The sequence below is a fragment of the Macaca nemestrina genome, chromosome 10 (genome assembly GCF_043159975.1).
Source record: "Macaca nemestrina isolate mMacNem1 chromosome 10, mMacNem.hap1, whole genome shotgun sequence".
Classification (NCBI taxonomy): Eukaryota; Metazoa; Chordata; class Mammalia; order Primates; family Cercopithecidae; genus Macaca; species Macaca nemestrina.
In genome coordinates this window covers 54,932,827-55,077,005 of record NC_092134.1, presented here as the reverse complement: position 1 = coordinate 55,077,005, position 144,179 = coordinate 54,932,827, and positions in this window count along the sequence as shown.

Sequence of the window (144,179 nt, the reverse complement as noted above, 5' to 3'; positions counted from 1 at the left end):
GCCAGCCAGAAGACTGACCATGATTATGACAGCATGGCAGAGGTCTTCAGCTGAGGGTGGCCAACCCAGTCACAGGGAACGTTACCATCAGTCATCATAATGGGTTTAGCTTGACATACCCTGAGCTTTCAAGGGAAGCAGTGTTAAAACTTTTAAATCCCCTGATGTAACTATTCAATGCAAATGATGTATTTTTCTAGATTTTTCAGTTATGAAAGGTGAGAAGAATACAAGATAATGAAATCAAAATGTACAATAATGTTCCCTCTTCCTAAATAATTTTCAGTTAATACTACAAAAATAATTTAGATTTGACAGAAAAAATATTACTTTTTTAAAAGTAGTATATTTTTAAATTTAAACACACATTCACATTTAGTGTACTACCGATATTTTTCTTTTTTTGGTTGCCCTCCAATTCTTTCTCTGATTCCTCCCTGAACTCAATCTGCAGACATTGGCAATAATAAGTTTTACATAAACTTGCTTTTCAGAATTCTTAGGGTTACAAATCCTGTCTGTAAATACAGGACAGAAGAGTACTGAAACATGATCCATATAATAGTTGAATATTGCTTATAAAAACAACTTTAACAATCTAGTGCTTTCTCTCCTTGTAAGAAACATATCTCTTCAAATGGAAATTATATATAAGTACCAGAGAAGTGCCCAGAATTGAATGCCTTTCAAACAATAGAAAAAGTTTTCTGATATTTGACAGTTTTATTTAATGGTTTTGGTTATAGTTTCAATGTTTTAAAATTTTACCACCAATAATTTCTATTTTTTTGTCCTTACATAAAGATGAATAGAATATATTTATAGAAAACTTGGTATTTAAATTTTAACATATTTAAGTTGAGATTTTATTTAGAATATATTGTCTTTCATATAGCACCTAACAGGAAGCTTACTTTCGCAATCTGTGATTACAAGTTTGGTACAGAAAATGAATGCCACAAGGTAGATTGACAAGAAAATATTCTAAAATAATTAAAATATAAAAAAAGATGCTTTGGGAGATCCTTATGAACTTTGGAAACATCGAGTACCTATACATAATTTATTTCCTAATTATAAACCATTTTCCTATTCACACAAATACATCTAAAAACCTATAATATACCATGTTAACCTTTCATTTAAGATATAATTTTTGATACATGAAAGTTCTGACATTTCTCCTATTTGGATTAATCTTCCTCACTGAGCATCCCACTAATTAGACTATCTAGAACCAAATTTGAAACTTATTTTGATGTTTTGTGAGGATGACTTGCTCCAGATGAAAACCAAAACTAAGAAACTGTCTATTTAGGTTTGTTTTGGTTCCCCTTGAGAAAATTTATTCGACTATGACAGTGATAGTTTATATTATCTGATCTGCATTTTAATTGTCCTTATGTAACACCACACAGACCCTGGAGGACTCTTTTTAGGCAGTATCAAGGCTTGAATCAGATCTTCCATTTGCCAGATTTTGACTACACCCTAATCCACATGAAGGCGGGATCTGATAAAATGGAATCTGTACTTAAAATTGAAAACTTCATTCATATAAGGACCATAAACAACCAGCAGAGATATAGATTTACATAGGGGGTGAGCATTACATAGACCACGGGTCCCCAACCTCTGGACCATGGCCTGTTAGGAATTAAGGCTGCACAGTAGGAGGTGAGCTGTGGTTGAGTGAGCAAAGCTTCATCTATATTCATAGCCACTTCCCATCACTTGCATTACTGCCTGAGCTCTTCCTCCTGTCAGATTAGTGGTGGCATTAGATTCTCATACGAGTGTGAACCCTATTCTGAACTGTGCATGTGAGGGGTCTAGGATGCATGCTCCTTATGAGAATCTAATGCCTGATGATCTGTCATTGTCTCCCATCACCCCCACTTTGAGACTGTCTAGTTGCTGGAAAACAAGCTCAGGGCTTCTACTGATTCTATGTGGTGATGTATTGTATAATTATTTCATTACATATCACAGTGTAATAATACTAGAAATAAAGTGCATAACAAATGTGATGTGCTTGAATCATCCTGAAACCATCCCCTGCCACCCCCATCCATGAAAACATTGTCTTCCATGAAATTGGTTCCTGGTGCCAAAAAGGTTGGGACCTCTGACCTAGATTGTAACGTGGCCTCTAGACCCTAGGCAATGCTGGTCGGTAGATTAAGTGGCTTCCAGAAAAAAAACTGCCTTGTTTACTAAAATTCTTCACTGGAAGAGTTTCAGCTTTTTTTTTTTTTTCTCCCCTCAGTGTTACCTTTTACCTCTCTCATCTCCCTGACAACTATTTCAATTGCTTTTGGACATCCTGGTTAAAGCTTATATAACACACTATTGCAAGTACTGGTATGTTACAAAGTCTGCCTAAAACAAACTCAACAGATAAATTATAGGTAAATAAATGAATAATTGTTATATTTGTGAAAGGTTTCACTACAGGATTTCTCTAAATATTTCTCTAAGGCAATTGAAATAATTCAATTAACTTAAGACTTTCAGAAAGATATCCATAGTTATAGTTAATTCTTTTCATGTTGCCATTAGCATAGTGGTGATATTTTGAAATACCATTAAAACTAAGTGAGAGCTTTCCAAGTTCTCTCAATGTTTGTAATTTGTCAGAATTAGATATTTCATGCTATTACTCAAAATTGTTCATGAGTATCTACCAAAAAACAGTGACAGCATACAAAACAATATGCCAACATTAACATTTGTGTAGTACTTTATATATTATTTTCACATCTAATAACTTGAACTCTTAGAAATATATGTGCGTGTGTGTGTGTGTGTATATATATATATATATATATATAGAGAGAGAGAGAGAGAGAGAGAGAGAGATTAGAATATTTTTGGCAGAAGTGGGTTTTTGCCATGTTGTCCAGACTGGATTCGAATTCCTGCGCTCCAGCAATTCATCTGCCCAAGCCTCCCAAAGTGCTAGGATGACAGGTGTGAACCACTGCACTCAGCTGATTTCAGGCATCTTAAAAAATTGTAAGTTAATAATGACTTTTGGCAGAATTTTAGGAAAGACTGTTAAACATAATTTTCATATATGTTAAGATGGCTATAAGTAATAAAAGTATTGTTAATCCAATAATACTTTATTTTTTAATGCAATAAAAGAAGTCTGAAGTAGTCTAGATCTTCCTGCTGACTGTATGGTGCCAAAAGTGATCTGGCTCCTCATTTGTGGTTTCTTCTTTATATTTATAATATTGCTGCTCTACTTCATGTCTGTAAACATTGCTTACCAGTTCAGTGGGCCCCTTTTTATCAGGAAAATAAAACAGAAGTAATCTGCATGCATGTTGTTAGCCAAGACAACATCACTTCTTCTGACACACATCATAGCTTCTGAATAACAGCTCACAATTTCCATTTCTTATCCTGCTTTGTCTTGACCAAACTTTAGTCAGGCTTCTCTCTTTCCCACAGGCCACTGTACATCAGCTTGCCCGCAACCCTGAATGAGCCCTAAAATGCAGAACATGCCCCCTTGTCAGTGTATCCTGGGAACTGACCATAACAAGACGTGTTTCCAGTCAAACCTCCAAACATGTAGTACTTACTCTCTCCTTTGCCTCACTTCCCCTCACCTACCACTTAGCCCTCCCTATAAACGACGAGACTTTCTTTTTGATTTTGAGATTCTTGAAGATTTCTGGAATCTGGGAGTTCTCCATTTTGCAATAATCTTTCTTCCAAATAAATTTTTTCCTCATCTAAGTTCGGATTTGCTTTTATTTGCCGCCTCGATTTCTGGTCTTGAGAGTAAGGAGAAAGGGGGGAATCATAATTGGATATTAAAGGGCTTCCACAGAATGTCTCAAAGTTTGTAAGAACTCAGCAGGGTTTAAGGCGAAGCTGCCCCAACTATTTGCTAGCATTATTATGTAAGAAAGTCATTTATTCATTGGAAAGAGGCTTGACCTAAATCACCTGAATGTTCCGCTCCAAATCTAGCAGAGTGTGATTCTAAGTATAGTTTACACAAAACCTCAACTGGGCTTGCTGGTAGAGATCATATCTCTATTTTATTTTATTTATTTATCTATTTATTTATTTATTTTTGAGACAGTTTCATTCTTGTTGCCCAGGCTGGAGTGCAATGGTGTGATCTCGGCTCACCACAACCTCCGCCTCTCAGGTTTAAGTAATTCTCCTGCCTCAGCCTCCTGAGTAGCTGGGATTACAGGAAAGCACTACCACGCCTGGCTAATTTTTTGTATTTTTAGTAGAGACACAGTTTCTCCATGTTGAGGCTGGTTTTGAACTCCTGACCTCAGATGATCCGCCTGCCTCAGCCTCCCAAAGTGCTGGGATTACAGGTGTGAGCCACCGTGCCTGGTCTTTTCATATCTAATTTTAATCAGATAGTTTAGAAACAAAATGTAAATTGTACTTTAATGACGTGTAGAATTTTAATAGTTGTGATAATAGTGATAAGAATTTAAATAGAAAAATATTCAGGATTTGCAGTTTATTGCGATGCTGTCTGTGGATTTTGTGTTTAACCACCAATGCTTTCTCAAGTCCCCAGATTTTATGAGGGGAACAACTAAAGTCACGATTCCCATATGTGTCTGCTTTGAACCCAAAAGACACATTTTTTTAAATTTCTTTATTATTTTTTACACTTTATTACACTTTATTTACACTTTATTATTTCCATTTATTTATTATTTCTATTTTAGTTTAGTCTAAACTTGGCAAGAACATAAAGCTAATATGTAATTTTCTCTTCTTTTGATTCAGGATGCAGTGTGATAAAACTGGGACCTTGAGTTAATCAAAAATAATTTAAGTCATCCAGAAGTGTCAAATATCTAATAATATTTGGAAATAGGATGAGAAAATAATCCCTCACTAATTATGAAAAAAATAATCCTGCCTTATGGATACTTTGAAAGGTGCTAATACTGTATTCAGATAGAAAATACATATGAATCCAATATTCTAGAATATAAGTGACTGCTAAAGAACATACGTTAACATACTTGAAAAATATTATTTTCCTCAAAATTAACCTCATTTTGCTTCATACATATTTTTTAGTCATGTTAGCTTATGGCTCTATTTAATTGCTTTCCAAATGACTGAAAAAATATTGGTCCTAATTTTATATACCTATCTTGATAGGTGTATGTTGATATAATTATGTTAATAAAAAGGGGAACAGAAAATTATTGTAATTTTTAAGGATTTTAATCCCACTGTATGATTCTCCTTGTATACTTTTAAACAGACTTTAGTATTTCCTTGTCAAACAGCAAATGTTTTTAGTCACTCTACATGAAAAACTTTGGCTTTGGTTCGAAGAAATTAATACTTGTGTCAAACTTTTACTTATGAAAAAGCGTTAAAAAGTTTATTTCATTGATTCATGAAAGATGTATTTTTCTCTGCAGAAAAACACAGTTCTTTGTATTAATTTGTCTTTGTTTTGAAAAGTTAAAGAAAATACAGAAGAGTACAGTAAATATGACAAATACCGGTGTACCCACCACACAGAATTGGCCAATATTGACATACTATTGTTTTGCTTTATATATAAATATGAATCTGATGTATTTTTCCACTTTTTTACATTTTGTGTCCTTTAATAACATCTTACAATTATTTCTTTGCTGGTCTCACAGTTTTTGTTAGCTTTATTCCTAAAAGTACTACAAATAAATCTAATTTTCATTGCTATTGTGAATGTTTGCATTTTGCATAGCATTTTCAAATTTGTTACTGCTATGTACAAGAATTATAATTTCAATATGTTGAGTTTTTGTTGTTGTTGTTGTTGTTTCGTTTGGAGACTGAGTCTGGCTCTGTCGCCCAGGTTGGAGTGCAGTGGCGCAATCTAGGCTCACTGCAAGCTCCGCCTCCCGGGTTCACGCCATTCTCCTTCTCCTGCCTCAGCCTCCGGAGTACCTGGGACTACAGGGGCCTGCCACCACACCTGGCTAATTTTTTTGTATTTTTAGTAGAGACGGGGTTTCACCGTGTTGGCCAGGATGGTCTTGATCTCCTGACCTTGTGATCCGCCCGCCTCGGCCTCCCAAAGTGCTGGGATTACAGGCGTGAGCCGCTGCACCCAGCCAGTATGTTGGGTTTTTATACAGCAGAAGTACTAAGCTCTTTCAGGTTGAATGCTGTCTTTAATTATTTTTATTTTAATTAGTTTTTCTATGTAAATAAAAACTATTTTGCTAATTCTTTTACAATTTGTATGGATAACTTTTATTTTTCTTGAATTACAATAATGACCAGGACATTTAATGCAATGTGCAATAATTGAAAGATAATAAAACACTTGTTTCATTTCTGACATTAGTGGGAATAGTTCTTATGTTTTACTTTAAGAATAATATTTCTATGGATTTTTGGTAACACTTTATCAAATAAAGATGTTCCTTTTGATGCCCAATTTGATAAGAACTTTTTCATAATGGAATGTCAAATTTTTCAAATGATTTTTTCTCTATCTAATTTTTAAAAATCATACATTGATTCAGTTTAATAGATTAACTTTTATATGGATTTGCTAATTTAAACAAATGATGTACTAATTTTGCAATCTTAGAATAAGACTTTGGTATTTTTGAGGTTTCTTTTAATACTACATTGTATTGAATTTGCTTTTTATGTTTTTAAAATTTTTATTTCATCTATTTTTAAAGGTGATATTTAACAATGATTTAATTTTTATACTGTTGCTGTCTAATTTTATCACATATGTTAGGTTCATAAGATTAAAATAGTTTTCCATAATTTTCTCGCCTCTAAACTATATTGGAGTTGTTCCATGGACCTGAAGTTTTAGTTGTGCTAGATGAATAAGTTTTGGAAATCTGCCGTACAACACAGTGCCTTTGGTTTACAATGAAGTGCTTTAGCACACTTCAAAGTTTGTTCATTTTCAATGTCAACGTGTTCTTAGAACAAAACATTCACAAAAACACAAGTTTTTTTTTTTTTTTTTTTTTTTTTAACCATGAAAACAAAGACAAAGGGACCCAAGAAATCTCTAGAAAGTATTGGCTATATCCATGACCTGGATTGTAGTGATGGTATCACAGGAGTTTGCATATGTCCAAATTCACTAAATTGTACACATTAGGCATTGCATGTGCAGTTTTTGTATGTCAATTATACCTCCACAAACATGTTAAAAATTTGTTTTGGTAATACTAGGGTTATTTGTGCCTTTAAGACATGGTAAAACTTACCTAAGAAATGATGATCTGGGTCTGTGGCCTATGTTAGGGGAAGTTTTTTATTCTCTAACTGATATAATGTTTCAGAGAATACTAGTCTATTCAGTTTTTCCATTTACTAAATCAGTTTTGGTAACTTATTTTTTCCCGCAAAATTGCCTATTCTTATGTTTTCAGTTACATTGGCATAAAGTTATTTATAATACATTTTTATAATTTAAAAAATCCCTAATATACTGTCATTGCATTGACCCTTTAAACTGCTAATACCATTTATTTGTACCTTCCTTTTTCGTTATTATTACATATTTTTTTCTTGATTAGTCTTACTAGAGGAACCCAAGCCTAAGATTGTTACACATGAAATTCTTCCAATTACAATAATTATTTCAGGAATGGACACATGCCCTAGTGTACAGCGATGATTAAGGGAGAGAAGTTTTCTGGAGCTTCTGGAAATTGTGGCCTTTCCTAGAAGAGATGGACACAAAAGGAGGTGGACTCTTTGAGCATTTTTTAGTACAAATCTGTGCCCCCAACCTACACTAACTTTATTCATACCATCCTAATGAGAAAAGATACCCCAAAAAGATTTTTAAAAGCTAGGTATAATTCAGGGAGATTTAACTTCAGTTACTAGATTAAATCAAATATCTGCCTTTGAACGCTAAGATACATAAGTCAAAACGTTATTTATTGTTTGAGCTATTTTGTGGTATGTTTTTGCTTAAATTCTAACTGTTGCATCTCTATTATTCCCTTTCTTATATGTTCTTTAGGTTTACTTTATATTTTTGTCCTCAGACTTCTTTGGTAGTGTTTTCACATAGTTTATTGTCTATATAACAAATGTGCACCGAGAATTTGGTCAGTAAATGTTTTTCATGAGAATGAAGAAAACCATTATTTCTACTTCTCTTTAATGCCCACGTATTTGTAAATTCTACTTCAATACCTCTCAAAGCCACAGGCTGTTCTCCTGAGCCTTCTAGTTGAGGCCGTTGCAATCTAGTTTGATTGGTTGTAAACTCAGAAACAAATTCCTTGACTCCAAGATAGCTACCCTCCTTTCCATTATCAATGCTGCAGCTAGACAAATTGTTCTGAAGTACATATATGTATCTGCTACTTTTCTGCTTAAAATCTTTTAAAGATCAGGTTGTCAGGCAATTGTGTTGAAAATAAGAGAAACCAACTCTGGCTAACTTGAACAGAAATTGAATTCCTTTTAAGAGTATCAAACAGTTGATACAATCAAGGCTCAGAAAATGTGTGGAACAAAAGGAATACAAAGTGGAGTCAGGACTATGTCACAGGCACGGTCTTCCCAGATTGACTGAGTTTTGACCTAATGTAGGACACTAGCTATTCAGGGTTTAGGAAAGGGAATATCTTCCTGCTGTTCATGTTAGACGTAAGAGTGCTTTATTTGTCAAAATGGCAAATAAAAATTAACAGATACTCATTTTCTCCAGTCCAAACTCCACAACGTGGCTTATGGAAGAAACGTATTGAATCACCCATGTTTTTCTTTCTTCTGGAATGTTCTTCTAGCTGACTGTCACTCATCTTCCAGTTCTGAACTTAGAATTCACTTCCTCTGCTGTAAGCTTTCCCCATCCCTTGCATTCAGATTGGGTGTTCTATGTTCTCATAAAATAAACTGTAGTTAAAATGCCTTATTAGCCGAGAGTGGAGTCTCATGCCTGTAATCCCAGCACTTTGGGAGACTGAGGTGGGTGAATCATTTGAGGTCAGGAGTTTGAGACCAGCCTGGCCAACAAGGTGAAACCCCGTTTCTACTAAAAACACAAAAATTAGCTGGGCGTGGTGGCAGGCACCTGTAACCCCAGCTACTCAGGAGGCTAAGGCAGGAGAATTGCTTGAACCCAGAAGGCAGAGGTTGCAGTGAGCTGAGATCGCACCACTGCACTCCAGCCTAGGCGACAGAGCAAGACTTTGTTTCAAAAAAAACAAAAAGTCTTATGTATAGTTTGACATTTCTTTCACTGGACTTGATACTCTCCTCTATTCTGCCTCATTTTATTTTTTGCACATAAAATGGTACATGGCACAAGTAGACACTGAATAAACGTATTGAATGAATAATGTGCGGACATCTAATGGAATTCTTAGGAAAAATCTGGTATATAATAATACTATGTTTTCTTGTTCTTAGAAAAACTCTGGTACATTATAATGCTATATTTTCCTGTTCTTTTCTTTTTTCTCGTTTCTACAGTAGAGTGTTCTTTGAGATTTGTTGACAGTAAGACTTGGATTCTGATGTACTAAAGGTGAACCTAGGGAATAAATCCTGACAGCCTTTGATACTGACTGCTCTTTTCCTACACTAATAATTATATATTTTTAATACCTCTTAGCATTTCACTTTCCATTTAGCTGGAATACCTACTGTGAACTCAGGATGTAGCTGTAGTGCTCGATAGTATACATAATGTAATAGTCTTTGTTCTCTGACATTATAGCTCCTCCTTGTGTACTGGTTGCGGGGGGGAGGTCCCACAAATTGTGTACAGATTTCTCTAAATTTATCATTTTGATCCTAACATGTTTTGTCTTATTCATTGATAAATGATAGCCTTCTAAAATCTTACTACATGAACATTCAACTCTTTTAAAAGTGAATTAATTGGGATATTTCTTAGTCAAAAGCTATTATTTTTAAAACAGAACTTTTTTCTGTAACTTTCAGTGTCAGACTGTCTAGTGAATAATTATGTCATCTATTTGTTCAGCCAAATTTCGCTTAAGAGGCATAGATTGGAACAGGCATGGAATAGGCATGCACAAATGATACCAAGATAAATAAAATCCTATCTCTTCCTTGAAGGAGGTTACAATGTAGTGAAGGAGATAGATACATAAACCATTTATTCAAAAACAAACCAACAAACAAAACTATGAGTAAAAAATGGAAGCACCAAGGAAGTGCTTATCCTATCTTATTGCAAGATAAGAGAAAGTGGCAATTCTGTTTTTGTGATCATCAAAGATGGATAATTAATAATAGAGGGCAATTAAAACAAATTCTTTGATGTTCCTTAAGTTGCCTAGTGCAAAAGAGATAAGACATACAGCATTAGTGAAAACAAATTATCAGTTGTATTTAGCTGTGGAAATCAGATTATAATTGTGAAAGCTTTTACCTAGAGGTACCTAGAAAACATAATACATTTAAATTTACAGTGATTTATGGTGACTAAGGATATAATTTCTAAAGTAACTTAGTAATTATAGGTATTACTTTAGAGCCATTAGGCATTAGCTTGAGTAATTATGGAAGAAAGCATTTCCTGAGAATGACTAAAGATCCCTATATTTCTTTATTTAAAAATGGTTTAAAAAGGGAAAAGAAAAGCAAAATGACTTGTGTTAATGGATGTATTAATCAGAATGACTAGTAAGATTGAATGAGAATGATCTGAAAAATTGCTAGGAAGCAACATTTTTATTATGCTAAAACTATAACATTTTAGAGCATATACAACTTAAACATCAAATATTCAATGTATATTTTATAACAATTTTAATGAATGCTGTTTCAGACTGTATTATCTACAATTCTTCCTTTCTTCTCTCCCTTTCATGATTCATAGTGGGCCAGTTACTTCCATGTCCTGTTGACTTTGGGCTTTGACAATAGAATGAGGGTACAGTGAGAACGTGCCAGTTCTGAGTTGACACCTCAAAAAGCATTAAATACTTTCGCTTAAGTTTCTTGGAGACTCTTCCATCTGAAATGAAAAGCATTTGCTATGGGTATCCACTGGACTAGGATAAGAAACACAATGTTTTGGATATGATCTCCAGTCCAAAGCAGGGCATTTTCTTGACAACTTAAAGACCTGAAAGCATGGAAAGTTGTTTTCAGCCATGGAGATTTGGGAGTAGCTGTATAACCTATGTCAGTAGAAACTGACAAATGCAGATAGTTATTTCACTGCCTCTCAAGTCTATCTGCATGAGGAAAATGAAGAGAAAAAATTACAATAGCACTTTTTCTGTGGTAGATACTGTTTTAGATATGTAATATATATTATATATTGTATAGTTTAGTGATTAAAATCTCAGTTCAATTCCCAGCTTCATCACTTACTATCTGTGTGTTCTTACAAAAGTTACTTAATATCTTAATGCCTAATTTCTCTTTATTAAATAGAAAAAATAGATTCTATCTTATTGGCTTTTATTAGGGTTTCTATGAAATAAAACAAGGAAACTATTTGCCAATTACATAATAAGTACTCACCAACTAGTAGTAAATATTACATTAATACGCTATCACAGGCTAATAAGGCAAGTTTTATTCAATCATTCTTTGTTTTTTTTTTTTTTTTTGAGACGGAGTCTCGCTCTGTCGCCCAGGCTGGAGTGCAGTGGCCGGATCTCAACTCACTGCAAGCTCCGCCTCCCGGGTTCAGGCCATTCTCCTGCCTCAGCCTCCTGAGTAGCTGGGACTACAGGCGCCCGCCACCTCGCCCGGCTAGTTTTTTGTATTTTTTTAGTAGATACGGGGTTTCACCGTGTTAGCCAGGATGGTCTCGATCTTCTGACCTAGTGATCCACCCGTCTCGGCCTCCCAAAGTACTGGAATTACAGGCTTGAGCCACCGCGCCCGGCCAATATTCAATCATTCTTAAAGATTTACAAAATAAGGATTAGTCATATTAACTATTCTTGCATTATTTTAAACTCATTTTTGCTTAATAATAAGGTTTATATTACTTATGCAGACCTGTGAGATGGATATATCTTTCTCCTACAAATCCTGCATTTAAAAAAAAATCTTTTAGTTTTTTTTTTTAATTTCTGGTTGTTTTGGGATAAATATTTCTAATTATACCAATATGCTCTAAAATATGTGGAAAAAACTAAAGAATGATGAAAATTTCAGATGAGGAAATGTAAGAGGAAATAATGTTTAATTTGAAGACATAGAGGGAAGGGAAAAATGTGGGTTCTCTTTCTGATTACATAAAACAAGTTAAGAAACTTGTATTTTTGTAAACATACAGAAGTAGAGAATATCATAAACCGATATGCCCAGAAACCAACTTTAGCAATTTTCAATATTTTGAAAACATTTATAAATTCAGAGGCTAATCACAAGATGTAGTAAGACGAGTTAATTACACAAGTTATGAAAAGGTAAATTATCTATTGCTATAGAGCAAATTGCCACAAAAATTAGTGGTCTAAAACAATTATTATCTCACAATTTCCCTGGGTGTCAGATCTAAGTTTAACTTTACTGGCTGTCTCTGCTTTGAGGTCTCTCAGGATATTTTTGTCAGCCTGCCAGACAGAGTTGTGGTCTCCTCTGAAGTTTCCAGTGGGAGAAGATTTACTTCCAAACTCACTAACATGGTTATTGGTGTAGGAGTCAAAGAGGAAAGAAACATAAAAAGCAGCTCAACAGTCAAAGACAGGTTTATTTTGAAGAACAAACCTGAGAGGGGATTCTGGCCAGTTTTGTTCAGGAGTGCTCTCTCTTACAGACTAAGGGTATTTGTTGGTTTTAGGGTGAGAATGCTTGTCACGAACTTGGAATGTTTCTGCATGGGGGAGAAGTTTATTGCAGGGTTGGAATGTCTCTGGTCAGAGGGCAGGTTATCTTGGGGCTGACATCTCTCTGACTGGAGGGGAGGTTATCTCAGGGCTGGCATGTCTCTGCTCAGGGGTGGGGTTTATCTTAGGGATGGAATGTTTCTGGTCAGAGTTGTCATTTCTGGCTTATGGTCATGCTGACCTTAGCCATTAGGCTGATGCCCTCTGGATTTAGGCAGTTTTTTATCAAGGTGAACTTTAAAATGGTGGTGCTTGTCCCAGATGGCAATGCTCCTTCTCTGTCAATTGGTAGGATTGGTTCCTCAGAGTATTCAATTGCTTGACAGCTGTTGGTAGGAGAGGGTTTTCATTTCCTTAGTTTCTTACCATTCTCTGGTCAGAGACCTTCCTCATTTCCTTGCCACCTACCTTTCTCCGTAGGGCAGCTTGCAACATGGCAACTGGCTGCCCTCAGAACAAAGGAGTAAAAGAACAAGAGAAAAAAAGTACCCAATGTGGAGGCTATAGACTTTTTTAGAACCTAATCTCAGAAAGGACCTTCTCAATACTTTTCCTATATTCTATTTGTTAGAAATGATTCAATAAGTCTATTGAATTATTGAGGGAAGCGACACCAAGGTATAAAAACCAAGAAGCAGGATGTTGGCAGTCAACAGAGGCTGCCATCTACAGTTTAGGAATCACGTTAAAGTAGATGTCATCTAATAAATCAGTTTTACAAATTCATGAAATGGGCATTAAGCAAGATTCTCCTCTGACCTATATAAAGAACGGTATGATTGACAGATGCAACAGTGTTCTGGACCTGGTTGTGGAATTACAGTCACAAAACTCTCTATAAATAGATGATTATCGTTAGTCAACTAAACTAGTGTTTTTCAATCAAGGATCCATAAAATGCTGGGCTTTACATAAATACTTTTAGCAAATACTATAAGCAAAATTCTTTGCTTTTAGAAACATTGAGGCTAGATAGTCTACTGGAATTGGGAAATTAGATCATACATATGATTATAAAATTTGAAATATGATCCAGGTAAGAAAAATTATGATTCATAAAATCTACTCTTTTATTGGCCTTTTAGACAGTTACAACCAAAAAAAATTCTGTTAAGTGAATCTCTAGATGAACGAATAAATGGAACTTACTCATTTGCCTATTATGCATCCCAATAGGATGGATATCATTTAGAATTCTTCTCTGGCATCAGTCATCTGAAGAATGAGGTTTTTCTTGAATTGAAACTAATTCTAGCTGCTATGTACTCTTACAGATTTTGCAGGGACTGGAATATCTAGTAATTGGCTCTGAAGTTTTTTTTTTAAGTATTTTTCTTTAAAATAAATACAGATTTTCCTCTCTGCAGTCCTATAAGTTATCTTCCAAATTTATTGACATTTGGGTTGCATTTGAATAACAAAAAAATTTTCCTTGAATTGTGAATGAATAAGTTTGCATCCAGGCCTCAATGCATAGAAATAATTATTCTATTACATGTTTTCCCAATGATTGATGACATTGTGAGGTTAGATTTTCACTTTCCAGTGCAAAATCAATTTTTCAACTAGAGTAACCTGTAACTATAATGAGTTTGGAAAAATCTTTTCTGGTTTCATGCTGAGATTCCATTAGCTGCATTTAGAGATTGCTATATACACAGATGCACAGTACCAATGGAATGCTGCTTTTTGTAGTTGCCCCAAAGCATTTAGTGGCATAAAGTTTGAATGGGTGTCCTGAAATTACAGGCTTTGGAGAGCCTTAAGAGTCTGGGACAAATGTTATAGTGTCAGTTCGTGTAGATGTCTTCAAATCTGTAAGCTTATTTCTCCAGAGTAGATATTTTGCTTGAGGAACTTCCAGAAATAATAGGCTATGGATTCTCCAACTAAAAGTGCTCCTAAAATGTCTATGTGGAAAGGAAACTAACACATTTATTATTTTTTTTTTATATTCTACAAAGCCCAAGGAAAATATATGTAGCACACTTCCAAAACTAAAGAGAAGTCAACATTAAATTTTATTTGAAAGTTGCAATATGTTAATAGAAATAATTTGATTTATATTGTAGCAGTGTGAATTGCTTCATTTAATAAATATTCAAAACTGAGTCAATCAAGTGTTTTAAAGTAATATTGATAGTAACATTTATAATTCCTATGAAAAATATTTAAGGAGTGAGATCTCAAATATCTATGGTTATGATAAAATCATTTATACAGTATTTTTTCAATCTATTTTCTAGCCTATATCTTTTTGGCTGTGTCCACATAACACTAAAATGTGTTTCAAAGCAAAATACTTCATCAATGTTACCCATTGCTTATGTAGTGACAAAGGATCCACAGATGTTTTCCACAAAATTTCTTGAAATCGCCACTATTCATTCCATATATTTGCACTGAGAATGTTTACAAAATTCTTCTAAAGTTGACAAAAGGGAAGTCAATTTTAGTACCTCTTGGGGAAAAAATAATCTAGTGCAAAGCAGGCAATGTGAAGGGAAACTTGTGAGGAAATAATGTTAAAACATCCAGAGGTGAGAGCAGAGAAAAAATTGTATATGACCTTGCATTATCCATCCAACTATAGCAGGGCTGGACACAATGCCATTGAGATTTCCCATGGGATACAACTCTATCATATTACCTATTAGGGAGGTGACAGACTTTCTACTTATGTTGCCCTTGTGAGAAACCCCCTAGAGTCTTAAATTCAGTCCAGGACAACTCCATACTAGAGAATAGAAAGACTGAAGGGGGTTTTAAGAAAAACAACATACCATAGGAAATATAGAATCACAGGGCTGAAAGAGACCCCGAAAGGTCATCTAATCTCCCAGCCTGCCTCTGGGCATGATTTAAACCATTGAATCTCCTTTGAGAAAGGAAAGTGTGCAGAATTTCTACTGTTTTAATATCTCAGATATATATTTGGGACATTTAACCTAGACTCATCAGACCATAAATCTTGCTGGAAACTTTTTTTTTCCTAATTGCAGCAAAGTATACAAATTTTAGGTTTAAACTATATAATTTTTCACAAATACAGCTGTGGAATTACAACCTAAATAAAAATATACAACATTTCTAGCATTCCAGACGCCTCCCACAATTCCCTATAAGTCAATATCCACCCTACATATACACTCAACATAGCCACTGTTTTTATTACTATACTTTTTATTGCTATACTCAACTATTTTCTCCTACATTTGAACTTCATATAAATGAAATTATGTATGTTTGTGTTTGTTTCTGGTTTTCTTTGGTCAATATTACATAATTTAGCTCAGAATAAAAAGTTTGTTCTTTTTTGTTATGAGACTCCATTGTAAATATATCACCATTTACCTATTTTACTGTAGACAGACTTTTCTGCTTCGTCTAATATCAGTATCGTTGTTTTGAGGATTTCTGTAGATACATTTGGTAAATGTATTTAAGGATTTCTGTTGGTTGGGAAAATATCTAGGAGTGGAATTGCTAGGTTATAGAGTATGTGTCTGATTTCCTTTAGTAGTGCCATCAAACTCTCAGTTTACCTTGTGTGTAAGAATTTCTATTGCTTCACAGTCTTGCCACTACTTGGCATTGTAAGGTATTTTTTTTTATTGTAACCATTCTGGCAGAAGTGTAAGGGTATTCACTGAGGTTCTAACTAGTGCTTTCTTGATGATTAATGAAGTTTACTAGCCTTTTATATCCTTATTGGATATTTTGATATTTTCTTCCAAAATACCTATTCATGATTTCTGCCATGTTAAATTGTACAATAAGAAAAAATATATATAAAATGCATGTGTGTATATGTTTTGAGATATGTCATCTGTAAGACAGATAATCCAAGTTTGCATTGCCTTGCATATCAGTCTATGATAGCCGGGCTAAAAAAAGAGAATGGAAAACCTCATGAGGATATATTTACAGGGAAAACTTGAAATTGATGTACAGCACTTATATATACATTATATTGTTTAAAATTTAATTTGGCTATATGAATTTTAGCTACCAAAAAAGTAATCTTATTGATTGGGCAGGAAGTAGAGAACACAGTTTTCATTGAATAGCTAGTTACTATCTGGCACACAATAAAAAACATTTTATAGAAAAGGCTGTTTTTGAAAGCAAGGCATCTCAGTGTCATAATTGAATCAACTTAACCTGGTAACATAAGTTTAGAACGCCTCTCTGTTAGAATATTTTAAAAAACTATTATGCTTCTGTAAAACCATTTAAGATTTTGATATTTAAAATATATATTTAATAAATCCATTCAATCTAAACTTTTTTTACATTGAATTTTTTTTTCATATAAATCATTCCTGTATTGATTTCTCAGTCTTTCACAGAATCCCAGAGGTGAAAAAGACCACATTGGCCAATCCTTAGCCAATACCTAAATCCTCTCCAGCTGGTTAAACTCATTTTTAATTCTGAAGCTATTCTCCAAGTTTCTAGTCATTTCATCAGCAAACTTAATTAACAGGGACTCTATTCAATCTATTGACTCATGAGGCCAGCTTAACAAAATTAATAAATATATAATTTGGCTGACTGCACAGTGAGGTGAAAGACGTGGGAGTACTGTGCATTACCTCAATGCCTATAATTCCTTTCACAACATTACCAAGCAACATTAGATAATCCTAAATTCACTTTGCTGTGAAAAAAAATGTGTAGTTACAACAGCATGCTATTGAGAGATCAAAAATAAAATATTGTACTAGTAAATTAAAATGTGCTAGGTGGACAAATTAACATTTCAAATGAACTACAGGAAGCAAATTTGGCAACTTTATGAAAGTTTTCTTGAAACTGTACTGTTTTTGGAAAAGTTACTATAGTAATAATAGTGACCAAGCTGCTAATCTTGGGTGGCAATATTTGTATAAACTGCAATATTAAAGACATTCTCTAGGGTTGGGCAGTCTATAGACATTTGGTTCTAACCATTCTAATCACAACACAGAGAAAAATACGTTTAAATATGTATTATATAATGTTTGAAATTTAAGTATAACAAAGGTAGCATTGAAAAGATCTGACCCCCAGTTATTAGACAGATTGAGTGACTTTATTCATATTGATGAATGTGTGCTCCTTTGTCATTACCAACGTAATAGTTTTCATAGTTCATACCATATCTAGTGAAGATCACCAAGTAATCAGTTGCATGTGATCAATTGCATGCCTCTTTTCCCAAAGGAGGCACAATAAAAGCCATACAATAATTGATAAGATTTGTTGAGAATTACCAATAATCCAAATGGTGATTATGAAGAAAACCTCATAAACTTTTAAGTTTTTTATTGCTAAAGTGAGGTTTTGGTGCCTTCAAAGGTGGCTTTCACAGACACAAAAAATTATTCAGAGATCAAATTTGATCTTAAATATTTATAGTTGATTTAATAAAGAAGCTAGTTTTTTTCTTAAGATTTTAAGCATAGCTTATAAATATTGCTATTTTGATTGTAAGTCTAGCAAATATGAACAATCTTAAGGGGAATTTTGATTGACATTTGATCCTTTTCATAAATTTATAACGTTAATTAACTTTAAATATTTTAAACTGTAATTATAAACTTTAAAACATTAAATTTCTCCTTTATGTACTTCAGTTACCTAAGTAACAAATATTCTCATTTATTCCAATTAGTTTAGGAGTATCTCCAGAAGGGAGTAAGTATGTCAGGGTTATTTTCTTAGTTTAACTGATAAGGCTTATCAATCATAAATCTAATGTAAGCCAGGGCTACAAACTGGGGATGCTCAGAACTCGGGTGTCTTTTGTAGTAGGTGCATGGTAATTATGGACAATTAAATGAAATTCACCAGAAGATTTTATAGAAAAAAAGAGAAACGTATTATTTATAGAGCACAATACCACAATAACAGCCAAATAGCAAATAAAAATTGCTTGAACCTTATTTTAAGGTTAGCCGTAGAACTACATAAGGAGGTTACATTCTAGACTCGTAAATGAGCATATTTTCTTAGGTCGTTATTACTCTAGATATAATTAAACTATTGTAGAAATGATCAGATTGTTTTGGGTCAGAAAGAGGCAGCAAAACTGAAAAACATTCTTACTAAATAATGCTATTTAATTACAATTTGAATGTGGTGGGAAATATTTATGTAAAAATAAATGACAAACTATGGTGAATTTGACTGTATTTTATGGTTGGATTATATCATTGTTGTGGTCTGAAGGTTTGTGTCTCCCCAAAAGTCATAGTTGAAACCTAATTATCAATGTAGTGGTATTAGGAGGCAGTGTCTTTTGGAGGTGATTAAGTCACAAGGGCAGAGTCCTTATGAGTTGGATTAGTGCCCATATAAAAGAGGCCCCAGAGAGCTGCTTTTCTCCTTCCATCATGTGAACGTAAGGCAAGAAGGTGCCCTCTATGTACCAGGAGATGGGCCTTCAACAAACACTGATTTTGTTAAGTCCTTTATTTTGGACTTCCCAGTCTCCAGAACTGTGAGAAATAAATTTCAGTAGCTTATAAGCTACACAGTTGATGGTATTTTGTTGTAGTATCAATAGGCTAAGACCAATATTAATATGAATTATTTGTCCATTATGTTAGGTTTTGATATATTTTAACAATGATATCTGTGAAAACATGAAAATTTACAGAATGAGAGGATATATTACTTGGTAAAGAAAAATATGGGATATATAATAATTTATTGATTCTTCAAAAGGCTCATTTGTTGAGAAAAGTAGAGGTAAAATATGTATGAAAAAAGACTGTGAATGGTAACTCACATTAAGATTATTGTACACACTATTTATTTTTCTTCAATATTGTTTGGCTATTTTCTCCCTGCATCTTCACATCATTTAAAAAATCAGTTTGTCAAATGCAAAGAAAAATTTCATTGACATTATATACTACTTTGGCAGAAATTAATATTACATTATTGAGTGTTTCAATGCATGAAATTCTGTTAAACTGTTTATGAATTACTTATATATCACAATAAGGTTTTATAGTTTTGTGTACACATTTATTTTCTGTATTTTGATTTTTTGTGTGTGGTTTATGCTTTAGAGCTAGCCTACTAACCTATCTTCCAGCGAATCCTTCCTTGAGCTATGTCTAATATGCTGTCAAATTCATGAGTTATTTATTTTTGATATTTCATTTATTGTATTCTTCAGTTCTGGATTTTCCAAGGTTTTCACAGTAATTCTGCTTCGTAGATCCCAGGTATATGCTGACTTAACCTTATATATCTCAGTTTTCTTTAATATATTAACCATAGCTATTTTGAAGTCCATGCTTGATAGCTCCAATATTGGAATCTTCTATAGGTGTCTTTCTTTTTTACCTCTGTTTGTGGTAATTTGGTATTTTCGGCTGATGCGTCAGGCAGTGTTTGATTGAATGCTGCGTATCATATATAAAAGGTTACATACATAATTTGAGTATTTTGAAGATGTTATCTTTCTTCAGTGGGGAATTTCCCTTTCCTCTGGCAGTAGTTAGACTTGGAGAATATTATGTAAGCCAAACATAGATTAAATTTATTTGAGGTTGAGTTTGTCATTGTAAAGACTCTCTATTCCTGGCTCTCTGTTAATTCTCTGGTGTAAACTTTCAAGCATCTCAATTGAAAATTTGGAGATTTTCCCATGCCCTTACCTCATTGATAGTCTCTATTTTTTTTTTCTTCCAAGCCCCTTGAAATTGCTAAAAGCTACTCAGTGGTGCATATATCACTAATGCGCTCACAAATGCTTCAAGGACAAAAGATGTACTAAGTGTCAGATTGTCCCTCTGCATTTTTCTTTAAGACCTTGGCTATAAGTTTGGATATCTTTGTAGCTATCCCATGCCTTCAAACTGATGCTTTTAATACATATTCAACATTTTTTATGTTGTTATTGGTGAAGGGGTTGGACTGATATAAGCTAGTTTATTATAGCCAGAATTAGAAGTGGCACTCTTTCCTCTTCATTTGGAAAAAACCTTTAGAGAATATTTACATGAGATAGTCAAAGTGACTAAGCAATGAATCCTAGACACTCTTAGCAACTTTTTGCAGCTTCACTGTCTAACAAGAAGTTGCACATTAAAATTTCCTTTAGTGATCATCTGTTTTATGCCACCTTTTTGACAGTGCTCTGAGTAGTTCTCCTCTGTGATCACATTAACCTACTCATCAACTGGTAAAAATCTCTTGCCATTTTTTCCCATATACTAAAATTATACTGTGTCTAAAGTGACATTACTTTTAAGGAATACTATGTTCTATATCACAATATAAAGAAAAAATGCTATCAATTACAATTTTAAGGTGATAAAGATTGTTTAAATGCTTCTTGATTTCAAAAATGGCAATATATTAACATAAAACTATATAAAATAAAATTTAAAATAGTAAGAAACAGTTTTTTAAGATTAAACTTGATGTCCCAAAATATTGGCCAAGGAGAAAATTTGCCTGTCATAACAATCTGATATGCAATGTGGGGTTTTCTCCAGTCATTCCTGCAGGTGGTAGGCACATTAAAAAGTACATTAATTAGGAAGATGTAAGAAACTTTGAAAAAATATTTTATAATAATTAATATAAAATGTTTTTATTTAAAAATATGTGAACACAGACATATTGCATAATAGAGTACACAATTTTTTTAACATGGCATACGAAAAGTTATTCTGTGAATGATATGAGAATTACTAATTGTGAGTAATGGATAAATTTTGCATACTTTCACCAATTCTTCAAAGTAGAAGTCCTTTAATATATATTGAGTGCTGGATAGCTAAATGTTATTATATTAATGATAAGTGAAAATTTTCTGAAAGAGGAAAAAGGAGGATATTGTAAACCTGCATATATCTTTTCAGTTTCTGAGTCTCATTAATTCAAGTATGTAGTGTCACTGTGTGAAGCAGTGAGATGAACACTTAAATTACAGTTCTCCCCTGGTACTGATGATACAGCTCAAGATGTGTAACACATAATAATTGGAGAATCAAGAGAGTAAATATCTCACTTAAAAATATATGATACAGGGCATAATGGGAAGAAGGAGATAAGACTATCCAGAGATCGCATATTGAGAGAGAGGGGGAAGGTGGAAGGCTTTTTTTAACAGCCAGCTTTTGGGGAAATTCTCATGGGAACAGATAGAGCGGCAGAACTCATTCATTACTGTGAGGATGTCACCAAGCCATTCATGAGGGATCTATCACCATCATCCAAAGAGTTCCCATTAGGCCTCACCTCCAAAACTGGGGATCAAATTTCAACATGAGGTTTGGAGGATCAAATATCCAAAGTATAGCGATGATATACTGCAGGCGTTTTCTGAGACTTGTTGGTAATTGAATTCTTCCCATGTAGTAACAAAGCTTTTGTTCAAAGAACCATGCAATACTCCTGAAAATTTGTTATCCTCATCTGTGGCTTCATCATAAGAACTAATATTTATTTATTAAGGGTTTTATAAGTATTAGATACACTTCAATGTGCTTTCTGTATAGGAACTCATTTGTTGTCCACCACAGTCCAGTTAAATAGGCTCTCCCACTTCTTATACCATTTAACAGATAAGTAAATAGGCTGCAAGCATTGAAATATGTTGTTTCTATTCATACAAGCAGACAATAGCGAAGCTGTGATTCAATGGATAAGTCCAGAACCTGAATTGAGAACCTGTTCTAAGTTGCTACTCAAGTGCAGCCCACTAACTGTAAGTGACTGCATTATCTTAGAGCATGTTGGAAATGCAAACATGTTAGGTCTCACCCAGATCTGAATGTTATCAACATTGGCAGGTGATTTATAGGCATGTAAAAATTTGAGAAGTACTGCACACTGCTTCTGCACCCAAGGTTGTTTTTTTTTTTTTTTTTGGTGGGGGGTGCTGGGGGAGTTAGTTCATTCTGGGTTAAAAGTCTAAATTCCCTTATGTTCCTAAGACCTTTGTTACATGTAGTTTCTCAGTTATGGACAGTACAATCGATAAATGTAAGCAAAAATTTAAAAACTCACTTTGGATATTTTGCCTGCACATAACATGTTTGTCATGTTTCTGCTTTATCCATTCAAGTAGGGGCACAAGAATTGGAGGTTATACAGCTCAAGAGATACATGACCAAAAAATACAGCACTGCTGTGTTTCCCAGAAGATGAGAAAAATATCACTGGATGTAAGAGAAACATTTAAGGTGGTAGATGGACAATAGGTCACACAGCAATGACAAAGCATAACTCCATTTTAAATTATCTCTCAATCCTGTAACCAAGATCAAGTATTTTTGATACTGTTTATTGCTCTTAACACTTTTCTATCACTACACTTTATAAAAGGACACAGAGAAATGGCTTTAGCACAGGCAATTGTAACAAAGCAGGAGTAGGAATTTTTGTTTGGTTTTTGTTCCATTTTTACTTCTAAAGGCTTTATATTGATAAAGTACATTAGATTTAAAACTTCCTTTAAAATACATTTTAAGTAAATACATTTGTCAAGTAAAATAATCAAGAAGATAGTAGTATAGTCGATACATGCACGTGGCCAAAACTGTGATGGATGTATGTTAATACTGAAGATTAACATCACTGATATGTGGAGTTAGTTTTTTAAATCATAGAGAGCTAAACACATGAATGCAAGAATATTAAAGAGTTTTAAGCAAGTTTAAGAATCCTTTTCAATTGATAGCTCTTTTATTACCCTTTATTTATAGTAGTGTGTTAGCTGAATGCCCTTGTAGGAGGGGAAAGGGTCTGGGTCATCGTATGACTCCCGACTCTTCCTCCCACCACCGTGACACCTAGCTTGAGGGAGGAACACAACGTTGTTGGTTGCAATTAGGACACATATTTCCTTTTGACAGGAGCACAGATTTCCCCTCTCTGGGAAGATCCCTGAAGACAGAAGCTAGTGAGTGCTCTGCCTCAGCCCTGCTACATTCCTGACCTTGTCCCTTTTGGAGGAGGAACAAGAAATTCTAGGATGAGACAGAGGTACAGGATACATGACATAAGACCTCTTATTAAAAAGTCTATACAAACATTAACGACATGTGTCAGTATTATTAAGGAAAAATTATCTTTGCCATACTTTGGTACTCAGTAGAGCAAGGGGAAATTTGTATTTTTTAACTCATAATCTTCTTTTTTTAATCCAGTACACATTTAAATAACAACTAACTCCTCCTGAGAGTCACTAAGATCTATAAATCACTATATTTTTTAATGCTGAGGAAGAGAAAAGATTACCTCTAAGTGCTTCAAATCCCAGCAGTGTTTTTAATGAACCAAGTGTGTTTTAAATCAATACTTAAGCTGTGAGGTTTGTATTTTTTTTTTTTATGGTGTTGCTTTTAGATTTTTTTTTTTTTATGGTGTTGCTTTTAGATTTCTGTGCCTACAAAGAGATAATAGCAAATGTCATGCTTGAAGAAAGGAAGTGACTTCGATGCCACAAATCAATAGGAAGCATTGTTCAGCTAAATATGGCAGATAAAAGTGAAAACATATGCAATTTTCCAATCTTAAATAAATCACCATTATGATATGTCATGTACAGTTGGACATTGGAAACAGTAGCCTCTGAGCCTGGAGCTTTAGGATGTTTATAGAAATCTTTTCAGGCTAATAACAGTTGTATATAATGCATTCCGAAACCTTAAACCTGTCTTTAATTGTTAATCTCTTTTATTTGTAGACAATATTATTGCGTACAAAGTGCTTTTACCTCCCATTATATTGTTTAAATCTCAGAATAACCCTGACAGGCAGGCAAACAGGTTTTTACTATATTCATCCTACAGATGGAAAATGGGAGACTCAAAAATAATCAATTAGCCTAAGGTCATGCAAAGTGGTGGCAGAGCACTATGGGTGCATAATTCATGTAGAGTGTGAGGAGAGAGAATCTGTATTTCCTAGTCAAAAGCTTTTCAATCGTTATATTAAAGGGAAGGCTCTAAAAAAGGTTGCACTCCATTTCAAATAAAGAACTAATTAGATGCAAATTAAACTCTTTAAGTCTAATTTAATCAATATTAATTTATTCAACTAATATTTATTGTGTGTCTACTGTATGCTAGTCATGCTTCTGACACTGAGAATATAATAAAATCCAAGAGAGTGGTGATCCCTGAGTTTGGGAAATTTGTAGTCTACGGTTAAGAATTTTCCCTAAATGTTTATATCCAGGCTTCCAATTGAGTGGTTTGGTATTATGCATTCATATTTTTTGTTGTATTTTATTTTTAATAGACACATAATTGTACATATTTATGGAGTACAGTGTGATGTTTCAACATAAGTATACATTGTATGATAATCAAGTCATGGTATTTAGCATATCCAGTACATCAAATATAGATCATTTCCTTGTGGTGAGAACATTTCAAATTCTCTCTTCTAGTTATTTTGGATTATACAGTATTAACTGTGGTCACCCTCCTGTGCAATAAAACACCAGGATGTATTCCTCCTATTTAACTTATATTCATTAAACAATTTTTTCCCCGTTCCCAACATACCCCCGCACTGCATTCTGCCTTACCTCTGGTAACAACTATTCTACTCTATTCTTCTGTAAGATCAGCTCTTCTAGGTTACACAAATGCATGAGATCATGGGTTATTTCTCTTTCTGTGCCTGGCTTATTTCACTTAACATAATGTCCTGTAGGTTCATTCACGTTGCCACAAATGACAGTATTTCATTTTTTTCCTCTGGCTGAATAGCATTCCGTGTTGTTTCTGTTGTATATACATATTGTATATATTTATCATATTTTCTTTATCCATTCGTCCACTGGTGGACATTAGGTCGATTTCATACGTTGGCTATTTCATACCTTGCTGCAGTAGACAAGGGTGTGCAGATGTCTCTTCAACATAATTTTATTTTCTTTGGATAAATATTCAGTAGTGAGATTGCTGGATCATATAATAGTTCTATTTTTAATTTTTTTGAGGAATTTCCATACTATTTTCCTTAATGACTATACTAATTTACATTTCCACCACTAGTGTATGAGGATTCTCATTTCTCCACATCCATGGCCACATTTGTTACTGTCTTTTTGATAATAACCATTCTAGTTTCAGGGAGGTGATATTTCATTGTGGTTTTGATTTGCATTTCCCTGATTATTAGTGATGGTGAGCATTTTTTCATGTACCTTTTGGTCATTTGTTTATCTTCTTTTAAGAAATGTCTATTCAGGGTTTTGTGCATTTTTAAATTTGATTTTTAAATTTTTTGCTACTGAGTTGAGTTTCTTATATATTCTGGATATTAACCCCTTGTCACATACATAGCTGGCAAACATTGTCTCCCATTCTGTGGGTTGTCTCTTTATTTTTTTCTTTGTTGTGCAGAAGTTGTTTTGATATAATCTTATTTGTCTATTTTTATTTTTGTTACTTGTTCTATTGAGTTCTTTATTCAAAAAATGTTGGCCCAGACAAATGTCATGAAGTGTTTCTTTGATGTTTTCTTCCAGCAGTTTTATAGTTTCTGGTTTTACTTTTAAGTCTTTAATTCATTTTGAGTTGATTTTTATGTCTGATGAGAGATAAGTGTTCTATTTTCACTCATTTGCATGTGGATATTCAGTTTTTCCAGTGCTTTTTTTTTTTTTTTTTTTTTTTTAATTAAAGAATCTGTCCTTTCTCCAGTGTATGTTCTTGGTGCCTTCATTAAAAATCAATTGCCTGTAAGTGTGCAGATTTATTTTGTGTTATCTATTCTGTTCCATTGGTCTATTTTTATGCCAATACCATACTGTTTCAGTTACTGTAGTTTTGTAGTGTAATTTAAAGCAGATAGTATGATTGCCTCCAGCTATGTTCTTTTTGCTTAGGGTTGCTTTGGCTATTTTGCATCTTTTGTAGTTCCATACAAATTTTAGGATTTTTTTTTACTTCTTTGAGAAATGTCATTGGTATTTTAAGAGAGATTGCATTGAATCTGTAGATTGCTTTACATCTGTATATCACTTTGAATACTACAAACATTTTAGCAATATTCTTCCAATCCATGAACATAAAATATCTTTTTATTTACATTCTCTTCAATTTTTTACATAAATATTTTATCATTTTCATTTTAGAGATCTTTAATGTTAGAGATCATTTTAGGTTAAATTTATTCCTAGGTGTATTACTTAATTTTTTGTAGCTGTTATAAAGAACATTATTTTCTTGATTTCTTTTTCAGATTGTGTACTCTTGATATACAGAAATACCACTAATTTTTGAGTTGGTTTGTTGATTTTGTATCCTACAACTTTACTGAATTCATTTATTAGCTCTATTTTTTTTTTTTTTTTTTTTTTTTTTTTTTTGGTGAAGTCCTTTCCAATTTGGATTCCTTTTTATTTCCTTCTCTTGTCTAATTGTTTTGGTTAGGGCTTCTGGTACTATATTAAATGAAGGTGGTAAAAGTGAACATATTTGTCTTGTCCAGGTCTCAGGAAAAGCTTTCAACTTTTTCTCAATCAGTATGATCTTAATTTTGTGTATGTCATACATGTTCTTTTTGTTTGTTTGTTTGTTTGTTTGTTTGTTTGTTTTTGAGACGGAGTCTCACTCTGTCGCCCAGGCTGGAGTGCAGTGGCCGGATCTCCGCTCACTGCAAGCTCCGCCTCCTGGGTTCACGCCATTCTCCTGCCTCAGCCTCCCGAGTAGCTGGGACTACAGGCGCCTGCCACCTCGCCCAGCTAGTTTTTTTTTTGTATTTTTTAGTAGAGACGGGGTTTCACTGTGTTAGCCAGGATGGTCTCGATCTCCTGACCTCGTGATCCGCCCGTCTCGGCCTCCCAAAGTGCTGGGATTACAGGCTTGAGCCACCGCGCCCGGCCTAGTCATACATGTTCTTTATTGTGTTCAGGTATAGTAGATTCCTTTTATACCCAATTTGTGGAGAGTTTTTATCATAAAGGTGTATTGAATTTTATCAAACGCTTTCTATGTATCTATTAAAAAGATCATATGATTTTTATACTTGATTCTGTCAACATGATGTATCATATGAATTTATTTGCATATATTGAACTATCCTAGCATTCTTGGGATGAATCCCACTTGGTCATGGTGAATGACCTTTTGAATGTGCTGTTGAATTTGGTTTGCTGGTGTTTTGTTTCTGATTGTTACATATATGATTATCAGAGATATTGGCCTGTCGTTCCTTTTTTTGTTGTGTCCTCGTTTGATTTGTGTATCAGGGTGCTGCTAGCCTTGTAGAATGATTTTGGAAGAATTTACTGTTCATCAACTTTTTTTTGGAATAGTTTGCAAATAATTGGTATTAGTCCTTTAAATGTTTGGTAGAATTTTTCAGTAAAGCCATCAGGTTCTGGGCTTTTCTTTGATGGGAAACATTTTGTTACTGATTCAATCTTGGTATTTTAAGAGGGTGCATTGTATATGTAGTAGATCAATGCAATCTTGTTACTCATTGCTCTGTTCAGATATTCAACTTCTTTATGAATCAAAGTTTGTAAGTTTATTTGTCCAGGAATTTATTAATTCCTTCTAGGTTTTTCAATTTATTAGTGTATACAATAATAATAATCTCTTAACATCATTTGTATTTATATCAGTCGAAATGTCTTCTTTTTCAGCTCTGGATTTATTTATTTGAATCCTGATATGATTTGGTTCTGTGTCCCCAGCCAAAACTCGAATTGTACTCTCATAATTCTCATGTGTTGTGGGAGGGACCCAGTGGGAGATAATTGAATCATGGGGTGGTTTCTCCTATACTGTTCTCATGGTAGTGATTAAGTCTCAGAAGATCTGATTTTATCAGGGGTTTGTGCTTTTGCATATTCCTCATTTTCTCTTTGTCTGCTGCCATGCATGTAAGATGGAACTTGCTCCTCCTCGCCTTCAGCCGTGATTGTGAGGCTTCCCCAGTCATGTGGAACTGTAAGTCCAATTAAACCTCTTTCTTTTTTAAATTGCCCAGTTTCAGGTGTGACTTTATCAGCAGTATGAAAACAAAGTAATACAAATCTTTTATCTTTTTTTTTTTTCAGTCTAGCTTAAGGTTTGTTGATTTTATTTAACTTGTCGAGAAAATAGCCCTTTGCTTTGTTAATCTTTTGTACTTTTAGTGTCTATTTTGTCTATTTCTGCTCTAATTTTTTTTTTACGATTTTTGAATTTATATTTTAATTTCTTTAGGTATAACATTAGGTTGTTAGAGATTTTAAAAATTATTTGATATAGCTGTAAACATCCCTCTAAGAACTGTTTTTATTGTATCCTGTAGGTTTTGGTCTATTATATTTCTTTTTCCACTTGTCTCAAGAAACGTTTAATTTCCTTTTTAATGTATTCATTGATTCCTTTGTTAGTCAGGAGTGTGTTGTTTAGTTTCCAGGTAGTTGTGCTGTTTCCAAAGTTCTTTCGGTTGATTTCCAGTTTCATGACATTATGGTCAAAAAAGACACTTGATGTGATTTTGAATTTTTAAAATTTGTTGAGACTTCTTTTGGGACCTGACATGCTATCTATCCTGGAGAAAGTTTTATGTGCAGCTGTATAGAAACAATGTTCTGTAAATGTTTGATATGTCCACTTGATCCACAGGGCAGGCTTAAATCCAATGTTCCTTTTTTTATTTTCTGTTTGGATGATCTGTCCATTGCTAAAAGTGGGATGCTGAAGTCCCCCACTATTTTGTATTGCAATCTGTCTCTTCCTTTAGATATAATAAAATTCACTTTATGTATTTGGGTGCTCTAGCATTGAGTGAATATGTATTTAAAATTGATACATCTTCTTGCTGAATTGACCCCTTCATCATTGTGTAATGACTGTCTTTGTCTCTTTTTACATTTTTTGAGTTAGTCTGTTTTATTTTAGACAAATATTGCTTACTCCTGCTCTCTTTTGGTTCCCATTTGCATGAGATGTTATTTTCTATCTCTTTACTTTCAGTCTATGTGAGTCCTTATAGGCAAAGTGACTCTCCTGTAGCCAGAATATAGTTTGGTCTTAATTTTATTATTTATTCAGCTTGTATGTTCAAGTTTAAAATTAATAAATTTAAAACACAATTCTACTTTGAAAAATTTACCATAAAATAATCAGATAGACACACAAAAATTATACATTGGATATTCTCAGAATTTCATAGTAAAAAAATAGAAATATATTTTTATCAGTATAAGATTAAATGTATTATGATACAATCGTACAGGGAAATATTATTTATACATATTTTGATAGTTATGGATATTAAAGCTGCTCATAATGTATTACTTTTAGCAAATGCATTAGAGAATATGTCTATTGTTTTATCAAATTTATGTAATATTATAATAGTATGTAAGCATGGCGAATCATCTGTTTTGGGCCAAGTGTTAACTGTTATCACTGAAAGGTTAGATTTATTCTCATTTTTGCTTGCTTTAAGTTTTTGTGCTCTTTCATTTTTTTGTAAGGAGCATGTTATGTTGTATGACTAGAAACAATACAATTTATTTAAAAATACATTAAAGATAAAGAGTACTCATAATTGTCTTTTATTGAAGTATGTTAGTAAAATTTTGGAACATATTTTTATCATTTGAATATGTAGGACCTTTAGCTTGTAATGCTTTGTTTAACTTTTCAGATTATATTTAAACTAATCTGAGTCGGCTAGATTATCAAGTATATTTTTACGTGTTAGAAGCCTATAGTGGTATTCTTTTCTTTGAACTTGATTATTTCATGGACCACGTGAAATAATCTCTTCTTGCAGTTAGTTTCTGATTACTAAAATCTAAAAGGAATAAAAAGGCAGTTTCTCTTTTTAACTGCTCTCAGAACCACACTAAAATCTCCTGAAGTCTTTTGATTTAGAGTTCAAACAGTTTATATTTCTTTGCAGGTAGAATTTTTGTTTCCATAGACAATCAATTATTCTCCCTAAACTCTATCTCAGGTCTTCCATTTTATGAAGTCTGATCTTACTTTAAACAACACAAATGCCATTTTGCTTTGTCTGAGATTAATTCAGAAAGGAAGATAATTTATTTATTTAATACTTTTGTTCATATAATTCATATTTCCTGAATTTTTTTTTCTCCTTTTGGAAACCTTTTGAGGGAAAAGTGCTAAGATTCTATTCAGTAGAAACTTCTGCAAATTCTCATGTATGAAATTTAGATTGTTAAAGGTGAAAGCTGTACCATTCTTGATAAGTGAACAAATTAGTTTACTGATGTGGTATCACCAAATATTGTCTACTATATCAATACTAGGATTTGAAAAGGCTGGCATAAATTGGAGAAAGTAATGGCTTTGACCTACCAAGTTCAGGACCTTGATCAGTAAAGCTCTTTAATTTTTGTGTTGAGTCATGATAACAGTGAAGGGGAAAATAGTTTCATGGTCTACATTATCAACTTCTAATATGGGGACTTCTAATATGGGGACCCATTTTGTATTTTGAATTAGTTTAAATGACCTTTATTCTGAGGGTGACTCCTCTACTCATTACATATGCTTTAAATGGGAATCAGAAATTATGTTTTGCCTTCATCAGGACTGTTTAATCTTGTATATACATATACTCACCTTTTTAGAATGGCATTGCCAAAATTATTTTTATAGGGATGGTGACATTATGTCTTGTCTTAGTCTGTTTGTGTTGCCATGAAGCAATACCTGAGACTGGGTTATTTGTGAAGAAAAGAGGTTTATTTAGCTCACAGTTCTTCAGGTTGTACCAGATGTATGGCACCTGCATCTGCTTCTGTTGAGTTCCTTGGGAAACTTCTACTCATGGCAGAAGGCAAAGGGGAGCTAATGATAAATGTTTATTTTTCATCTTGATCTGCCTATAGAGACATGAATTTATTTCTCCTTTCAGATTCTGTTTCACTGAAGCTCAAAGATAATAAGGACCCCAGGCATTTCAGCGTGTCTGTACTTACTAACCTATTTCTTTAAGTGTGGAATTGACAACCTTTCCAATTCCAGCTTGAAATGAATATATATATATATATATATATATATATATATATAAAATCTTTCTTAAAATGCAAGCTGTATCATGTATGTATTTGCTCATATGATTATTCACTGAACATAGATAACTGACTTTACTATTATTGCTGTTTTAAAGATGAGTACTTAGAACAATATTAATGACTTTATTTTGAACATAAAAAAGGTATTTTCAAAGTTCTAATGGTTGTATTTTGTGTTTTAACTAGATAGACTATTTAAATGTAATCAATTTAAATGGATGAACTTCTTGAATACTATTCTTTCTAAAAAGCTGTTTCTACTAGTTCCTATTGTCACTGATAGCTAATATTTACTTTACACTCTTGAAGCATTTGGCCAAGGGATAGAAACCATTCTAGGTTCAACCCCACAGGAGCTCTAGTTCTATAATAGAAAATTGTTGCCACAATCCATCAATTCCCACTTAGTGATCTCATTCATGCCCTCCTTCCTGTTCCCAAGGTGACCAGCCTAGTTCAGAACATCATACCCATTCCTTGACGTTTAAATAGCCTCCTAGTTCAACCACCTAGTCTATCTTACTCATGGTTGCCAAATTAATGTCCTTCAAAGTACATTTTCTCATCGTGCCACTTTCTTACACATGCACATTGAGTACTAGTTTAACAGATTTTGTAAGAACTTAGTTCAGGAGCTGTGCCAGGTTCTGCTAATATAAAGATGAATAAAACAGAATTCCTGCCTTTGAGACATTTATATGTTCCTAGGGGAAATTTTTATGCAGTATCTACTCTGTAGAATTTCCTAGAAATTAAATGCATAACTTTATGGCCACATTGATGTGTCTTTATATGTGTTTTACACACACACACACACACACACACACACATAAATATGCACACGCATAATACAGTCAGTTAGGATGTGTGCATATGAACCTGACATGGGGGTGTGAGAAAATCACATTGTATTTTATATGCAAATTTAATTTGTAATCTGAGCGTTCTATTCACATGCTAGAAATGTACTAACAATTTGGACTTCACTAGATTGTTGGGTAAATTCTGGGAGCTTATATACTACCTCTGTAGAGGAAGGCATGTGGTCTTCCGTGTTGCCTAAGTGTGCTGGCGATCACTAAGTTGACTAGTTGTCTTGTCGACACAGATTTCTGTTTAAAAAAAAAAAAAAAAAATGCCTCATTCCCATCTACCTGGCCACGTCAGCCCTGATCCAGCAGTCCTCTATTTTTTGTTTGTGATTCCTAATCCTGGGACATCCTGAGTCTCTTCAACCTACCTCTCTCAAATGTTTGCTTTATGGTTAAAATTCTCCCCCTTTCTATAAATGGCTTCTATGCTTTTACAAATCAAAGGCTCAATGGCTTCCTTTTTTCTTTCCTTTCCACTGTCTCAGTGAGTACTGAACGCCACAATGACATGAAGTGGGGGGAGGAAGTTTGTGAAGGAAGTGAAGAAGCTAAGCAGAGGGAAAAGAGGGAATTTACAAGGGGAAAATTGTTTAATATTTCAAAAATAATATTTCATCACTTATAAATATGTGAAAATCATTGTATATATCTAATATATGTAATATTATATTGGCCTCTTACACTATAGCAGAAGGTATGATGCTGCTGTGTCACTTAACTCTTCTCAGAACCCACAGGCATGAGCAGCATATGCAGCAGTGCAGAGAGGCCCACGGGCATTTATAGTGATGCCAAACATTGCAGTATTTATGGATGTCTATTTAATTATATTAAATCCTGTGCTATTTGCTCTGAGCTAATATTTTAGATGCTTTTAAAGAAGCTTTTTCAGAAACCCATAATCTGATCTGGAATTCGAGCATTTCGTTTTTAAGCCAGCATCTACTCTGATGTATTATAAAATATTTGCCAGTTAACCATGAGTGGCACTATTAAGATTCTGATGTTTAGGCTGGGTATGGTAGTTCACACCTGTAATCCCAGCACTTTAGGAGGCTGAGGCGGGCGGATCATGAGGCTAGGAGTTCGAGACCAGCCTGACCCATATGATGAAACCCCATCTCTACTAAAAATACAAAAAAAATTAGCTGGGCATAGTGGTGTGCAACTGTAATCCCAGCTACTCAGGAGGCTGAGGCAGGAGAATTTCTTGAACCCCTGGAGGAGGAGGTTGCAGTGAGCTAAGATTGCACCACTGCACTCTAGCCTGGGCAACAAAGTGAGACTCTGTCTCAAAAGAAAAAAAAAATTACAATGCTTAATATTGTTATTTAATCAGCCATCTAAAATAATAATGATTATAATAATTCTTTTAATTCACTTACTGTTATTTTGTTTTAGCTATAAGTAAAATGATTTTATGTGAATTATTTAATCCTCACAACGATGCTGTCATATACTCCATTTTATCGTATCTATTTTGTGGATGAAGAATGAAGGCTTAGAGAATTATCCAAAATTACACAGCAAACTGTCTGTACCTAACTTGGGACTAATGTCAAGCTTTTATTGAGGGAGGAGAAGGGGGATATATGAATAGAAATGTGATGAATTAAGTCCTGTGGTATACAATTTTGGTATCTATAAGTTGGCCTAATAGTAGTATATATCTTACGGAGTTTGTATATTAAAAATAGTCAATATACATAAAGCATTTAGCATGTTGATTGGACCTACTAAGTAGTCGATAGGTATTCATTATTAACTTTTTCATGAAACAGTATAGGAATAACTATATGTGGAACAATAAGTATGCGAAGATTTTATTTCAGGTATAATTAATGTAACAGAAACATAGTTGAGACACTGCTTCTCACAAATCACTAATGACCAGTGATGTGACAAACTATGGTGTTCATGCCACTGAAAAGATTATCACTTGATTATCTCTTTACTTACTAATAACTGTTATCTTTCTTTTCTTCGTATATTCCTTTGTGATTTTTCCTGTGCTCACTCTTTCTTCCTCTCCATAAAATGTCTTCACATTGTCTGGTAATTTTTCTTTGTTTCCCTTTCCTTCTATCCTTTATTTTCAGGCTCTTGGATTTGACTTTGAAGTTAGGAGCGCATCCAGTAACCGATCTTCTCATCTGTAGCCTTAGAGACCGACCTTCCTCACCAAAATGTTAAGCATATCATTTCTACCAGGACAAAGATGAAAGTAGATGAGAACACCTGCCCCCGCCCCCAAGTTCTGAAAATGGAGAAGAAAAGTTTTACTCTTTTTGTAGATTTTTTTTTTTTCAGTATGAAATCACTTTTCTCAGAATGACATCAATCTGAAGATATTTTTGATAAGGACGAGGACTTGAGAGTAAACATGTTTTATGATGTTCCTTTCTTGAGAGATGGTCTTCCTTGTATTCTATTGTGAGAGTTATGGTCTTCCTCATATTTCCAACTCCTAGCACAGTGACTGATACATAGTAGGTGCTTAAAATTTGTTGAAAGAAAAAATAACGGTAATTATAATTATATAAGTATAATTATAGACATGGTATGTAGATCAGTACCCATTTTGGGGCAATATACCTGTTAATGGTGTTTAAACTAAGGTCTCATCAATTCTGGGAGACTTACTGTCAGAAACGTATTCACATACATATCTCACAAAAGGCAGAAGCACATACACATACACACCTCACAAACAGATTCCAAATCGAATTTAAACAATAATTTAAATATTTACCTCATTCTGCAAGTCCGATATGGAAGACCCTATGCACAAATTCATTTGACTTTCCAAAAAGTCCCAACACTTTTCAAAACTGCTTCATTACTTAAGAATGTCCTGAGGGCCGGGCGCAGTGGCTCACGCTTGTAATCCCAGCACTTTGGGAGGCCGAGGCAGGTGGATCACCTGAGGTCGGGAGTTCAAGACCAGCCTGACCAACATGGAGAAACCCCGTCTCTACTAAAAATACAAAATTAGCCGGGGTGGTGGCACATGCCTGTAATCCCAGCTACTCGGGAGGCTGAGGCAGGAGAATTGCTTGAACCCGGGAGGCGGAGGTTGTGGTGAGCTGAGATCGCGCCACTGCACTCCAGCCTGGGCAAAAAGAGTGAAACTCTGTCTCAAAAAAAAAAAAAAAAAAAAAAAAAAAAAAAAAAAAAGAATGTCCTAGGGATAGAAGTTTAGTGAATATTCTTTGCTGTTTGCAGGCATGTTCTAGCTGGACTACTCGAGATACTGTTAAGAAGCTTAGGCAATCCATAATTATTATCTGAGAATTCTATGTTTATATTTTTGGTTATAGTAAAGAAACTTCAAAATTTGACTTCTAAAGAAGGACTCTGAATACCAGATGATTAATATTTTACAAAAACAAAGAATAAATTGAGAAGCAAAGGAATTCATTATCCTTGCAAAAATAAAATTACTTATGTGCAAATATGAGAAGGGTCATTGTATTTGATGCTTGCATTATGCATAAAGAGATGAGGCTTCTTTTGATGTGTTTATTATAATGATTTGCCATGGGACTGAGTTATGAAATCATGGCATGTAATTAAAATGCGGAGTCTCTGAGTCCTGTAGTAACGCACTAGTGAGCTTAAAGCAACCTCAGATACACTCTTGGCTATTTATGAACATACTTTGTTTAGAGAGTAAAAAGAATTTAGCTTTTTATGTATCAGATGAGTAATCACATAATAAAGCATAACTGCTGTGAGACAACTAACATCTCAATATGATTTGATTTTTGCTATCCTGTAAAAGATTATTTCCTGGACCTTATGAGAATATTAAAGTTGAAAGTTATGAAATGGAGTATAGAGTGGTATAGTGATCTTACGTAAAAGATTTAGAGTGAAAACACATAAATTCACATTCTGGCTTTCTGCCTTCTCCTTCTGATAAAACTCAGCAAATACTGATTTTTTCTGAGCCACCATTTTTCATCTTTAAATGGTGGAAACAATACCTATCGCAAAGAAGTTTCTAGACTAAAATAAAAAATTTTAAATTGTAAAGAACGTATTAATGGAATGCAAGTTATGCTCTAAAATAATAATTTTTGTTATTACAAAGTATTAGTGAGATATTCTCTGTGACCACACTGAAACAGAAGTGATTCTTATGACATCTGCTGATTTCTCTGTGGCTCTGGATGGATTTATCACAATTCTAAGAAATGTTTGTGCAAATATGGCTTTGGTTTCAGTTCTTAATCTGATGTTTTTATCATTTTTTATATCACCTTTTTGGCAACAGATAGGTTTCCCAAGCGTTTTACCATTTACCCTTTATGGATCTACACAAGAGATTTATGCGTGCTATTTTTATTGTTTTAAGGAAATATTTGGAATAATTTTACCCTTTCTTTTGATTATATTCTTTGACTCATTTAGGAGATTGCTATATTACTTGGTGAGTCTAAAACTGAGTATCCTGTTTATATATCTGAAACAGGTAATGGGTAATAATTATCACCTTGAGTCTGGCAGTACTCCAGAGGAAAAATTACATTGATTCTTTGACTTGAGTAAGAATATCTTGTTCACAATATGTTTATAAAACCTTTTTCTACTCTTCCTTTTGCCGTTTATGACTGTCTTATCTCAGTTTCACAAATTCAGGGTAAAAATGAGCTTGTAGTCATATCTAGGACAGTTATTCCAAAATATTTCTTTAGATATTTAAATCATCCCCAAGCTACAGAAGATGTGAAATAGCTTTAGTTGACTGAATGATTTTGTATTTCTACAAAATAAATCCCTGTATATGGTTCAGGAATAACTAGATAATATATTTAAATATCTTGAGAAAATAGAGTCAGCAGTCCTAGATTACCAGCTGTGTAACCTTGAGGGAGTTAGCCAACCTTTCTGACCTTCAGCCTTCTCTTCCACAAATAGGAGGGGTAATAATTCCTAGTCTAGGCACACAGATTTGTGGGAAATATTATGCTTCTTATTTATAAGAGACATGAGATCTCTGATATGAGAATCTCTTCTTATAAAAAGAGGGATAATACCTAATTTAGGCACACAGATTTGTGGTAAATATCAAATGATGCTTCTACATGGTGCAAGGATGAACTGTTAAATAATATACACAGTTTTTTTCGTATTCATGGATGCCTTTATCACACTAGAAACATTATTCAAATGCATTTCAATATGGAGGGCTCTCTTGAAATGCTTTTGTGGAAAGAAAGCCTTCCAATTTCTAACTATTTTGTTTCTCCTTTGTTGTATCCTCTTTCTCTGTATATCTTTTCAATGTAACTGTTACTATCATTTGATTTTCAATCTTCTTTTTCCCTCTTAGTTTTACTTGTTGGAATTTTCCTGTAATACACTAATCTATCTCACCATGCCTGTCTCCTAAATCATATTCCTCACTGTGGAAAATTATAACAGCTTTCACCTAATCGCTCATGCCAGAAATATTCCCTTTAATTTCTGCATTGAATAAATTACCAAGGTTTGTTAAATGGACCACTCTAATATTCTCCAGATCACTCCATAAACAGTCCTTGTTCAGATCTCTCTCAATTGAACTATTATGGTAGCTTCTTAACTTTCCTGTGTTCAAACTCACCTCAATCCAGTGTATCCTCTCCCATTTTGTTAGTGATCTTTCTACAACAATTTTTGGACTTTCTTTTCCCATGGCCTGTAATTTTTTATGGGTTCCTGTACTTTGCAGGACAAAGTACAAACCTCTTGTTATGGCAAGCTGATTTCATGCTGCTTTCCCATATGCACCTCACTCTAGGCTTACAGGCCTGATGGAATTTCCCAAAATAGATAGTGAACTCCAAAATGCTGTGCCTTTGTACATGTCCTTTTCTTGAAATATGTCCTCTCCTTTTCACCCCTTGTTACTTAGGAAAATGCTCAGCTCAAACATAAATTGTGCCTCGGGACTGTTTGAGGCCTATACTCATCTATGATTTTAAGGAATCCTTTATATTCCAGGACTACAGCCTTTAGAATTTTATTATGTCTATTTTTCTCATATTTGCCCTCCTTGCTAGGCTGAGCTTATTCTTCTCTTGTCTTTTTAAGAGAAGGCCTGTTACATGTTTACTGAGAGAATGAGTTAAGGGTAACCCAGTGAAACCTTTCATTACTTATCAGCTGCAATATAATAAGGAAAGGAGAAAGCAAGAACAATCTTGGGAAATGGGAAGAAAGTGAGATGCTGGGGATAATAAGCTGCCATCTGCCTTGACAAAAAGAAACCTCTCACCCTGTTTGTTTTGTGCCTCAGAAGAGATTGTTTTTGCCTCATGTTGTTTGTGACAAGTTAAGGCCTGTTCTCTGTTTCTCTATTTTGTTTTTAAAGCACGTTTGCAGACATCATCGTGGAATGAATAATATATCACGATGAGTTTTTCCAAGGTTTTGAATTAGTGTCCGTTTTACTTTCCATGGAAGCACTGAAAATGAGTGATTCCTACAAAGGATACTTTTTTCATTTTGAACAATAGCCTTTATCTCTCTAATCTAAACATCTTGGTTGTAAGTTCACAGTTATTACTAGCATCAGATAATATATTTTGAAATAAATGTATTTAATACTTATTTTTTGTCAGGTGATTTACTATATCTATTAAAGCTAAAAATGAATAAGTAACATGTTAATAAGATTTAAAAGCAGCACATTGTTATCAAAGAACGCTGAATTGCAAGGGTGTGATCATATTCCTGAAGCCTGGGACTCATGATGGCAGGGAGCTAGTGTACCATATTGTCATGGCAACAGGATGTCTTCCTAGGTTTAAATTTGTTTGTGTTGCAGATCCATAACTTTAAAAGCTTATCCAGAGCTTTTAAAGAACAAATTGTATTGCTTCTGTGGTTCATGCCATATGCTAAAAATTCATGGCTATTTCATGAATGGTAATATGCGTGTTCTTTACTTTTTTTTTTTTTTTTTTTTGGTTTCCAAAGTACACAGTTATCAAACTAAGATTGTTATGCCTGAATGTTTTGTTTTGTCACTGTGTCGCTTTGATATATACAACTGTGAAGGGAAAAAGTTTCTTCCCTACATTTGTTATAGTGAGACTCTGGAATTTTGTTTTGGATGTAAATACAGATATCATTTTATGGAGGCAATAATGAAAAACAGGAATTTTAACCTGCTGAATATTCAGAACGTAATAACCTTAATGTGTTGTTCCAAAAATCCAAAACCTTGCAGCACTCTGAATTCTTTCTGCATGGCAAAGACACTTCTCTTGCCAAGAAATTCCCTGTAAACAGTGAAGAAAAACAATGATCAATGGTCCTGTGCATTGCCTAGCAGAACGTCCTTGACATCCCTCGCATTGCAGCACAGTGCTGACAGCTGGGTTCTCATTTGGAAGCAGGGAACAGAGAGCCAGGGAAGTAGGAACCACAAAGGGTGAGGAAAAAAAGAGGATGGATAAGAGGGAGCAGAGGAGATGAGAGAAGGGAGAGAGGAGGAAGGAGGAAAGAGATGAGTATTTGTTGTTGTCTTTGAATTGTTAACTCCTTAGAGTTAAAGATGGAAATCTTACACATCAATATGCACTATATTATTCCCTCCAGTGAAGCAAATTGTTTTTGAAAGTTAGTTTTGTCTTTAAAGAGGCATACAGAGATGAAGGTTACGGAATGAATACAAAATAAAGAAGGTACTCTGTGATGATATTAATTCTGAATTAAAAGGAAAGACAACTGTAGATTAAAAAAAAAACTAAATAAATAACTACACTGGAACAAAGCTTTACCATGTGCCTTTTTTATTGCTGATTACTTGTCTCAGTGTATACATACATGGGTGATGAAAAAAAATAAGGTTCAAGATATTCAGTAAGGTTTTGAAGCGGCCTGAGGTGTTTTTGTCTTGTTACTATTTTTATGTGATCTTTTTCTACTTCCTCGTAGGTGTAATGTAGATTACAAGAGTTAAAATCTTATGCCCATTTATCTACTCTCAGTTTGCCAAGAAACATAACTTTTATAAAGTCTGTTTCATAATTTATAATTAGATTTTTAAAAACTCAATTTTTGAGTCTAATTGTAATTAGTATTTGTAACTCCTAAAGTTGTTAGTCATATGCTTTAAGAAAGCAAATGAGACGTATTGTGTTAGATAAGAATAGAGAAGCAACTCTTTGGTCACCAAAAGTTAGTTCTTCACTTCTATTGTTGGGAAATTGACTAAGCTTCTAATATTCCTATTGGTGATATAGTATGCCCATTGCAGAAAGATAGACAATAACATTTCAATAGCACATCAAGCCAGCTCTTCAAGGATGTGATTTCCTCAAGATCCTGGACTACACATTTTTCTTCTAGGTTGCTCAAACTTGGGACTATTTATTATAAACACTCAGTAGATCCCTGATAACCTGAAAGAGAGGGTACTGTTTCTCTAAATATCCACCTTCTTGTAAGGAAATAGCTTTTGGTGATAGAATTTTTTTCATATATTTCGGTTGATATTATCATTGTATTAAGTATGTATCCTTAAACCATTGTTTTCAAAGAGCCAGTATTTTATTTGAGACGGGGCGCAGTAAGGGTCCAGTCTTTTAAAAATACAGCTGCATTCCTTTCTATTCCTCCCCTTTCTTCCCCATGCTTGCACTAAGGGAAGACCAAACTCAGACTCATTTGAGGGACATACAATCATCACCAGAAAAAGAGAGTTTCACTTCTTCCAAGACTGTTTGTAAGGAATATGCAAGCATGTTATCATTGGTTGAATTGTTGCTTCCTAAAACATACGTCCATGTCAAATCTCTAGAACCTATTAATGTTATCTTATTTGGAAAAAGGGTCTCTGCAGATGTGAGTGTTATGAGTTATGAGATCACCCTGGATTATCTAGGTGAGCTCTAAATCCAATTACAAGTATCTATATAAGAGAGAGAAAGAGGAAGCTTTGAGACAAACAAAAAATAGAAGGTCATATGATCATATATGCAGACACTGGGGTGAAGCAACCACAAGTCCAGGAATGCCCACTGCCACCAGAAGTTGGAAAAGGCAAGGAAGAGAATCTCATCTAGAGCCTCTGGAGGGAGCACAGTGCTGTCCATACATTGATTTCAGACTTCTGGCCTCCACCGCTGAGATAGCAAATTTCTGTTGTTTGAAGTGGGCCTTAGGGTACAACCAAGTTTGATAATTTGTTAAAGCAGTCACGGTACCTTACTGAAATGAATGTGTGGTTGCTGCTTTACCAGCATAACTCCCCCAGAGAAGCAATTGGTTGGACATTGAGGGAAGCCATCAGGGGGGCTTTGAGTTATTTCTGTTTGCTTTTGAAGACCCTCGTCTTTGGCTCATATGCATCATCCTGCTCCAAATACACAAATTTCAGCATCAGTGACATCCACTTTGCATTTACTTTCTCCCTCCCTACCTTTGATCTCACTATCAATCCCAGGGTTTTATGTCAATAAAATGTAGGTTTTTTCCAATGAAATGTTATTTGTGTTTCCTAAAATCTGAGTCTTTAAAATCAAACTGCTTGCAACTTTTGTCCTTTTCTCAAAAAATAATTAGATTTTACTAATCATAAGAGAATGCCAGTCAAATAGAATATATAGGAAAGAGGTGGCTAGCCAGTGTAATAGCTTCTGTTGCTTCTGTTTTTAGTGATCTGTGTAATTTTCCCCTGGTAATTGTCAATGCCTTTGATGGCTAGCCCCTGCCATCCTCCTAAAAATCGTAGCAGTCTGATTGAATAGTAACTGGTGGGTTTGTTTTCTTTCTAGAATATTTAGATTAAAGGCAAGAGAAATTCTGGACATGGGAAAGAGGAGAGAGATTGTGGTTTGTCTTAATAGCAACACATACAATTTCTCAAGCATATGAAATAAATAGATTGCTTATTCATGTTTGCTTTCACATCAGGGGATATAGATCTATCTAATTGCAATGCTTTAAGAAGGTATATAAGGATATAAATTCTCATGGCTTCTTTCTTGGTCTCCTTATATGTAGAAATGTAGTGGCAGAAGTTAGACTTTAATATGTGGTAGCTGATAATATGGAGTTGTTCTAACGATAGTTTTGACTGTGTGTATAGAGCATGGAGCCTATTGGCTGAGAATGGACAAAAATTGAGGAAAGAATAAAAATAGTTAAAATATCAAATATTAAAAAGTTATTTCAATACTATTTTTTGAAGCAGTTGGTAAAAATCCCACTTACCTATGATGCAATTCTTCTGGAACTGCTCTCTTACATAATAGTTGGAAATTGTATTAATAGTCTCAAGCTTTTCTAAGTTTAAATACCAATCTTTGTAATAACTAAGTTTATGATCTTTGGGATCAGACAGGATTAAAAATTCTGGCTCTGGAATGTATTTGTGCCTCACTTTCTACATCATCACTAGAATGGTAATAGATACCTATCTCAAACAGTTGTGAAAAACAGAAGGAGGTCATGCATAGCAGAGTATCATTGTCTTAACAGTGCTCAATAAATGTGTTTTATTGCTGTTTCTCTACATCAAAGCCCTAGAAATCCTGAACTATACTTTTTAGCACAAATCAAGAGAAGATAAAATGGAACATGTAAATTGGTATCAGTTAAGCATAATCTGCCCTGCTCTCAAGGTCTTGTTAACAATTGAGAAAAGCTACACACAATGAAAAAGGAATTGATTGATACACAAAGGAAAATAGGAATTTTTTTTTCATGGAGTCACACCTAATTTGAATGCTAATACATAAAATTAGAGAATGAGTTAAAGTCAACTCAAGAAACTAATAGCATGAAAAAGTGTTGAATCAACAGAGGCCCTGAATTTATAAAAATTGTTCCCCACTCCAATATAAAACATTAAATATAGTAAAGCATGACCACCTTTTTCCACATTTTTTGTTTTTATTTTTATAAAATATTAAAAACAGATCAAAGGAGGAAGAAAGAGAAAAATGTCAGTCAACAGAATTTCAGGACTCAATGGGGGAATGAAGATAGTATTTATAGATTAAGTCCTCATAAACTATTAGAAGGTAAGTACCAATACTCTCACTTAATGAATGAATAAATTGAGGCTCAATGAGGTTAAATAAAGTGTCGAAGATCCTTACATTTTAAGTGGTTAAAAAAAAATGCTTGTTTACTTAACCAAAGTCTAAGATTGAAGTGATGACAATCGATGAATGGAAACGCTGGGAAATAGTTTTACCTGGTAGAACAAACATTTCTTTTTCATGCCCTAAATTTAGTTACCTTAATGTGTTTATAAATCTTTTAGATGGCGTTATGGGAGAGAAAAACAGAGTATATGCTTATACGGGGAGAGAAAAAAAAATGAGAAAGAACGATTTTCCCACCCTTGGATTAAAGTTCCTAGGAAACAACTCAAAGTGGATGGAACTTTCCTTCACCACGGCTAATCTCAGATGTTAGTTCAGATATCCTGTTACTTTGTATAATTCAGGAATTTCGGCAATTAGGCTACCAGGTTGACTTTTCACACAAAATGAGAAATCAAAAGAGGCTTTAAAAAATCTGTGCTCTTAGCAAAAATTATCATATTTGAGAAGCAATAAAATAGTTTGCCATTAAAAAGATATATATCATCATATACAAAAATCTCTTAAAAATGGATTAAAAGCTTAAATCTATGGGCCAAAAGTGTAAAACTACTGGAAGGAAAGCATTGAGGAAACACTCCAGGACACTGGTCTGGGCAAGGATTTCTTAAGATCTCAAAAGCACAGACAATCAAAGCAAAAATGGACACACCGGATCACACAGCGCTCACAGCTTCTGTGCAGCAAAGGAAACAGCAGCAAACGGAGTGAAAAGAAAAGTCAAAAAGAAAGAGAAAATACTCGCAAACCAGCCACCAGACAAGCAGTTAATAACTGAAATCATACAGCTCAACAGAAAACAACTAAACAAAACAAAATAATCCCATTTAAAAAATGGGTCAAAGATCTGAATAGCCTTTTCTCAAAAGAAGACATAGAAATGGTTAACAGGTATATGAAAAAAAATGCTCAACATCAGTAATCATCAGAAAAGTGTAAATTAAAGTACAATGAGATACCATCTCATCCCAGTTACAATGGCTTTCATCCAGAAAACAGGCAATAGCAAATGCTGGCAAGTTTATGGAGAAAAGCAAACCTCTGTACACTGTTGGTGGGAATGTAAATTAGTACAGACACAATGGGAGGACACTATGGAGGTTCTTCAAAAAGCTGAAAATGGAACTACATAGGATCTAGCAATCCCACTTCTGGGTATATACCCAAAAGAAAGGAAATCAGTATATTGATACATCTGCACTCCCATTTTTATTGTTTTTTGCAGCACTATTCGTAATAGCCAAAATATGTAATCAACCTAAGCGCTCCCCAATGGATGAATGGATAAAGAAAATGTGGTACGTATACACAATGGAATAGTATTCAGCCATAAAAAAGAGCATAATCCTGTCATTTACAAAGAGATAGATAACAATGGAGAATATATAATGTTAAGTAAAATAAGCCATGCTCATTAAGATAAATATTACCTGTTCTCACTAATATGTGGGACCCCCCAAAAATTGAACTAATGCAGATAAGAGAGTAGAATGATGGTTATCCAAGTCTGGGAAGGGTAGTAGGGGTGGAGAAATAAAGAGGAAGGGTTAAAAGGGTACAAAAATACAATTATATAGCATAAGATCTAGTGTTAGGAAGCACAATGGAGGGAATATAGCTAATAAAAAATTGATTGCCGATTTCAAAATAAGTAAGAGTGAAATTAGAATGTTCTTAGCACAAAGAAATCTAAATGCTTAAAGTGAGAGATATCTCAATTATTCTAATTTTATTAGTGCACATTGTATGTTTGTATCAAAATACCACATGCACCTCACAAATATGTGCAATTATTATATATCCCTAATAGTTAAAAGTAAGTTGTTTTCAAAAGTTGGGCATTAGCTACCTGGGGTTAGTACAGACCCCACAGGTTAAGAACTCAGTTCTGTCTTGGTGCAGTCGCTCACGCCTGTAATCCCAGCACTTTGGGAGGCCAAGATGGGCAGACCCACAAGGTCAGGAGATCAAGACCATCCCGGCTAACAAGGTGAAACCCCATCTCTACTATTAAAAAAAATAGCTGGGCATGGTGGTGGGCACCTGTCGTACCAGCTACTCAGGAGACTGAGGCAGAAGAATGGTGTGAACTTGGTACGCGGAGGTTGTAGTGAGCCAAGATCGTGCCACTGCACTCTAGCGTGGGTGACAGAGCAAGACTCTGTCTCAAAAAAAGAAAAAGAAAACTCCGTTCCACAAGTAAAAAATAACATTTTTAAACTTGGGTTTTGGTGCATACCCTAAAGCACTGGGTTCTTAAAGTGTGGTCCCTGTGCAAGCAGCAACAGCATCACTTGGGAATATTTATAAATGCAAATTCTCAGACCCACCTCTAGAATTGGAAACTCTGGTGATGGGACCCAGCAAGCTGTACTTTAATAAACCTTCCAGGTGATTCTGATGTAAGTTGAAATTTGAGAACTATGTCCCCGGAGTTTATAGACAAAGAACAAATGAAAGGAATGAAAGAGGGAACAGCCTACAGATTCTATTGTGTGAGTTAATAGTTCCAAGAAAGAAAGTGAAACAATGATATAAAACATAGAGAAAGATCATTAAAATATATGTATAGTTAGGAGGCCAGGTGCAGTGGCTCACACCTGTAATCCCAGCACTTTGGGAGGCCTAAGCAGGCAGATCACTGGAAGTCAGGAGTTTGAGAACAGCCTGTCCAACGTATTTGTATTTCCACTAAAAGTATAAAAATTAGCTTGGCATGGTGGTATGCCTGTAGTCCTAGCTACTCACAGGCTGAGGCAGGAGAATTGCTTGAACCTGGGAGACAGAGGTTGCAGTGAACCGAGATTGTGCCACTGCACACCAGAGTGAGACTGTCTCAAAAAAAAAAGGAAATGAATTATAAATACAACCAGGGCTCCAAAGGTAGGCACTTGTCTTCTTAGCAACCCATTGCAGAGGAACTCAGAGGCAAGGCTCACAAAAAATGATAATAAAAAAATCAGAAATCAAAACTCAGAGAAATTCAAAGGATACACTGTGCCCACGTTTTCCATCCTAATACAGGATAACCAGGTACAGAAATCTCTGGTACTTCAGAGAATTCTGACAATGGTGAGTGTAAGCATACAGCTCTGCCATCTGCTGATTTTCACTGCGATGTATCTGGATTATGTTCTTCAGACCCTTCCTCTAGCCCTAGGATGAATTTGTAAGATGCTTGAGGAGCAAGGCAAACATTATTTGGGTGCCATTGTCCTCTGCTGGCCCTTGGCTACTAGGCCCAGTCCGGCATGCACCTGAGCCTCATTTTCCATCACCTTGTGAAAATGTTCACATTTCTATTTCCTTCGGTTGGCACCCATCAGGGAGTGGAGCTCCTTGGAATAAATACTGACTAGTTGGGGCATCTGAGAAGAATGTAGTTTTGGAGCTGGAGTTCACAGGATGTCAAGGCAAAAGTGACAGAAGACTCAAGAGCAAGCCAGAGTTCTTGAGTCTAATCTCAACTTTTTACTTTTCAGATGAGGAAATGTAACAATGAAGAAATTAAATGACAGAAATGAGATCATACACTAACAGAATACAGTTCATATTTCAGGCCTTAATTAACTCAGTTAATATTGATTAAGCATCTGTTAAGTGCTAGACACTAGGTGAACAATGATCAAGAAAATAGTCTTTGCTCTTCAAACTCTTGCCACATGTCGGACAGGTTAGATAAGAAAAGAAGCAATTGTATGTAATTTGATTATTTTTAAGATAAAAAAAAAAAAAGCCTATGGTGCTATGTAAGCATGTGAGTGGGTCACCAAAGTCAACCTTGGAGGGTGTTAGCTATTGTGGATCAGTGACGATCCAGGGCTTTATTTTCATCCTTTCTCTTTTTGGATGTGAGTTATTTTGCCATTACCCTACGCTTACCTCACCTTTGTATATTGGGTGTGTAGGGGACAGATAACTAAAGAAAACTTTTTGGTTTGTATGTCTTCAGATTCAGTCAAACTGCGTTTGTGGAACTGCATTGTGGAATTTCACCCGAGGAGCCCCATCTGTATGAGGGGCTGATTCAGCAGAGAGATTGTGGACTTCAAGCCAATGCCATAACATGATGAGATTTTGAGGCTCTTGGAAAGAGGGTGAGTATATTTTGCACATGGGGAGAATGTGATTACAGCGGCCAGTGGAAGGGCAGACTATGGTTATTAATTTGCAAAATGGTAACTACCAAGTCCTTCTCTATTGGTATGTGCATACAGATCATTACCTGAAGAAATGGGATCTAATTCCTGTCAGATCCCGGGGTCCGGGTCCAGCCCATGCTGAAGTCTGAGGGGAGTGGAGTGGGTGGATGATCGGAAAGAACACTTGAGAGCAGAGCAGGGTGGCGGGTGTTGTAGGCAGGTGAAAGATAGCTCTCTTATGAGCAACTTCTCTTACACTGTCCACCTTTATCTTGGCTATTTGCTCTGGCTCTGAGGCTCCTGCTGCCCACATGCCTGAAGTTGCATGGCTGGCTCTCCCCTGCCTTCAGGGTCAGCAGCTTAACTCTTTCTCTGGGCACTAGGAAGCCAAGCTGTGTCCTGGGTCCCTCCTCTTTGGCTCTCTTTGACTCTCTCTCTCTGGGTACCAGCACCTGCCGGAAGAGCCACGTTGAGCCGAGCTGAGCCCCAAGAGCCATGTCTCTTGTGCACAGTGTCAACAGGGCAATTATACCTTTTACAGACCATAGTGGCTCAGAGCCAAGTATGAACTTACACAAACAGGTTATATAACAAATGAAGGTGTGCATCTGCGTGTCAAACTCACTGAGTCATGCAGACCTGAATATCCGCCTCAGTCTCTTCCTTGACCAAAGCACATCCAGGTAGCTTATAATTCCCCTTCCATTAAATCTAGATTATCCTGAGTAACCTACTTGGGTAATAAAATACAGCAGAAGTAACATTCAGGGACTTCCAAAGTTAGTTTATAAGAAACATTATTGCTTCCATTCGGACCTCTGGGAACACTCCTGTTTGAGAAGCTCCCTCTTGGAACCCAGTCATAATGCTTCAAGAACCTAAGCCACACAAAGTGGCCATAGTTGACAGTTCTAGCTGACGCTCCTGCCTACAGCCAGCAGCTGCCAGCCATCTTGGAAATCCAGCCTAAGTGAGTCTTCAGATGACTGCAGCTCCAGCCAGCACCTAACTGCAGTAGCATAAGAGACCCCAAAAGAAAACTGCCCAGCTGTGCCCACTCATCCTGCAGAGGCAGGAAAGACAATAATAACACATTTTAAGCCTTCAAGTTTTGGGATGGATTGTTATGTAGCAACAGGTACCTGAAACACCATCTTATATGTAAGAAAGCAGAAGACTAAAGACATTAAATAACCTGCCAAAAGTCATAGAGTAAGTCATAGAACCCAAATTTGAAGATTTTAAGTCATATTTTATTTCATTGCAGATTATTCTCTTACTGACTATATTTTATTTCTTTCCACTGTCAACATTTCTGGCAGTTGCCATGTGACCTTGATCAAGCCTGATTCTTCATATGTGAAATGAGGCTAATAAGTATACTTAGCCTAAATTTTTTGTGCATAAATGTGTGAGGTTAAATAACGTGCCATGTTTTATACAACCAGCAAATGGTAGAGCCAGAATTTTAACATAAGGCATCCTAATTCTTAAATTTAAGTTAACTGTTATACAGTATTGCCCCCTAATAGCTATAGAATAAATCCCTAGTGCACCATCACTCTTTCAATTGTATTTTCATAAACTTCAACTCAGTGTAGTGAAATTCAGAGGAAACAGAAATTCCTCTAGTTGTGGTTTGGAAGTGCTTAAACCATCCATGAAGAGAAGACCAAGATAGGGGATCTCTTTAGTCACTCTCTGTTTCAATAACAGTTGTTGAAATATAATATAGATGCGGTAAGATTAACTCCTTCTAAGTATACAATTCAACGTTTTATTTCACAGAAGTGTGAAACCATTACCACTATTTAACTACAGAACTTTCATCCTTCTCCAAAGAAACTTTGAACCAATTAGTTACCAACCCCCATTCTCCTCTATCCCCTTAGTCCCTTTTTTCAAATAAAAAAAAAAATACATTTTCTCTTCTCTTTAAAAATATTAATAGATATTTAAGAGCTATTAAAATGTAAGTATCTTGAATACATGGATTGAATGTCATTTAATTATGACTGTTTGCTGTAGTTAGCACATAGCAATGTCATTCAAAACACATTTGCTGCATGCAAATATGTGTCCTGTGCCTGACTGATCTTTCTTACTATGGCTAAAAATAAAGTAATAAAACAGAATAATAATATAAGTAGCATAATAATAGAATTATTTATAATTCAGAATGAAAGTATCTGTTGAAACCCTAATTGGAAAAGAGGTTTTTCTAGTTAAGTACGTACAGAGGACGAGTTACACCATTACTGTACATCCCCTTCCATGCAATATGCATTAATAGCTACCGTAGAGATATAAATTTTTGATCCTTCATGAATGAAGTATGTTGAGGTGTTGGAGTTGGGAACTACAAAGGAGACGTATTTCCCTGTATTATGGCTAGCACAGACATTATCATGAACTACATTGTGTCACTCCTAATTCATATGTTGAATCCCTACCCCTCAATGTGACTGCTTTTGGAGATATGACCTTTAAAGAGATAATTAAGGTTAAGTGTAGTTATAAGGGTAGGGTCCTAATTCAATTTAGCTGTTGTCCCTATAAGAAGAAGAGACACGAAAGATGTGAGTACATAGAATAAAAGCCATGAGAGGTCATAGGCCAGCAGACAGTGACATGCAAGCCAAGAAGAGAAACTTCAAAGAAAAAAGAAAGAAAAAAAGAAATTCAACAGATAAATTACATAACTGCCAACAACTTGATTTTGGAATTTTTTCACTGTGGGGAAAAGTATGTTATTTAGGCCACAAAGTCTGTCATATTCAGTTACAGCAGCCTGAGCAAACTAATACAGGCAACCTGAGGGCATATCAGAGGAATATAGCATTGTTGCTGTCTTCAGAGACATTCTAGAGAGCCACATTTCCCAAACTATGTGAGCCATTATGGCTTCCAATATGGCTAGAAATATTCAGGGTGCAACCTCATTCCTTAGCCTTCAGATAAAATTTGAGTTAATCCTTCTGTTTCTCACTGGAAAGATCATAGGTTTTCATCTCTGAGGCTCTGTTATTTTACAGGAGTTAAGAAGAATATTGCAAGGGTTGTTAATTCTTTAAACTATGCTTTTAATTATGAAATAGCTATAGAGAATTTCTGATTCCAAAATGGCAGTGTAGAAGCAAGCTGGCCTCACTCCCCCACATGGAAAACAGAAAAGAAATACACAATGCCAAGATTATCACCAGGGATATTCTAGAACTCACATATGAGGATTAGTCAGTTCCTGGAGCTGCAGAGAAGTGAAAATATTCTGAACAAATGGTAAGAGAATCAGACTTCATATCTAGGATGTATCTCCTTCCAATCTGTCCAGCACCAAGCAAATAGAGAACTGACACCTGACTCATGATTTCTACACTGGAAAATGTGAGATTGAGATGGAGAATGAGCTTGCTCACTATCTTGGGTTACAAGGCAGAAGACCTGTCTCTGCCTCAGTCCATAGGAAGCATCACAAAGGGAGACATATTCCTGAAGACAATCAGAGGCCAAGGGGAAAGGTGGGACTATCATTCCAAGATCTAGAAATTACTATGTAACTTGGCTGAAAGAGACACCAGATCAGAGTGTTGGTTCAGGATATACGTCTTACAGAACAATGTAAGACGTATATCCTACGGGTCCTATGAGTACAGTCCCCTAGCCGGCCTTCCCACACTGATGGACTGTTCTCTTTGTGACCACCTTCATTCAGGACAGGCAGCAACAGAGGCAAACCTGGGCTTAGATGCCGTCTGGTGCCAAAAAAAAAAAAGCAGTTCCCTAGTAGGGGAGAAAAAAATTCAACAGGTAAATTACAAAGAATCTCTAAGCAAACATAATCAGTAAAAAACCAAGCCACAGAGAGAAGACTGGAGTAAATAACTAATTATTTCATACAAATACGTAGATGTATATCCACAAGAAACAACAGTAGGGAACCATGGCCTCCCCAAATGGACAAAACTAGGAACCAGTGACTGACTCTAATGAGACAATGATATGTGAGCTCCTGTACAAGAATTCAAAATAACAGTTTTAAGGAACAAAGTGATATCCATGATAACACAGAAAAGCAATTCAAAAATTTACCAAAGATATTTAACAAATAAATTGAAATCATGAAAAAGAAATTTTGAGACTGATAAATATATTTGCTGAACTGAAAAATTTATTGGTGTCTCTCATCAGCTAGTTGAATCAAACAGAGGAAAAAAAGTGAGCTTGAAAACAGACTATTCGAAAATACCATCAAAGAGAAAAAAGAAAAAAATGAAAAAGAACAAAGACGACCTAAAAAACAGAAAATTACCTCAAAAGACAAAATCTAAAAATTATTGGCATTTAAGAGACAGATGAGGAAGAAAAGGGGTAGAAAACTTATTAAAAGAAATAATAAAAACCTTTCAAAACGTGAGTATGATATGAATACCCAGGTACAGGAAAGTCAGAGAATACCAAACAGATCTGATCCAAATAAGACTACCACAAGGCATATAATAATCAAACTCTCAAAGGTCAAACAAAGAGAAGATTCTAAGAACGCAGCAAGAGAAAAGAACTACATAACATAAAAATGAGCTCCAATTCATCTGGCAATAGACATCTCAAGGGAAACCATACAGTCCAGGAGAAAGTAGGATGATATTTTCAAAGTACTGAAAGAAAAAAAAACTACCATTCAAGAATTCTGTATCCAGCAAAGCTATTTAAAATAAAAAGGACCGATAAAGTCTTTTCCAGACAAAGAAATGCTGAGTGAATTCACCACCACCAGACGTGTCTTACAAGAAATGATAAAGGTATTTTTTCAATCTGAGAGAGAACAAAAATTAATACACAAAAAGAATACCTTTGAAGGTATAAAACTGGTAAAATTAAGTAAAAGATAATGTTGAGAATAATACTGTAATTGTGGTAGGCAAGGCACTCATGACTCTAATATAAAGCCTAAAAGATGAATCTATAAAAATATTAGTTACAGCAGCCTATTAAAAATAGGTAATATAAAAATATGGAAATTGATGAAACAAAAAATGGAAAGGGTATAAAACTACTAAAATGTACAGTTTTATTTTTAGTTTTTTTCTTTGGTTCCATTTTTTTGTGATCTAAGGTAAGTTGTCATCTCTTTAAAATAACTTTTTATAACTGTAAAATGACTTTTGTAAGCTTTTTTGTTAAAACAATGAGAAAACTAATAATTGATAGACTAAAAATGTAAAAAAGCAACAAAATAAAACATACTACCAGAAAAATCACCTAACCACAAAGGAAGATGGTAAGAAAGGAAAAAAATTTACAAAATGATCAGAAAACAAGCAACAAAATGGCAGTAGTAAAACTGAATGTAAACAGGCTCAAATATCCAACTAAGCAATAGAGTGGCTGAATGGATAAAAAAGTCTCAGCTACATGCTGCCTATAAGAAACCTATCTCACTTCAAAGACACACATAGACTGAAAGTCAAAGGATGTAAAAAGGTATCTGATGTGAGTAGAAACCAGAAAAGAGTGGGAGTTGCTATACTTACATAAGATAAAATTGACTACAAATCAAAGACTATTAAAAAAATAGAAAGATCATTATATAATGATAAAGGGGTTAATTCAGCAAGAGGATACAACAATTATCTATGCACATAATACTAGAGTTCCCATGTATATAAAGTAAACATTAATAGATCTAAGGGATAGGCTGTACTATAGTAATCGGGAACTTCAACACTCTACTCTCAGTAATAGATAGGTCATTCAATCAGAAAAATCAGCAAAGAAACATCAGAGTTAAACAGTATACTAGGCCAAATAGGCCTACCTGACATTTACAGAACATTTCACCCAATTTCTGCAGAAAACACATTTTTTGGTATCACCATATGGAATATTCTTAAGAGCAGACCGAATATTAGGCCATAAAATGAGTCTCAATTTTTTTAAAAGTAGAAATCATATCAAGTATTTTTGTAACCTCAATGGAATAAAAAAAGTAATAACAAGTTGAACCTCACAAACTATACAAACACATAAAAATTAAACAATATACTGCCAAATTACCAATATATCAATGAAGAAAATAAGAATATTAAACACTTACTGAAACAAATGAAAATTGAAATACAGCATACCAAAATCTATGGGATAAAGCAAAAGTAATACTAGAAGGAAGTCTAAAACAATAAATGCCTATATTACAAAAGTTAAAATACTTCAGATAAACAACTGAGTCATACACCTCAAGAAACTACAAAAACAAAAAACTGTTTAAAATTAGTAGAAATCAAGAAATAATAAAGAGTTAAGCAAAAATAAAATTGAGACTACAAAAAATACAGAAGATCAACATGACAAAAAGTTGGGTTTTTTTTGGTAAAGATAAAATTGACAAACCTTTACTTAGACTAACAAAAAGACTCAAAATCAGACAAAAAGACATAAATTATTACAGACTATTATGAACAAGGAAATATCAGCACATTGGAAAAACTAGAAGAAATGGATTAATTCCTGGACACATACAGCCTATCAAGATTGAATCATGCAGAAATAGAAAACCTCAACAAACCAATAATTAGTAATGACATTTAAGCCTTAATAAAAAGTCTCCCATCAAAGATGAGCCCAGGACCTGATAGCTTTGCTGTTGAATTCTATCATTAGGCAAGAGAAAGAAATCAAGGGTATTCAGTTAGGAAAAGAAGAAGTCAAATTGTCCCTGTTTGCAGATGACATGATTGTATATTTAGAAAACCCCATTGTCTCAGCCCAAAATCTCAAGCTGATAAGCAACTTCAGCAAAGTCTCAGGATACAAAATTAATGTGCAAAAATCACAAGCATTCTTATACACCAGTAACAGACAAACAGAGAGCCAAATCAGGAATGAACTTCCATTCACAATTGCTTCAAAGAGAATAAAATACCTAGGAATCCAACTGACAAGGGATGTAAAGGACCTCTTCAAGGAGAACTACAAACCACTGCTCAGTGAAATCAAAGAGGACACAAACAAATGGAAGAACATACCATGCTCATGGATAGGAAGAATCAATATCGTGAAAATGGCCATACTGCCCAAGGTAATTTATAGATTCAATGCCATCCCCATCAAGCTACCAATGAATTTCTTCACAGAATTGGAAAAAACTGCTTTAAAGTTCATATGGAACCAAAAAAGAGCCCGCATCTCCAAGACAATCCTAAGTCAAAAGAACAAAGCTGGAGGCATCACGCTACCTGACTTCAAACTATACTACAAGGCTACAGTAACCAAAACAGCATGGTACTGGTACCAAAACAGAGATATAGACCAATGGAACAGAACAGAGTCCTCAGAAATAATACCACACATCTACAGCCATCTGATCTTTGACAAACCTGAGAGAAACAAGAAATGGGGAAAGGATTCCCTATTTAATAAATGGTGCTGGGAAAATTGGCTAGCCATAAGTAGAAAGCTGAAACTGGATCCTTTCCTTACTCCTTATACGAAAATTAATTCAAGATGGATTAGAGACTTAAATGTTAGACCTAATACCATAAAAATCCTAGAGGAAAACCTAGGTAGTACCATTCAGGACATAGGCATGGGCAAAGACTTCATGTCTAAAACACCAAAAGCAACGGCAGCAAAAGCCAAAATTGACAAATGGGATCTCATTAAATTAAAGAGCTTCTGCACAGCAAAAGAAACTACCATCAGAGTGAACAGGCAACCTACAGAATGGGAGAAAATTTTTGCAATCTACTCATCTGACAAAGGGCTAATATCCAGAACCTACAAAGAACTCAAACAAATTTACAAGAAAAAAACAAACAACCCCATCAAAAAGTGGGCAAAGGATATGAACAGACATTTCTCAAAAGAAGACATTCAGACAGCCAACAGACACATGAAAAAATGCTCATCATCACTGGCCATCAGAGAAATGCAAATCAAAACCACAATGAGATACCATCTCACACCAGTTAGAATGGCGATCATTAAAAAGTCAGGAAACAACAGGTGCTGGAGAGGATGTGGAGAAATAGGAACACTTTTACACTGTTGGTGGGATTGTAAACTAGTTCAACCATATGGAAAACAGTATGGCAATTCCTCAAGGATCTAGAACTAGATGTACCATATGACCCAGCCATCCCATTACTGGGTATATACCCAAAGGATTTTAAATTATGCTGCTATAAAGACACATGCACACGTATGTTTATTGCAGCACTATTCACAATAGCAAAGACTTGGAATCAACCCAAATGTCCATCAGTGACAGATTGGATTAAGAAAATGTGGCACATATACACCATGGAATACTATGCAGCCATCAAAAAGGATGAGTTTGTGTCCTTTGTAGGGACATGGATGCAGCTGGAAACCATCATTCTTAGCAAACTATCACAAGAACAGAAAACCAAACACCACATGTTCTCACTCATAGGTGGGAACTGAACAATAAGATCACTTGGACTCAGGAAGGGGAACATCACACACACGGGCCTATCATGGGGAGGGGGAAGGGGGGAGGGATTGCATTGGGAGTTATACCTGATGTAAATGATGAGTTGATGGGTGCAGCACACCAACATGGCACAAGTATACATATGTAACAAACCTGCACGTTATGCACATGTACCCTACAACTTAAAGTATAATAATAATAAATAAATTAAAAAAAATAAAAAATAAAAAATAAAAATAAAAAGTCTCCCATCAAAGATGAGCCCAGGACCTGATAGCTTTGCTGTTGAATTCTATCAAACATTTGAAGAACTAATACCAATATTAATCAAACTCTTCACAAAAATTGAAGAGGAGGCAATACTTTCAAACTTACTCTATGAGGCCAACATCACCCTGATATCAAAACCAGACAAGGACACAACAATAAATGAAAACTAAAGGCCAACGTTACCAATGAACATAGATGCAAAAATCCTCAACAAAAATACTAGCAAAGTGAATTCAATACACTAAAAAGACAATTCACCATAATCAAATGAAATTGATCTCAGGGAGGCAAGGATGGTTGGAAACGTGCAACTCATTGAATATGATACATCACATTAACAGAACAAAGAAATAAGCATCATTTTAATAGATGTGGAAAAGGCATCTGATAAAATTAAACAACTCTTTATGATAAAAACCTTGAAGAATCTGGTATAAAAGAAACAGTAAACATCCTACTGAGTGAGTAAAATTGAACACCTTTCCTGTAAAACAAGGGTGCCATTTTCATCACTTTTATTTGATGTAATACTGAAAGTCCTGGCTAGAGCAATTAGGCAAGAGAAAGAAAAGGTATACAAATTAGAAAGGAAGAAGTCAAATTAGGCTTGTATGCAGATGAAATGATACTGTATTTTAAAAAATGTAAATACTCCATCAAAAACCGGTAAAACTGATGAACAAATTCAGTAAAACTGCAGGATACAGAATTAATATATAAAAATTAGTAGCATTTTTACATTTTTTTAAGATTTATAATCTGGAAAAGAAATCAAGAAAGCAATCTCATTTACAGTAGCTAAAAGGAGTATAAAATACTTAAAATCAGTTTGACCAGGCCGGACATGGTGGCTCACATCTGTAATCCCAGCACTTTGGGAGGCTGAGGCGGGCGGATCATGAGGTCAAGAGATTGAGACCATCCTGGCTAACATGGTGAAACCGTGTCTCTACTAAAAATACCAAAAAAATTAGCCTGGCATGGCGGCAGGTGCCTGTAGTCCCAGCTACTCTGAGGCTGAGACAGAAGAATGGTGTGAACCCGGGAGGCAGAGCTTGCAGTGAGCCGAGATCGTGCCACTGCACTCCAGCCTGGGCTACAGAGCGAGACTCCACCTCAAAAAAAAAATCAGTTTGACCAAAGATGTGAAAGATCTATACAAGAAAAACTATAAAAGATAATGAAAAAAACTGAAGAGAACACAGGAAAATGGAAAGTATTCCATGCTCATGGATTGGAATAATTAATATTGTTAAAATTACAGTACCATCCAAAGCAAGTTACAGATGCAATGCAATTCCTGTCAAAATACCAATGACATTCTTTACAGAAATAGAAATCTTTAAAAAAATTTATAGGAACCACAAAAGATCCCAAACAGTCAAAGCAACCCTGAGCAAAAAGAACAAAGTACCACATTACCTGACTTCAAAGCACCTTACAAAGCTATAGTAACTAAATCAGCACGGTATTGGCATTAAAACAGACAACACAGATCGATGGAACAAAATAGAGAACCCAAATATCAATCCACACATTTACAGCCAATTCATTTTTTTTTTTACAAAGGCACCAAAGACAATGGAGAAAGTCTCTTCAATAAATGATGCTGAGAAACCTGTCTAATCATCTGCAGAACAAATGAAAATAGACACTTATCTCTCATCAAATGCAAAACTCAAAATTGATTAGAGGCTTAAATTTGACACCTGAACCTATATAACTACTTGAAGAAAACTTTGGGGAAATGCTCCAAGACATAGGTCTGGGCAAAGATGTTTTTTGTGTAAGACCTTAAAAGCATAGGCAACAAATGCTACAATAAAAAACAAAATGGAATTGAATCAAGTGAAAAACCCTCTGCATGGAAAAGGAAACAATTAACAGAATGAAGAGACAACCCACAGAATGGGAGAAAAAAAAGTTTGTATATATATCCATCTGGCAAGAAATTTATGAGAATGTATGAGAACACAAACAACTAAATAGCCAAGAAACAATCTGATTTTTAAATGAGCAAAAGATTTAAAAAGACATTTAAAAAAGACATACAAATGGCTAATAGATATATAATAAGATGCTCGACATTACTAATTATCAGAGAAATACAAATTAAAATCACAATGTGAGATAGCTCACTCCAGTTAGAACAGCTTTTATCAAAAAGGGAATAGCAGATGCTGGCAAGGTTGTTGAGAAAGGAGAACCCTCATTACGTTGTTAGTGGGAATGTAAGTAAGTACAGCCACCATGAAAAACAGTAAGGAATTTCCTTACAAAACTAAAAATAGGACTGCCACATGATCCAGCAATTCCACTACAAGTATGCGACCAAAAGAAGGGAAATCAATACATCAAAGAAATATCTGAATTCCTATGTTTATGACAGCCCTATTCACAATAGCCACGCTAGGGAATCAACCTAGATGCTCACCAGTGGATAAATGGACAAAGCAAATGTGATACACAAACACACACACACACACACACACACACACACACACAGAGGGAGAGAGAGAGACAGACATATACACACAGAGAATGAGAATAGAATATTAGCCACTAAAAAAGAATAAAATTCTGTCATTTTCAGCAACATGGATGGAACTAGAGGTTATTTATGCTAAATGATCATAGCCAAACACAGCATGTTCTCATTTAATATGTTGGCTAAAAGAGTGGATCTCATGAAGATAGTGGATTTTGGTTACCAGAGAACAGGAAGGGTAAGTGAGGGTATAAATAAAGGTCAATTAACGAGGTTATGGAAAAAAACAAGACCTAGTATTTGAGAGATGAGTAGGGTGACTCTAGTTAATATCTATTCTACACTTAAAAAATAGGAGAGAACAATTTGAATGCTCCTAGCATAAAGAAAAGATAAATATTTAAGGTGATGAATATCCCAATCACTCTTATTTGATCTTTGCACATATTTGAATGTATCAAGTTATCACATGCACCCCAAAACACATACATCAATATATATTAATAAAAAATGAAAGAAATAGGTATATCAAGTACATCCTAGGGTTTCAGTACAGGTGTATATTAAATAACTGAGTGCAAAACTATGATCCATACAAACTGAGGAACACTATTGGGCAGTTGTATTTTTAACAATGACATCAATGTTTTTGTGGTGAAATATGAACTGAAAACCTTAAAAATTATCCACCAGATAATGTGAATAAAGGATGCCATCCTTATAATAGAAACTTTGCAGAATTTTGAAATAACTTAATCATTAAGCTTTGCAAATACTGTAGTGTACAAGCTTATATCATAAAACCAGAGGCAGTTAAGAGCTGAAAGTACATGGTAAATAAAGGGGCAAAATAGAAGACAGAAACAAATCAGTGAGGCAAAGAGTTTACAATGAAAGTACAATGAGTAGGTGAAATTACAATTTGTATCTTTTTAACTCAGCATTTCAACATTTAGTACACCAAATTTAGCAAAACATTCAATACACTTTCAAAAATGACAAAAGCCACTATGTACCTACAGATCTATAATTCTAGGGATGAGCACCATGGAAAATAATAGCTTTTATGTACCATTCCTAAAGATTGTCAATTTTCCGGGGTGCAAATCATGTCAAGGATGTCTTTTACTAAATTCTTTGCGGTAAAGTTTTGCTAAAGTTGGAAATAATTGCTGTTAAATCCTAGTTCCGATAAATCATTGTGGTAGAGTGTGAGGTTTGAAAATAATGGAGAAGGACCATTGTAATTCCTAACCTGTAAAAGAATATCAAAACTCCAATTCCCAGAAAAGGAAGCAGGGACTGAGTGATTTAATGACTTAGTGAGTGTCATCTAATAATAGGAAATACAGAATTCAATCCCAGGCATGTCTAATCTCAAAGCAAGGACTTTTTCCCACTATACCTGCCACACGGCCAGAATGTTCTTACACTTCTTATGTGTTATTAAATTGTCAAAGGACTCCTGAATCAAAACTGTGCAGGAGATATTGAAATTGCCTCTTAAACCACTAGATTACAGAACAGTTTGAATAGCCACACCAAAAGATAGAAAATATTCACCATCAAATTGTATTGTTCTCTCTTCAAGAATTCCTGTGTGGTACCTATCTATTCGTTCTCTCTCTGTCCCTCCCTCCCTTTCTCTCCCTCCCTTTCTCTCTCTCTCATTCATATATAGATAATCTCTAATAGTCTCATACTGAAAGTGCTCGGCATCAAAATCGGCATTTCTAGCCTATCTAAATAGACACAACTGATTGAAAACTCAACAAATCTACATCCATCCTCTCCTCAACAATTTCTCACTGAGGAGAGAGGGATGGGAACCTTGAAAAAAATATTTTTTTGGAGTGGAGGCCTTGACAGTTTAAAAACATTTGTGTTTCTCAATGTCTCTTGGCATCAAGCTCCTCGTATCCCCAGAGGGCTGATTAAAGGAAAATACTGTCTTTTTTCATAAAGAATAAAACCAGGAATTTCAGAGTTTATGGCTCTATGTAAATATTAAATATATCAGCAAACATTTATCACACTACAATCTAGAACACTGTTATAGTGTGTTTAGTGAAAACATATGCCAAATAATGAGAAGAGATAATTATCGATTTCATTTTTTTCTACCCATTAGCAAATACTTGTCTATAATGTAGGAATTATAATCTGGATTCTGCCAGCATAAGACATAGCAGATATGGTAAACTTGTCCACTCACAGTTAACGTCTCCCTCTTTTTTACTAACATATTCCGAATTTGTTCTAGGTGGCCCTGTGCCCAGTTCAAGTATTTGCCTTCTGGGACTCCTTTTTAGTGATGAGTAGCCATGTAACATGGGTAGCAGACATCTACTGGTGATGGGGGGCTTATGGGAAAAATCTCCATTATCCTGATGAAAAATGGTAGTCGTGGCCAGGTGCAGTGGTTCAAGCCTGTAATCCCAGCACTTTGGGAGGCCGAGACGGGCGGATCATGAGGTCAGGAGATCAAGACCATCCTGGCTAACAGGGTGAAACCCCGTCTCTACTAAAAAAATACAAAAAATTAGCCGGGCGTGGTGGCGGGCGCCTGTAGTCCCAGCTACTTGGAAGGCTGAGGTAGGAGAATGGCGTAAACCCGAGAGGCGGAGCTTGCAGTGAGCCGAGATCGCGCCACTCAACTCCAGCCTGGGTGACAGAGCGAGACTCCTTCCCCCCCAACAAAAAAAAAATGGTAGTCATACTGATATGTCCCTTTTACCCTTTTCTGTGTTCATGGCAGCTATCTAAAAACCATTAGGATGACAGACCCATGCTAAAGATGACAGAGGAAAACAAAAACAGGAGTCTGGCCTTGTGAAGGGGATACTCCAATCTTGATTTATTTCCTTATTCCCTTCCTAGACATTTTATTGGGTGAAAAAAGCCCAATTTGATAAAGTTTTACTATATGAAGTTACATTTGATCCCTAAAGTGATTTACATGATACTCAGCAAGATCAGGTATCAGTCATTATCAGTGATTCTAGACCAACCTGAGTGGCAATTCAGGTGATAGTTTGCAGAACTCATTTCTATTTTATTTGATATTTTTATTGATTACCTAATTAAATGAATCAAAATTCAATAATTTTATTTGTAAACAAAAATGATACAGTCCCATAAAAACATAATGGATTCAAAAGGAGTAGAAATATCAACAAATAAGTCTTAATAATAAAGTTGGTAATTTACAGTAGCAAAGAAATAACTAGAGTAGAACATTTTTGTAAATCATTAGGTAAATGTGATTATTACTGTGGTTCTGGAGTTAACAGCTATACAGTAGCAAAGAAATAACTAGAGTAGAACATTTTTGTAAATCATTAGGTAAATGTGATTATTACTGTGGTTCTGGAGTTAACAGCTAACCATATTAACCAGGCTATTAAGTTAAATATGCCTTAGTATTCCATGTAGGGGTTGGAACATAATTCTTCCATCCTAATTTGCATTACTTAAACAACTCTTATACAGTATATGTGCATATTTGATCATTCCATTTTAAAGAAATGGTGAGAAATTAGGCAGCATCCAGAGGAAGTGACAGTGACATAATGACTAAAGGGCTGAAAAGTAAGTCTTACAAGAAAAGGTAAAAATAATTGGCATTTAGCCTGGAAAGCAGCAAATGATTACTACCCTCAAATTGTATGTTAAGTCCTTTTTTTTCTTGATGTAATACTGAGGTAGACTGAGAAAACAAAAACGAAAAACAACGGAGTAACCTTTCAGAAGGCTCTCACCTATTAAATACAAATGTGTAGTTTTTGAAAGCTACTATGAGCCAGGCCCCGGACCAGGTAAATAAATCATGGTTCTTTCCATTAAGAATTTCACAGACTTATACAGGATGAGGATGGTTGTATTCCTTAGAATAAAGGCTAAGTTGCTTTTACAACTTAGTATTATAAAACTGGATTTTTTTTTTTTTTCATTTGATAGTCCAGCCAGTCAGAGCTGGTGAAGTAGACCTGCTGTAGAAGGTGTGAAGACCCAGTCCTCCCTCCACAATTCTCCACCCTTGAAAGGTCGTGTGCGTGTCTGTTCACCCACGAAAGAAGAAGACACCAAATGGATGGCATCGATTTCATCTTAAGTAAGTGAGGAGTAAGTTACCATTAAACTCAACATTCCATTGTTCTGAATTTAGTCATATTAGCATGGCCAGGTGCAAGGAGGGTTGGGAAATATTGCCTCTAGCTGGGCAGTCATATGTTCAGATACAATCATTCTATTATGGAAGACAGAAAAATGTTGGGAAACAACTAACAGTTTTCTACACATATGAAATATTGGCATCTCAGTATTTTCATTCTTAAAAATTATCTGGAGAGCAACCAACAATGCTGCTGGATAATTAAGTTATACATTTTCTAAAATCAGAAGGGCGAGAAGAGCCAACTCTCTAGCTCTTGCATACACTATGGTATGTATAAGCGTTGGAGTTGTTTTTTAGTCATTTCTGACTACTCGTTTTTAAAATCTTTTAGTCCCTGAGTATTTCTATCTGTGCAGATGTATAGACAATCTGAAATTTTTGAAATTTTGTAAGTGCAGCATAAAATCAAAGAAGGAAGTTGGTCTTGGGCCTCTATCTTCACCCATTTGCTATGAGGTTTCTGGTCCTGGGGAAATCTTTTCCCTAAACCATTGAAGAGTTCAAGTTGTGATTCTATTCATCTCTTCTCATGCACAAAGCACTTCAGTCACCATATTTTTATCATCTAATTAGGCTCTACCATAAAATTTTATTGAAATCTCTCTGTAATAATTATTTTTCATCTACACATTTTTTGTATTTAGTTTAAATTAATCTTCTCTACAACATCCTGTCTGATCCTGACATTGTAGGCAGTGCGCTGGCAAGGTCTTACATGATTTAATAACATTGCCTGGCTCAGGATGAATTTAGTTCAGTTCTTACAGTTCAAGTTCCATAAAGCATTGTAACAACTTGATAGTATATCGCAAAACTGTTAAAATAATCAGTCAGCGTGGTGGTTCATGTCTGTAATCCCAGCATTTTGGGAGGCTGAGGCGGGCGGATCACCTGAGGCTGGGAGCTGGGGATCAGCCTGACCAACATGGAGAAAACCCTGTCTCTACTAAAAACACAAAATTAGCTGGGCATGGTGGCGCATGCCTATGATCCCAGCTACTCGGGAAGGCTGAGGCAGGCAAACCGCTTGAACCTGGGAAGCAGAGGTTGCGGTGAGTCAAGATCGCACCATTGTACTCCAGCCTGGGCAACAAGAGCAAAACTCCATCTCAATAATAATAATAATAATCAGTCCAAAATCCAGGCTCTCAAGAGTCCTTCTAATCAAATTGTTTGTAATTTATTCGTGAGTAGACATAATTTGAAATAATAGATCACATCCTGCATCATCCTGTAAGTGTTGTTATATTTTGCACATTAATATACATGTCCTTTAACTTATTCTATAACAATTGGAGATAGAAATTCTTTGAAACATCACAAATATTTGTTATTAGATTAAATAAATGAACAAATATTTATTAGATCTATTGAGTGATTAAATTTCATTTTATCTACCTGTAAAACAAATTTTCAAAAACAATTTTATTCGCAAAATACTCTTTCGCATCAAATGGTCAATTAATTTGACTAAATAATTTTTTTAATAAAAATATTCTAGTAAGTTCAAACAAAATTAATTTGACTGCTTTTTGTCCTGATTGATCGATTAGTCATTTGAGCCAAGGTATTCATATTGATTTCATGTTTAGTTAAAGCCTATGTCTCCTAGAGTCCGAGTTCTACTAACGTCCGTCTAATAAAATCATTACTTACACAGTCTTAATATACTGAGACTCAAATTATGTAGTACAAAATAATTTAGTCAATCAGATATCTGTGGCTAAAATGTGGTATCCTGAAACTTTACATATTCAGAAATTATAGCCTTAACACTTGTAAGACTATTTTAAATAATCACAGAAAATAAAATGTAATATTATGGATATATAACTAAAACCATACATTAAAAAAATTTGCCTCTTTATGCAAAACTTAAGTGATTCTTTGCAAATTTATTTGGTTATTTTTAATATAACTATAACAAATTTTCAAATAATTGACTCAGGTCTGTCTGTACAATATCCAGAATATGTGACTGCCACTCATTTTCCCCATCTTTTTGATTGACAGTTGCCTAGACTAATGCCAATATGATTGGATTAATTCTAGGTTTCAATGCCAACTCTATAAGTAACTGCATTTTTACATTTCTGATACTGTAACAAATGGAAATATGGAAAACAGTACATCTGAAGCATAGCAAGACATTTAAGATGATTTACCATAAAAACCTCAAGTTTAAGCTTTGAATATCAGCAAAATTAAGATAAGTTTATAAATGATTAAAAATAATTATAACCATTGCTAGTAAGAAAGAAAGTATTTAGTCATGAACTAGAGAGGTCTACCCTATTCAATATTGTTTCTACCTATGGAGACTTTATAGGCATACTAACAAAATTCTTGATAAGGGATGCGAATTTTAAAATGCACCATATTTTCATAAGAAGAAGTCAAAATACCTTCAATGTCTTTTGTGCTTGTTGACAAAAAGAGTCAAACTCTAAAATATTTTTAGAGATTTATTTTGAGCCAAATATGAGTGACCATGGCCCATGACAAAGCCCTCAGGAGGTTCTGAGATCTTGTGCCCAAGGTGGTTGGGGTACAGGTTGGTTTTATATATTTTAAGGAGGCATGAGACATCAATCAAATACATTTAAGAAATACATTGGTTTGGTTCAGAAAGGTGGGGCAACGCACAGCAGGGGCTTCCAGGCTGTAGGTAAACTTAAACATTTTCTGGTTGACAATTGGTTGGGTTTGTCTGAAGACCTGGGATCGATAGAAAGGAAATGTTCAGGTCGGGCACGATGGCTCATGCCTATAATCCCAGCACTTTGGGAGGCCGAAGAGGCAGGTCACCTCAGGTCAGGAGTTTGAGACCAGCCTGACCAACATGGTGAAACCTCATCTCTACTAAAAATACAAAAATTAGCCCGGCATGGTGGTGTGCACCTGTAGTCCCAGCTACTTGGGAGACTGAGACAGGAGAATTGCCTGAACTCGGGATGCGGAGGTTGTAGTGAGCCAAGATCGTGACACTGCACTCCAGCCTAGGTGATAGAGTGAGATGAGAATTGCCTGAACTAGGGAAGTGGAGGCTGTAGTAAGCCAAGATCATGGCACTGCACTCCAGCCTGGGTGACAGAATGAGACTCTATCTCAAGGAAATATTCAAGTTAGGATAAAAGATTGTGGAGACCGAGAGACCAAGGTCCTTTTGAAGTCTTATAGTGGCTGCCCTTAGAGACAGTAGCTGACAAATATTTCCTATTTAGATATTTGTTTGTTTGTTTGGAGACAGAGTCTTGCTCTGTCAACAATTCTCCTGCCTCAGCCTCCTGAGTAGCTGGGATTACAGGAGTGCATCACTAAACCCAGCTAATTTTTCTATTTTCAGTAGAGACAGGGTTTCACCATGTTGGCCAGGCTGGTCTCAAACTTCTGACCTTATAAGCCCCACCCACCTCAGGCTCCCAAAGTGCTAGGATTACAGGCATGAGCCACCACGCCTGGCCTCCTATTTAGATCTTTAAAAGGTACTAGACTTAATATCTTAATCTCTTCAGGATTGGGAGGGCCTGGAAGGAAAAGATCTAGCTATGTCAATGGAGATTCTTTACAGACGCAGATTTTCCCCCACAAAGCTTAGCTTTGCAGGGCCATTTCAAGATATGGCAGGGAAACGTGTTTATGGTAAAATATTTTGATTTTTTTCTTTGTTATGCCAGAGTCAGATTGGAAAGTAAGTCATGATATACAGGGTTAAATAAAACTCATTCTGATGAGAATTTATGGTTTGTGAGAATTTGTGACTCACCAGACCCCTTAGATAGGAATTTGGGCAAAACGAAAAAAAATATCAGAGATGAGTCCTTACGCTGAATCCAATAAATCAGTTGCTAAGACTTCAACTTTTCCCCAACATCAGTCCAATTTAGGTATTGTTCAGAACCAACAATTGACAATAAAAGACTTTAAAATGTAAATGGACATTTTCTAAATGAATAGAAGTACAATATCTCAAACCGAGATGAAGCATGATCACACTCTACTTTCATTGGGAGTTTATGACTGAAGTTTTTATTACAAATGTTGAAGCTTACAGCAAATTACATGGTAAACTGACTTACACAAGGAAAGATTCAAGGCACGAGGCATGTTAATGCTACAGGAGAGAAGATTTGAGGAGGAACCTGAAAAGAATGATTCCTTTATTCTCACAAGAATGAGAAACTCCAGATTGATATAGAAGCCATTTAACAGAAATGTAAATTTTATGAGAAAACAGCTGAAATTACAATATTTATCAAGCTATGTGATAACTTGCTTATTCTGAAGTAGTAGAAGAAATCATGAAAAACTGTTGATAGTGTTCTATGTTTCAAAATATTCTATGCTCTTTAAAGATACATAAATAAACATAACACATAAAATGGGAAAATACACCATGTACAAGTAGTTAATGTTACATAGAGAGCTCAAACTATACATGTTCTAAAATCCTAAGACATAGAATAAAGCAATTACAATGTCTTGTCATAAAGTCCATAATAATATCTAATGATTCTTTGTATTTCTGTGGTTGTTTCCTTTTTTGTTTGTGCTTTTATTTGGGTCTTCTGAGTTTGTTTGTTTGTTTGTTTGTTTTTAATATGGCAAAAAGTTTCAGTTTTGTTTATCTTTACCCTCCAAAAAAAAAAAACAAAAAATGCAAAAGTGCTTTTGTTGTGTCACCTCTCTTCTGTATTTTATGATCTCGATTTCATTTATTATTGCTGTCATCTTTATTTCTTGCCTTGTACTAATTTGGTTTTGGTTTGTTTTTGCTTTTCTGGTTCCTCGAGTTACATCATTAGGTTGTTTATTTGAAATATTTCAACTTTGTAACGTAGGCATTTATTGCTGTAGACTTTACTCTTAGTGCCAATTTTACTTTATCTTATAGATTTTAGTATGTTGTGTTTTGATTTTGATTTGTTTCAATATTTTAACATTTCATTCTTAATTTCTTCATTGACCTATAGGTTATTCAGGAGCACGTTGTTTAATTCCCATGTGTTTTTCTAGTTTATAAGGTTCCTCTTATTAATTATTAGTAGTTTTATTTTCTATGGTCTGTAAAGACACTGGGTATGATTTCTACATTTTTGAATTTATTCACCTCTCTACGTCCCCAGGAACTTACTCATTCTTACATTTGAGTTGTGGGATATTACTGGTAATAATCTTGGTGATAGATATTTGTTTTTGATTTTCTGTTCTGGGGAGTGAAGCAAGCTTGCTTCTCCACCACCATTTTGGAAAGGAAGAGCACAGATATTCTTTAGAAAGTATGAGAAATTGTTATAAGGTCTATGCTAAGCAATACTATAATACGATTATTGGATTAGTATTAGGAGACAATTCTCCACAGGTCTGTTTTACTTCTGTGCACCTTGTGAACAGAAACAGTGATAGTCTTTGTTCCAGATAATATTTGCAAGGATATTTTTCTAACAAACAGTCTTGGAAGATAGAGATGGTCTTTTTTACTGCTTATAGGGAAAAAGGTGTTTTTCTCCAGGGCAAAAGGCAGTTATGCCCATTGCACATTATAAAACAATTAGATTTCTTAAATTCAGTGTTGTTCTCCTGTAACAGAGCCCACGGCATGTGCAGGTGTCATCTGCCCCTTTTCATGTCACCTATGATATTTGGGATCTGAGGAACTGATATAAGAAAAATGATATGTCCTAGCTATTGCTATTTTTAAGTAATAAACTGTCATTTGTCCCTGACCCAGGAGTCTGATGTGTTCTGCCAGCATCCATGGCAGACTAACGTGTTAGGTTGCAAATAGGGTAAAACCCAAGTTTTTCACATTTGAAATACAGACAATAGAATGTGTTTAGAAAGAACAGGAACTTCAGAATCAGACTATTTCACATTCAAATTTGATCTCTGCCTCTATGTGATCATAGGTAAGTCTAAAAACTTTTCTAAGTCCCAATTTTCTCACCTGCAAAATGGAGGATAATAATGCCTAACTTTTAATATTTATGAGACTATTAACAGAAAGCACAAGTAACATGCTGATATTTTGCCTGACACATAGAAAAATATAATTAATGCCTATCTTTGTCTTTCCCTCTTTTTTTCTTCCCCAAATCTATGTTAGTAATTCTACTCAGGAATATCAATCAGCAGAAGATTAACTTGCAATTTATAAAAGCATTTATTTTGTATTAGTCTCTCTATCACCTGACAGGATGGTCAGCCAAGATCTGCAGCTGCACTGCCTGGAAGGTGAGACTGTACCCTGGTCATCTAGTTAAGAGCTTTCTAATCATTAATGAATCAAGTCCAGAAATGTTCCTATATAGTGTTAAGATAATTGGCAAAAGTGTCTGGAGAGAAATGATTGGGCAGCATCTTAGTAAAGCTACTCTAGCAAGTCGAAGATAAGAAGGAAGAATGTATTTGCTCTTTTCTTTTTTTTTCTTTCCTTTTCTTTTCTTTTCTTTTCTTTCTCTGCCTGCCCCCTCCCCCTCGCCCCCCCCCACCGCTCCCTGCCTAGGGGTTTTCTTATCTTAGAAATGTATCTGAGGCAAATTTCTCAGCAAAATTGTCTGAAGCAATTGTCTCTTTCTCTTCTGTCTCATCATTTTCAAAAGACCTGGATATGGTTCAAATGATTCTTCCATCTGTTTCTTCTCATTCCATGACCTCAATCCTTTTCCTTAGAGTTATATCTCCCTTGAACACTCATTACTGCCTGGGAACTGACTCAAGGTTGCTTGCCTCCCTCTGAGTTGGTGATCGTGCTGTGCCAGGTTCTCCTGAGAGCAGGGAGGTTGTGCGAGTGCTGTTCTGACAGTTTCCGGGCAACCATTTGTGACTCTATCTGAGTCTTACTCCCAGAATTCCATGTGTTCACAGGCCAGTTTATGTCATTTGCCTTCTAGAACAAGGCTGGGGCATATTATGTGGAGAAAAAAGTGACCACAGAAAAGAAAATATTTATCAATAGGAAGATAGTCAATTATGTAATATGCCCCTACTGCTAGATGTTTGTTGTTGTTTTCTCAAGTCTATTGCTATCATAAAAAAGTATTGTAATGAATTACCACTTACATATATCACGCTGTATACATACATAGAAATTAGCAGAATCAATTCTTAGGAGTAGAGGCTGATAAATCAACAGTGAAGGCATTTTTATTTTAATGGTCGTTCTCAAGTTGTCTCCACAGGGTCTCACTATTTTACTCCCGATAGCAACATATTAGAGAAGTTACTTTTTTCACAAACCTGCCAATAGAGTTGTACATTTTAGGTTCTTGTCATGTCTATTATAGGTTAAAAATTATCTCTTGGTATAGTTTTGGGTTTGTTATTCCTTTGTTCTGATCCCAAAATCAGATTTACTCTGAGATTGACTAGGCTTTCATATATTTAAGGGACATCTGTTTTTTTTCTTTTCTTTTAACCTGTAAACATCAGGTTCATATTTGTCCATTTTTCTGTTGGGTGCTGGTTTTCTACTACTTAGTTTTAAGGAGCTTCCATATATTCTCTCTGTGATGTACATGATTTGAGAGTTTTGTAATTTGCTTTGGGTTATAGTGTTTTAATCATCAAAAAGTTGTGCATATCTATGTCTTGTCTATATCTATCGATGAAGTTGAATTTATAAAACTTTTAATGAATTCTGGATTTGAGGTCATAATTTGAAAGGCCTTCTCTCCTCCAAAACTACAAAGATATGACCCTGTATTCTCTTCTAGTATTTATGTGGTCTTGTTTTCTCTTTTAAACTTAATTACCACCTGTCCTGTTGTCTGTAACGTGTGGCAGTCCTCCATTGACTAAATTTGGGGTCTCAGTGAGAAAAGAGTAAATACATAGTATGGAATAAAAATAATAAACATATGAGTTCATTAATTTATTATTTTCAATTTTTTCTTTGGTAAAATAAGGCTTCAACATGTTATGAAAATGAAGGATAATTTCTTGTTGAATTTTTGGATAGTTTGTGAGAAAGCACAAATATTTTTGGAAGAGTAGATTATATGACTAGCGTCCTTGGTTTCTTCAAAGTAGCGCTTTTTTTTGTGAAAGGCATGATAATGTACTTTCAGACAAGAAAAGACTAGAAAATATTTAACCACATCCAGGTATTTTCTCACTTTAGCATAGAGGAGAAAAATTGAGAACATGGACTTTGCTACCAGGCACTTCTCCCTACTGGCTATGTTACCCTTGGGAAGTCATTTAACTTTCAGCCTCAGTTTCTTTATAGGTAGACTATGGAAAACAATTTTTTCTTCATAAAGTGTAGAGGGTTGCATTACATAAAGTGCTAAGCAAAGTGGCTGGCATATGGTGAAATTCAATTAATAAATATTTTCAGTTATTGAAGTTGAATTTTATTTCATGTCATTTCATAATTTTTTGAAGATCGAAATATGATTAGTAATATAACCATTTATGTTAAGCAGAAATAAAGGAAACACTGAAGCATAAGCTAATATGAATTTTCAAATGTGTTGTCTCATTACACTGATTGAAAATAGTGGCCGGGCGCGGTGGCTCAAGCCTGTAATCCCAGCACTTTGGGAGGCCGAGACGGGCGGATCACGAGGTCAGCAGATCGAGACCATCCTGGCTGACACGGTGAAACCCCGTCTCTACTAAAAAATACAAAAAACTAGCTGCACGCGGTGGCGGGTGCCTGTAGTCCCAGCTACTCGGGAGGCTGAGGCAGGAGAATGGCGTGAACCCGGGAGGCGGAGCTTGCAGTGAGCTGAGAGATCCGGCCACTGCACTCCAGCCCGGTCCCCCTCCCCCCCGCCCAAAAAAAAGAAAATAGCAACTCTGGTCTATGAGATGAGGCCTTGGAGATGCTTATCTCTAAAGTATCCAGAAAATAACCTTGAAAGAACTCGCTGGCTGATGACCATAATTTGGCTAGTCCTACATCTTTCTAGTGGAGTCTAAGGTGAAATATACAAATCAAGTGATACATTTTGAAAAAGGCCCTGCTGTGGCAGTATCCTGCGTTTAAAGTATACATCAGGCTTTTCTGGAGACACCTCGAGATGGATGTTTGATGTATAGTGTCACATTTTTAGACATGTCCCCAAGGTTTTATTATTCTGTCTCTTCATTCTTGCACTTTAGCAGCTAGAAATGGCTTTGTTGCTTGAAAATCCTGTGATACCTCTTTACTATAAATTTAGATTTTAAATGCCATTGTTATTTGGTGAAGAAATGTGCAAATCAGCATGTTCTTTTTAAAGTGCATTTTGGCTAAATTATCTTAACATATTTAATAGCTCTTAAACAAAAGGCATACGTAATAATCACATTCCTATTTTTGTTTATGCTACCTTGCCAAAACTACAGGAGACAATGAAAAGCAACGAATTGTTCTAATCTCTGAATAGTAATAAATACTTTGTTAGTGTGGCTTTTAGAATTTGGCTTAGTTCAAACTACTATTGGAGAGCTAGAGGTACAGAAATGTGAGTGGTATTAATGAAGCAAATATACATTCACAAATACACAAATAAGTAACACCTGTTCAGACAGTGGCCAATTGTTTTCTGTTGATAGAGCATTTATCTTAGCCGTGGTATTGAAATGTTGGCTAGCAATAAAAATAACACTACTAACTATTCCTACATAGTTATAAGGAGGTGTGCCAGTTATTACTACTAATAAAGATAGAATGCAGCATTCAGCGTTAACATTCATAAGCTAGGTGAATTTGAAGAAATTAACTGCTGTGAGCTTTAGTTTCTGCATGTGTTTAATGTATGTAACAGTACCTACCTCAAAAGACGGTTGTGAAGATCAAATAAGAATATGCATAAAAAAACTTTTAACCTGTTGTCTAGTATGTAAGCACACAAGTCCAATTTATTAGTATAAAGATAGAAAAAGAAACACGTGCTTATTTTATTGGCACAGAGTCCTAATTTATACCTCTATATTGTCTCTTCATATGAATTTATTTTAGACATGAAGCTTACTGCCATACTTTTATATTTAGAAATTAAGTTGATTTAATTAAAATCAAAATAAAAACCGAATATAAACTCATATTTACAACCATATTTTTTTTCTGAAAATGTGTTTATATACCTATTTTTTCAGTGCTCCAAGACTTGAAAAGGGTAATTAAAGCTTTAGTCCTTTCTGTAAATAAAAGAGTATGAGTATATATTCTTTGGAGATTTAAAAAATTCATATATGTTTATTTTGCAAATACATGTTGTATCTGGAATTTTTATCTAAAATAGGCTACCCACTTTTCAACACTGAAAATCTGTAGAATCAGGTAATGCTCCAACTTAATGTCTTCTGAGTTTATTTTGGGACTGCAACATCCAATAAGATAGCCACTTGCCACTGATGTTTATTTACATTTAAATATAAATTAATAAAATTTGATCATATTTTTAATTTAAAATATTTTTCATTAAATAAATACTATTAGCAATTTAGTGCCTCTGTTGCACTAGCCATATTTCAAATCCTCAATAGTCAGTCACATGTGGCAAGTGGCTATTATATTGGACAGCACGGATTAGAACATTTCTATCATTGAAGAAAATTCTGTTGGCTAGTTTTATCTTACAGAATCTTAGAAACTACTCTATTGCTGATGGGGTAACAGGTACTGACCCTGTATGGCTTAAGATATTTTTACAATGAGACCCCTCCCTCATTTTAAATATAAGATTTTAGATGAATTCCCAAGCTTCTTCTGCATTAATATTAAACTAATTGACATCTGACATTAATGCCGTTATCTTAGTCCCGTGATTCTCAACCTTGACTGCACAATAGAATCAGCGGAAAGATTTTTAAATACCTAGATATCAGGCCGCGGTGGCTCAAACCTGTAATCCCAGCACTTTGGGAGGCCGAGACGGGCGAATCATGAGGTCAGGAGATCGAGACCATCCTGGCTAACCCAGTGAAACCCCGTCTCTACTAAAAAATACAAAAAACTAGCCGGGCGAGGTGGCGGGCACCTGTAGTCCCAGCTACTCGGGAGGCTGAGGCAGGAGGATGGCCTAAACCCGGGAGGTGGAGCTTGCAGTGAGCTGAGATCCGGCCACTGCACTCCAGCCTAGGCGACAGAGCGAGACTCCGTCTCAAAAAAAAAAAAAAAAAAATCTAGATATCTAGGCCACATGCTATATGCTATATTAAAGACCAACTAGAGTAGGATCTTTAAGGACTGGCAAGCAGTCATCAGTAATTTTTTTTTTTTTTTTTTTTTTTAATCTTCTCAGTAATTCCAACATCTGGCAAAGCTTGTGAACTCTGGATCCAGTCACACAGATCTGGTTTTCACATTTGTTACTAATTTTTTCTCATCACTTTGTTATTTTATATTGCAAAGGCACATAGCTGTTACCACACATTGCATGATTTACTGTTTTCTTTTAAGATAATGCTTCCTGTAATTATTTCTCATGCAACATTATTTTCTGACATATTGCTTAATTTTTATTGTTATTTTTATTTCAAATCAGAAATTTTGTTTTCTAGGCACTTTTCTCATTCTCACTGCTTTTGTGCTTTTCAGGTGATGGTGAACAAAAGTTAATATAATACATCGAAATCGGCAACAATAGAAAAAAATGATACAAAATGATGTGGAGTAAAATAAAATGACCCTTTACTACCCTTCTTCCAAATGCTTATAAAAAGATGAGAGTTAAGGTGCTTTTGCCCTAGAGCACACCTTTTATTACATGCATAATAATTCCTCACTTAAAAGTGTATAAATGTGGGAACTTTTGTATTGGCATCCTTCCAACAAAAATGATTTTTTAGGAAAAATTTTAAAACTACCTGATGGGCCGGGCGCGGTGGCTCAAGCCTGTAATCCCAGCACTTTGGGAGGCCGAGGCGGGCGGATCACGAGGTCAGGAGATCGAGACCATCCTGGCTAACACGGTGAAACCCCGTCTCTACTAAAAATACAAAAAACTAGCCGGGCGCGGTGGCGGGCGCCTGTAGTCCCAGCTACTTGGGAGGCTGAGGCAGGAGAATGGCCTAAACCCGGGAGGCGGAGCTTGCAGTGAGCTGAGATCCGGCCACTGCACTCCAGCCTGGGTGACAGAGCAAGACTCCGTCTCAAAAAAACAAAAACAAAAACAAAACAAAAAACAAAAAAAAAAAAACTACCTGATGATTTGAAGAAGGCTCATGGTCCAAAAAAGAGCTTATATTAGGAATTTCAGGCAAATGCTATTATAACATTTTCTTAAAATAACAGGTAAGGAAAATCTGTGGATGGTGGTAATTGAGAAATACGATTTGTTAAATAACATTTTAAGGCTGATGCTGTAGCTCACGCCTGTAATCCTAGCCCTTTGGAAGGCCTAGGCAAGCAGATTATTTGAGACCAGGAGTTCGAGATCAGCCTGGCCAACAAGGCAAAACCCCATCTCTGCTAAAATAAAGATTAGCTGGGAATGGTGGTGGACACCTGTAATTCCAGCTACTCGGAGACTGAGGGCATGAGAATTGATGGAACGCTGGAGGTGGAGGTTGCAGTGAGCGAGATCATACTCTAACCTGGGCAACAGAGCAAGGCTCCATCTCAAAATAAATAAACATTAAAAAAGAACGTTTTAAACTACTGTATCTACCAACATTTTGTTTTGTTCATTTATCAAAATAATTCAATATGACAGAGACTGCTAGATGTTCCCCAATACCTACTCTCTCTTTTTTGCAAAGTAATAAGTCGAACTTTTAGTTGAACATACTGAGTTTTAAAGATGAAATGGGAAGAAAATACATGTAAACTTAATATTTGATAGGACCAAATATAACGTATACAAACCAAATCATTATGGAGATGGGCGAATACATTAGTTGGAATACTGGTTTAGCCCAGTAGTAGAGAGCAGAGATTATAGTGGCTTGATCAAAAGGACCTTTTGCCCTTTCATGTGAGAGCGTAAGAGTTTGGTTGAGGCTAGCATGCTCAATCTGTAATGATCAAATATCTAGATTCCCTCTATTTTGTTGCCTTTTATCTTTAATAACAGCATCCATCTAATGACACAATACGAGTTTTGCCAGTCAGAGGAAAAGAGAATAAAAACAGAAAATAGAGGAAACATTTCTTTATAGCCATGATTTGGAAATTGCACATGGTAGGCCCATTCACATTCATTGGCTAGAACTTCGTCACACTCTTACCTAGTTTGAAGAGAAGTTGAGAATTGTTGTCATAAGTTGAGCATCTCTGTGTGTATCCAAAAATCTTACTACTATGTAAGAGAGAAAATATGCCTTTGAGATGGAAAATACTAGTCTCTACAATAAGACACTCAAATATCCAGGCACATACTCTTACATCTACTTTAAGCATGCTCTCCTCTTCCTCAAATCAGATGACTATTTACCATAACCAGCTAAAAATTCAAGATTTATGGAAAATGTATGGTCTTATTCAGAACTCTAACTACAGTTTTAGAAAAATTATTTGTGGCCAGCCTCAAAGTCTGGCTTTTTGTTAGAAGTAACTCATACAGAGCAAATTAGAAGACATCAAGTTGTCCTCATATAGTGTGGATATTAGTTTCTGCCCAAAAATCTCATGTTGAATTGTAATCTCCAGTGCTGGAGGTGGGGCCTGGTGAAAAGTGTTTGGATCATGGGGGCGGATCCCTCATGGCTTGGGTGCTGTCTTCATGATAGTGAGTTCTACCAAGATCTGCTCATTTAAAAGTTTGGCACCTCCCCCCCAAACACGCTTGCTTGCTTGCTTGCTCCTGCTTCATCTTCTTCCATTACTGAAAGCTCCCTAAGGCTACACCAGAAGCCAAGCAGATGCCAAGCAGATGCCAGCATCATGCTTCCTGTAAAGCCTACAGAACTGTGAGTCAATTCAACTTCTTTTCTTTACAAATTACCCAGTCTCAGGTATTTCTTTACAGCAAAATTTCTTTCTAATACATTTATCCTTTAGGCATATTCTGAAAATATTGTCCTGCTTGAGTTGTCATTTTGTATTTCACATTAGAAAATGAAAGTTAAAAGGACTGCCAATGAGATATCATTAAGGGTTGAATTATCAAATCATATTCACAAAATCTAGAGAACTAGGCCAATATTACACTTGACTAAGAATTCAAAAGAAACAAAGGTGAAACATGGCAAAGTCTGGGACTAATGACACCCTGCACATTAGCATCCATCCTGCCCCAGACTTAATTTGTGAAATCTGAGTGATACCCATGTGGCATTACTGACACAAAGACAGCTGTTACGGTCATCAAACTGAATTTATACTCTGTTAATTATGAAGTGGACATGGCATTTTGTAGCAAGCCATGCTTCATAAATCTGTGAATTCCAGGTTTGTTTACCATTAACAACCTTCATAATCAAGATAAATTATTTTAAAAGCATCCAGAGATGAGAACTGTCCATTATTTTTCCACTTATGACTACTGTTATGTTTAATTAACATGTTTACTTAGAGAATTAATTAGGTCATTTTTCTCAAGTAAAGATGGATTATACTAGGAGAAAATATGATAGACCATATAACATAGAGCTTAGAGGTAAGCTAGTTCTAAGGTTGGTTTAGAGTCCCTATTGTAACACCATGGACCCAAGCACTTTCTTTTCTTCCGCTCTACAATTTCAATGTGCTGGCTTTAATCCTTAGGTTTATTTTCTCATGGTCAACAGAAGCTTACTGCAGCTCCAGGTATCACATCCACTTTTTATGGAAAATGAAAACCTTTCCCAGAAGTTTATCAGCAAACTTAACCTTGAGTCCCATTGACATAGGTTGTCACATGCCCACGGTCTCCTTGGGAAAGACTGACTATCTGGCATTTTCTACCTCTGTAGTGTGGAAAGTAGAATCTACCAGGAAAGAATAATAGGGCAAAGGATGGAGCAGCTATTGTTTAAGTAATGAAAAGTATTCTCCGCACTTTATACATTTTATTTCTAATGCAGATATAAAGAGCAAGACCATTGCTTTCCTACAACTCTGCACAAGTTCTTCTTAGCCCAGACCTAATCTCCTATACTGATGCTTGACAAAATTACATTGATAAAATGCCATTGTCTGGAGAATATTGAGAGTTACACATGAGAAATCATTCATTGAGTTAACTCAGAGTATCCCTAAATCAAATTAATCTTTCAGCTGAGCTGAAAAGCAAGTCCCAAAGATGGTTTGGAGAAATTTTTGGGATGGTGCTATTCTATGGTTCTCATAAGTATTCACCATCACTATGAGAAGGTCTATAATTTAACAATGACATAGTGTATGTAACCCTATTCAAATGTGAAAAGTAAAGTCTAGGTAGCATTATTTTCATTATTGAGCAAATTAAACCAAAAATACTTTAAACTCACAAAGTTGTTATGCTTTAGAATAGTAACACATGCATTTTAACCTAAGCAGGACATTTAGAAAAATTATTCAATTATCATTTTAAAAAGAAAATTTTAACACTTTCTTTCCTTCTCATTAATGTTTATGGCATCCTAACAACTTGATTAAAGCTCATTATCGTAACTTTTGCTCGTATTAAAAGGAAAACTATCTAACTCTCCCTCCTCTAAAGCTCAGGTTTTCAGCTATACAGTAAAATTTTGGTTCAAGCTAAATAGTTGCCAAGGATACACAGCTGAAAACCATTACCTAGTGTCATAGTAATCATTCAACATATTGTTATTTTAATAAAAAATACTACGTTGATCAAATTATCAGCCAAAATAATTCTGCCTGATTTTCTTTAAGTAAATAATTGCTTGGCCTTGGGGTAATGCTTTGAGTTGATACCTGAATCCTGCCCTCATTTGATCAATTTCTACAGGGAAATAAAAGGAGAGAAAACTCTAGTTAATAGGCTATATATAATGACTTACTGGAGGTGAGAATGTTTAACTACCTTAATGTAGGTATGGTGGTAGAAATTCAGAAGCAAGTATAGTGGAGGGAAGGTTGTGCTATGCAAAAGGACTTTAAGTTCTGACCTTCTAAAGCCTTTGGGACCACTGAAGAAAAGACAGTATTTATGATTCAGTGAGAAAGTAGAAGAAACCACTGCTAGGCTCAGGAAAGATAAATGGAAAATCAGAAATGAAAACTATTGGTGAGACAAATATTGAGGTATCGAGTCTGGAATACAGAACTGCAAGGTAGAAGAATTAAATAATGGATTATTTATATATTACCTCTCCAGCTGCCTTTTATATATTCACTCTTTTGGTCTTTAAATATCGATAGCACTTTGATCCTGCATGTCTGATTCTTCATGGCTCCTTTAAACTACCATACGTACACTTGAAGCTCACTGCACAAAGAAGAATTTCCTTCCTCCTCTTTATGCAGTGAGCTTCAAGGTGAGAACTTCCAGCTGCTTAGTTCTGAACTCCTTTTACATTGCAAATCTGACCATGTCGCACGTTTGTTTAAATGACCTCAATAGATTTCCATTGGTTTTATGATAAAAACAAGATTTCAGAAAGTTACTTACAAGGCTCTGCACTATCTGGCTCTGTTCTATCTCCCCAGCTTTACCACTCGCCATCTCTATCATCTATTTCTCCTTCATTTTCTGTGCTCCTGCCTTGCTGGGTTCATTGTCTTCAATACCTACTTCGATGTCTTTGTACATGTTAGTTCTTCTCTTTGTTTTAGCTTATCTCATGTCTCCTTCAGATCTCTGCTCGGATTTCATCTCTCTTTTCATAGCACTTATCAGAATTGTGATTCCATATTTGTGACTTATTCATTAATGCTAGTTGGAACCAGTGTTGAGTCTGTCTCTAAAAATCATAAAAGCCCAGGCATGTCTGGTAAACAATAAAGACAAGTCCAGTAAAAATATATTTGCAAGTAGTAGAGAGTATCTTTGGAGAGAACTCATATAGATAATAGATTCCCACTGGAGTTTGGATGGGCAACCCTTCTCCAAAGAGGCATATCTGAGTTACATGGAGTGGAGCTACCCCCTGCGGTTGCATATTCTAATGCACCTTCCTCCAGAGAGAAGTGTTCCAGTGGATGTAGACACTATTCTAGGTGTGTTATTGTCTGCCAATGATGGAAGGATGGTTTATGCCTCAGGTGTGGGAAGGGAAAAAATCGTATCTGTTCCATTCTTCAGTCTCAGCTTCCTATTACACTAGAGAAAACAGAAAACAATCAGGAAATAACTTCTATCCCATCATCATATATTTGTATGTATATTCCTATACTCTGTAGTCCTTGCTGTTCTTATGGATAAAATTCTTTGCTTCTATCTAAGACTAACCCTCCTATTTGGTCACTTGATTTTACTCCCTTTTACTTAACAACATTCCTCCATTTATTTCCCCCTCTAAATTTCAGTATCTTTATTATTTTCCAGTATGCTGGCTCAACCCCACAGGCATAAAAACACATTGTAATATCAACCATGTTAAAAACAAAGCAAAACAACTTTCTTGACCCAATATTTATCTCCATATGCTCTAAAATTCTCTGCTCACTTGTACAACAAAATTCTTCACAAAGGCTGGCTATACTCTTGTCTCAAATTTCTCTCCTCCCATTTTCTCTCGAACCCTCTCCAAATAGTCTTTCACCAATGCTACTCCACTAAAACAGGTCTTATCAATGTCACCAAAGACTTTCAAATAATGATAAATCCATTCAATTAGCAGATCTAATCTTATTAAGACCATCACCTGGCTCATGTCTGTCATCCCAACACTCTGGGAGGCAGAGGCAGGCAAATCACGTGAGGTCAGGAGTTCAAGAACAGCCTGACCAACATGGAGAAACCCTGTCTCTACTAAAAATACAAAAAATTAGCTGGGCGTGGTGGTGCATATCTGTAATCCCAGCTACTCGGGAGGCTGAGGCAAGAGAAGCCCTTGACCCTGGGAGGCAGAGGTTGTGGTGAGCTGAGATCGGGCCATTGCACTCCAGCCTGGGCAACGAGAACGAAACTCCATCTCAAAAAAAAAAAAAAAAGTTTTACGCTTAATCCCTTCTTCACAAAATATGTTTTTCACATAGCTTCCATAGCACTATTTAGGGTTTCATTCTTTCCACACTGACTAATCCTGAGTCAGTTATTGGTTTCTTTTCCTTACCCTAATCTCTCAATTCTGCAGTTCCACAGAGCTTGGTCGTTGGAGTTCTTCAGCCTACACTAGGGGGATCTCATCTAATCTCACAGCTTTAAACACTATCTAAAATACATCACGGATTTCCAAATTTATACTCAGGAGCAGTTATATATTAACCTACTTTTTGACATCTCCACCTGTTTCTTTTTTAGACAGTTCAAACTTAAGAAGTCAAAAATCAAACTACTGAAATACTTATTTCTCCAAACTATTTCCACCACAGCAGCCTGGGACCTATAGAGATTTGTTTGTTTGTTTGTTTGTTTATTTATTTATTTATTTATTTATTGAGATGTAGTCTCGCTTTGTCACCCAGGCTGGAGCGCAGTGGCATGATCTGGGCTCACTGCAGCCTCTGCCTCCTGGGTTCAAGTGATTCTCCTGCCTCAGCTTTTAGGGTAGCTAGGATTATAGGCGCCTGCAACTACACCTGGCTACTTTTTGTATTTTTAGTAAAGACAGGGTTTCACCATGTTGGCCAGGGTGGTCTTGAACTCCTGATATCAGGTGATCCACCTGCCTTGGCCACCCAAAGTGCTGGGATTACAGGCATTAGCCCCCATGCCCGGCTGAGATCCCTTTAAAATATGTCAGTTTATGCTATTCCTCTGCTCAAAACTCTCCAACTGCTTTCCTGTTTCACCTATAGTAAAATTTAAAATATTTACAGTGACTTACAGATATTCACATCAATCATCTGCTCCCTTTTCCTTTTCTGGCTTTGTGTCCTATCACTGTGTTTTAACTGTTTTTTTCAATTCTGTCTTGTCTATTTTGTGGTCATTCATCACAAGGCCAAATTAACACTCAAAGTTGTTTATATCTGTCCTGTGATCTAGCTTTCACAGTGCATGAAAATCATATCACCAACCTTATAACCAATCCCAGGTCTGTACCCCCAACACCTCCTTATCTGTCACACATCAAGCCAGTATTTCTTCTGCACTAAATCAACCCAGAATCAGATACCAGACAACTAAGGGCAACGCTATGCCCAAAATCCCACTACAACTATTCAAACTAGCAGGTCCTAAGCTTTTTACCCCACCCTGCCTTGCCTTTATCATGGAAATCCCAATAAAACTCTGGCCAGTGCCTTCCCCTTGTTCCTTCTTCTGCCTCCTGAACAAACCTGGTGCTTCCCTTTGTGGCCCTATCTGGCAAGTTATGCTCCCTTCTCTCTGGAACTGTAAGTAATATATATATAATATATATCATAGTATATATTATATATATTATATATAATATAAAATATATAATACATATTATATAATATGTATATTTTCTATATAATATATAATATATAATGTATATTTTTATATAATATATAAAATATATAATGTATATATTTAATATAAAATATATAATATATAAAAAATATATAAATATGTATTAAATATATAATATATAATATATATTAAATATATAATATATAATATATATTAAATATATAATTTATATTTTATGTAATACATATTGTATATTTAAATATTAGCCTTTCTGTTTTCTCACTTGGTAACCTAGAAAAATTAAGATCCAAGCACAAATATCCCTGTTCCTCTCTCTCTTTCCTGTCCAGCCTCACTGGTTGATCTCTTTACGGTTTCTCAAATGAACCAAGCATGTTCTCTCAGAACATTTGTCTAGCTTTTTTCTTTGCCTGGAATTCTTTTCCTACAGTTATTGATTCAAGCCTTCAGGACTTGCTCAAATGCCATCTGATCAAGGTATTCACTGACTACCATTTATTTTTATTTATTTATGTATTTATTATTTATTTATTAAACAGCTCTCACTCTATTACCCAGGCTGGAATGCAGTGGTGCCATCATAGCTCACTGCAGCCTCAACTCCTGGGCTCAAGCCATCTTCCTGCCTCCGCTTCTTGAGTCATGGAACTGCAAGCACGTGCCACCACAGCTAGCTTTTGTAGAGATGAGGTCTCACGGTGTGGCCCAGGCTGGTCTTGGACTCCTGGTCTCTAGCAATCTTCTCGCCTACACCTCCTAAAGTGTTGGGGTTACAGGCATGAGCCACTGCATGGGCCAGTTTAATAAAAGCACTTTCCCTTCAGCTCCTCTCACCCTGTGTTGACACTCTGGTCTCCTTTGTTTGCTTTGTTTTCCCATAGAATTTACCACCACCTGGGCTAGGTGGAGTGGCTCACACCTATAATCCCAGCACTTTGAGAGGCCGAGGCGGGCGGATTGTCTGAGGTCAGGAGTTCGAGACCAGCTGGCCAGCATGGTGAAACCCCGTCTCTAGTAAAAATACAAAAATAGGACCAGGCGTGGTGGCTCACGCCTGTAATCCCAACACTTTGGGAGGCCGAGGCAGGCGGATCACAAGGTCAGAAGATGGAGACCATCCTGGCTAACGCGGTGAAACCCCGTCTCTACTAAAAATACAAAAAATTAGCCGAGTGTGGTGCCAGGCGCCTGCACTCCAGCCTGGGCCACAGAGCGAGACTCCGTCTCACAAAAAACAAAAAAACAAAACTGAGTGTGGTGGCAGGCGCCTGTAATCCCAGCTACTCGGGAGGCTGAGGCAGGAGAATCCCTCAAACCTGGGAGGTGGAGTTTGCAGTGAGCCGTGATCACGCCATTGCATCCCAGCCTGGGTGACAGAGCGTGAGACTCTGTCTCAAAAAAAAAAAAAAAAGAAAAAAAGAATCTACCACCACCTGAAATACTATCTATTTGGTTTTCCAGAATAATAACTAAGACATAAGCTCTACAAAGATAAAATAATAATTCAGCATATATCTGCAGCGTCTAGGAGAGTATTTGAAAGAAAATCAGCATCTAAGAAACATTTATGATCGAGTGAATGAATGAAGGAAATGAATTAATTTGACCACTGCCAGGTTGGTCCAGGGGCGGTGTACAAGGTGATCAGAAATTTAATGTTTGTCACTTTGTATTTCTGTTGTAACAGTCCCGCCTTGCCGCTGCCCCATTGCCGGTAGAGACACATGCTTCAGTCTGATTTGGGAGGGATTTCAATATATCTAAATGTGAAAGAAAGAATCCCATTTACATAAAAAGTATATGATTCCTATGATTCCCCTTATAAAGGAATAATTGATAGCAAAAAAGAATAATACAGGCCGGGCGCGGTGGCTCCAGCCTGTAATCCCAGCACTTTGGGAGGCCGAGACGGTCGGATCACGAGGTCAGGAGATCCAGACCATCCTGGCTAACACGGTGAAACTCCGTCCCTATTAAAAAAGAAATACAAAAAACTAGCCAGGCGAGGTGGCGAGCGCCTGTAGTCCCAGCTACTCGGGAGGCTGAGCCAGGAGAATGGCATAAACCCTGGAGACGGAGCTTGCAGTGAGCAGAGATCTGGCCACCGCACTCCAGCCTGGGTGATAGAGCGAGACTCCGTCTCAAAAAAAAAAAAAAAAAAAAAAAAGAATACTACAAAAGAGAGACAGTCACTCTGGGACTACCCTGCACTGCCTGATAGAGCGGCAGGAGTGTCCAGTAGGACCCCATGGGACCCAGATGACATGGGGACAATATCAGTTAACAAGCATTCTTATTGTGTACAGAAATATCACATATAGTGAAAACAAAAGCCTGACTGAAGTTCTGAGACTACATGACCTATTGAGGGCTTTACTTTTCTCTCAGTAAGAGTGCCTGCCTCTCCGTCATATGGAGACACATAAACTATGCTGATCTTTCCTTTCAAATATTTATACATTGATTTATATGTAGTTGTACTGGTATTCTTTATAGATGTTAGCACATTTTGTCAATGTTTCACTGAGATATAAAATTTAGTATTTGGGGCCGGGCGCGGTGGCTCAAGCCTGTAATCCCAGCACTTTGGGAGGCCGAGACGGGCAGATCACGAGGTCAGGAGATCGAGACCATCCTGGTTAACACGGTGAAACCCCGTCTCTACTAAAAAATACAAAAAACTAGCCGGGCGCGGTGGCGGCGCCTGTAGTCCCAGCTACTCGGGAGGCTGAGGCAGGAGAATGGCGTGAACCCGGGAGGCGGAGCTTGCAGTGAGCTGAGATCCGGCCACTGCACTCCAGCCTGGGTGACAGAGCGAGACTCCGTCTCAAAAAAAAAAAAAAAAAAAAAAAAAAAAAAAAAATTTAGTATTTGGATTATTCTCTTCCCCTTTCTCATGTAAGAAATATTTTCTGGTCTTGATAATTTATACTGGCCTCAAAAGATACATATTTTTACAGGTTATCTCTAACCACATATTTTACATATGAACACTGAGTGTTTCTATAGATGAATATGCAGATAGGCTTTTTGATGGTTGCGGTCTTCCATTGTTTCTCAGTTCCTCACTAAAACCTAAAACAAAGGCAAGTAAGTGCCACTATCTCCTTTGTTTATATGATGTTTGCAGTCTACACTTGACCTTCAAAACAAATTAAAAATACTTATGTTTGCCAGGCATCGTTTGGCACTACTTTATGGCAGGAAGCAAAAAAAAAAAAAAAAAAAAAAAAAAAGTATACATCTATGTTATTATTCAATTGATATAATTTTTGGCATTTTAAAATTACATTATTTAGAAATCTAAATTGAAATGTAAACACAAAACATTGATTAGCTGAAAAGAGGAAACAACAAATTGATGTAACAAGCAGTATCAGCCGCTATGGAGCCAGGGCCTAGTTAATTCATTTCCTCAACTCTCTTGTAGGTCTGTATGTCCCTACTTTTGTTTCCTAATTTAGAGGTTGGCTGGTTCTCTCCACAAACATCTCCATTGTCTTTCCCTTTCAATGTATCTTTAATACAGCTCCTAGAAAAATCATTCTATATCATTGTAGTAAACATGCATGTCTCTGCTAAAAATTCTTTGATAATGCACCATTGTCAATCAAATAAAGCCCCATTTCCTAGCATGAAATTCAAAGCTTTCCTGACTTCACCCCACTGAGCTTTTATCTTTTGGTACTATTATCCCTCTGTGTTACTCTTTCCTCAAACCAGGATATGCATTTTTCTCTCTCGATGACCTAAAGTTTTTTCAAAAATCTCTGTGCTATGTCCCTGCTGTTTTCTCTGCCTAGAATGCCTGAGTCCTGTTCTTCCTTTAAAATTGCTACCTCTTTCATGAAGTTTTTCTAACTACCTGGGGTTGGAATTAATTTTCTGTAACATTTTAACAGCACTTCCAACATTTATCATTTTATCCCCATTGTTTATTTTCATTGTGTTGAAAGATAAATTTAGATACCATAAAGTTGTAAAGAGTAGGTCTGAGCAGACGTTGATTTGTAAATGGGGCAGCCTCAAGACTACAGGTGGTTTGGGGTTCCAGCAAGGAGGCAGGGTACGGAATGGGTTGGAAGGTTTTTATAAGACGAACACTGAAGCAAGGTAAAAAAAAAAATTTTTTTTTTTTGATTAATGAAAGTGTTGCAAATAGCCTTATTTAGATCATTCCAGTAGAAAGTCCTTAGTTAGAAGTCAGTTGACTGGTCCAGATTGTTAAGGTTAAGTTTTGTTGTGCCTTTCTTTTTTTTTTTAAGCACATAAAATTTTTCTTATTGGGAAATAATTTTAAACCTATAGAGAAATTGCAAGTATAATACAGAGAACTCTGGTATGCTCTTGACTTAGATTTACCAGTTGTTAACATTTTGCTAATTTGCTTTATCATTCCTTTTTTTTTTTAATTTTTAATTTTTTTTATTTTTATACTTTAAGTTCTAGGGTACATGTGCACAACGTGCAAGTTTGTTACATATGTATACTTGTGCCATGTTGGTGTGCTGCACCCATCAACTCGTCATTTACATCAGGTATAACTCCCAATGCAATCCCTCCCGCCTCACTGCTCCCCATAATAGGCCCCGGTGTGTGATGTTTCCCTTCCTGAGTCCAAGTGATCTCATTGTTCAGTTCCTACCTATGAGTGAGAACATGTGGTGTTTGGTTTTCTGTTCTTGCGATAGTTTGCTGAGAATGATGGTTTCCAGCTGCATCCATGTCCCTACAAAGGACACAAAATCATCCTTTTTTTTATGGCTGCATAGTATTCCATGGTGTATATGTGCCACATTTTCTTAATCGAGTCTGTCACTGATGGACATTTGGGTTGATTTCAAGTCTTTGCTATTGTGAATAGTGCTACAATGAACATACGTGTGCATGTGTCTTTATAGCAGCATGATTTATAATCCTTTGGGTATATACCCAGTAATGGGATGGCTGAGTCATATGGTATTTCTAGTTCTAGATCCTTGAGGAATCGCCATACGGTTTTCCATATGGTTGAACTAGTTTACAATCCCACCAACAGTGTAAAAGTGTTCCTATTTCTCCACATCCTCTCCAGCACCTGTTGTTTCCTGACTTTTTAATGATTGCCATTCTAACTGGTGTGAGATGGTATCTCACTGTGGTTTTGATTTGCATTTCTCTGATGGCCAGTGATGACGAGCATTTTTTCATGTGTCTGTTGGCTGTATGCATGTCTTCTTTTGTTACACTGAGTTGTATTTCTGTTTGCTTACAAGGAACCCAGGGCACTGGGGCTGCCTCAGCCTAGTTGCCGCTCAACTAATGTTTTTAACAACTGTTTATCACATTTCTTGTTAACCAACATGCTTAACCAATGATTTTTTCTAATTCATAGCTATCCCTTCTGCAGTACAAGTTTAGACCCTTGAATGTGCAAAACCCTTAAATATTTATCAAACCAGTGTTGATATAGTTAATATGATGAAGTTAAGTAATCTTTCCTCTGTTCATGGCATCCATATGTTTGATTTTTTTTTTTTTTTTTTTTTTTTACTTTCCTGTCTTTGAAACAGCCTGGCAAGGAATTAGTGCATACATCTCAGTGACAGGCCTTCTGTCAACATTTTCTCACAGAGATCTAATTTTGAATTTTTAATTTCTCAGTTTAGTGCAGTATATTGAATAAAGCTAAATTTTTGTGCACAAATAAGAATCTTATTTATAAATTAGAATTATGAATTGGAATTAGAGTTATTTTAGAAAATTAGAATTTTATTTATAAATCAATACAAATCAAAATAACACCCACAGATGGTGGTCTCTTTGTTATATTTCTTACTTTTGGTCTGAGTTTCCTCCTCCATAATATGATGTGGATGATTCCTGTAGTCATTTCCAACCTGTGCCTTCTGATATATTTTTGCCTATATTAATATCATTCGTGAAGACTCAGTCTAATTTTGCCACTTTTATTCTTATATTTTAAAGTGAGTATTAAAATTGAGTAAGCAATCTGTGATAGTAACACTGCATCCATGAAATAAATAATCACGTTATTAACCATAATCTCTTTTTCTCTGGACAACAACAGATGGACTCTCTCAGGTAGGAGCACTATTCCACATCCATCCTGGATGTAAAAGATACGTTGCCAGCATCACTTCTCATCTGTGTTGAGAACTGAATGAAATTATGGATGTAAAACTGCTTAGTAAGGTCTAAAGCTCTAGTCACATCCAGAGGTTAGTTATTATTAGTTTTGTCACTGGATTGACAGTGTGATTATAAGGCCATGACATTTTTGTTTTAAACAAATTTACTAGCAATTAAACATCTGAATGCATTTTTTTTTTTTTTTTTTTGAGACGGAGTCTCGCGCTGTCACCCAGGCTGGAGTGCAGTGGCCGGATCTCAGCTCACTGCAAGCTCCGCCTCCCGGGTTCACGCCATTCTCCTGCCTCCACCTCCCGAGTAGCTGGGACTACAGGCGTCCGCCACCTCGGCCGGCTAGTTTTTTGTATTTTTTAGTAGAGACGGGGTTTCACCGTGTTAACCAGGATGGTCTCGATCTCCTGACCTCGTGATCCGCCCGTCTCGGCCTCCCAAAGTGCTGGGATTACAGGCTTGAGCCACCGCGCCCGGCCTGAATGCATTTTTGCTTCTTCAAATAATATTTGGGAAGTTATCCACTAAGTCCAGTGATGCTGCTTTTGCTCTAACATGGTTTCAAATCCATTCAAAAATAGAGAAAGAAAACAATAGAACGAATAAGATCTATTTGATAGCACAACAGATGATAGTCAATGATAACTTAATTATATATTTTAAAATAGTATAATTGTATTGTTTGTAACTCAATGGGTTAAATGCATGAGGAGATGGATACCTCCTTCTCCACAATGTGCTTATTTTACATTACATTGCCTATATAAAAACAGCTTATGTACTCCATAAATATATCCACCTATTCTGCACCCACACAAATTAAAAATACAAATAAAAGTATGTTTTTTCAAAAAAGAGAAACATTGACAAAGGGTTCACTAAATATACTGTGATTTTAATTAAAACTAGTTGTCAATATGGTACACTCACACACGTAAAACCTACACAGTGCTAAATACATAATTTGGGACAATTGGATATTTAATAAAGAATAGAGTAGTTGGGGACACTTAGTTTAACTTCACAAAAAAGGGAATGTCTGGCATTTTTTAAACCTTCTGATGTGATACAATAAGAACTATACAGTGCAACAGATGACATATTCTTGCCAAAAACTTGAACATGTATTAGCATCTAGATCTAAATCCCAAAGTAAAAGATACACGAAGGAGAGAGGAACATCAAATGGTAAGATAATACAGTCAGTCAAATCTATAATTTAGAAATATTTAGAGAATAACCTTATTTTAACAAACAGAGGGACTAGAAAAAAATGAGATAATTTTAATAGATTAAAACAGATTTAAGTGACACATCAACAAAACATTAAGTGTTGAACTTGTTTGTACTCTAAAACTATTAAAAGAAACTTATGAGACAGTCAAGGATAGTTGAACACTGATGGGGTAGTTGATAATCTTAATAAATTATTTTTATTTTGAATTTACATTTAATGATGGTTTTGTGATTATGTTACAAAAGGGCATGTATCTTTTAGCAGTACATACAGAAATATTTACTAATAAAATGTTATAGGCTGGGCATGGTAGCTCATGCCTATAATCCCAGCATTTTGGGAGGCCAAGACAGGTGGATCACCTGAGGTCAGGAGTTCGAGACCAGCCTGACCGACACAAAAAAATTAGCTGGGCATGGTGGCGTGGACCTGTAGTCCCAGCTCCTTGGGAGGTTGAGCAGGAGAATCCCTTGAACCCAGGAGGCAGAGGTTACAGTGAGCTGAGATGGCACCACTGCACTCTAGCCTGGGCAACAAGAGCAAAACTCTGTTATTTAAAAAAAAAAAAAAAAAAAAGTTACAATCTGGATTTTGCTTTTATTGCCTCCACAACATGAAGTAGAGTATAATATGGAAAGAAGTAAGAGGTGAAGCAAGAATGGCAGAATATTGTAATTGATGAGACTAAGTTATCTGTAAATTAGTGCTAATTATACTATTGCTTTCAATTTTGTGTATAATTGAAATTTTTCATAATAAAAAGTTTAAAATAAGAAAATAAGGCAAACATGTAAACAGAAATAAGAGACTATTTCTGGTCCTCACAATATCCTAGCTTATCAACATAGCCCAGCTGCTATCTTGCCCTTAGGTTACATGAGAATATCCTCAAACTGCTTTTTCTTTAAATTAAACTTGCATGAAGATTGTCTTTGCAACCAAAATCTCTAATTAATACATATACCCAGCCAAAAAGAATGCCAATGATCTTTTTAAGAAGAAATATTAAAGAACTGAAAATGTTTTAATCTACTTTAAAAATACCTTGTAAAAGACATGCTTTATATAGGCATCACTGCTTCCATTCAAGTGTCAATGATTGTCTTAGACTAAGTTTTCTGTGCTATATGCTGGACATATGTATAATCTAAAATAAATAAAACTCTGAGACTATTGGAGAAGTGTCACTAAGAAAAAAAAATTAGCAAGAAACACTAAAATTATGTCAGTGATTCTCAACCAAGGGTGATTTTGCCCCAGAAGGGACATTTGGCAATGTCTATAGATATTTCTGATTATCACAATTTGAAGTATGTGGGGTTGGAAGAGGAGGTGTTTTTGGCATCTAGTAGATTATATTACTTCATTTTCATGCTGCTGATAAAGACATACCCAAGACTGGGTAATTTGTAAAGAAAAAGAGGTTTAATAGATTCACAGTTCCATGTGGCTGGGGAGGCCTCACAGTCATGGTGGAAGGTGAAAGTCACATTTTATATGGTGGCAAGAAAGAGAAAATGAGAGCCAAGTGAAAGAGGTTTCCCCTTATAAAACCATCAGACTCATGAGACTTATTCACTATCAGGAGAACAGTATGGAGGAATCTGCCCCCATGATTCAATTGTCTCCCACCTGGTCCCTCCCGCAACATGTGGGAATTATGGAAGCTACAATTCAAGATGGTATTTGGGTTGGGACAGAGCCAAACCATATCACTGTGCTCTGCGCCCTCCCAAATCTCATGTTCTCACATTTCAAAACCAATCATGCCTTCTCAGCAGTCCCCTAAAGTCTTAACTCATTTCAGCATTATCTCAAAAGTCCACAGTCCGAAGTCTCCTTTAAGGCAAGGCAAGCCCCTTCCCACTAGGAGCCTGTAAAATCAAAAGCAAGTTAGTTACTTCCTCGATACAATGGGGGTACAGGCATTGGATAAATACCCCCATTCCAAATGGAAAAATTGGCCAAAACAAAGGGGCTAAAGGCACCATGCAAGTCCAAAATCCAGTGGGGCAGTCAAATCTTAAAACTCCAAAATGATCTCCTTTGACTTCATGTCTCACCTCCAGGTCACACTGATGCAAGAGGCGGGTTTCCATGATGACAGCTCTTCCCCTGTCGCTTTGCAAGGTATAGCCCCTTTCCTGGCTGCTTTCGTGGGCTGTTATTGAATGTCTGTGGCTTTTTCAGGTGCATGGTGCAAGCTATCAGTGGATCTACCATTCTGGGATCTCAAGGACAGTGACCTTCTCACAGCTCCACTAGGCAGTGCCCCAATGGGGACTTTGTGTGGGAACTTCAACCCCACATTTCCCTTTAGCACTGCCCTAACAGAGGTTCTGTTAAGGCAGGTTCTAACTGAGATTCTAACAGGGCACAATCTCTGCAGCGATCTTCTGCCTTTCAGACATTTCCACAAATATTCTGAAATCTAGGTGGAGGTTCCCAAACCTCAATTCTTCTATGCACTCACAGGCTCAACACCATGTGGAAACTGCCAAGGCTTAAGGCTTGCACCCTCTGACTTAGCTATACCTTGGCCACAGACTTGGCTATACCTTGGCCACTGTTAGCCATGGCTAGAGCATCGGGGATGCAGGGCACCAAATCCCTAGGCTGTGCACAGCAGGGAGGCCCAGGGCCCAGCCCACAAAACCATTTTTTCCTCCTAGGCCTCCAGGCCTGTGATGGGAGGGGCTGCCATAAAGGTCTCTGACATGCCCTGGAGACATTTATCCGATTGTCTTGGTGATTAACATTTGGCTGCTCGTTACTTAAGCAAATTTCTACAGCCAGCTTGAATTTCTCCTCAGAAAAATTAAGAAGTGGGTTTTTCTTTTCTATCACGTAGTCTGGCTGCAAATTTTCCAAACTTTTATGACTCTGTTTCCCTATTAAAACTGAATGCTTAAAGGCCGGGCGCTGTGGCTCAAGCCTGTAATCCCAGCACTTTGGGAGGCCGAGACGGGTGGATCACAAGGTCAGGAGATCGAGACCATCCTGGCTAACCCGGTGAAACCCCGTCTCTACTAAAAAATACAAAAAACTAGCCGGGTGAGGTGGCAGGCGCCTGTAATCCCAGCTACTCAGGAGGCTGAGGCAGGAGAATGGTGTAAACCCGGGAGGCGGAGCTTGCAGTGAGCTGAGATCCGGCCACTGCACTCTAGCCTGGGCGACAGAGCGAGACTCCGTCTCAAAAAAAAAAAAAAAAAAAAAAAAAAAAAAAAACTGAATGCTTTTAACAGCACCCAAGTCACCTTTTGAAAGCTTTGCTGCTTAGAGATTTATTCTACCAGAAACCCTAAATCAGTTCCCTCAAGTTCAAAGTTCTACAAATCTCTACGGCAGGGGCAAAATGCTGCCAGTCTCTTTGCTAAAACATAGCAAGAGTCACATTTACTCCACTTCCCAGTAAGTTCCTCATCTCCATCTGAGACTACTTCAGCCTGGATTTCATTGTTCATATCAATATCAGCATTTTGGTCAAAGCCATTCAAGTCTCTAGGAAGTTCCAAACTTTCCCACATTTTCCTGTCTTTTTCTGACCCCTCCAAACTGTTCCAACCTCAGTGCCTGTTACCCAGTTCCAAAGTTGATTCCACATTTTCGGGTATCTCACAGCATCACCCCACTCTACCGGTAAGAATTTACTGTATTTGTCCATTTTCATGCTGCTGATAAAGACATACCTGAGGCTGGGTAATTTATAAAGAAAAAGAGGTTTAGTGAACTCACAGTTCCATGTGACTAGGGAGGCCTCACAATCATGGCAGAAGGTGAACGATTAATCTTACATGGGGGCATGGAAGAGAGAATGAGAGCCAAGTGAAAGGTGTTTCCTCTTATAAAACCATCAGACTTCATGAGGTTTATTCACTAACACAACAACAGTATCAAGGAAACTGCCCCCATGATTCAATTATCTTCCAGTGGATCCCTGCCACAATATGGGGGAGTTATGAAAGCTCTAATTCAAGCTGAGGCTTGGGTGGGGGCACAGCCAAACCTCATCATAGATAAAGGTCAGAGATACTGCTAAACATCTTAAAATGAACAGAATAGCCTCACTTCCTCCTTTCCCAAACACAACCTAAAATTATGAGGTTTAAAGTGTCTATCTTGCCAAATCCTGAATTAAATCACACAAGTAAGAAAAATTGATGTTCTGTTGAGATATTATTAATCTTTACCTTAATATTTTATTTTTAGTATAACATAATAGTGAAGTCTAATTTGAAAAAATATGAGACAGACATTCCCACAATTTCTTCATTTATTGTAGCACTTCTATTTACATTTGTATACATTATATATAAAAATATAGAAAAAATATGTTTTTCTAGTTTTAATTAAATTTTTGAGATACACTATATCCCTAAAAATATCAGTCAAGGCCAGGCGTGGTGGCTCAAGCCTGTAATCCCAGCACTTTGGGAGGCCGAGACGGGCGGATCACGAGGTCAGGAGATTGAGACCATCCTGGCTAACACAGTGAAACCCCGTCTCTACTAAAAAATACAAAAAACTAGCCGGGCGAGGTGGCGGGCGCCTGTAGTCCCAGCTACTCGGGAGGCTGAGGCAGGAGAATGGCGTGAACCCGGGAGACGGAGCTTGCAGTGAGCTGAGATCCGGCCACTGCACTCCAGCCCGGGCGACAGAGCAAGACTCTGTCTCAAAAAAAAAAAAAAAAAAAAAAAAAAAAAAAAAAAAAAAATCAGTCAATAGTGAATGCTTTTCTAGCAAATCTAAAAATGTTATTTTCTGTTTTAAAAATTATCTTTTCACTCATTTGAAGTGACTGATTCTTTGCTAGTGAAACGAGTTATAAATAGTAATTTTTCTATCTGTCAAAGTTATAGGTATTTACTATATTAATTTTCAGCTGAACTAGAACATGGGTTATCAAAAAATGTGAGAATATGTATATTAGATATTCCTAGTGGATTTTTTTTTTTATTTTTAAGTCTCTAGGCAAGTACCATAATAATAATTTGATTAATATCCAAGTCGCCTAAAAAGTGATCTCCTATTGTAACAACAGTATAATATTCACTTATTCTTACAGCAGAAAATGAGCTATTAAGAAAGTAGATTTTTGGCCGGGTGCGGTGGCTCAAGCCTGTAATCCCAGCACTTTGGGAGGCTGAGACGGGCGGATCATGATGTCAGGAGATCGAGACCATCCTGGCTAACACGGTGAAACCCCGTCTTTACTAAAAAATGCAAAAAAAAAAAAAAACTAGCCGGGCGAGGTGGCGGGCGCCTGTAGTCCCAGCTACTCCGGAGGCTGAGGCAGGAGAATGGTGTGAACCTGGGAGGCGGAGCTTGCAGTGAGCTGAGATCCAGCCACTGCACTCCAGCCCGGGCGACAGAGCGAGACTCTGTCTCAAAAAAAAAAAAAAAAAAAAAAAAGAAAGAAAGAAAGTAGATTTTTGTTTCTATGAACCATCAGTTTTTATTAAGAAAAGTAAATGTCTTAAAAATCCAATAGGTTTTCAGATATTAAAAGAAAAAAATAATATTTTTTCCCTAATTATAAGTATCAGAATAAATACATTCTCCCTGTTATAAAAATACCATTTACTAGCACAGGGAGTGTGGAATCTTTTAAAATCTTAAAAGAGTTACAAAGTAATTTGTAAAAATATTCAATGCATTTGAAAGACATACCCAAAAGATATTTTACTCATACCTTCTCTTATAATTTTTTAAAGAGACTCTGTTGCCCAGGCTGCAGTGCAAGTGACAGGACATGACTTATTGTTACCTTGAACCCCTGGGCTCCTGTGATCCTCCTGCCTCAGCCTCTGGAGTAGCAGGCACTACACATAGGGGCAGCCATGCTTGGCTAACTTATTAATTTTTTTGTGTGGGAACAGGGTTGTCACTATGTTGCCCAGGCTGGTCTTGAAGCTTCGGCCTCAAGCAATCCTCCCATCTTGGCCTCCCAAAGTGCTGGGATTACACAGATGAGCCAGCGCACTTGGCCCTACTTCTTTAATTTTCTCATAATTCTTTTTCCAAACTGCTTATCAGGCATTGTAGATCTCTGTTTTCTTGTGAATATGCCGTTAAATTTTAGATGTATCTTTTCTTTTCTTTTTTGTAAATGGTACTGCCAGATTGTATTTTATTATTCAATGTATCTTTTCCTTTCAACAGTTGAATTTAGTTCATTTACTTTTTTAAATAAATAGTATGTTATTATTTGCATTTATTTTTACCACTTCACTGTGTACTTTTTCTGTTTCTCTTTGGTGTTTCCTCCTCATTTTCTTTTTGCATTTTTTTCAATTTATGTTTTAGGTATAAATTTTCTTTTTCCCCTCAATTGATTTAAAAGTACACTCCTTATTCTCATCATTCTTTGGTCAGAATTGTTACATGCCTGCTTACGTTAAAATACTATATTAATCAATTTATGTATTCTGGAACAACAAAAGGACCTTAGAAAATTTTATAACCTCCCAGTCCTACGTGTCATTAATTTCAAAATTGTCATTCTAATGGTTTTTTTTTTTTTTTTTCAACCCCATCTAGGTGGCTTAAATAACAGAAATGTATTGTCTTTTTAGAGTTTTGGAGTCCAGAATCAAGGTATCAGCAGAATTGGTTTCTTCCAAGGAGACCCTCTGTTCCAGTCCTCTCTCCTTGGCTTGTAGATGACTCTTTCTTTGCATCCTCTTCCCTTTGTGTGTATCTCTAGGTCTAAATTTCCCTTTTTCATAAAGATTCCAGTCATATTGGATCGGGGCCCACCCTGCTGACCTCATTTTAACTTGATTATTTCTGTAATGATCCTACCTCCAAATAAGGTGCACAGAAGGATTGGGACTTCCACATACAAATCAGGGGAGACACAGTTCAACTAATAATACTCCCAAAGTTAGACATTATTATTGTAACAATTACATGTTTTTATTCTCGATGTTTTACTTTACCCATATTTATCATAAAATAAAATGTTAGATTCTGAAATATTTCTTTTTGGATTTGATTACTTCTCAAAACAAGTTCTTTTAGTGAGGTTCTATTTGTGATAAACTATCCACCTTTATCTTAAAATGTCATTACTTTGCCCTAGTTCTTGAATGATAGTTTATCTATGTACCCAATTCTAGGTTGACGGTTACTTATTTTCAGAAGTTCGAAGATACTGTTCTACTGTCTTTTGGCTTCCTTTGTTGCTGTGGAAAGTCTCATCGGTCCCATCTTTATTTCTATGTGCATATTACAGTTTTTCCCATAATTGCTTTGAAAATCTTCCCCCACGTTCTTGTTTCTGAATTTTTATTGTTAAGAGTTTAGGTTGGGGTTAGTTTTTATTTATCCAGCTTTGGATTTGTTGAGCATCCCAGAACCTGAAGAATCAGATCTCTTATTAGTTCTAGAAGTTCTCAGATATTATTTCTTTAAAAATTTTGCTTCTCTCCTTTAAAATTCCCCTCTTTGTACTGGAAGACATATCTCATTGTATCCCTCATGACTCTTAATCTTTTTCATATTTTCCATCTGTTTTTCTGTGACTTTGGAATTATTCTTTACCTTCTTGGGAAATCAGTTCTGTATTTGTATTTATTGAATTTCATCTAATATAAGAATTTTTGGTAAAGTTTTTCTTTTTATTATTATTATTAGTATACTTTAAGTTCTAGGGTACATGTGCACAACATGCAGGTTTGTTACATATGTATACATGTGCCATGTTGGTGTGGTGCACCCATCAACTCGTCATTTACATCAGGTATAACTCCCAATGCAATCCCTCCCCCCACCCCCCTCCCCATAATAGGCCCCGGTGTGTGATATTCCCCTTCCCGAGTCCAAGTGATCTCATTGTTCAGTTCCCACTTATGAGTGAGAAGATGCGGTGTTTGGTTTTCTAAGTTTTTCAAGAAAATTATTCTCCATAAATTTTCATTAATCTTTGCAGGGCTTTGCAGGGCTCAGGACAGGTCTATAAATAAAGGCCTAAATATCTTATGTCTACATATTTAAACATCATAAATTGAGTCATTAAATATCTCCTCTATTCCAGTGTTGACTATTAAACCCTCATAATGACGTGGAAGGTAAGGTTCGAATTTAGAATTGTACTTTTCACATATTTGTGCTGGAATGTAGTAGCACAAAGAAAACCAGTCCTATCCCCAAAGCCCTTGGATTATAGCCTGCAATCCACTTCCCCTTCTCTACCACCATTGTGTCCATCCCATACTATAGGGGATTTCTCCATTTGCATATAGATACCACATTCATTTTCATTAATGTAGGCCCCATTCCTGCCCCGATAAACAGCTATTCCTTAGCTATCCTTCCAGCCAAGAGATATGAACAGCAGTGGCTCAGGCTGCCCTTAGGATGACCAGTGCAGGGAGGAGACCTAAGTATACTGTGGAACAGGCTGAGGTCATATGGGCAGGGAATTTTGGTTCCTGTGTCCCAGGAACTTGCTCTAGAAGAGAGACAGAGACTCTGACAATCAGGTCTCCATGAACATGTGTTTTTTACCTTGTGAAGATGAATGAGAGAAGGGAAGGACCATTTCAGGCCCTCCAGTATGCAGGGATCATGTATGGGGACCCTCATGCTTAGGCCTAGTGCCATTATTGCTGTTACATTACTGGAAATAGAAGGATCCTCATTCATTCCTCAAACAATCAAGGGTTTTTCCTGAGCCCACTACTTTATTCAGAGTAATCTGTTTGTACACAATGAATTAAACAACAAATATAGCCAAAACATATCTAGCAATTTCTATTTGCCAGACAGAGATAGAGCTTATATTTGTTTTCTCGTTAACATCTCTTGGTTTTACCATTTTCTATCCATTCTTACCATCCCTGATTCATTCAGGTCTTTATCTTTCTCCTAGTCTGCTGGATTAGCTCCCTGACTAGTCTACCTGTCTTATCTGTTAGCATTATATGTTTAGGTTGTTTCTACATTTCTCTATATGTTGCATGTTATGGAGCCTTTACTGGTCAAATTGGTAGAATTTTGTGTCCTCCACTGTATGCTGAAATACTGCTATCTGAGTGCTTGAAAAACTGATTATATATGCAGTTGTCCCTCAATGTCATGTAGGATTGGTCCCAGGACTTCTTTTGGATACCAAAATTCACAGATGCTCAAGCCTCTTATATAAAATGATGTAGCATTTGCATATAATCTATGCACATCCTCTTGTATACTTTAAATCACCTCTAGATTACTTACAATACTGAATATAATGTAAATGCTGTACAAATAGTGGTTATATTATTTAGGAAATAACTACCAATAAAGAGTCTTTACATGTTTGGCACACACACAACCATCTTTTTTTTTCCCGAATGTTTCTGATCTGCCATTGGTTGAATTCACAAATGAAGAACTCATGGATACAAAGGGCCAATTGTACTGTATTACTTTACATGTTTATCTCCTGTTACTGAATGTACTGAATGATGAGCAACTTGTCTTAACTGACTGTAGCCTCGGGGGCCCTTGTATATGAGTTATATACCAAGCACTCAGTGAGTTCAGTTTCTAAACAAGTGAATAAGCAATCATTCTATTTTGGTTTTGTTGCCTGTGGTTTTGAGGTTATATCCAAAAAACCATTGTGTGGACTAATGTCATGGAGTTTTTCCCTAATATTTTCTTCTAGCACTTTCATAGTTTCAGATCTTACGTTTAAGTCTAAAACATTTTGAGTTTATTTTTCCATATGGTGAGAGAGGAAGGTCTAATTTTATTCTTCTGCATTTGGATATCTAGTTTTCCCAAAGCCATTTATTCAAGTGATTGTCCTTTCCCCATTGTGTGTTCTTAGCACTTTTGTCAACAATGAGTTGGCTGTACACATGGATTTATTTCTGGGCTCTCTATTTTCTTCCGTTGGTCTGTGTGTCTGTTTTTATGCCAAGGACCAAGCTGTTTTGGTTACTATGGCTTTGTAGTAAGATAGAACTAATACATAACCCAGCAATTCCACTACTGGTATATACTCAAAGGAAATGAAATAAACATGTCAAAGAGATATCTGCACTTCTATGTTTATTGCAACACTTGTCATAATAGTCTGTGAAATCAACCTAAGCGTCCATCAATGATAAATGAATAAAGAAAATGTATGTGTATACTCTATTTTAGTACACTTTTTAGGATGGTGTAGGTGTCCTGCAAGGTGTAAGACAAAGCAACGAGTTAGGAGGAGGGTTGAATTCCTTAGGAATTTTCATGCCATACAGAATTGGTAGTGGGTGTAGCGGGGCTGGTTTCTGCAGGCACCCTTTGTGATGTTCAAGATCCATGTTCTTTATCTAGTAATTTTTTGTTTGCTGTTTTTTTCCCCCAAATAATCACTCTCTGATATTAAGGGAAAGAAAAAAAAAAAAAAAAAACTCCAGCATTTTAGAAAGAGCATAAAAGAGGAATGACACTTCTTAGCAGTCTGACTCAGAGAATGCCTCAGGCAGACCTTCCCAAGAAGAAAACAGATTCTCTTGCCTTCATATCTTCTCCAGAGAAAGTGAGACCAAAGTGTAGGCTTTCCATTATAGTTCCTTTTCACTTTTTTTTTTTTTTTTTTTTTTTTGCAAATAATATAAGGCCATGTAAGTTAATGCCTTTTAAGGTAGCCCATATTATTTCAATTCATGTCTTGGTTCTTGTGAATTAAAGTCTGCCTAAGAGAAAACTGTATAAATGGTAGCTGTAACTTAAGATGCTACAGAAAGATATTAAAACAAAAACACACATGAAAGAGGTTTGGTTGCAAAAATTAATTCATTTATCTATTGCTTTTCTTCATTATTATTTATTCTTAGTAAATTCAATATTCAGCCAAATATTCTATCGTTACATTTTTATCAGAATGCAAAGTCCATTCTACTAACTTCTCCACAGTGCTTAGACCAATTCTAGGCTCTTCTGAAGGTTCTTTGATGGCTTGAGAGATAAATACCAGTCACCAGAAAGTCTCCAGTGTGAGCTGTTTCAGGTGCTCTAGCTGCCAGATCATAAAAGTCAGATTATAAAACTTGGTTTAGTATCAGAATCTCATACTTAAGATGCCTATTACTTGGCTTGGACAAAATCTCAGTTTGCTAATTGAGAGAATAAATATGTTTACCCAATCCAGTACTTCTATATTGTATAAATATAGTTGTAATTGCATCCAAATAAACTTAAAGTTTGGAAAATATCCATGAGTCAGAATGCAAGATGTGAATGTTTAATCGAGACTTTCCTGTAATACAGTTGGTGAAGCATTCTCCCTCTGTAAAACCCTAGACTCTAACCATCCCTTCCACTCCCACTCAGGGCACTGTACGTTCTAGCTATCATGAGTGCTTTCATATTCTTGCCCTTATGACTTCATTTAAGAAGGCTTCATTAAGGTGCTATTATGTATGGCACTGTTCTAGATGCTGGGATAAACAAGATTAAGTAGGTATAAACAGATTCTTAATGTGTTCGTGATCTAAAGAAAAGGATGGTTACAAAACCCAGCAATTACAGTGCATGTGTTAAATATAAATTCCAGGTTAACATGACATTGTAAGGGAGGACACAGGAAAAAAGTGGATGCGATTACCGAAAGAAAACTAATTCCAGATAAAGCAGGTGCCATACACATAAGTTTGAGCCATAGCCACATAATATTTAGGTTGATTGAGCATTGCTCAGGCTTCTAGTACACAATAAAGAGGGATGAGATTTGAAGCTAATATTCACATGTATTAATTGAACTAATGTAGGTCACTGTGCAGATTGTGTGAGCCAAACAACACAGCTTGGTCAGCTTGACATCACTCTATGGTGGCGAAAGGAAGGCATGGTAGGGATAAAGGAGGGGGTGAACATAAAAGAGAAACATGACTCTACAATATAATTAGCTAAATGCCATCTGTTAGGAATTGCCCTTTGTCTTTAGTATGTGCTAATAGAAAATCTGTACTTTATGAAACAGCATCTTCTAATTGTCAATGGCAAATTTGTTTCTGGATATTATACTATTTTATGTGAAAATACTGGAGATATTAGACTGGTAGTCATCAATTACCAAGTTCAGTTGAACTAAAGAAGAATGAAAAGTGATAAATGTGAGATTGCTTCCTCATTGCAGAAGAGGCTGCTGGAGAAGGAGCAGAGATTCTTTGTTAGCTTGTCACAACAGACAACACATTATTCTGAAATGGAGTCGCCGTTTTATATTTGCTTTGGAAATACTTATGATATGCTTCATTTGTTCTCCTTTTTCTACAACCCAAAATCTTAGTGGCATATGCCATTTTACAAGCAATTTTATTTAAACAATAATTTTCTTTAAAACCCAGAAGCATCACAGTTCAGCACCAACACCTCCCCTGAAAATTCAGTATATTGCCTTAAGCTAGATTTTTTAAATTAAATGTTGTCTAAGATTCATTTTTGTTTGGACAATTACAAAACCATATTCACTCTTGAAATTTTTATCCACTGAGAATTGGTGTTTATTTTCCTCAAGATTTCATACAATTCCAAATCTTAAATTTGAAAAAAATCAAAAAAGGCAAAATAATTAGTTCTTCAAAGATGGAAATTTGTGTTTTTTCTCTTGTGAAACCATATGGAGTACACCCTCAGACCTGTGCTAAGACAAGACAGCCAATTTTCTAGGTCCTATTCATATGCTGGCAATAAATTCAGTCTGAAAAGGATGTGACTGTGAGCTCAGAGGGATGCTAAGAATTTGAGGTGTGATAATAGGTGCATTATTTATTTTGAATAGCAAAATTGGTATATTATTGTTACCCTGTAGGATATAAAACCTAGTGAAACTAATTTGGAGTCATGGTTAACACCGTCAGGTGCTTGTATCTTCTTTAAGCTTTTTATCTCTAATTGTGAAGGACTTAGTCTTTAGTTAAAGGCTGATAAGAGAGATTTATTTTTCCATTCTTCTCTTTTTGTTTTAGTTATTTTGCCTTGTATCTGGGAGAAGTTTTTTTTTTTTTTGTCCCTGAAGGCTTCTACAAACTGAGATTATCCCTAAGTGTTAATAAGAGTCCTTTTAATAATCAAAGATGCAGAATTAGAATGAAGGGTATGGTGCTTAAGCTTGCTGTCTAGACCCACATATTGATGGTGTTATGCATTAATAAGTAGAGAAATTATTTTTGTGGGTTTGATCAGCATTTTTACTAGTAGATAGACTTGAGTAGAAATAGCAGGTATTGTAAGTAGTTAGGGCAGATTTTGTGTTAAATTTTTGTTTCAGTGACATACACAAATAAAAAACACTGCTGGATTTTCCTCAAATACCTGTTCTTTTCTTCTTAAATGATAGACAGGTACATTTTGACTGCATTTCCCAGCCTCCCTGTAGTTAGGAAAGACCATATGACTTCCGGCTGAAAGAATATAAATAGAAGTGAAGTAAGCTGCTTTGGGGTTGTGCCTTTCAGAGAAGGAAATTTGGACTCTTTCTTCTCCTGACTTCTATTTAAGTTGAAATGCAGACATAGTGGTGACAGTTGAAGTAGCAACTTGTATCACTAACTAGAAATCATGTGTTGAAAATGGCAAGACAAGAAGATTGAATGACCCTGAAACCCTGGTGATTTATGGTGCCTCCATATCACCTTTGGTCCGCCTAGCTGACTTCTAATTAAGACATAAACAAGCATCTGTCTTGTTTAAGCTTTATTTCGGATTGTCTCTGACCATGGTTAAATTGAGTGGGCCATAGGAACAACACTTAAAAATATGATATTGACTTACTGACTAGGTGGCAGGAAGTAAGGACACAGATATTGGACTGTATAGCTGTTGACAATAAGTCTATTATGGCAAAACATTTTAGAAAGTTGACTTGGAGAGATCTTGGACATAAGACCATTTGCCAACCAAGCTTTTAACTCTTATATTCTTGCTGCCTGCATTGGCTGTTTGTTTTTAATTTTTAAATTTTTTCCACATAGCAAAGTCTTACTAGAGAGACAACTCAAGTTAGAACTAGTCACTTGCAAGGTGCAAAGGAAAAAAATGTAGCTGTGGTAAGCTAGGCATTCAGGGGTTTTTTTAAATTTTTCTTTGTTTTTGGCCTGTGATGTAAATTGACTGAGAGTCTTATAATTCAGGGCTTTAAAAATCAGTTCTGACAGAAAAACAAAGGCTTCTGTGCCCAAACTGAGGCAGTGATAAAACGAGTCTCTAAATCAAGAAACAGTCTTAGCAGAAGATAAGTAAGGCTGGACAAAACCATTAAGACTACCAGACAATAGGAGCCGGCCCAGTGGAAAACATTAGATTAAGAATGTTGCCTTCCTACTAAAGCCAATTGTTTATTTCTCCTTAAGTTGGTCACTATTAAATTGAGCAAGAAGGAAATTGACAGGACATGGAAGCAAGTAACTAAAGGCCAAAGTTTTCAGGCTGAAAAACAACATACAGATGAGAACTTTGGCTTTATTTACTTGCACCCAGAACTGGTGGAAATAGAGTCTGTGGACCTACCAAAGGTTTTTGCAGTATTGCATTTTCCAAGAAACCTCGGGCCAGGCTTACGAAAGTCTGCCCTAGCCTACCTGTTTAGGCAAACTGTATCTCCCTAAACCTGTACCAACTATCAGGAAGAAGCCTGCCGGCATTCTGAATCTTACCAAGTTGGTACGACTCTCCATTGTCTACTTCATATGTGGCCTTGGAGATAATGGACATGCAAGAACCTCCCTGAAGGCAAAGCCATAAACTCATAGGATAATGACCAAGAAAGTTGAGCAGCAGAGAGTGGTTCAAAGTGCTGCCAGATAGCTTAACACAGGAAATTACTCCACTGCCATGATATCGAGTCCAGTTACTGCTGTATTGTTTCTATTCTTCCTATTCCTTTTTAATAATTGAGCTTTTTAAAAATTATGTCTATCCTGTTCCTATTCACTATGATTTAGGTTGGGGAGTGGGGGACAGATAACTTGAGCAAGATGCAGGACCTGAATAGAATTTTTCAGTTATCTCTCTTGCAGGGTGGGAGGGGAAAAGCATGTTTTAATTATGGTTGAAAAGCGTGACCTATATGGGCAGTGATGGCAGAGACTGAAGTAGACTTTGATATTCGTTCTTCTTTACTGTTCCAGAGAAAACTACCTTTCCACTCAAATTCGTGCTCTCATTCATACTACAGAGTTGATATTGGGAAGTGGATGCTCATACAGGGACATTTTTTAGCCCCTTTTGCATCTAAATAGGATCACATAACTGCTTGCCAATGGATATATAAAAGCGACACAGTAAATCTGTCATTTCTTGGTGAAGATGTTTAATAAACACGAATACTTTCTCCATCCTCTTTTCTTACTTCCTCAACCATGTAAAGAGAACACCTCTCTGACCTCCCCAGCAATGGAACCCATGTATTAAAGATGGCAGAGCCAACGTAAGCCTATTCCTGTAAACAAATGCCAGACACAGATGAGAAATAAACTTCGATTGTGTTTGACCTATTTTTCATTTGAGGATATCTCTCTTTTTTGTTTTTAGATAGAAGCTAGCATTACCCTAGCTTACACATCTTTTTCCATGTAATAGAATATTAACTCAGTACATGGCCACCCAGCTAAAACTGGTATTTTCTAGTCCCTTGTACCTCTAGATGTGACTGCTTAATAAAGCCCTGACAGTAGGATATGAACTGAATTTAAATGTATAACGTCTATTGCATGAACTTTAAGGCAAGAGTATGACCTTGCTATGGTTTGAATGCCCCATCCAAAACTCATGTTGAAATTTAATTGCTATTACAACAGTATTAAAGGGTGGGACATTTAAGAGGTAGTTAGGGCTTGAGGGCTCTGGCCTCATGAATAGATTAGTGCTGTTATTGCAGGAGTGGGTTAGTTATTGTGGAAGTTTGGCCCCTTTTTTCTCTGACTCACTCTCACTTGCCCTTCTACCGTTTTGCCACCTCAGGCCTTTGCCAGGTTGGTACAATGCTCTTGGACCTCTCAGTCTCCAGAATCATAAGCTAAATAAACTTCTTTTCTTTATAAATTACCCAGTCTGTGGTATTAATGTACCACATTAAAATGTATCACACAAAAAAAATGGCCCCTCCTTTTTTTTTTTCCTTTTTGTCATTGAGTGTGGCGTGAGTGATGGGCAGTGAAGCACCTAGCTTCACTGCTAGGTGAGGACAAAAATGTGCTGTAATGAGGGCCAGACACCAAAAGAGAAGAAACCTAGCTCAACATCCCAGGCCTGATCCTTCTGTCTGGAACTTAACATGAGATAAATGAACTTCTTTACTTTATATCTCTCCGTTATAGCATAGGAATACCCATTCATATGCTTAACTTATGCATATATGTGTGTGTAGTTGCAGTAAAATGACTTTTGCTCTGGGTTACAATTTTTAAAAGTATATATTAACTGTTCTATATTATCTTAATATTATTTTAATCTGATGTTCATTCATTTATCCTAAGTGTTTTCTTCTTCATGCTATCTCAGTGGATGAAGAGCTCACAAACTCAATGTCTCTCCATGGTAATTATGCTGTCATTCTCCCCTAAAAATAAGATCTGTATTTAATCACTTCAAGTTTAAAGCACTTTGAACCCTCTGGTTTGCAGCCTACTAAAGGCATGACTAGAGACTAAGGTATTTTACCTATTATTCTTAAGGGTTGGACAGATGCTAGGAAGCCATGGAGGGAATCCCAGGAAGCTGCAGCTATTCCCTTATTCTTATTCCAAGAATAAGACCCTTGGAAATCCCATTTATTAGAAAGTATGATTTAGGAATTTTGAATTTTAATGCAGGTAAAGATGACTTAATTTTAGTTATATCAATGGATTGCCCAATACTTTAAAAATAGGAATAATACAACATTAATAAATAAATTAGTAGAGCAATGATGTTATTACATATAACAAATATGCTAAAAATTAATGGAAAAATACTAAAACTACTTGACCACGTGAAGCTACCTTTTTTAGTTACTTATGGTTTTTTACTTTCCATATAACCCAATGATTATCTTATTGAGCAAAAAACAAATTAATGTATTTTAGATTTTATTTATTATAATGGTAATTATGTACTAAAGTTTTTTATTTCCTTTTTAAAATCAGTGACATCTCTGGACTCTGGGAGATAAATATCAAAAGATTAATAATGAACAAACACATTAGTCTCTAAAATAAGCACAGAAATCAATCATTGCCACTTCTTACTCTTCCACCTTAATATCTTTATTTGCCTTCCACTAGAGGAATGTATGTAATAGAATCTGAAAATCAACACAGTTGTTGACTTACTTGTACATGCGTTTTACTCTTGGGAGGCTGGGTAAGTGGCTGTTTACCAGGTGGGAAAGCATCTAAGTTCTGATATTGTTGGGAACAGGATCTTGCAGAAGAGAGGACATTCAATTGGGAAATCGGAGACGTTAGTTCTCTTGGATCATACTACCAAGTTATGTGACAAGGCAAAGTGTAGAAATACTTGCATCTCCATTTCATCATCTCTGCAATAAGGGAAATATGCTAAATAATTTCTAAAACTCCTTAGGTTCAAATTATGATTTAAAGAAAATAAATGTAATCAATAAAAGTAAGTAATACATCATCATGACAGAACAGTACTTTAAAGGATAGGGATGGATTTAGATACATATTTTTTGCTTTGGGGAAATAACCGAAAATTTAATAGTGGACTTCACACTGTATTTTAGAAAAATTCTCATTGCTCCCGATTTCTTGTGATTGTTGTGGAATCTCGCCCCTCCATCTCAACTCAACAGTAAATGTACTATGAAGATTTTTATCCCCCAGATGGCAGTGCAGCATTCCAAGTTTAGAATGTTCTAGTCTGGTGCTCTGGAAAAAGGCAATATGAGCTTTTCTTATATTGTCTCCATCGCGATTTTCTGTGCCATGTTTCTTCCTTTTGGAGGAAATATGCTACGAATCTAATGTAACAAGACTTGAATAATCAGAGACAGATAGCTCATTCTGAAGTGAACATAGCAGAGATCCACTTCTGCCTGCTTGTGCAGCACTATATCCAGTAAATAGTAAGTAAAACCATCACACAAAGTAATCTAATGAAATAATGAAAGTTTAAAAAACTATCAGGTAAAAAAAATCGTCTATACTTTTTATTAGTATTTTACATGTTATTTTATCAGAATTTGAAAACATTTACTAAATGTAATAGGATTAAGAAACTTCTCAGCAATTATTTTTTAAAGATACAAATGAAATGGACAGCATCCACCATAACCGTCTTTGAAAGAACTATAAGCTGCTTATGCTGTTCTGAGTGCTGAGACTTGCTTATGAGGCATATAAAAATCAACAGACAAATACAGATAGCTTCAGATGGTGAGCATGAAAAGAAGCCAGGAAAAGGGTCATTCCAGTTTTATGATAAAAATTCAGTGGAACCATTTAGATCAAAACAATATCTGGTCATCTGCATGGTCAAAGGAACTAGGGTGAATTATTTACATTTCCACCATATTTTAGATGAATGATGTTTTGTAGACTAATTATATTAAAAGAATATTTATTGCTAATGACAAAGTAGAAGAAGTAAGGACAGGAACACAAAATTTTGGAATGCAGTCACAGTTTTATGTTCTGAAGATTCCTTCACATTTAGGTCTAATGAAGTCTTTCCTGTTTTACATTTTCTAGTAAGAGAAAGTATTCAGGACACAAAGATTTTGAATAACAAAAATGAAAAGTCCCCCTTTTAAACCACAGAATGTAGATTATTTTACTTTATGTGTTGTTTATGAGTTATCTACCTTTACTAGAGGCACCTCAGATGAATACTTCACTGCAGTGTAAAATTCTATAGCTGTCTATAACAAATATAGACTTCCAAACACAATGCCATCCTTCTCTATCCATTCAATTAAGGAAAAATCTATATATGCATATATGCACTGTAATCTATAATCACTGCTTGGAAAACAAAGAAAAACAAGATATATCTGCCTTCAATGAGCTTATATTCTAGTGGAAGAGATAAATTGCAAATAACCGTGGACAGAGCACGAGCTGTGAAAGAGGCAGCATGGTAAGGATAGTGGGCTGTGGAGCCAGCACACTAGGATTCAAATCTTGGTTCTGACTACTAACATTCCTGTGTCTTTGGATAGATTATATTCTGGTTTCTTTATAAAGCAAATGATAATGAGAATACCCATCTCATAGAGTTGTTTTGAAGAAAATGAGTTAATATAGTAAACTGCTTGTCATATAGCAATGTCAGTAACACATGACAAAGAAGAAAAAAGTCACGGGGTTAAGAGGAAGCAAAGACCAATGAAGGAACTAATAGTTGCTATTCAAGGATACCCTTTAAAGACCGTCAATGATTTATTAAGAGAGGAGGATAGAAAGGGCAGCTTCAGGCTAAGGTAGCAACTTGTTAAATGTTAGGGAAGGAGGTAGTAGCTCAGTTTGATTGCAAATGGGATAAAAAGAAAAATGTAGGTCCAAACATATGCTAAGGACAACTTGTATTGGGCTAATAAGGAGATTTTGCTTTCTCAAAATATATAGAAAGTCACTGAAGATTTTTACGCCAGGGATGAATAGTCAAATTGTTGCTGTCAACATATCATTCTGGTTGCTTTATGAAAGAAAAATTGATCATAGAAGAAACTAGAGACAAGGAGCTTACAGAGGGCAGCAAAATCCAGAACAAAATGGGAGTAACTGTGATCATCACTTAAAAATCATTTATTGGCTTGCCAACTAGTTCAAAAATTGTCTTATCTAACTAAAGGTCCTATTTAGTAGTGTGCAAAATTTTACTTGCCCTTTCTATATGTATACTTCCACTCTATCCTATATATACACACATATATATGTATGTATATGTATATATGTGTATATATCTATATATAGCATTTCAGACACAGTTTTAAAATTATACACAAAATGGTTATATTAACAGACTGTCTTTCCTATTTCTTGAACATCCCAAACAGAGAAGGAACCTCTTATTTTTCTCATAACTGTTTTGTTTTGAAGATTAGTCTTGCAGAGGCTTACAGATGCAACTTATTTTTTCATTCAGTGTCTGTTGGCCTGTCCACCAGCAGTGATAAACCTGACCAACAATCCTTTCTTTCTCCTCGTTTTCCTCTTTTCTTCCTCATTTTTCTTTTTCCAGATGCCTCTGATCTATTTTTTATCTTCCACAGCTTACTTCTGTCTGTCTGTCTTTCCTTCCTTCTTCCTAAAGGAATCAGAATATCTTAACACTTTCCTTCTCTCTTACCACCATTGAAGCCAGCAGGGTCTTTGTTTAGCTAATGGACGCTGTTGTTCTGAAAGCAACAGGCAGTCCAGATCGAATTGGGGTTCTTGGTTCCAGTCACAGAAGGGAAGAATAGCTAGCATTACTTAACAGAAATAGTATGATTCAAGTTCCTGAATCTTGTTTAGAATAAGTTCAATTCTGAGTCTTTGGAAAGAAGAGCAGTAAGTGGCCTGGTTTTGAGAACTGTCCCAAAACCCAGCTTTGATCATCAGTCACATGAATTTAGATAAGTAAAAGGTGTCTTGTTGACCAGTTCATAAAAGCTAGATGGAGCATGCTAAAAATTAAAAATAAATAACCTGTTAATTTAAAAGAAGATTTATTTATAAGAAAATCAGGAAGAAGCAACCTTTCAGGAAACTAAGCTTTTTTGATGCATTTCACAGCATGCCTCATGGTCTTTCTCATGGGTACTCTGGCTTGTTAATCACTTCAGCAGTCTGGTTTTATCTATTTCACCCTTATGACCAAATGTGGCTGCTGCAAGCTTCTAAATTGACATGTCCTCAGTTTCAGGGGCCAAGAGCACTGAACTCTTCTATCCAGGACATGAGAACCTAGTCCAATAAAAGTGAACTTGTTGTCCTCAGTGCAATTAACTTGGGTCCTGGAGTCACATGGCAAACATATGGCTATATGGACTTCATTAGTCAGCTGTACCTGATTGCTGTAACAACACCACCACAGTCAGTGGCTTTGATAGCTTTGGCTTCCTCTATGATGTCAGAATTCTCTATCGTTTCTTCAACTGGGCAGCCAATGGGTGAAATGACAGAACAGGTGGAGGAGTTCTTAGAAGGGTTCTTAGAAACCAGGACTAGAGGTGGCGTTCATCATTTTCACTCACATTCTATTGCTAGAGTTTAATCACAGGGCGATCTAAACAGAAGGAAGGCTGAGAAATTCGGTCTCTTCATGAATCCAGGAAGAAAGAATCATCTTCTCCACAGGGACCCATCCTGTTGGTCAGCAGGGAAGTTGACAGAGAGCAGTGTTGGGTGGTGGGCAGGTATCATAATGACGTCTTCTGTGATAAGACAACTGTCTTTTCCTGGGACTTTGGCAATACCTCTGTTGACTTTCTCAGTTCCTGTAGCCTAGTTTAAATTGCTTGTTTCAGTTGAGTGATGTTATTTTTTTGACAGCATTCAAGAGAATTAAAGAAATGACTTTTCTTCCTTTCATTGCTACTCATCTGTGTTCTCAGATTGTTTATTAGTAATCTCTATTTCTTTTTAATGTTATCTCCATGGGAGAAAATCCTATTTCAGCCTAGAGATTTTATTCTGTAATTACATCACAAAGGATCACTTTATAAGGAAGGCATTGACTTTGAATTTCTGTCAGCTTCAATTTAAGCAGATGGAAAACTATGGATTATATACCACAAGCAACCATCTTTTTAAAGCTTAGCAACCAAGAATATTTTAACTCTCCAAGTCAGCTTACAAGTCTAGGACCTGCTCATCATCTCTGTGCCTGAATAGCTCAACAAATAAACATTTTGTTCATAAAACAAAATGGTATTATATTTCAGACAGGAGAGAGAACAGATGTGTCTCTCACAATGAGATTTTGTTGTTTCAATGCATCAGACTTTTCTTTACCTCTCTCTTCTCTCAACTATTCTAGAGAGGCTGGGTGCAATTGTTACGTGGGCTAAACTTTAAGAAATCTATAATAATCAAACCTTTAAATTGCCTCTTCTCTTTAACAGAAATCTGCCAGAGAAGTGCTGTGGGAGTGGAGAAAGAATGCTAGTTGTTAAAAAACCATGTCGGCTCATCACAGAAATGTGATTTCCATTCTTCCTGCCACACCAGTACTAAAAACTTAGGAAATGAGCCTTTCATCTCTAGTTACCCGCTTCTGCTACTAAAGCCAAAAGAGACCCCATTGGTATGCCAGCCATTGAAGTCCACAGTGCACTGTAGAAGTATAGATCTGCACTCCTGCAAGGATATAGCTACTGAATGTGCAAGTCGCTATGTATACAGAAAGCTAATCCCCAGATTGTTTGTCTTTAAAAAAAAAAACACAAATCCCATATCAAGGCAGTACATTTATACTTATGCATTTTCCAAGCCACTTAACACAACTTAGAATAAATACATGAGAGTTCATGGACCAACACAGCTGACTGGAGGAAACTTGTTATATTTATGAAAGGCTGAAAATAATTGAGATTTTGCCATGTTTTCAATCATAAAATGGTCAAAGACATTATGACCCTAACTCCCCATTTGCTAAGCCAGAAACCTGGGGAGCATCCTTTCCCTCTTATCCCACATCAAATCATATGTGAAGACCTACTGAATCTGTTTTCTAAAACTCACCTGAATCCATCCACTTCTCTTCATCTATACTGCCATCACTTTATCTAGTTTCCATCATCTCTCAGCTCACAATCTTCTTCATGTACTTGGGAGTTTGTTAGAAATGTGAAATCTCAGGGCTCACCCAACCCTACTTATCTACATTTTGACAAGATCCTCATGTGATTTATATGCATGCCACATTTTAAGAATCACTGGCATATCTCCCTGTCTCTACTTATTCACTTCCATTCCATTCTGAACACTGAAGCCAGGGCAATCTTTATAGAATTCAAATTTGATTGTGTCTATCTTGCTTAGAACTCCTTACCTTCATGTCTTTTGGCTCAAGTAAGTAAAAAGCCTTCAAATTAAGTTACAAAGCCCTTCAAGACCTGGTTCCTCCAGCTTTATTTCATAACACTTTTCCTTCCCACCCTATGCTATAGCCATCTTTGTTCCAAATATGATGTTCTGTTTCTCAAATGGGGTCTTTGCTCTCTCTGTTCCCTGGTTTAGGATATTCTTTCTCCCACTCTGTTCAACCTCACTCTATTAGGCTTCAATGTAAAGGTTGCGTTGTTAGAGATCCTACTCTCTTACTATCTAGATCTCACGGCATCATTTCTTGCCTTATAAAAATATTCAATATTGTATTAACTTGTTCAATGCATGCACTATTCAATAAACTATAACTTCTATGAGGAGAGATGCCATGTTTGTCGTGTGCAGAGCAATATCCCAAGCACTTGAGACAGCAACTGGCATGTGGCACTTATGACAGAGTGACCAAATGAAATAACTTCTCATAAAGATAAATGGACAGTTTCCCACATCTTTAAGAATAACAGTCTTCTAAAACTGTGAAGCACTGTCACAGGGAAGATGAATCAGATTTATTCTGATCAGTTCCAGAGGACAGGAAAATATACGGAAGGCCCATGAATGTGACTGCACTTATCTCAACATGATGTTGACACTAAAATATCGGTTGAATAAATGAATCAGAACAAGTAAATAAAAGATTTAGGAGTAGATAAATTATTAATGATACAACTTAATACCGTTTACCAGGTACTAACAATGGAATGAATTGTTTCGTGAGCTCAGATTGCATAACCACTTAAAGGTTGAATAGGAAATAAAAAATACCTTAAGAAAGTGATTGAAATAGATGATCCTTCAGGTTCTTTACATCTCTAGGAGTCCACTATTCTATCAGTTCCTCTGTGAGGGAAAATAGTGCTAGTCATAACTTCCAGCTTCAGTTTACAGAAAAAAAAATATTGCTCATTCTTGTTAATGGTTGTATCACTACATTTGTGTACAGAGTTGTAGTTTTATTTGGCATGATCAAAAGGACACTGACACCAAATGTGTCCCCACTTGATTGTCACTAGTCCTTAAACTCCATTAATAGAGAGTCTTTCCTTTGAAAGTGTTCCTTCTCCAGACACTGTTGACACTGATGTTATAAACGCAGATGCCACAGAAGCGGCAACATATTTCACTTTTATCCATAATCTCCATCTTTATTTGGGGTTTTTTATGAGAACATATTCTTAGAGTTGAGAATAAACAGTGGAGGAAAGAGGGATGCAGTGGTAGCATTTGGAAGCTAAGATGGCTCTGGATCCAGGCTCAGTTCAAATATTTCTCCATCAGACACATTTTTTGGATACCTCCATCTAAATGATATATGCATGTTATTTTCTTCTTTATCAACTTTCATTCATTCAAAATGTGTTTGAGTGATTACTATGTGCTAAGTGCTGTTCTAGGTAATTAGGATGCATCAATGAACCAAAAATGACAAAAGTACTTCTCACTGTCAACCTTGCATTTTAGAAAAGTGGTCTAAGGATCAAAATGTCAGCATCATCCAGACGCCTGAGAGAAATGCAGAATGAAAGGCATTACCTAGACCTACTTAATCATGTACAGCCTTTTAACAAAATTCTCAGGTTATATGCACGTTTAAGTTTGGGAAACACAATTCTATTGTGCCTGCTCTTTTATTTCATACATTTTCAGTTTTGTTTGTTTGTTTTTTGAGATGGAGTTTCACTCTTGTTGCCCAGGTTGGAGTGCAGTGGTGCAACTCGGCTCACCACAACCTCTGTCTCCCAGCTTCAAGCAATTCTCCTGCCTCAGCCTCCCTAGTAGCTGGGACTACAGGCATGTGCCACCACGCCCAGCTAATTTTGTATTTTTAGTAGAGATGGGGTTTCTCCATGTTGGTCAGACTGGTATGGAACTCCCAACCCCAGGTGATCCGCCCACCTTGGTCTCCCAAAGTTCTGGGATTACAGGCATGAGCCACCGCGCCCAGCCACATTTTCACATTGTTAAATGATACATGTTTATCTGCTTAAAGTCTACTTGCCCTACTAAAAACTATGTGAGGTCAGAGGTTAGTAGGTAAAGATGGAAGACATGGGTAAATGTAAATAACAAACTTCATCTGCTTTTCAACTCTGCCAAGGTACCACCTTCTGCTGACTTCTTTTTTCAGTCCCACCAGCTGATCTACCGTACAACAGGTAGGGCAACTGAAATGTAGGAATGAGAATTAACTAACATCCGTGAATTCTTTTTTACCCTCTGTCTCAGCATCTTCATCTCCTCCATTTTTTAAAACTTGCATAAAAAAATACTAGCATAAGAATATCTGGAATAAAATGTGATAGCATTAATTCCTGAAGGTAAAAATGTTTGTGATTTATGGAACACAAGAAATTAAACCAGTATCCTTACCTCTACTTTCATCCTAGCCATCCTCATTTAAGATTTCTTTTTCCGAGGGCCGGGCGCGGTGGCTCAAGCCTGTAATCCCAGCACTTTGGGAGGCCGAGACGGGCGGATCACAAGGTCAGGAGATCGAGACCATCCTGGCTAACACGGTGAAACCCCGTCTCTACTAAAAAATACAAAAACCTAGCCGGGCGAGGTGGTGGGCGCCTGTAGTCCCAGCTACTCAGGAGGCTGAGGCAGGAGAATGGCGTGAACCCAGGAGGCGGAGCTTGCAGTGAGCTGAGATCCGGCCACTGCACTCCAGGCTGGGCGACAAAGCAAGACTCTGTCTCAACAAAAAAAAAAAAAAAAAAAAAAGATTTCTTTTTCCAGTTTTATTACAGGACTTGGTTCTCTTTGACAGGAATAATGGGCTTTGGTGGATGACAGGATTGCTCCCACATCAAACTTTTTGTAACATATACTCCGTAACAAGGGTTGACAAACCACATCCAGTGGGCCAAATCTGGCCATTCTGAATCCTTTTTTCGACCCATGAAAGGAGACTATTTTTTGTACCATGAAAGGAGATTAAAAAAAAAAAAAACTTTTTAACAGTTAAAAAATAAAATAATCTTTTAAACAGTTAAAAAATAAAATAATCTTTCATAATGTATGAAAATAATATGAAATTCTAATTTGTGTCCATAAAGTTTTGTTGGAACACAACCATGCTCATCAGTTTATTGTTTATGCTTAATTTCATGCTATAGTGGCAGAGCTGAATAATTAAAATACGGACCATATAGCCACATCAAAATCTAAAGTATTAGTACCTGGGCCTTCACAGGAAAAGCTTCCACCCCCTGCTCTATAGTAGCATTATCCCATCAAACTAAAATGTGAGTCATATATGTAGTTTTAGATTTTTGATAGCGACTTTAAAAAGTTAAGTTTAAAAAGGCAAAGTTAATTTTTAAAATGTTTTACTGAGTCTAATATATTCCAAATATTATTTTAATGTGTAATATTACAATTGAGATGTTTTATTTGTATTAAATGTTTTTCAAATTCAATGTGCATTTTACACTTCAGTGTACCTCTGTTAGAATTAGCCACTTTTCATGTGCTAATATCCACATATGGCTAGTGGTTACCATGTTAGCGTAGTTTTAGAGTATATAGTTAAAAGTTGAATAATTTGTCTTAATTGTAGACATGGAATTAAAAGTTATTATAAGATTAAAATTAAATATCAGTGATGGGAATATGGCAGAAGGAAATTATGCCTCATAGCTTAAAGTATCACTTCTTTGATATATCAAGAAAACAAGGCTGGGTACCGTGGGCTCATGCTTGTGATCCCAGCACTTTGGGAGGTTGAGGCGGGTGGATCACGAGATCAGGAGTTCGAGACCAGCCTGGCCAATATGGTGAAACCCTGTCTCTACTAAAAATACAAAAATTAGCCTGGCGTGGTGGTGCGTGCCTGTAGTCCCAGTTACTTGGGAGGCTGAGGCAGAAGAACCACTCGAACCTGGGAGGCAGAGGTTGCAGTGAACCGAGATCACACCACTGCACTGCAGCCTGGGTGACAGAGCGAGACTCCATCTCACAAAAAGAAAAAACAAAAAAGTCATGGGTACATGAAAAGCAGTCTCATAAAAGAAGAGTATCCAGATTTCTTGGTTCTCAGGTTTGCATTACAGTAAAAAGTTTGTTTCCAGGGTTTCTGTAGACAGAAGCAAAACCTTAATAGGTTAGAATTTATTTGGGAACAAGAGATGGACTTTATTTGTGGATTAGATTTTTCTGAATGCACTAGATAACTAAATGGCAAAAAAAAAAAAAAAAAAAAACCTAGAGAAACCCATCTAAAAATGTAATTGTAGCCTACTGCTTGGGGTGAATAGTGGGTGGTCTTTGCAGAACAGATCACTGAAAAGACCACCTGCTATTTAAAACAAAAAAAACCAAAAACTTTCTTTGAATTGGATCCCCTGAAAATAGGACACCAAAAGATAATATAAATATAGGCCACCCTTTTGAAAGGGATATATTTTTTATAACCTGATATAAGGCACTATGGCTTGCTTTCAATATATGGAGTGTCTATCCTACTTAGCATGCATAATAGCATTCCACAGCTTTCTGAGTTACTAAAGGAAGGTCTCATCTTCAGCTCTTGCCTTCACTTACCATCTGTTCTTTTTCAAAACCACAGTGCCTCAGCTGTGCTGTACAAATTGAGAAAGTTAATGACTTCTAGCTCTGTCTTCTATTTTGTGGCACTAGGTAGCTCCAAATATCTTTCACTATCTCAATTTCTCCACCTGTTAAGTGGGGATAACGATGATCAAATAATGTGCACAACGTCAGCAGGGGTTGGAAGCGTTCTGTTTTGTCTTTTTATTTAGATGGAAAGAACATGGTGGTGTTTTAGTGCTGTAGAAAAAACACAGAAAATGTCCTTTGCTATTTAGCCACTCATATGCTTTTCTTGTTCTAAAAGATCCAACTTTCCTTAATTCAGTTTGGCAACAAATGGGCATCTCCTTCAGGTAAAACCTGCTTCATAACAAAAATAAAAGGATTTGACAAGGCGCTGGGACAGTTTCCAGTACAGTCCAGGACATTAGAAGATAATTCAATGAAAGAGAGATATAAGGTCTGAGAACACAAAGGATGACTCTTAATTTTATGCAGCAACAAAGCATGTTTACAACAGACAAAATGGGGCATCGAACAGAAGATTTTTATAAAGCAAACGTACTCACACCTGAAGAAAATTCTCTTTTTGTTTGCTTGCTTGATGTGGCTCTATCTTGTGCTGACAAAACACATTCTTTGGTGTATTATTCTTTGTGATTCTTCTCTCTTTTGTCCCTGAGCCCTGTAATGATGTATTATCTCTATAGAGAGCAGGGTGTGCTTTATGATGGATGAGAGATCCCATAGTGAAGGAGATCCATCATCTGTTACAGCTGAGTTAACTGAGTGACTCTGCCTGTGGCCAGTTGTCTGGAAGGACACTTTCAAAAAGGATCTGGATATGGCATGACATGCACTTGATTTCTGGAATGTGGCTGACACTGACACAAGAACCTTAATAAAACCACAACCCTAATGGCCAACTAAAAAGAGAAAAACGTGGGGAGGAGGGCTGTGATAATTTGGACATTTGGCCGATTTCAGTGAAAGAATAAAATATGAGCCCTAAGAGTGTCCATTTCTCCTAATCAGCCTGCAGAGCTGCTGAATATGTCTTAAAGAGGCTCGTTTGGAAACCTCTGAGTTTCCAAATAATCAATGAATTAGTCTTCATTGATCTGCACTGTTAAGAACTACAGAAGTTTTGGGGTTTGTTTGTTTGATTTTTTGGTGTGTAAAATTAAAATTTAGTGCTTTAGAATGCAGCACGACGTTACTTAAATATCTTGAGCTTAGAAAAACGATCTTGGTTGAAGTGGCTTTACTCTTTCCAGCTGGGTAGCCTTAAAAAGTTCATTTGCCCAATCTCAGCCTCCCTTTCCTCAACTTTTATGTGCATATTTTCACCTTGATATGTTCCCATATTGTGCTGTCCAGTACGAGAGCCACTAGGCACGTGTGGGTATTGTGTTCTTGAAATGCAGCTATTGCAACTGAGGGACTTTTTATTCTTCATTTTAAGTCATTAGAGCCAAACTTAGCCAAGGCAGTATAAAGTTGTTTTAATACTAATTATTTATTATAAAATTAGTTAAACAACATAGCAAAATGTATTTATGTTCCTTTTACCTTTTTAACATACCTACTAGAAAATTTAAAATTGCAGCCAGGCTCAGTGGCTCCCAACACTGTGGGAGGCTGAGGCAAGCAAATCCCTTGAGCCCAGGAGTTTGAGACTAGCCTGGCCAACATGGCAAAACTCCGTTTCTATTTTAAAAAATACAAAAAATTTAGCCAAGTGTGGTGGCACATGCTTGTAGTCTCAGCTATTTGGGAAGCTTAGGTGGGAGAATAGCTTGAACCCAGGAAGCAGAGGTTGCTGTGAACCAAGATCACACCACTGCACTCCAGCCTGGGCAACACAGTGAGACCCTGTCTGAAAAAACAAAACAAAACAGAAAATTGTATTGTGTAGTAACTCTTGTTATATTTTGGCGGGGGCTATGCTATGTGCTATGCTATGTTCTATCTAGTGCTATACTAGAAAAATGATTTCAATTAACTATCATTCTACTTCCATGGCTATGTATTATTGAAAATAATATTGTCATATTAAAATACTTCCATGGCTATGAATGTTCAACCAAACTATTAATGAGCTATATTTGTCCCTTTTTCTATAGATATAATTTTTCTTTTTCTATTTTAAACATTAAAGCAGTTTTAATAAGGGAGAGCCTATATCCTAGATGAACAGGGATAAAAATATTTCTTTTTTTAGGAATATAAGCTCTTCACATTTACGTTAATCAGTGTCTGCTTTGCAACTTCAAGTAATGCCTCTTATCTAAGATTTAACATTTTTTCTTTTCTTTTCTTTTTTTTTTTTCTTTGAGATGGAGTCTCATTCTGTTGCTAAGACTGGAGTGCAGTGACGTGATTTCAGCTCACTGCAACCTCCACTCCCTGGGTTCAAGCAATTCTCCTGCCTCAGCCTCCAAAGTAGCTGAGATTACAGGTGCCTGCCACCATGCCCTGCTAATTTTTGTATTTTTAGTAGAGACGAGGTTTCACCATGCTGGCCAGGCTGGTCTCAAACTCCTGATCTCAGGTAATTAACCCATCCTAGCATCACAGCTGGTATTACATGTGTGAGGATCCACGTCTGGCCTTTTTCTTATTTTAATAATATGCCTCAGACATGTCTTCTGGAGATTAAAGGCTAGCTTTAAGAAAGTTGCTAAGTTTAATAGCTCTCTCTGAGTTGAAGGACGATAGAGATACGTTTTTGCTTATTCTGTTTAATTTGAGGAGAGTAAATTTTCTAGATTTCAAAAGAAATAAAATATTTGCTTTTTCTTCATCAGCAGGGAAGATCTTGGAGCTGCTAGATCTTTAAGAGCAAAGTCTCGACCTTTCCTGCACAGCCTCTGACATTTAAAGGCCAGGGCAATCAAACCTATCTCAGAGGTGAAAACTGCCAGTTCAAGATGTCATCAGTCAGCCCATCCCAAGATGCCATATTCATGGCTAGGGATTGAGATCAGCATGTCATAAAGCCCTAAACACAGCAGAGAAGAAACACATTTAGACACATGGTTCCACATGGATTATATATTCCCTGAATAAGATAGATTCTTAGGCTAAGGGTCAGCTTATTTATCAAATGATAACGCCTATCAATTCAAATATTATTGAAAATAAAATTGTCCTATTAAAATACTTTCTTGACTACATATTAGTTTGTCTTAGGAAAACATCTTTACTCCAAATATCTTATAATCATCCAAATAGGATGTTTTGTCTCCTTTAGTTCAGAGTAGTGTACTATATTTTTTAGGGTTGAGACAATTTTCTTATTTTCTTTAGTATCTTCTCCATGCTTACAAAAGTGGGGAGTTTTCAGTTTCTGAGGCTGCCCCTGAATGGCATCTAATCAGCATCATTAAAGTTTTGTGCTTTGTCTTTTATCTGGATTTTCAGTGAAAGGAGCCTAGCTTCTTTGTCATGCACATTTCTCTTTTCTTATTGAATTTTTTATCATTGTAATTCCAACTAATTTTCTCAAGAACCAAGAAATTTTCCTTCACCCTAGCTGCCTTTGAAGAACTTCCAAAGACAAATCACTGAATAGTGAAACAGCATTGATATACCTGACCTCTTTTATATCATTCATTCATGTGTATTTTATTTTTCTGGAAAGAGGAAAGGTAGGATATGGTTCATTGAACTGAGAGTGTTTCTGAAAGTCTTTTTTTTTTTCTCCCTTTCTTAGAGCGATAATCACTGATAGTATCTTTTTCTAGAATAAGATGTTTGTATATTCTTGGCATTAGGAACTCTCCTCCATTTGCTGCCCTTGTTGATGACTCGAATCTAAGATGACTACTGACAATCTCTAGGAGAGGAAATCATTTCTCACAAGTAAGTTGAAATGACAGACCTTGCAAATAAAGATTTTGTGTTGATACAGATGTGAAAACAAAGCATATCCTCAAACATTAGAACATTCGATTCCTAGTGTAGCAGGGCATTTATCACAGTATTCTTGGAGACGAATCATCTGCCATCTACAGAGAGAATATGAATATTGTCGGTGGCACGGATTGTCTTTTTAAACATAGCATACAATTAAGGCCTCCACAGTGTAGCTCAATTAGAGAAAATATCTTCATATTTTTATTTTCTCAAGCTGGTCCAATTGGCTGTTTCATTGCCTGAGATTTTGGGGAAACTATTGAGCTGGAAAATCTATCTGTATTTTAATGTAAAATAAGAATTCTCTAATTCCAAATCATACACAAAAAGTGTATTTTACAAGGAATGTGATAAAACAACATGTTAATTCCCTTCTGAGGGAACCAGGCTGCCTTCTGGGTGCTCTCCCTCTCACTTTCTCTTTCAGTATTACTGATACCAAAATCATTTCTTCTTGACACTGCATATTTGTGCATATGTAAGGGTTTAAGAATTTAGCACCATTGACAACATGAACCCTGACACCTCCTTTTAACTTAAATACGTTATGTGGCAGGAACAGAATTCTCCTAAATCACCATAAAAGGCCATTGGTAACTACCAGAAATGAGTGGAAATACTGAGCTGTTTACACAGTAAAATCACTCCTCAGTACCAGCACTTCAAGAACAAAATGAAAAGTGAAGTGGGAAAATGTGGGCATTGAACCAAACAACATTTTTCCTGTGTTTTATTTTTTCATTGGAGTAAGGAATGGTGCTTTTTGTTGTTAGAAAAAAATAAATACACGTGCTTCTTACAGAAAGGCAAATAATTAAACATGGTTTACTCATTGTATTCTTTACTCTCGGCTGTCCGTATGAAAACATTCTAAAAAGAGAAATCTCATGTTATTACAAAGACGTGGGTTAAACTGGGGTGTGATTATTTTATTTAACAGATTTAAGAGAATTTTTCAGGCAAAACTATTTCTATGTCCTGTTACCTGACCACAGTAACAATGATTTGTTCATCTGTTTACAGTACTTCCTCATGATAAATGACCCTATTGAACAAATTCTTTTAGAGGTTCTGATGGTAAACAACCGCCAAACATTCTCTCTAAACAAAGCATCAACCATTTTTGAGTTACATTGAACAGGTATGTTAGACAGGATAGGCCAAGTAATTCTGTAGTAACCACCACAAAATTTTAGTAGCTTACAAAAATAAAAGGATTTATTTCTTCTTCATGCTACATGTCTGCTGTGGGACAGCTGTGGCTCTATTCTACATTGTCTTTATTCTAGAATCTGTGACCCATTAGCTGCTCACTGTTTGTTAAGTGAGTTAACGAAAGCAGGAGAGAGCATGCAAACCATGCTGTCACTCCTACAGTTGGGCCGCAAAAGTGATAACATTTGCTCCTTTTTCACTGACCCAAACAGGTCACATGGCCAAATTTGTGAAACAGCACGGTGATGCATCAACCTTTCACAAGGAAGGGGAGGGACCAAATGTATGTGAAGAGTAACACAATCAACCTCATTGATTATATATCCCCTTTAGAATGGAGGTTAGAACTCTAAAAATAGCTGATGACTTTATCAATTTACAATTAAAAAAAAAATTTTTTTTTACAACTTTTCATCTTGAAAACCTAATTGCATCAGCCCCGCGTGCCAAAAAAAGTGCATGTTTATGTTTCTAAAACTTAAAAAACAACTATGTAATATATATATGCTTGGAGTTGGAAAACAATCAACTGAAGTTTGAAGGGAGGGGCAGAAGCGGCCCTTCCATTAGGATTCAAATTAGAACCAAATTGTTATTTGCCAATTTACCAAATAAAATCTTGGCTTATACCTGTGCCAGGTCAGCTAAAAGATAGGCATAACTATTCATTATAACAGATTTTACCAGAGTCCAATGTATTTTTATTTTTTATTTTTTTTATTTTTATTTATTTATTTATTTATTTATTTATTTATTTATTTATTTATTTATTTTGTTGTTGAGACAGAGTCTCGCTTTGCCGCCCAGGCTGGAGTGCAGTGGCCGGATCTCAGCTCACTGCAAGCTCCGCCTCCCGGGTTCACGCCATTCTCCTGCCTCAGCCTCCCGAGTAGCTGGGACTACAGGCGCCCGCCACCTCGCCCGGCTAGTTTTTTGTATTTTTTAGTAGAGACGGGGTTTCACCGTGTTAGCCAGGATGGTCTCGATCTCCTGACCTTGTGATCCGCCCGTCTCGGCCTCCCAAAGTGCTGGGATTACAGGCTTGAGCCACCGCGCCCGGCAAAAATGGATTATATCATAAAATTTATTGTGAAGAGTAATAAGGAGACATTATCACAGAAGTCTCTGATTCTTTGTTACAAATGTTTGGTTTAATAACTGTGAAAGGGCAACAAAAATTTGGTAGACGTTTTTCAATCACCAATTTTTTTTTTAAATAGCTATATCCAACTTTGGGGAATCTTGAAGGAACATATTCACCTTTGAAGAAATATATTCATGTATTTCTCTGTTTCTGCATATGAAAATCACTTAATGTAATTTGGCATTAATATTCTAGTTCCAAGTAATGTGTGTAAGTACTCTCCTGGAAACCTCCCTCTCTTGTTCTGGATTCATAATTCTTCATTTATTCACTTATTTTCATGGAACGGGGGCAGTTGTTAAAAGTTGATCAATTTAACACTAGTAATATTTTTTACTACTTAATGGATCTTTGTTGAATTTCATAAATTTAGCACCAGTAATAGCTGCTACTTTATAATGACTTGGTAGAAAATAGTTTGTAAGCAGGAAATTTGAAGGTAAAGATTAGTCCTTAGGTGTATGGAAAGAGCTGATGATTGGAGAGAAGCTCAGAGATCCTGACAATTTGAATCAGAGCCAGAGGAAGTGGAAGGGCACACATGAATTGTGAAGTTGAGTCACCGTGGACTTCATTTTCTTGTTGTAATGTTTGTGTTGCTGTTCATCTTATTATATATTTATGGAGCATGGTTTGTGTGCTTGGTGATTTATAACAACATAAACACAAATCACTATCCTCAGGAGCTCACAAACCAGAGGAGAAAACAATGACAGACCTGCAAATATACAATGTAGTGGGAGAAAGAAGGTGCCCCTTTTTATTTACTTTTAATTTTTCAAAGCTCTATTAAATCATTTCTGTGCAAAATATGCACAGCCATACTTTCTTTCTGGCTTATCTTCATTGTGGAGTTATGGAAAGGACAGATAACTATTTCTTTTCTCCAAAATGTCCAAGGTTATCAAAGCAGGGCCCTGTCTTGTTATCCTCAATTTTGACTTAGAAGTGGACTCATCAAAATAGCTATTGCTTATCGTACTTTACATTATATAAAATAGCTATTGCTTATTGTACTTACATTATATAAAAATGATTTTTAAACTGTCGAACTAGTACACAAACATCTAATCTGCATTGGCTAATACATCTTCAGTGTAATGGTGAGCATTTTGCTATCTTGAATGTTTTGTATTATATTATTTATAAACATAGGATCAAATGGTATTTTGTTGCAGTTGAGGTTTAAGTTTAAATATTAATATTTAAAATAGGCCAAGTGAAAAGGGAGATTTCACAGATGAGGATGAAGTGTGTATTTCAGGTTGTGAAGTTCAAGAAATACTGTGAATAATGCTCTAAGTCTTTGTCTGAGAGGTACTTGTGAATTTTATGTCTTATGGATTTCGCTATTTTGTTTTAGCTATTTGAATCCAAATATTTAATATCAAATTCAGGAAATTAAAACTCACTGAATAAGCATATGAAAAATAATGTAGTATGGATGCTGGAATTTTACTCTGGGTGTTCAAATTCTTCCTAGCTCATGAGAAGCTAATATATATAAAGTATTTGATACATAGTAAGTAGTCATATTCTGTTGTCTGACCTTGAACACATTTTTCTATACTTCTGAGCTCTCTTTTTCTGTTAAGTTGAAATAATACTTCTAAAGATTTTTATGAGGATTAAATGAATATTAACAATGCCTCATGATATGTCTCATAGTTTGTAGGTACTGCATATACTTTCAATTCTTTATCATTAGGTACACATTTTTGAATCATCAAATTCACTGGTGTTACCTTCAAAACAAGATGTAGGGTGAGAAGATGTGGTTTTGAATTTCAACGCAGTCAGTAACTGGCTGGATTTTCTTGGAAAAAAATTAATCGCCTCATTAAAAATATTGAAATATTAATAGCATGTCTCAAAGCCTTATGAAATTTAAATTCAGTGATAGTATACAAATAACAGGCCAAATAATCCTCCCACAAATGTTTACTGAATATTCACTATGCAATGTCACTTTTGTTAGGTTTTGGGAATATAAGATTATATAAGATGTAATCATTGACCTTAAAGTATGTGGTAGTAGGTGATCATCAATATATGCTAAATTTGACCTCACTCTTTCATCCTTTCTTTAATTAAGAAAATAACATTTTAGTGTTTTTGATTGCTACCTTGAATCCTAGGTTCTAGCTAGAAGACACTTTGGTAGGTCATGGCTATCAGAAAGCATCTAGGCTAGAAAGCCCTCATGCCATGTAGAAAAATCCTATGTTATTTGGAAACTCTGGGATAAAAACTGCCTGTTACTTTGATAGAAATTGTGCATTGAAATGAGTCATTCAGTTGTATTCAGGTAGCTGGCAGTACACATTAATTTGTTAGCATGGTGATGATGTCCCTTTACAAGTGAGTTAAAGGATGAAAGTTCCAGGTGGAAGAGACTTGATGCTCCTCTGAACTGCCTGGATCCCTGGCCCTGCACTCACAGTTGAAGCTCAACAACCTACAGATAGGAAACCCACAGCTTACCATCTGATAATCCTTGGCTCTGACTGCTAGAGGTGTGCTGGCTTTCTCTGCTGAATAGACAATTATCTGTCCACTTAATGTGGCATTGAATGTCTTGCTGCTGATTTATTTATTAATCCTGGACCTTGGGCCACCACAGAAACATGTAGAGCTTGTTTTGGATCTTTTGTGTAATATATGCCTCACTCTTACCTGTAGGCATCTCAGGATTTATTTCATGGACACAGAGTGAATATATTGTTCAAATTTCAGTTACATCCTTTAACAGAATTTTCTCTTGACTTGGAGTAAATTGCTTTAATCTCTTTCAATCTGACTTTTCATCTGTAAAATCGGAGAAAACTAAAGTAAAACATTACAGAATGCTTAGCATTGTAACTGGTACAGATTAAAGACTCAGTAAATGTTAGATGACTAGACTGATTCCTGGCAGAGCAAGAAAAGCAACTCTACTTTCCACAGTGGCTGAATTAACTTACACTCCCACCAGCGGTTTGTAAGTGTTCCCTTTTCTCTGCAACCTTGCAGCATCGGTTATTTTTTGACTTTTTAATAATGGCTGTTCTGATGCAATTTCTCAAAGAACTTAAAACAGAATTACTATTCCACCCGGCAATCCCACTGCTGAGTATATACGCAAAGGAATATGATTCATTCTACCATAAAGACACATGCATGTATGTTAATCATGCAACATTCACAGTAGGAAAGATATGGAATCAATCTAAATGATCATCTCTGGTACACTGAATAAAGAAAATATGGTACATATACATCATGAAATACTATGCAGCCATAAAAAAGAATGAGATCTATTGGAGCCTGGAGTGTGGGAAGAGGGAGAAAATCAGGAAAAATAACTAATGGGTACTAGGCTTAATACCTAGGTGATGAAACAATCTATCCAACAAACCCTCCTGACACAGGTTTACCTATGAAACAAACCTCATGTATCTCTGAACTTAATAAAAGTTAAAAAATAAAAAATAATTTTACCTGGAAAAAAAAGAATGAGATCATGTCCTTTGCAGCAACATGGATGGACCTGGAGGCCATTGTCCTAAGCAAACTGATACAGAAACAGAAAACCAAATACTGCATCTTCTTACTTATAAGTGGGATCTAAACAACAAGAACACATGGACATAAAGAGGGAAACTACAGACACTGGGGTGCCTGCATTGAGGGTGGATAGTGGGAGGAGGGAAAGGATTAAAAAAGTACCTATTGGGTATTATCCTTATTACCTGGGTGACTAAATAATGTGTACAGCTAACTCCAACAACATGCAGTTTACCTATATAACAATCCTGCACATACATGTACCCCTAAACCTAAAATATTTTTTTTTTAAAGAAGCTCTAGGCCGGGCGCGGTGGCTCAAGCCTGTAATCCCAGCACTTTGGGAGGCCGAGACGGGCGGATCACAAGGTCAGGAGATCGAGACCATCCTGGCTAACATGGTGAAACCCCGTCTCTACTAAAAATACAAAAAAAAACTAGCCGGGCGAGGTGGCGGGCGCCTGTAGTCCCAGCTACTTGGGAGGCTGAGGCAGGAGAATGGCGTAAACCCGGGAGGCGGAGCTTGCAGTGAGCTGAGATCCGGCCACTGCACTCCAGCCTGGGCGACAGAGCGAGACTCTGTCTCAAAAAAAAAAAAAAAAAAAAAAAGGAAGCTCTAATGAACAGAAGTGCAATATCAAGGAGAGAATTGACATGGAGAGACATCCATCCTTGGTGACGTATTTAGAAACAACGCCATTTGTGTGGTTTAGAGTTGGTAATTATTACTCATAAGAATTTTCAAACTGATTGATAATACAAAATGTATTTGACCCCTCAAATAATGCATTTGTTTCATTGTTTTTTTAATGTCATTTACATGATCTGACTTTAATACCTGAATTTCAAACAAATGCAATGTATGCACTTCTCAATGTAACTGAAAAGATATTGCATGTTTTCAACCACATAAATGGTCCAGTAAGTAGCATTTAAATCAAAATACAGCATATCTCTCTTGCTTATGTAATGTTCATATTCTAAAGCATGTTCCATGGGCTAATATGTTATACAAGAACAGGAAGCTACTGTTTTACATGGAGAATTACTTTAATAGTCAGCTAGGTCAACCTAGAAAACCGCTTCTGGAAGGTTCCACTCAAATGTTACCTCTTTATCGCACTACTCCAGGACTCAGTCATTACTACTTCTGTGTTTTCCTAGCATTTTATATTAAGCTTTTATTACATCACTTATGTTATTTATTATTTATATATTTATCTTTTAAACTACGCTTTTTCTTATTTTTAAATATTTGCCTTTTAAACTTGTTTCTTGTCTGGGCATAGTGGCTCACACCTGTAACCTTAGCAGTTTGAGAGGGCGAGGCAGGTGGATCACCTAAGATCAGGAGTTTGAGATCAGCTTGGCCAACAAACTGGGCTCGTGATACCCTGTCTCTACTAAAAGTACAAAAATTAGCCGGGCATGGTCGCATGTACCTGCAATCCGCGCTACTCGGGAGGCTGAAGCAGAAGAGTCGCTTGAACCTGGGAGGTGGAGGTTGCCGTGAGCTGAGATTATGCCACTTCACTCCAGCCTGAGTGACAGAGTAAGATTCTGTCTCAAAAGAAACAAAAATTCCCAAACTTAATGCTGTTATGCCAACTAGGTTTTAAAGAATGGTCACGAATTGAATAGTAATGGATATCATGGATATTAAACTACTTTTATCATTTAGAAATTTTCTACATATAATAGCCATTTAAGGAAGGGCATAATTACTATTACTCCCAATTTTCCGGAAAAGGACCTGACAGAGTTTTATGGTTTTAAATAAAATGCAGTGTGTGTAGTGTGTCCAGATTCACATTGCTAGCAACACAGATTCAGGACTCAGATTTTGCCATTTTGTCCCTAATACCTTAAGGACAAAATGACTAAGCAACTGAAATACAAGAATTTCCAACCAACAAAAATGTTTATATTTAAATTGAAAGATATGGGTAAAAATAGGATATTCAGATTTTTTAAAAGGGAAAACATTAGATAAAAATATTAAGACAAGTAAAACAAAGGCTTATAAAACATTGAAGAGATTCAAATTAATGTGAGGTGGTTCAGATTTAGACCAATCTGTTTTGTTTTATAAGATGAACATTTCCAAATTTGGGGTGAAATTATTGTTTTAATCATTTAATTTATATATTCCTTTTTAATTGATATAATAGGAAACATAATGGCCTTATTGAAAACTTAGTTCTATAGCATTCTTTGATATATGCCCATGTTGAAATACTACTGGATCATGGAATCAGAAGGAAATGCATTGCCTTATGAGACATATCTTTAGGTGGAGCAAGAGTGTTTTAACAGGGAATGAAAATGGAAATTAATAAATACCATGAAAGTGTAAGAAATTTTGTGTATATGTATACATATGCATTTCTTTGGAAAGAAGTTCCATAGTATTCATGACATTCTCAAAGTCATTTATGACCACAAAGAAGTCATGTAGAAAAAGGAGCTTTGGAACAAGAGCCACTTAAATCCCATTTATAGACTCCTGTGTGTAAACTGCTTTCATTATGAGGTTGATGAGGAAATTAAATTACATAGCCTATGTAAATAACTGGTTTTAGAAGGTGCATAATAATGCAGTATCTACTAATTCTCATTCTCCTTCATTACTTGAGGAATAAAGTCCAAATTATTTAGCTCAACATTCAAGAAATGTACAAGATTTTTATCAAACTTCTTTTTCTGTCTTCATTTTTCCCATACTCTTATTTTCTAGTCAGATGGGATTATTCACTGCCAAGGACCATACTTACCTTCTCATTCTAGTCTCTTGTTACTGTTACTCCAAACTCATTCAACTGATTTCATCTAATTTTTGCCCAAATATTAAGGACTTAATATTAAGGCTCATCCCAATGAACCTTTAATAACTGTTCCATGTATATATTTTTTACTCCTCTCAATTCAAAAGCACTTTTTAACCTCTGATGATTTTGAATATGTTTTATTTAACAATAAGAATATGCATGTGTCCTGTAACTTCTCTCTTAGGCTATAAGCTCCTTGGGTCAAGGACCACATTTCCCTCAAATTTGTACATACCTAAAGCCCAGAAAAAACTGAATATATATTTGTGAAATTACTGATTCTAGTTAATCCCCTATTTGCAGACCAGAAATCTCTAACATCCTAAAGATGTGCACACTGTTATTCTATACATTAAACTTACGATAAGCTGTCTAGCATGAATGATACAGAAATCTAAATTATGTAAATAAAATGTCTCTTTTCTTCACAAAAATATATAATGAACTGCATGTAACACCTAAGTCAGTGTCTGAGCCTACACATGCATGAAATGTCCTAAAATGGTTCATATTTTTTACAGAAAAGGCATCAGAGTATGTTTTATAAAGTTAGTTCACCTCACCTTTAATAAAATACCCATTAATATCAACTACAGAACATATTTTGTTTTTCTCTTTTTTTTTCCTCTTTTGGTTATTAAAGTGCTTCCTTTGTGAAATAACTTTTGTTTAAGAACTGACTACACTGATTTCATAATCAAACGTTTAGCCAAAAACTAAACTTTACGTATGTCCCTACTTTCCAGAGGTCAACATTTGATAAATAATTACCTTTCACAGTTCCTAGTTCTCAGTGACCTTCATTCTAGTTTTTTCCCCTTCCTCCTAAAATAATTTGTGAAATGAGAGAGACAGAAAGAGAGAAAGAGACAGAGAAATCGAGAAGGAGGGAGGGATGATAAGACAGCAAAAATCATGTTGGGGATAGCACTCAATGAAGTTAGGTAGAATACATTTCTTGCCTGTGATGAAGCCAGTAAATCTCAAGAACACTGAGAAACTTTATTCATTATAATGAATATCACAAGAGAAAAAATATTAGGAGAGATTCAGGTTATCATAAAATGGTTTTAGAAACTGGTTTCCTTCTCCCCGTGAGTTGTTATACACTGTCTTTATCAGTCTATCAAAACACTGCACTTCCATTAGTGGAATGAGATTGCAAAAATCAGAAGACAAAAAGCAGAACAAAAAAACCCAAACCTTTTAACGGTAAATAAAACATTTTGATAAGAATTCTCACAACTCTTTATATTAACATTTGCTTGTTTAAAAGAAGATGAGATTTTGAGAAACACTGATTTTACCTGTAGTCAACTAGTCTCTGCCTAAAAAAGTGAAGGCTGAATATTTATAGAACCATTTTGTCATATATTTTATGTCTTTACAGCATGTAGTTGATAATTTTCCTAATAAGGTCACCTTTCAGCAAATGCATTTGCAAATTCACGTGGCGTACTTGCCTAAAAATAAGGCCAATTTGTGTGAGCTGAGGATTCTCAGTTTATCCCATGTGTCTTTTTCACTGCAGTATACCCAATGCAGCAGAAGAAAATATTTTTGGCAGCATTTATTCACGTTGATCTTTGTGTCTGTCTTTGTACATTCCAATAAAATAATAAGGTGATATAGGAATTAACATCTTTCCTGGATTTATCATATTTGGAGTTCTTCAAAGGCAGATATAATTTTTCCCTTTGTGTGTGTGTGTGCTAATATACTGCATGGCCACCCAGCATCTCCGTAGAAAAGGGGCTCAATAAACCTTGTTGACTGGTGGCTGGAGCCATTTAGTCAAATGGGGGAAGATTAAAGAGTTGTTCTTACTTTCTCAACTAAAGGGTAGGCAGAGTGAGAAAGGAGGTCTTGTAACCCCAGCTGATGAGGTAGATGATTTGGAAAGCAAAGGCTGTCTCATTTAGAGAGCTGGAAAAGTATGTTCCTAGCATTTTAACCTTAGCTATGCCCTAATTATGGACTTGGTTATTTTGCTAAGCAGCAGGAGGGACTTGGTGATCCGTTTCTCTGAATGTCTTGGCCAAAGTCTTCCTCTACTTGTAATTTTCATCCCCGTGTGAGTCCCTTAATAAAAACTCTAAGCCTTTTTAACTCTGAACAATCAAATAACATACTTCTAGCTGAAGGATGTTATGGTTTCAAAGATAGTTTCTACTGAAGATAATGAGTGTTCTAGAGCGTTAATTGAAACAGCAGGAAAGAATTGTGACTTTACAAGTATCCCAGGGGAGTCCAATGCACCAAGATGATGGCATAAATAAGCTAGACTACTGGAATTTAGTTTCTTAAGTCACATATTAAATGCAGAAATTTTAAGGAAGAAAACTTTTCTTATGCTATAGAAATTTGATGACCACCATTCATAAGTTAATGTGAAAAAATCTATTTAGCCGGGCGCGGTGGCTCAAGCCTGTAATCCCAGCACTTTGGGAGGCCGAGGCGGGTGGATCACGAGGTCAGGAGATCGAGACTATCCTGGCTAACATGGTGAAACCTCGTCTCTACTAAAAATACATAAAACTAGCCGGGCGTGGTGGCGGGCACCTGTAGTCTCAGCTACTTGGGAGGCTGAGGCGGGAGAATGGCATGAACCCGGGAGGCGGAGCTTGCAGTGAGCCGAGATCACGCCACTGCACTCCAGCCTGGGAGACACAGCGAGACTCCGTCTCAAAAAAAAAAAAAAAAAAAAAAAGAAAAAATCTATTTAACACAGATGAAAGAACACTACCATCTGTTGTTAGCACTTTGTTTAAAATCTGACTATGGTATAAATACTCTTATTTTGATGCCCCAGTTTTTTTTTGATACAAAAAATAGTGGATTATTCTTATTTAATTCATATGATTATTCTTTTTTTTTTTAATTTATTTATTATTATTATACTTTAAGTTGTAGGGTACATGTGCATAACGTGCAGGTTTGTTACATATGTATACTTGTGCCTTGTTGGTGTGCTGCACCCATCAACTCGTCATTTACATCAGGTATAACTCCCAATGCAATCCCTCCCCCCTCCCCCCTCCCCCCTCCCCCCTCCCCATGATAGGCCCCGGTGTGTGATGTTCCCCTTCCTGAGTCCGAGTGATCTCATTGTTCAGTTCCCACCTATGAGTGAGAACATGCGGTGTTTGGTTTTCTGTTCTTGTGATAGTTTGCTAAGAATGATGGTTTCCAGCTGCATCCATGTCCCTACAAAGGACACAAACTCATCCTTTTTGATGGCTGCATAGTATTCCATGGTGTATATGTGCCACATTTTCTTAATCCAATCTGTCACTGATGGACATTTGGGTTGATTCCAAGTCTTTGCTATTGTGAATAGTGCCGCAATAAACATACGTGTGCATGTGTCTTTATAGCAGCATAATTTATAATCCTTTGGGTATATACCCAGTAATGGGATGGCTGGGTCATATGGTACATCTAGTTCTAGATCCTTGAGGAATCGCCATACTGTTTTCCATAATGGTTGAACTAGTTTACAATCCCACCAACAGTGTAAAAGTGTTCCTATTTCTCCACATCCTCTCCAGCACCTGTTGTTTCCTGACTTTTTAATGATCGCCATTCTAACTGGTGTGAGATGGTATCTCATTGTGGTTTTGATTTGCATTTCTCTGATGGCCAGTGATGATGAGCATTTTTGCATGTGTCTGTTGGCTGTCTGAATGTCTTCTTTTGAGAAATGTCTGTTCATATCCTTTGCCCACTTTTTGATGGAGTTGTTTGTTTTTTTCTTGTAAATTTGTTTGAGTTCTTTGTAGGTTCTGGATATTAGCCCTTTGTCAGATGAGTAGATTGCAAAAATTTTCTCCCATTCTGTAGGTTGCCTGTTCACTCTGATGGTAGTTTCTTTTGCTGTGCAGAAGCTCTTTAGTTTAATGAGATCCCATTTGTCAATTTTGGCTTTTGCTGCCGTTGCTTTTGGTGTTTTAGACATGAAGTCTTTGCCCATGCCTATGTCCTGAATGGTACTACCTAGGTTTTCCTCTAGGATTTTTATGGTATTGGGTCTAACATTTAAGTCTCTAATCCATCTTGAATTAATTTTCGTATAAGGAGTAAGGAAAGGATCCAGTTTCAGCTTTCTACTTACGGCTAGCCATTTTTCCCAGCACCATTTATTAAATAGGGAATCCTTTCCCCATTTCTTGTTTCTCTCAGGTTTGTCAAAGATCAGACGGCTGTAGATGTGTGGTATTATTTCTGAGGACTCTGTTCTGTTCCATTGGTCTATATCTCTGTTTTGGTACCAGTACCATGCTGTTTTGGTTACTGTAGCTTTGTAGTATAGTTTGAAGTCAGGTAGCGTGATGCCTGCAGCTTTGTTCTTTTGACTTAGGATTGTCTTGGAGATGCGGGCTCTTTTTTGGTTCCATATGAACTTTAAAGCAGTTTTTTCCAATTCTGTGAAGAAACTCGTTGGTAGCTTGATGGGGATGGCATTGAATCTATAAATAACCTTGGGCAGTATGGCCATTTTCACGATATTGATTCTTCCTATCCATGAGCATGGTATGTTCTTCCATTTGTTTGTGTCCTCTTTTATTTCACTGAGCAGTGGTTTGTAGTTCTCCTTGAAGAGGTCCTTTACATCCCTTGTCAGTTGGATTCCTAGGTATTTGATTCTCTTTGAAGCAATTGTGAATGGAAGTTCATTCCTGATTTGGCTCTCTGTTTGTCTGTTACTGGTGTATAAGAATGCTTGTGATTTTTGCACATTAATTTTGTATCCTGAGACTTTGCTGAAATTGCTTATCAGCTTAAGGAGATTTTGGGCTGAGACAATGGGGTTTTCTAAATATACAATCATGTCATCCGCAAACAGGGACAATTTGACTTCTTCTTTTCCTAACTGAATACCCTTGATTTCTTTCTCTTGCCTAATTGCCCTAGCCAGAACTTCCAACACTATGTTGAATAGGAGTGGTGAGAGAGGGCATCCCTGTCTTGTGCCAGTTTTCAAAGGGAATTTTTCCAGTTTTTGCGCATTCAGTATGATATTGACTGTGGGTTTGTCATAGATAGCTCTTATTATTTTGAGGTACGTTCCATCAATACCGAATTTATTGAGCGTTTTTAGCATGAAGGGCTGTTGAATTTTGTCAAAAGCCTTTTCTGCATCTATTGAGATAATCATGTGGTTCTTGTCTTTGGTTCTGTTTATATGCTGGATTATGTTTATTGATTTGCGAATGTTGAACCAGCCTTGCATCCCAGGGATGAAGCCCACTTCATCATGGTGGATAAGCTTTTTGATGTGTTGCTGAACCCGGTTTGCCAGTATTTTATTGAGGATTTTTGCATCGATGTTCATCAGGGATATTGGTCTAAAATTCTCTTTTTTTGTTGTGTCTCTGCCAGGCTTTGGTATCAGGATGATGTTGGCCTCATAAAATGAGTTAGGGAGGATTCCCTCTTTTTCTATTGATTGGAATAGTTTCAGAAGGAATGGTACCAACTCCTCCTTGTACCTCTGGTAGAATTCAGCTGTGAATCCATCTGGTCCTGGACTTTTTTTGGTTGGTAGGCTATTAATTATTGCCTCAATTTCAGAGCCTACTATTGGTCTATTCAGGGATTCAACTTCTTCCTGGTTTAGTCTTGGAAGAGTGTAAGTGTCCAGGAAATTATCCATTTCTTCTAGATTTTCCAGTTTGTTTGCGTAGAGGTGTTTATAGTATTCTCTGATGGTAGTTTGTATTTCTGTGGGGTCGGTGGTGATATCCCCTTTATCATTTTTAATTGCATCGATTTGATTCTTCTCTCTTTTCTTCTTTATTAGTCTGGCTAGTGGTCTGTCAATTTTGTTGATCTTTTCAAAAAACCAACTCCTAGATTCATTGATTTTTTGGAGAGTTTTTTGTGTCTCTATCTCCTTCAGTTCTGCTCTGATCTTAGTTATTTCTTGCCTTCTGCTAGCTTTCGAATGTGTTTGCTCTTGCTTCTCTAACTCTTTTAATTGTGATGTTAGAGTGTCAATTTTAGATCTTTCCTGCTTTCTCTTGTGGGCATTTAGTGCTATAAATTTCCCTCTACACACTGCTTTAAATGTGTCCCAGAGATTCTGGTATGTTGTATCTTTGTTCTCATTGGTTTCAAAGAACATCTTTATTTCTGTGTTCATTTCGTTATGTACCCAGTAGTCATTCAGGAGCAGGTTGTTCAGTTTCCATGTAGTTGAGCAGTTTTGATTGAGTTTCTTAGTCCTGAGTTCTAGTTTGATTGCACTGTGGTCTGAGAGACAGTTTGTTATAATTTCTGTTCTTGTACATTTGCTGAGGAGTGCTTTACTTCCAATTACGTGGTCAATTTTGGAGTAAGTACGATGTGGTGCTGAGAAGAATGTATATTCTGTTGATTTGGGGTGGAGAGTTCTGTAGATGTCTATTAGGTCTGCTTGCTGCAGAGATGAGTTCAATTCCTGGATATCCTTGTTAACTTTCTGTCTCGTTGATCTGTCTAATATTGACAGTGGAGTGTTGAAGTCTCCCATTATTATTGTATGGGAGTCTAAGTCTCTTTGTAAGTCTCTAAGGACTTGCTTTATGAATCTGGGTGCTCCTGTATTGGGTGCATATATATTTAGGATAGTTAGCTCTTCCTGTTGAATTGATCCCTTTACCATTATGTAATGGCCTTCTTTGTCTCTTTTGATCTTTGATGGTTTAAAGTCTGTTTTATCAGAGACTAGTATTGCAACCCCCGCTTTTTTTTGTTCTCCATTTGCTTGGTAAATCTTCCTCCATCCCTTTATTTTGAGCCTATGTATGTCTCTGCGTGTGAGATGGGTCTCCTGAATACAGCAGACTGATGGGTCTTGACTCTTTATCCAGTTTGCCAGTCTGTGTCTTTTAATTGGAGCATTTAGTCCATTTACATTTAAGGTTAAGATTGTTATGTGTGAACTTGATCCTGCCATTATGATATTAACTGGTTATTTTGCTCGTTAGTTGATGCAGTTTCTTCCTAGCCTCGATGGTCTTTACATTTTGGCATGTTTTTGCAATGGCTGGTACCGGTTGTTCCTTTCCATGTTTAGTGCTTCCTTCAGGATCTCTTGTAAGGCAGGCCTAGTGGTGACAAAATCTCTAAGCATTTGCTTATCTGTAAAGGATTTTATTTCTCCTTCATTTATGAAACTTAGTTTGGCTGGATATGAAATTCTGGGTTTAAAATTCTTTTCTTTAAGAATGTTGAATATTGGCCCCCACTCTCTTCTGGCTTGTAGAGTTTCTGCCGAGAGATCTGCTGTTAGTCTGATGGGCTTCCCTTTGTGGGTAACCCGACCTTTCTCTCTGGCTGCCCTTAAGATTTTTTCCTTCATTTCAACTTTGGTGAATCTGGCAATTATGTGTCTTGGAGTTGCTCTTCTCGAGGAGTATCTTTGTGGCGTTCTCTGTATTTCCTGGATTTGAATGTTGGCCTGCCCTACTAGGTTGGGGAAGTTCTCCTGGATGATATCCTGAAGAGTGTTTTCCAACTTGGTTCCATTTTCCCCCTCACTTTCAGGCACCCCAATCAGACGTAGATTTGGTCTTTTTACATAATCCCATACTTCTTGCAGGCTTTGTTCATTTCTTTTTCTTCTTTTTTCTTTTGGTTTCTCTTCTCGCTTCATTTCATTCATTTGATCCTCAATCGCTGATACTCTTTCTTCCAGTTGATCGAGTCAGTTACTGAAGCTTGTGCATTTGTCACGTATTTCTCGTGTCATGGTTTTCATCTCTTTCATTTCGTTTAGGACCTTCTCTGCATTAATTACTCTAGCCATCAATTCTTCCACTTTTTTTTCAAGATTTTTAGTTTCTTTGCGCTGGGTACGTAATTCCTCCTTTAGCTCTGAGAAATTTGATGGACTGAAGCCTTCTTCTCTCATCTCGTCAAAGTCATTCTCCGTCCAGCTTTGATCCGTTGCTGGCGATGAGCTGCGCTCCTTTGCCGGGGGAGATGCGCTCTTATTTTTTGAATTTCCAGCTTTTCTGCCCTGCTTTTTCCCCATCTTTGTGGTTTTATCTGCCTCTGGTCTTTGATGATGGTGATGTACTGATGGGGTTTTGGTGTAGGTGTCCTTCCTGTTTGATAGTTTTCCTTCTAACAGTCAGGACCCTCAGCTGTAGGTCTGTTGGAGATTGCTTGAGGTCCACTCCAGACCCTGTTTGCCTGGGTATCAGCAGCAGAGGCTGCAGAAGATAGAATATTTCTGAACAGCGAGTGTACCTGTCTGATTCTTGCTTTGGAAGCTTCCTCTCAGGGGTGTACTCCACCCTGTGAGGTGTGGGGTATCAGACTGCCCCTAGTGGGGGATGTCTCCCAGTTAGGCTGCTCAGGGGTCAGGGACCCACTTGAGCAGGGAGTCTGTCCCTTCTCAGATCTCAACCTCCGTGTTGGGAGATCCACTGCTCTCTTCAAAGCTGTCAGACAGAGTCGTTTGCGTCTGCAGAGTTTTCTGCTGCTTTTGTTGTTGTATAGTTGTGCCCTGTCCCCAGAGGTGGAGTCTACAGAGACAGGCAGGTTTCCTTGAGCTGCTGTGAGCTCCACCCAGTTCGAGCTTCCCAGCGGCTGTGTTTACCTACTTAAGCCTCAGCAATGGCGGGCGCCCCTCCCCCAGCCTCGCTGCTGCCTTGCTGGTAGATCACAGACTGCTGTGCTAGCAATGAGGGAGGCTCCGTGGGTGTGGGACCCTCCCGGCCAGGCGTGGGATATGATCTCCTGGTGTGCCTGTTTGCTTAAAGCGCAGTATTGGGGTGGGAGTTACCCGATTTTCCAGGTGTTGTGTGTCTCAGTTCCCCTGGCTAGGAAAAGGGATTCCCTTCCCCCTTGCGCTTCCCAGGTGAGGCAATGCCTCGCCCTGCTTCAGCTCTCGAGCTGGTCGGGCTGCAGCAGCTGACCAGCACCGATCGTCCGGCACTCCCCAGTGAGATGAACCCAGTACCTCAGTTGAAAATGCAGAAATCGCCGGTCTTCTGTGTCGCTCGCGCTGGGAGTTGGAGACTGGAGCTGTTTCTATTCGGCCATCTTGCTCCGCCCCCCCCATATGATTATTCTTATTCATATTTTTAATAACTGTGATACATGGAAAACTATCTGGATGTTGTTCATTCATTAAATATTTATTGAGCACTTACTACAAGCAAAATAGAAGTTGCAAAGACCAAGCAGATATGAATCTTGATTTCAGAGATTTAGCAAATCAGTAAAATATAAAACACATACAAAACTTTAGTGAAAGTAGAAAGTAATAAATGAGATATAAAAACACCACATGTTATTTATTTCAATGCTTTTGGCATAAAATTTAATGTAAACATATCTCTATTTTCTTGACTTATAAATAAAGTAAACTTGATATAACTGACTACTTGATGTTAGAAATTTACAATTCCCTCATCCTAAACATTATTTCTCGTTATAAACAACACAGAAAATTACAAAAATTTAAATGAATCATTTGTGGCCTCATAACAATAAATGTAGCAATAATTATGCTGAGAGTAATTGTGTTCTTAAATAATTGAGATATTCTTGTATTACATCTTGGGTAATACATAATGATATAACATCTTTCACACATACATAGTGAATAACATTTTACCATTCAGTTTTAAGACACAGATTACAAGTTCATGAGGCTAAATGATTTCATTGTTTTGAAAAGCTGAATGAATTGTCATTATAAGAAAAAACAATTCATAATCTTAAATTATTGGCAATAAGAAAACCTGAATACACCACCAGTTGCCAGTATATCTATTGTTTATGAGTGACATGGTCTTCAGGTTAAAAAGAAAAGAGAAAGAGGAAACTTCTTCCATTAAAGGCAATTAACACAAAAGAAATTAAACCCAGTTGAAATCAGGGCAGAGAGGTTTCACTGTGATAGAATGGGATTTAAAGGTAGGAGATCTGAGTTCAAATTCCAGCTGTGTGAACTGGGCAAGTCAACTTGCAGATTGAAATCTCCATACTCACTTCACAGGGTTGTCAGAATTGAACAAAAGAGTCTTGGCAAAATTATGTTGCAAACATAAATTTTTGGTAATTCCTTTGAAATTCATGTAATCTTAATGTTTTGTTTTTTTTAATCACAATGGAGATGTTTTTCTACAAAGGTACTGCTCTTTGGTTCTTGCCATTTCTATAGAAGCAGAAATCACCTGCCCTCCATCAGTTTGCTGGTTATCCTAATTAATTCCAGAAGAGACAGTTTTGGGATTTTTGTGTTTTGTTTCAGTTTGCTAGGACTGTGGCATACAGGCCAGAGGCCAAATTTATTTTCTTATGGTTCTGGAGGCTTAAATTCCAAAGTCAATGTGTCAGCAGGGTTCCTTCGCAAGGCCGTGAAGGAAAAATCTGTACCTGGCCTCTCTGTAAATGGCTGTCATCTCCCTATGTCTTCGTACTCTTCATCTTTATTTACATGTCTGGGCTTAAATCTCCTCTTCATATAAGGTTATCAGTCATACTGAATTAAGTCCATCACAATGACCTTATTTTAATTTAACTACCTCTTTAAAGACCTTATCTTCAAATACAGTTACATTCTGAAGTACTGAGGATTAGGTCTTCAACACATCAATTTTGGGTTAAGGAGATTGGGACACAATTCAGATCATAACATGTATTATGATGGACTGAGAGAAACTAATTTCTTTGTTAAAGGCATATAACGGTCAGCAAATAGCACTGAATAATACATAGAAGTTTTAATAAAATATGAACATAGATATAAAAATACTGGGAAGTATTTCTTGGTGACATTCTCTTCCATTCTATTTTTTTGGTGGAATTATTTGCCCCAAATCACAATTTTCTTTATTGAGCCAAGGAAAGGAAGGCATCTATTCAAATAGCAAACAAATCAGCAGGCATCTTATGCCAGTCTAGGCCCTCTGGAGATGCTATATATTGGCTAGCAGTCTATTTTCTTCCAACCATATGGTTTGGTGCAGATGATTTAGCACAAAAATAACCTTCTTCAGTGAATAGTGGTGCCGTGTGCAGGAAACTCGTCCTTCTCTTTTTAACCACTCACAGAGGTATAACCCCCACAGGAAAGGCATCTGTCCTCCAGCAGCCGTTCAAAAACAGGGAGGTTATAGGTTTGACAACTCACTGAAATGTCACAGAGAATCGTTTTTGAAACAGAAATCTGTCATTCCTCTCTATTGAAATTTAGAACACTAATAATGATATACAATCTTTCTAGAGCTGTGGGGATTCTTCTCTATAAATTTTTCCAGCATTTTCATATTTGATTCTGCTGGCCCATTAAACCAATGCAAAATGGTATAATCTCATTTTTTCATTTTTCTTATGTTCTTTATTTTAATTCGTTGAATTGTGAGTGATCAATCCTGGACATATTTATTTATGATGTTGCAACAAGAAAGTTTACCTAGAATGTTCTACAGTCCTAAGTCTGTTTCTGGCTTTATTGCTTAATACCCTTGAAACTGGGAGAAAGGACATTATTTTTTAAACCATATAATTTACATTTGTAAAATGAAGGCACAAAAAGTAAATTATGGCAAATAGCGAATACAGAGAGAAAATGTCATAGCCCATACTAACAACTACTTCAGTCCCCAGTAAGTTGATTTCTGTATGGCAGGAAAAAAGATCCTGGTTAATGTGTGTCATGTTACTCTTCATTCATTTATCCCTTCATTCTCCAAATATATTGTGTTAAGCATTATTCTACACTCATGGGATATATCAGTAAGTAAAACCAAGGCCTTTGACCTCATAGATTTTGTATTTTAGTAGAAAGAGTTATGTGATAAACAAAAAGAAGACAAAAATAAGTACATTTTATAGTTATGTTAGAAGGTACAAAAGGAAAAAAGTAGAGTTAAGGAGAATCAATGCTGTGTTGCAGCAAGATACTGGATTTTAAATGAGTGGTCAGGGTAGGGCTTCAAAGGCTATTATAGGCTATAACAATTTATAATAGAATAAATATTGCCGGAAATGAATCTTTCATTCTTTTTCCTTAAAAATAAACTCAGTTTTCAGGGTAAGATATCGGAAAGTTTAGCAAAGCACCCCTGGTATTTAAGATATTTTATTAAATAACATATTTCTTTGTCCATCTGTTTAATGAATTGCTTTCCCCCTGTAGTTTTTCTTTGTTCCTAAGAAACCTGATTTTGAACTATCTAGCTGAATAGTTTTCTATCTCCTTCTCCTAATCGAGACCATCCTGGCTAACACGGTGAAACCCCGTCTCTACTAAAAAATACAAAAAACTAGCCGGGCGAGGTGGCGGGCGCCTGTAGTCCCAGCTACTCGGGAGGCTGAGGCAGGAGAATGGCGTGAACCTGGGAGGCGGAGCTTGCAGTGAGCTGAGATCCGGCCACTGCACTCCAGCCTGGGCGACAGAGCGAGACTCTGTCTCAAAAAAAAACAAAAAAACAAAAAAAAAACAAAAACCTATGCCTAACATTTCACTTCCATATCTTTAGACATGAGAATGTCACTGACACTGCAAAATCACAAAGCATTTGTCTCTTGCAGGCTACTCTCTGCAGCCTTTGTACATATTTTACTTAGGTGCCATGTGACATAAAAGGAAAATAAGGCAAAATTTCAAAATAAAAATTATCAATGGTAATGTGCTATTGAATAAACCCAAGGCCCATATTCTTCCAGGTTAATTTGCTGTTAGCAACGCCTGTGCCACCAATTGAAGGCTTTGTGGCCAGGTCTTAAAAGTAAGTCCCTAAGCCCATGAAATGTTAGCAAAAGGGCAAAATTGTATTTTTAACGAGAGAGGCAAATAAAGATAAAGGAGCACAAAGGCATAGAGGCTAGCTTGAAAATATACAAGGCTCTATGAAGCTGGCAAAACATTATGAGACATCTAATTTCAGCTGTCAAAGGGGCTCACATTGATTTTTCTGTTCATTGTATGCACTCTTAGGGTCTTTAAATAGAGCCTTATTTGACTCTCATATAACCTATCTTTCTCAGGGGAAAATTAATAGTACTTTCCAGTAGAAAAATAGGAGCTTAGTTTAGATTTGAATAGTTGAAAGCCCATTTTGTTTCTGTTTAGATTCAAGGAAATGAAAAGGTTTAGGCTTTTTGATGGTAAAGAAGTCAACAAAAATCCAGGAACCCCAAATCACTGCTCTTAATGCTAGTCATCTTTGTCCTCCTGCTGCATGCTTTTGTTAGTCAGCATCTGATCCATCTATTTTCAGCCTCTTCAACCGCAATCCCACAAAACTGCTTCTGAGAATGAAAAGAAAATCATGATTCACTTAAAAATAATTCTTTTGTGAGAAAGCATTTAAAAGCTGGCCAAAAATTAAACCCAGACCCTAACCAAAAGAATCTGTTAAGAAAATATAATCTCTACTTATGGATGACTCAGTTCTGTTGTAGCAAAATATTTTTTTCCTGAAATTCCTTGGCAGTAGCTTATTAAAACATTTTATTACCCTGCTTTCACAATATAACATCATTCTATTGATACTTATGAATAGAAAATATAATTGTTTTCCTTTGGGAATATTTTCTTTTGTCATTTTTTATTGTCCATTTATTGGAGACTGAGTAGTTTTGTCTTTAGAGCTTTTGTAATGAATCATTTCAACTTCTATTTTGGTGTAATAGTATAATTCCAAATATTAGACTGTACAATCTAATAAAACTTATGCTACACAAACACCAGATCTAAAGAGGACAACAGATCAACTAAAAGTTTACAGTTTAATTAATTATATCAGGAAGATAATAATTTTGTAAAGTTCCAAAAATTGTTGATTTGCTGTAAACTTTAAGATTGATGACAATATGGGTGAACATTTTGTTTACTAA